General features: G+C 37.7%; 1 protein-coding gene across 1 annotated transcript; it reads right to left on the bottom strand.

Annotated features, from left to right (window-relative positions):
* Positions 1-76,970: 76,970 nt before the first annotated feature.
* On the bottom strand, positions 76,971-143,461 carry ZNF804B (zinc finger protein 804B). The gene is made up of 5 exons (XM_088150531.1): positions 143,387-143,461; positions 142,240-142,275; positions 111,557-111,700; positions 84,818-84,948; positions 76,971-82,822 (listed from the first exon to the last, which is right to left on the bottom strand). The coding sequence occupies exons 1-5, from the start codon at positions 143,459-143,461 to the stop codon at positions 79,318-79,320; spliced, it is 3,891 nt and encodes a 1,296-aa protein (XP_088006657.1). The 3' UTR covers positions 76,971-79,317.
* Between the last annotated feature and the right edge of the window lie 718 nt (positions 143,462-144,179).

Raw genomic sequence — 144,179 nt, 5'->3', positions numbered from 1 at the left:
CTGTATGTTCATACATGGTATAAATTATGGAGTTAGGATTTAAAGATCTTTGAAGGAGAGCAATTCAGGTTCCTGACCTAATTGAAGCATAAATATTCAGGTACCCACCTAACTGAAGCGTAAGTATTTTTAGGTTCCAGATTCCAGTCCTATGTAGTGCTATGTATAAAGTTTTTGGGAACTCAGGCAAGAAGGCGTGGTGGTGGAGGTGGGGGAATTGGTGATAGAAATAAATGTTCCTTAAATGGATTGTCTCAGAGGCTGTAAGCGGAGGCTGGAAAGAAACAGCCTGATGCCAATAATAGTAAAATGGATCTTAGAAAAAGCGTTCTCTGAAATGTCATCAGTTTGAAGAAAGGGGGTGGGAAGTTGAAACAATAGCTTGTAGTAGAGTTAATAAATATTTGGAGAAGACACTCATTTACTCTGTTGGTGCCACAGATTCTGAAAGATTTACTGGTTGATTCTGGAGCATTAATTTCATCCCGCATGTACTGTTTGGCCAATGCAGATAACACAAATATTACTGATGGGTTAAGGCTGCCAATTCCATCAATTATTGTAAGTCATAATATTGAATTCCATTTAGTAATATTTTCTATAGAGCTAGGAGAAACATAATTTTTAATTCCAAACGTTTATTTGCATATCCAACCAGCTGCTCAATGTTTTAAATTTTGTGGTGTTAGTCTTGATAAATGTTAACACCACACATTTCCAGCTTTTATTTTCATTTTGGAGGATATTTCATTTTATTTTCATGGTTCTCCTTTCAAATCAAAGGACTCCAATAAAGGGATTTTTTATATCCTCAGAAACAGAATATTGTAGTTCACTCCTAAAATGTGGTACAGATATGTTTGTTTCTGATCATGAGCTACTATGAACGAAAGAACCTGTTGTATGAAGCTTACAGTAATCACTTGGCTCTGTATTGACTCTTTTCTAGGCTTCAGAGAGGTATTTCTTTCAAATCTTGCCTAGATATGATGATGGTGGTGAAGATGCCACTGAAAGAGGCCAGAGCAAAGTACAAAAGAACAACAAACCAATTGTCCAGTCAAAGCAATTCTATAAAACAATCACTTATAAAACCCCCAACACTGAACAAGACAATAAACATTCAAACAGAATTCATTTTAAAAACCCATCTAAAAAACAGTCTAATCCTGTATCAGTGGTTATCCTACTGAAGTCTGGCTGAATGGAGATCTCGTCTTGTCAGTAAGCAAGACAATGTGGGAATCAGCAGAGAGAGGTCTATTAGGTGGGGATTTGATTTTTTCTCTTCATAATTTTCCTTCCCCAGGCCTCTTGACTGTCAAGAGAACTTAGCATCTTAACACTGTATAATAGAAGAGGTCACCCAAGGTGCAGATCTAATTTGCTGTTTAGCATCCATGTTATCTAGCAACTGGGTTACTTTATAAAAGATTAAATGCGATCCTTTATATTAGTGGTTATTTCATCATTAAAAGTATTGATGGATAACAAATAAGGGAATAGAGGGAACTAGTGAAATGGAATAGTAAAAAGTCAAATTGGATCATTAACAATATAGCTATATATCTAACTGTCTCTCAGATTAAAAGCAAAAGACAATAGATGGGAAACACAGTTTAACCTAGCTACAGAATGTGCTGTTCCTTCTGACCTCTGAATCTATACCATAATATTCCATACAGCTATTAATTCTCTGACCTTCTCAGAATGATGACATAAGAAGAAATGATACAGCAATGACATTCACATGGTATAAACAGCTGGTTCTCCCATAATGTTGAGTAAAAGCCTATTTAGGCATTATTATATTCTAAAGGCTCAACATGTGGATAATTCTTCCACAATTTATCAGTGTCATTCTCATGCCAATGGCTCCCTATGAGCATTGCATGCCCAGGTATGTGTGTACTGTGTACTCAGCATTTTATCTCTGTAGAGGAGGTTTTCTGTGGATCTTTGACCATAAAATAAAGATGAAAATGAAAAGAAATAAAAACATTCCAAATCTTTTCTTTCGTCTGCTAAACTTCTTACAAAGGAGTGAATTTACAGCAGCTGCTAGGCTAGCCTAAATAAATTTCTCCCATTGCTCACAATGAGAAACTTTTTTTCCCATGTGGGTGGGGCACCAGGAGGGTAGCAACTACGCTTCCATCCTTATTTTGATTTGATTATCAAATTTGTAGATAACACCAAGTTAGAGATGGTAGCAAACACCTTAGAGATGCTATCAAGATTCAGGAAGTTCTTGAAAAGTGGTAAAAATGGGCATAAACCAGCAAGTTTACTCTCAGTAAGGACAAAAGAAAAGTCCTACAGCTGTGTTGGGAAAATCAAAGGGATAAGTATGGAATGGGGAAGACTCTTCTGAGCTGAGTGGATTTTTTTTTCTTCTGCAGAAAGGAGAGTAGTAACTTTTGCATGTCCATATAGGGATGTTTCTCCATACCTGTTATAACAAACAAGTTTATATATGATGTCCTTAGAGGTATAGCTTCAAGCAAGTTACATCTAAAATAGATTATATAAATGAATCAGATTGTCATAGGTTAACAATACAGATAAATTATACCTGGGATCCAGGCACCAAAATGTGGCAATTGCCTAGCTTTAATTCTGAATACTGCATTTTACAAATACCATATTTGTAAATACTTTATCAGATTTCTTCATACAATATAGAACTGGAAACTGAATTGATTTTCAATCATTTTATAAAATGATCTATAAAAAGTTTGAGATTGAAAATCCAGAAAGTTTTCCAAACCAACCTGTACTTTCAGGCCCAGCAAAACTTTCCCTTCTGATTTTAATAATTATTATCAACCTCAGAAATGTTAGTTCAGTTTCTCCAAAAGAATTTTTCAGCCAGCATAAGACATGAAGGACAAAACAGAGTGGAATGCTGTAGCGTCTGGAGTAGTTTTAATGTCTGCTTAGCTATGAGGATATCCCTCATGAGTTTGTTGTTTCCTTTCTATTACACAACATTATTTTCTTCTTCTCCTTTCTTTTTTTCCCTTTTCACTCACTATTTCCCCTTTTTCTGGTTCTCCTTTTTGCTTTTCTACCCATCCTCTTCAATTTCTTTTCTTACTCTGTCCATTTTTCTTTCTTCTCCCACTGTCTCTTTCCTTCTTTCCATCCTTCCATCCTTCCATCCTTCCATCCTTTCCTTTCCTTTCCTTTCCTTTCCTTTCCTTTCCTTTCCTTTCCTTTCCTTTCCTTTCCTTTCCTTTCCTTTCCTTTCCTTTCCTTTTCGCAGATAAAAAACATTTCAGTTCTTTTTTACTCTCTCCTTTATCACTTTTTTCCCTTTAATTATCTCCCCTATCCTTTCCTTTATTTTTCCTGTATGCCTTCATAATATCCACAAATGTGTATCAGAAGGGTTTTCTTCTCTTCAATGCACAAAACATGTTTTTTTTTTATTGCAGAATGTGGACAGGGACTATTAAGCTACGATAATTAATTTTGAGCATATCTCATGATCTATAGCAGAAAAAGTATGCAAAGGAAATTATTCTTATTTAAAACTGTTTTGGTGGCCATTTTCAAATTTTTTAAAATGTACAACACAACTGGAAATAATATGTTTTAAAAGTGATTAATATGTTGGAAGAGAAGACATGAACTTGAGAAGTATTATCTTTTCCTGCACAACAGAAATCAGATGAGCACTTTCCTTTTTTCTTAAGGAAGGGGAAGAATAACAGTATAGACGGAAAAGGAATATTTATTTATTTATAGTATTTTATATTCCCTTTTCTCTGTGTACTTAGGTAGCTAACAATAGTTAAAAAACATAAAATGTTAAAATTACTTAAATATATAAAATATTAAAATCAGTTAAAAAAAACAAAAAGAAAAGAAAAAAGAGAAAGAATACGTAGTAAGAATAGGCAGATACAGTAGATAAAATTTATAGAGTCTGTAGTGTTGAATCAAGGCTTCCTGAACAGGAAGGCTGAACCAGCTGGTGAAAGGCATCCACTGGGGTGAGTCAAAAAAGTCAAGATGGTGGCTGCAACTGCGCAGTTGTAGCCCTGCCTCATTTTTGTGTGCATCATACACTTCTATCATGCAGTTGTAACCACCATCTTGACTTTTTTGATCATCCTGTGAACATCTCTGAAGGACCTTGAAAAGGGTATCTGTCTGACCTCCGCAGTTCCCACCTTTCGATGTAGACACTGAGAAGAGCCATTTCTTTGTTTTCCCCAATTGTTCTTCCACCACACATGATACTAGAGATGAACCTCTCCATCAGATGATAGAGTAGGTTATATTGGGAGCGCTGATAAAGTTCAAACACTCTAGACCCTCGTTTGTTTTTCTCCATCAGCATTAGCAATTCCAAGGATAGAAAACTCACTCTTTGAACCTTTTATTTGGTGCTAATGCTTTTTCTTCTCTATCTACACTTGCATGGCTGCCCATTCTCAATTTTTTAAGTTTTTTGCCTTGTGTGGGCTTCCCCCACACCTGCCTTTTGTGTTTCAGTAGCCACATATTGGATACTCACTGCCAGATTTTGATCTTAGATGGGAAGATTGCAGTCTGACCTCTCCCCACAAATAAGGTAAGACCTTTATATGGAAACTGGTTGCTCTGCTCACTGTGGCTGTCATAACATTTGGGAAGAGAAAATAAGTAAAAGCTTTAATTCCCTCAGCATGTGCAGAAAAAATGGGCAAGAAAATGAAGAAGGGGGTTTGTCTTGTTAAAAATGTATAAATGTGAGGTGGTAAAATACAGAAAATGTGCTATTCCATTCCATTCCATTCCGGTGGGCATTTAAACAACTTAATATACTGCTGGTTGAAAAAGTGAAGGGCATGGTTTTGTTGTACTGTGTATAAATGGTAGTGCTGTCGGATGGAGGAATAGTTTAAGAGAGAAGATGAGGAAAGCTGCTCATTTTTCTCAATTCTAATTATCCTGGTTCCAGTGGATTAGAAAATAGAAAATGTAGAAGTCTGAGACATTTTTAGCTCCATCGCCTGCCAAGTTAAGTTTGACAAATGGTGGGTATGTATAATTAATGCTGTCATCTTTCCCTTGACCAAAGGGCGACCATAGTAACTATAGATTGTAATTGTCATCGTTGTCACATAAAATGTGCTATTATTAAGTTCAGGCTGAATTTTATTGCTTCTGATGCTCATAAATTGAATGGTCAGTCATTTAAATTACCAAGTGGAGTGCTTTGAAAGCTACTTTCAAGACAGTGTATTTGACTCTGGACCTCCAGAAACTAATTGGGTTCCTTTAAACAGATGTTAAACAGGTTACAACCTGTGTGAAAAAATTCTCTGACAGGCACCCCCTTGATATTTTAAAGCTTAAAAAAAAAAAAGGGAAACATTTTAATTTACCAGGTTTGCCACGAGGCGTGCCTAGGAATGTAACTAGAAGTTTGCTTCCCTGGTGGTTTTCAAAGATGAGTTTTTTGCCGTGCAAAACAGGAGACCTAGAGAGATTGAAAAATGAGCATGGAGTTGTGATGATGAACAGCTTACTTTATCCCCCCAAGACAAAGGGGAGGTGATGGTGGTTAATGAGATGTATAGGGCAGCTGGAATTCAGAATCCAAACCGTTTGGGAAAGTTAAACAAGCCTAGTTGCTTGCCATTATAGCTGATTTCCATTTAATGACAACCAATTAAGATGAAAATGCATCACTGTAGGGTAACATTCATGCCCAACTTTAAAAAAAGACACAGCCTTTACCAGGAAATTAAAGCCGTGTATGGAATTGTAGCTGGGATGGGGGCCACTTAGGCTATCAGGACCAAGCTCCTGTTTGGTGCAGGAATCCCATTTAAAACATTCGCAACACGTGGGTGCCCAGCTTCTGCTTGAACACATGCGATGAACAGGAGCCTACAAGTTCACTAGGTAATTTGTTTGTCTGTTGAGCTGCTGTTACCAATAGAAAGTATCCTGCATCCTAGAAAAAATGATGCACAAGACTTTCACGTCAAAAAGGCCACACAACTCTCTCTATACTCTTGCTATTTTCTCCCCAGAGTGTCATTCTAGAGTCTACTTTTTCCAAGCAATAAGCATCAGCTTCATTGGTCTTCTCTTCTCTTCTCTTCTCTTCTCTTCTCTTCTCTTCTCTTCTCTTCTATTCTCTTCTCTTCTCTTCTCTTCTCTTCTCTTCTCTTCTCTTCTCTTTTTTCTGGGTTATCTATTCTACAAGCCTTGATTGCTAGTGATGAAGTTCTCTCTCTCTTGTGCAATTGTTCAGGTGCTACTCAACAAGTGAATTGAATATTAGTTTCCTTGCTGTATTATACTGGATCCCAAACTCTGTGAGACTGTCCTGCTTCTGAAGTGGTCTTGGATTTCAGCTTTTCTTGTCTTCTAAACCTATTGTGACCCATTAAAACTTGTTTTCATGTTTTGCGGACACTCCAGAATTATATTGGGAAGCTGCACGAGAGACGCATTGGTGTAAACTGCCATCTGCTCTTTTTTTATTGAGGCTTCATTGATTCCAAGTCAGTCCTTCAAATGGGAAGAGGCTCTTTCATTCAAAGATGACCACATTTTAAGCCAGTACAGTGTTCTAATGACATTATAAGATTGCAAGCATCCTTGATGATCATTTGGGTAGCAATGATGAGTAAAAAATGGATAAATAAATTGTTTGAAAAATAGAGACACTACTAAAATATAATTAAAAAGATGGCTTACAATATGAAATTATTTTTAAAGGCTTTTAAAAGTTTTTTAAAGTTTTGAAGTGAAATATAATACTGCTTGCCTAAATTTGTTGTCAAAACTAAGAGTTCTAGACATGTTAAGACAAGGTGGCTTGAGTGATTACTTATGTATGACTCCAAAATATAACAAAAAGGAATTGTAGAGAGTAAGGAAGATGATCTGGATGGATATATGCAGGAAATCTGACCTAGGCAAAAAGGCTGAAACATTTTTTTAAGCCCAGAATAACAAGGTAACATTCAGAATCAGCTCAGACAGATGCCTCCCTATGTCACTGAACTACAGTATAAGAAGGAGGAGGACATACAGCACAATCAGACTTGGAAGGTTCTGTTATTACAGCCAATCTCAGTAAAAATAGTTTCAGCCTTCCTATGGGGTTGATTTCCTGGTCTGGTCTACCTAGTGGAACTGATAGGAATACAGGCTTGCCTAATATTTGTATGTGATAATCTTTCATAATTTTTAAGCTGAATTTTGGTCAGACAACTTTTCAAATGGAGAATGTCTTTAAATAAAGACTGCCCTTCTCTAGGTATCTGATACATGAAATGCAGAGGTTCATCCTGACTATTTAAGACTACACACACACTTTGTAGAATTGTGGGTGTGTGCATGCCCACATGTAAATGCAAGCACATTTAGAGCAGGCTAGGCTCCCTATCATATATTTCCTCCCCCCAATTATTTTAGTATAAATAAAAAAATAATTCAAACATTCCCTCCAATTCTTTTAATATTATTAATTAGTTAATTAATCAATGAGACACTTGTATGCTGAGAAACAAAACGTTAGCCTCTAGCATAATATTTCTTTTCAGGAATGCTCAGGACTGCACTTGTAATTTTAGAAAGGGACATAATTGGTGGTCGCAATGCTTCCTTTAGAAATGTGGCCATTAGCCTGGAAAAAGGACATGTTAGAAAACATCCTAGGAGACTAGACAGGGTGGCAGGGAACAATCTTTTCCATTTGCCTTCTGGTAAATAGTTGTTTGGTGACAGGACACTTCACTGTTGCAGCCATTTGTGAAAACTGCTATGATGCACTCCCAGAATTTCAGATGTGGAAAGATTGTACTTGGTTTAGAGTCTTACAGAAATGTATTTTTATCATATCCACTGCCTAACAGGCAAAGGCATGGGAGACATTTGATAGATTCATAGGGATAGCAACTGACTATTCTCAGGGGTGCAAAAGAGTCTGACATCTGTTTCAGTTGGAAAAATCAACAAAAGTTCCTCTTAAGCAGTTTCCCTATGTTAATTCTGAAGTTCTGAAACTGTGGTCCAATGAACTATTTCTAATGGCTGAACTCTACTTAATTAGAGTTTCTCTACCATTTTAAAAGACAGTTAGGGCACAATCCAGCTAAGTTAAGCACTTTTAAGTTCCATTAATTTCAATTGCAATGTGCTAAGCTTGTACTTTAACTTTCCCATTAAAATAAATGGGATTTAAATGTGCATAAATTTGGGTGGACTGTGCCCTTTGTGGACATATAATGCCCCCTAATTATTTTCATCTAAGCAATTTTTTTGAGTTGCCACAGCAACTGCACAATCATTAATGGATGTTATGATTTGGGGAAAATTAATTTATCCCAGAAGGAAATCTAAAATTAAAATATATTAACAGTCCTGTATTATTTTTATCCTGGCTAATTATTCTACACAGATATTTTTTCTCTTCCCACAAGATGCAGTTTCACTGAAACTATTTCTTGGTACTCTAATCTTTTTTTCCCATTCTTATTTCTTTGCTATTGTTCATTCCAGATTTGCATAATCTGCACCTCAACCCTTCTTCCTAGACTTAGATAATGAACTGCTGAAAGCTGATCCTACAAAATGCAACAGAGAGGAGAGAAAGCGGTGGTAAATTTTGCAGTGTTGGAAGGCCTGAAGTACTTTCAACCTATTCTTTAAAACATGGAGGATTGTTATATTAAGAGATGAAATGTCTCTGAATGGGGTATGCATGAGAAAGAGGGTTGTCTTCTTCCCAAAGGATTCCCAGAAACAGGCAGAGCCTTGGTAGGATCCAACAGATCCTTAGTCTGATAGCATGAGAAGTATCTCTGAAAATGGATGTAGCTGCTAATTTGCTTAAAGGCAAGCAGGTTTGAATTTAGTCAGTATCCGGACGGGCAACCACCATGGAATCTTGTGGATGGATGGCTTAAAATCCCTGAATTTTATGTGTAAGTAGCTTGATTTCTGAGTTGAGCAAAAGATGGGATATCAATGTACTTAACAAAACAAAGTCTATTACATTCATATACAGTATATGAAGTTTTAAGGGTATGAATTTCTTTCTAATTCTAAAATCATTAATATCTGGCTCTATTTCTTTCTCTGGATGTTGAAAGTACACGAGAATATTGTGCCAGTTGGAAAGCATTCTGGAGCTTAGTGTTGTCAAACCATCACTATTGTTAGAGAGCTGAGCTGATTAATTTCCATCTCAGCTATAAGGTAGTTGAAGTTGCTATAAAGCTAGATTTCATTTTGAGAAAGTATGGTAGCATTTCTCCATTGGAGAAAACTGTTTCCTCACCCATCCTCCGGGCTCCTGAACTGAGGTCCTGTAAGGAAAGGGCTATCTTGATGGATTTGCAGCTTCTCATCCCTAGATCACATGTAACAAGCAGGGCTGAAATGGCAAATCAGATCCCCTTCTCTTTAGCATAAGAGGAGCCATAGAGCAAAGTCAGGCTGTTCTTCCCCTCACCCCTTCTGTGAAATGTAGGGATTTTGTTGTTGCACTAATTTTCACTCTAATTCAAATGTTCTCAGCATTTCTAGTCAGTAGGAATGAACCCAATTACACACATTGCCTTCAAAATACTTCTGAAGGTTTGGGGGTAAAAACTATAGTTTTGTGGAAATGCCCTACATTTTCGTCTGGTGTCCTCTTTTCCTTCCATTCTCATTCACAGAAACAATTTCTTACATGCCTTTTAAGATGACCCAGAAGCTGTGCTTGATGCAAAAAGTATCTTCCTGTTTGCTGCTCAGGGTCAGCCAGTGTAGTGGAATAACACCTATCTTTTGGGAGTTGCACTGGCATCCAGATCCAATTCAATGCAATGACTATTACACATAAAGTCTTACATTCCTTGAGCCCTTGTTAACTTCAGGAGTAGCTTCTTCGGGTAGAGTATGCCTACTCTACATGATCCAGTTGGGAGGGGCTGCTCTGGATCCATATCCACCAGGAAATTAGGGCAACTGGGACTCAGAGGATGGCCTTGGCTGTGGAACAATTTGTCCCCAGAGTCAGATTGACCGCAACCCTGCTTTCCTTTAGAAGCACAACGAAAGCAGTTCTCTTAAGTAGAGCATTTGGTGAGAAAAAATAACTGTGTGCCGTGGCATACGGGATATCGTCTTCATCTTTTACATTTTATTACTGGTTGTTGTTATGGTTTTATTGTTTTATCTGTGTTCGCCATCTAGAGTCTGGTGAATCAGGTGGCATATACCCTTTTGTCCTAGATTATTTATTTATGTATATTCAGACAAAGAAAGAATTCCCACGTAATATGTTTCAAAAACTGAGTGGACATTCTGAGCTTCTTTCCTAAATCAGCATCGTTACCTTTGCAACTCAAAGCAAGATGATATAAAGATTTAACACATCCCAGTGCATTCACAATTCAGCCTAATACATGACTTTTTTTTAATTTTTATTTTGCAGCCTTAATATGTCTTTGTTCGGCTTCCATCATTCATTATCTTCTCTCCTTGGGGAAAGAGGCAGGCACATCATTATGCTCAGCTCTGCCCCTCTTCAATGGATTTTCTTGTTTTGTTTCTTTGTTCATTTCAATCTTATCAATTTCTATTCTCACCATTTTTCTTTTGTTCTCAATGGCTATTGCATCTAGAAAGTCACTTGAGCTACAATGCCTAGGGAATGCCGCAAGAAATGGTGATTTTCTTTTTTTAAAGGAACAAAACCCTTTTGCTGGTTGATTTTCTTTCAGACTCTCTTTGTGAGAAAAATTGATGTCAGCAATAGACAATTAAACATATTGATTGAAGTTTATTTATCACTATCCAAACTAATTAATGCATACAACCATACAATTTGTTATTGTCCCAGATGGAAAGTATTTTTAAAATAAGGATGTCCAAACTGTTTTAAATGCAAAACATTTCAGGCCCAAAGTGCTCCATTGCAACTTCAAAACAATTGTTTTGAGTTTGATATGAATTTTCTGGCTATTTCATAATTTTTCTAAGCTCAAACAGCTGGGTTCTGAATTTGAAACTGGTGTTTTGAGCCCAAAATGGGTTGTTTCAAGGAGAAAACATTTCTGGAAAAGTAGGAACAATGCCTCTCGAGCATGAAACAACTGTTTTTAACAGAAAACAGAGTGTTCAAAATGTTTCAAACTCTCAATTGTTTTGTATGTGCCTATTTAGGAATGCCATTGTTCACCTACAGGAAAAAAAAATGAGAATTTTGCATGATTGTTATGGTTTAGTGTTCCATTAAAGAAAAAGCTTGCAGCAGTCGTCTTCATTCAATAAAGAGGTGGAGAGCTGCTTAGATGAGAGAATTGTATTGACATTCTATAATCATGCAGAAATGAATCACTAAAGCTTCATTCTTGTTTCTCAGCATCTACTTTTTAACTTTGTAGCTGTCAGTCTCACAGTCTGAGTTGATTTTCGGAGGTAATGATATAGACCTTCTGGTACAAAACCTTTTTCACCATCAGCCGGATATCAATTACATTAGAGCAATGTTCTTTTTGGAGCCAATAATGCTGTCTTGATTGAAGAAGGCCTTAGCAAACAGAAGCATATTAAACTATTGTTCTTGTTAAGAGAGAAGGGTTTGATTTAGATCACAGGCCCCAAATGCCTTAGCCCTGTTTTGCTGCTGTCAAGTTAGCTATGGAGGCTGTGAGCAGTGTGAATTAGATGCACTGAAAGCACTTATTACTATTTCTATTTTGAGGGTGCTCAATCAAAAGCTTGACATACTGGTGAAGAAAATTGGCATTGTTACCTTTATGATGTTCACATTATATTTCTACCAGTTAAAAAGGAAAAAAAAAAAAGCACACTTCTCTTGATCACTGTGGCCTAAATCTATATTCAGGGCTTTGTTCCTTGTAATTCCTCCATCCTGAGCTGTCTTTTCACTTTCGCTCATCTATGAAGTGGCTCAGAGACCACCCACAGGCTCTGCTGGCTTTCAGTTGCTCAGCAATTAAAGTGATAGCTGGTCTCAGCATGAGGGAACAGCAGGAAAATAACAGAAGGAAGATCTCACTTATATCAACCATCCCCCACCCCCAGAACTCAGTTCTCTTCATTATTTTCATGAGTTTATCCCTCAGAAAGGATGTGATTTTTGGACTATTCGCTCAGGATCTTTTGCGGCCACAGGAGGACTTCTGATTCTGCTACTTCATTTGCTCTCATGTTGCTCTTTGCATAATTCGAGTTTTGACAAAAGACACCATCCATAATAAGGCTCCGATTGCATTATTTGTGCTATGTCTTTCTTTGACTGAGATAGACCCAGGAAATCCCTTATCTGCAGAAATTATGGAGAACATGATGCTATAACGTGATTGAAGCCAAACAAAATCAGAGCTAAAAACAAATTTCCTGACATGAAACTTCCCTTTCCCAAGAAGACGGGGGGGGGGACACACATCACATACAAGCATTGGTAGGCAGTAATATGCCTATGGAACCTTCACTTGATTCCTTCTAACCTCCTTCATTTATTTTTAAGGTTCTTTTACTTAAAACCAAAGGATAAGGTAGCAGCCAAAAAGTCAAAACGCTTTTTTTGCTGTCATCTTTCTCTCTGAGAATGTCCTGGGCCCACATAATCTTAAAGAATAAATAGCTGCAGCTTATTGTTTTCTTGGGAGGAAAATGCTGAAGTGGGCTGGTGGAGACCCTCCTGAGAGGAGAAAGAGGTGAGGAGCTAATGCAAAATGTTGTATTCCAGTGAATGTTTTTTAACCAGATATGATGACTATGGCAGATATTTTGGGGCATTTCCAGCATTTCCAGCATGCTTTCAGAATTCCAGATTGACCCATTGGTCCAATCTGGATGTCAACTCTTGATATCAGGAAGTCATCTATACTAATTCCATAGGACATGCTAAGTATCAGTCCATATTTGGGGGGGTGATATTTCCAAAACTATTCTGTCAGCCCGTCTTGTTTGGAAAGAACTCTGCCCTGTCTTAAAACCCAAATGGATAAAATCAATTAGCTTAGGTAGAGTAACTATATTATTTTTATTTAAAAGTCTTGATGTAATCTCCCACCATCTTTTTCAAAGAAATGTACTGTATTTATATCTACTTTCTTAGTTTTAAAGGTGTATCTCTCCAGAGAAAGGTTTTCCTCGGGGGATTTTACAAGGTTTGGTGAGATCTGGGCTTTTGAAAGTAAATCTAAAATTCTGAGTTTTCTCTTTTATTTTTCTTATAGATGGGCTGGATCGGTCCTAGGACATGCCCCCCCTGCCCCCGCCCCACCCCAAGCTGGATTTTAAGGCTGAAAGTTATAAACCAATTTCCTATAGTTTGCTTCAAGTTTGCTTGACTATTCCAAGTTATCATTTTCTCTTTCATTTGGAAAATATGTCCTATTTTGCTCTGTGCACAGTGTCTGCCCCCAAGCCAGAAACAGAACTTGACGGAAGATTAAATTAAATTCCAAATAAGATAACACACACACACACACACACACACACACACACACTTGAATCTCATACTTATTTCCAGGGATCAAAATGGCATTTAGTATTTCATCTGGTGAAATTGGAAAGCCAATCACAGATACAGCTAGGATATAATGTTGCATAAGGAGACATAAAATGAAATCCTAACTAGAATTCTCATACTCTTTTTTTTTTAACCCTATAGTTTCTTACATTTGCATCCTTGATTTGCCTTTAATTCCAGCCAAGTAGCAATCATTGTATAAGTCCTTTTATGGGTTTGATTAGAGCAAATCCCATTGTTGAATAATAGCCTCCTGCACATAGGATTATAGAATGTAAGGTTGGATCTTGAAGTTCATCTAGTCCAGTGTTGTCCAAACTTGGCCACTTTAAGATGAGTGGACTGCAACTCCCAGAATTCCCCAGCCAGCATGCCTGGCTGGGGAATTCTGGGAGTTGCAGTCCACTCATCTTAAAGTGGCCAAGTTTGGACAACACTGATCTAGTCCAACCTCCTGCTGAGCGCAAGAGTCTACTACTGTCTCCCTGACAGATGATTGTCCAATATCTGCTTAAAGACTTCTAGTAAGAAGAGTCCACCATCTCCTGAGACAATAGTTGAACAGAAATTCTTCCTGATGTCCAACTGAAATCTGCTTCTTTGTCATTTAACCCCATTGTTTCTTGTCTTGTCTCCTGCCACCACACCAAACAAATCTTCTGTGTCTTCTAAATAATAGTCCTTCAGATACCTGAAGACAGCTGTCATGTCACCACACAGTCTTCTGTTCTCCAGGCAAATCACATCCAAAACCTCCAACAATAATTTTTTAAAATATTCTCTTCTGGAGCTGCATTGTTCTTTTTTCTTTGCTTTACTGTTATGTACTGGTTTTGGTGTTGTATGGCACCCAGAGTTGCTATGGAGTCATTATATAAGGGTGGCCTTATATAAATTTGATAAATAAATAAATAAATAAGTATCCATTTAAAATGTTTTAAGCCCAGCCATTCCATTGGCTCATCCACACAGTTTCCTCACCAAGGCATGAACTTACCTCATTTCCTGTTTGGGAGGTCATTTCTTCTGGAACTTCCATCTCATAGACAGCCCACTGCTGAGGCAAGCTGGACCCAGAACATTGTGCTTCTGGCCCAAACATTGTGCTTTCCTTGGGAAAACAGGGGAAAAAAAATCTGTCTTCTGGACAATCAGCAATACATGGTAGATTGAAGTGATGTGATTAGGGATGGTGATCTGCTCAGCCAAAATAAGCCTGGCAGATCTGTTGGTTCCTGGGTTTGATGCCTGTTTTGCAACACTATTTTGGCTGGCTATGAGAGAGACAGGAGCCCCATTTCTGCAACCACTTCCTTTTTTTTAATGGGTTGGTGGTTGCTACTTTTACAGAAGCCTGACTCCTCACTTCTTTCCTCCTCACTCCATTGTAGAATGAAACCTGGTACATATGTAGCTTCATAACATAAGACACATGTTTTTCTCTCTTAACCCTATGGATTATCAGATATGTATGTATGGTGTGATTTGACACAGGAATCAGTTGTAGCTGCTGTTTAGTTTAACCTAGTTCTCCAAGTTGAGAATTGGCTTGGAAACCTGGTAGGAACAGGAGGAGGGCTTGGTCTGAAATAGGTGGACTCTTCAGCTGCCCTAAGCAAATGGCCCTAGAAAGCTGGAAGAGGAGAGGAGGGGAATGTCTCCAGAAGCATCAAATGGCCAAAAAGAGCTGGGCAGATCCTAAGCCAGTGTTTCTCAACCTTGGCAACTTGAAGATGTATGAACTTCAACTCCCAGAATTCCCCAGCCAGCCATTCTGAGAGTTGAAGTCCACACAACTTCAAGTTGCCAGGGATGAGAAACACTATCCTAAGCTGATGCATCATCAACCATATTGTCAATGAAGCCCCTAGAGCATGTCCATGGCAAGAGTTGTGTCAAGAGAAGAGAAGAGAAGAGAAAAAATGCTACCTTAATACTGGAACAGTACAAAATGACTTAAAGCTTTTTTGGATGTGGACTAAACAAAGACAACATCACGAGGACATGTCATATAAAAATGGTTACTAGTGTATGCTCAGTTCACAGTTTACCCTTTTTAAAGATTTTTTTTTTTAAGTTTACCCTTTGGTAAATGATTCAGCTTGTGAGTTTTTCTTCTTCTTCGAAATGTACATGAAATGTTATTTTATGGGAGGGAACATATTTAGATTGGGAACCCTTCTGAACATTCTACTAAGATGGAGACTGGAGAATTAATTCATCACAATTTTGCTGAGGAGGGAATTCTTGTTTTACCTTCATAAGACATGATGCTCATAAAATTGGCTAATGTAAGTTTTAACTCCTGGTCCAGGTTCTGAGAATAAAAAATGGGTTAAAATGAAACTAAAGTAACATAACATTGGGTGGGGGGTTTGGAAGCTACAATCCATAGCGGAGTTGAATAAAATTGTTCTTCAGGAGCCTAGAAAGGAGGAAGAGGCTTGAGAAGAGCCAAAAAGAGTAACCCATCCTCCGTAGAAGAGCTTGTAAAAATGTATTTTACTCTGTGCTCTGTGCGGAATCTGCAGTCTAGTAAATTGGCATTTGAGGGGTGCCACAAACAATAATGTTTTATATTATATCTTGCATTACAGTGTACAGGTGTCCAAAAGCTATTACAGTCTAGCCACTAGACTTAAAATTGTATGAAAGTAATAGTATGGCCTCTATATGAGTTGTAGTCAGAAAATTCTCATTTTATTTTGCTTTCCTATCAGTTTGGGTTTGTTATCAAGGTCCTGATGCCAATAAAATACAAGGAGGGAACAAAATTAAATTTTCTGTTTCTGGTTTAGTAGCTACTCTTGTTGTAATAACGCCAATACCATCAAGTGGAAGATAGAAACTTCTCTAAGACTTCTTTGTTTTCCATAGTAAAGCTTGGAAGGAGAAAAAAGGGAGGGAGAGAGGAAGGAAAGCAGGCAGGGTTAGATGTGTTGGACATGGCCATCAAAGTGATTGGAGCAAAGCAAAGCATCAGCTTTGTGTCGCTATTTAGCAGCAGAGGGCCATGTGAGTTTGAAAAGCAGGTTTGAAGCAGAATCAAAATGAAGCACCTGATCAAACATTTGCACAACCCCACTATGTGTTGGATGCGTTAATATTGATTGCTTATGCAGATACAGCTTCACAAGTTAACATGTTATAGTGTGTAATATCAGGTTTTGTGTGCCACCACGCTATGGTACAGGAACCTGGTGTTTGTCTCAGTAGGCCTTACATGGCTGTTGATATTCCAGATCTTTCTGTCTTATCTATCATCTTTGTCTTGGAATCCTTTCCTCAGTCTTGCTCTGGCCTCCTTCAACCGATTTTAAACTTCTCACTCCATTTCACCCATACACTAAATTGTCTGCCTACAAATCAGGGCTTCTTGCTCTAGATAGTATACTCGCATTGGTTATTTTAATTTATCTTTACTGCTGACATTTTATCTGTTATGGATATTTTTGTTGATTGTTTTGTAAACCACCATGCATCTGTATTGATTTGGTGATATATAAATACAATAAATAAATATATGCATTTTAAAAAATGCTAGTTGTTCCCAAATTGACAATAGAAGATTAACAAAAGTAATTCTAAAAATATGTATTACTTAGTGTAGTTCTATTATTATTTTGAATTGTATTATACTTATTACCTTATACATTGGAGTAAGGCAATAAATAACTGTATAAATTCTGGAGTTGACTCTACCATTATGGAAGAAAGGATGATCACCTTCAGGAGTTTAATAAGGAATCAGGAAAATGCACGGTAGACCTTCTAGCAATAAGGTTTTGGCAGGAGAGAAAAGTACCATTGTTGTTCTGTTTTAAACAGTAAAAGCACCTTGGCCCTGAAAGTCCTAACTAGATGCATTGTATAAGACCCCTTTGCTTCAGTATATCTGTAGAGAGTAAGGAAGATGACCTTGACAGAGATACCTCAGATCCATTACCAAAGTGGCAAGGGGAAAAACATGGCTTAAATCCAAAACAAGAAGAAGGTATGCACAAGCAACTCAGGCAGACACCTGTCTAATCTGCATGAGTATAAGCGGGGGGCAGGGGTAAAGTAAAACACAATCAGACTTGCAAGATTCTGTTACTATAGCCAATATCGATCAAAGTAGTTTGAGAGTTCTTATGGAGTTTCTTTCTTGGCTTGCTCTACCTAGTGGGGTTGACAGTATTGGTTTGGTTCATACGGCATGTTATACCAAGAATCATGGTTTATAAAATACATTGGGTTCAAAGAACACAATGTATCAAACCCAGATAACTGCATTATGGCTTAACACAATGTATGAACCAAGTCATTGAACTGAAGCCATTTAATACGGTTTTTAAATCTTGAAAGAAAGCTGACACCTCACAAATAAAAAAGCACTTCGGCTTTTAGATTCAGCATTACAAGACAGCACATTTCTAACGATGACATATTACTGGCTAACATGCACTATTCCAAGAAATGTGATGAGAAAAGAGACCATTATAAAACGAGTATTGCTCTTCTCAGGTTATTTAGATAAACATACAGGAAACTATGACAGAGAAGTTGGTCCTCAAATTACTCAAGAGTAAATTGTCTTGGATGAGTGATAACTTTTTTTTTAATATATCTTGATATCATGAATATTGCTCAGTTAATTTTGGGACTAGGATGTTCCAAATTATTGCATTTTCACTTGGGCTGCTAAGAAGGGAACTAGTTCTAAGAATGCAGGGAGGCACCCAATTATTATTGAACAGCAACTCCCAGAGTCCCTCATCATTGCTGGCTGGGATTGCTGGGAGTTTTAGTTCAGGAACATCTGGAGGGCTGCCAGTTGTTCATCCCTGAAATAGATTTAAATGGGAGATGTGCGTGTGAAGCAATCTCCAATGGCAAGTTTGTTTAAATGAACAGGGAATGGGGAACCACAAGGAAGGAAATTCACAGTAAAGGAGTGGGCTGGGTATGCAAGTAGGAAGGAGGACTTAAAAAACTCCTTTCCCCTAGTATTTTTCCCATTGACAAGTCTTCTTCCATGCTGTCTTCCTATCTCTGGTGGTAGAGATAAAGTATCTTTTTATCATGGATACAACACTCCCACACATTCCTGCTTGACAACTACATATTAGCCTGGTTTAACAGGCACATATAAACATTCTGAACTTTGCATCTGATCCACTGATAGTAGGAATCATGAATGCAATCTGGGGGTCAATATAGGACCCTAAAATGACACGATGCTATGGCATCTTTCTTTCTAAAATGGAAGATCTTAGGCTGTCCAGTTTAAGTATGTTTGGATCCAAATGCAAAACACGGCTCTTTAAATTTAGAATCAGGAGACATCTTGGCATATCAAATCTGCCTTGTCATGGCTTATTAATTATGCCTGGCATATGGGAGACTACTCCTGGCAATAACCAGCTTGTTAAAATGAGACACGATTTGTGACAACATAACTAAAGCGATTCAGCCTTCAAAAAGGGAGACCAGATTATTTTCTGTCCAGTCACCCACACCATCTGTCATTTAACCATGTAGTCATCCTCCCCTTTATTTTTGTGTGTTCACCCGCACAAGGCTTTCCAACCCTTCTTCCTGCCTTTTTCAAGTGATTGCCAGAGCCTCTTCTGTTCTGATGCTTCATTAGAACGAAGTTACTGGAGGCACAGCATTGGAAGCTGGACCTCATGGACGGAATACATATTTTCAAACCACCTGTAATCCAAAATTATATCATGAACACATGCTAAAAAACCATGAGAGTGAGCATTGCTTGCACAGTTATACTTGCTCAATGTAGAACAGCTTGGCTTGAATATTGTATGCAAATATCATGGTTCTGTTGTAGAGTTAGAGCATCTGGGACTGGAAAGAGAAACAATAAAGCAACAGTAGGAACGAGAACATATAAAATCTTTTTCAGACAGGAGGAGGGAATTTATTTGCCTTCAGATGTTAATGTGCAGTCAGTTGCCCTTGTTCAGATGGATATGAGAACTCAAAATATCTTGAAGGATGGGGCTATGCATAGCCCCACACCTTAGATCGATGTTTCCTAACCTGGGCACCTTCTTGGTGTGTGGATTTCAACTGCCAGAAGTCTCTGGCCAGAATGGCCCTTGCCGACAATTCTAGGAGTTGAAGTCTGCATATCTGGAAGTTGCCCAGTTGGGGGTGCACTGCCTTAGATTCTCTGTGAACAGCAACAAAATCCTTTAGTTCCAGATTTGAATGGGAATTAAACTCTCACACTCTTAACATTATCTTGACCACAGAATTACCTTGACCATAGATAAAACAGTTACATGGTTGTAAGAAGAGGCTGAGTTCACATCACATTAAGCCATGGCTTGCTGGACTGAGACCACTAAGACCTTCATGGTGGTTTCAACACATGAGAATATCTGCTGAGCCACACCTTAGAAATTATTTCCACAAACATGGTTCTTGATTTGAGCTGTTATTCTGTTAGCAGCCAGAAAAGTTAACTTAAGGATCTTTAGCAGTTTTATTAAGTTATATCCCTCCAAGATGGTCATTTGGCCTCTTAGACAAGAAAAACTATGAAGGTTTCCTATTTGTGTTGGACTTTCATCTCAATTTTAATGATTTTCTAAGCTCTAGTGCATTTTACTGTGCTCGTCAAGCTTTGATTCCTGCTTTCATCTCAGTCCTGACACTTTCTCACCTCATATCACAGCCAACCTTCTGTCTTTATTTACTTCCAGTTCAGAAAATTAAATACCAGAAAACTGTCTGACTGTCTCAAACAGCCATATTGGTGTGATCTTGAGGAGAACTCTAGACGTTGGAACAGTCTATTCCCAGAAAGGCATGTGATGAACACCTCCTATCTTAACATATTGTACCATTTAAGAACAGAAAGGGCATAGATAAATATTAGGGGCCAAGGGTACATTTGAAATTTTGAGCACACGTGATGGGTACGCACTCACAAAATGATTGATGTGGGATGTCTTGTCTGCTTACAAATTGATTGTCATGGTGGGTATTGTCAGTCACAAAACCTCATTTATTAGAAGGTGAACTTGCTTTCCAGAATGCTTTCTGCCATCCCAAGAAGACTTCTGTTGGGCCCAAAGCCATTCCTGCAAAAGAATATTGTACTGGAGGCTGGTGCTTCACTCTGCAATATACTTTCTATTTTTAATTTTTATCAAAAAAATCTGTTTATAAAAATATCAAGTGAGATGAAGAGCTAGTGGTTATCAAGAATGGTGTCTAGAAGCACACTAGTTCCTGCAAATAGCATAAAAACAAGACACTAAATCTGCAGCATTAAGCTATAAAGAAATCCTATTGTCTACCTGGAGAACTGGCACCTGACTGGCCCTCTGCGGAGGACATACCATATTTTTGTAGGCATCGCTCTTTTAAATTCAGATAGTGGTGGAACTAAAGCAATGGTTTTAGGTGGAGAATGCATGGTATCATTATCACAACATCTGATAGAATTTATTTTTCTAAGGGGATGGGTGATGGGGAAGGGTTGAGTTGAGCCTATTTATATAGCTAGAGAAAGATATATGTGAGACATTCTGCCTCTTTATCTACCCTGTAGGGTTTTTGATGCAGCACAAACATTTCTAGATTGTCTTTTCACTAAGTCACTTCCACTCAGGTTTGTTTTTTTTAAAGGAAAATATTGATTCAGTGTTTAAATCTCAGATATAAAAGCATACATATACAAACTTAGATTTATCACATTGCTTAAAGTCCCTTTGAGATTTGCTTCTGAAAATTATAGCTTAAACATTCGACTGTATTCATTTCAATTGTAAAGACAAAAAAATACATGATAGTTTCCTCTTCTTTGTCTTATAGCTGCATGCTTCTATAGTTTGCACTTAAAATATACCGTAAATTCAGTGATAATTCTTTTAAAGCATTTTAAAGCAAAACCATGTGCTTTCCAAAGACCAATCTTGTTTCTCCTTTATCTGAAAGCCTGCACTTTCCATGTACCTTTTGTACCTATAAGTCTTTACTCATACCACCTACAGTAGTCCTTTCTGTTTAAGTCCATTTAAGTCTGAGTTATATTAATAGGAAAGAAGATTTCCTCCCTCTGCAGTTTTTATAACTTAAGTACTGTCAAAATTCAAGATACGACAACAACACAATAACAAATCTGTCCTTGAGTTGCCTCATTTTGAAAGGCTATTTTCATTTCAAGAGCAAGAGCAGCAGACCTGAACTATTAAGATTCCATAGGTTATTATATCAGAAAGTTGGAGAATGATGCTTTATACCCTCTTTAGAGGCAGTTTTAGTTAGGAGGTGGAGATGTGTGTGGAGTTGTTTGCTCAAGGACATGTCTGATGTCTAAGAAGGAAAGTCCAAAAGAGAACTGATGATGTCTGACCAGCGTTCAGGCAATACCGAGCTGCAAGGATGGAATGGATAGCAAATCTAATTAGGTAAATAAGACATAGTTTGTTTGATCTCTATATATGCAGCCTGAGTGTCCTGGCCTCTCACTAAGAGGCACTGAAAGAAGTAGATGAGGTGGCACTTGAGCCACCTGGTACAGGCAGGTAGATCTCTGTGCTTTGCAGTAAGTAGATTGTAGTTGGTTTGCAATCTACTGACCAAGCCACTCCATCTGATATGTAGTTTCATATGACAAGGGGCTGCTGAATTGGATTAGCTAATCCCTGGATGATCTCTGTAGCTGAAGATTGGCTTACAGGAACAAATATGAAATACACACACACACATTCATACATACACATAGACTTTTGCCAGTCCTGTATTGGTCTCAGGTGTTGGGCTGAAGTTAAAAATACTGAGCAGCACCTAAGCTGCCTATGATTAGTGCAGTATGTTGAGCAAAATCTGTGTTTTCTGTTGACAACAGCAGTAACAATTTTTTAAAGAAGATTTAAAGATTTTGGCTGTTTTAAACCAATGTGTTTTGGCTATGTAATGATTTTGCCTTCTCTTGTTGGTCTTGCCCAGAAAAGTGAGGCAGGTTTCTAGGTGTCGGATTTTGAGTTGTCAAATCACTGCTTTCCCCTTTTCTTAAGGGAATATAAGAAATAGAATTTGTATGAAAGGACTTGTGAGCATAATTTTGGTATTGATCACAAATTCCTTCTTAATTCTGCCCAAATCAGTACAGTATTTTTCATCTGATTCAGATGAATTTTTAAAGGGAGAAAAAAATCCCAGAAGTGTAAAATCTCTGACTTAGATCTCTGTGAGCTAGTAAATCCTGGTAATTATGACCTGTGAGATGTTCTTAACTAAATTTGGAAATGTGAATTGTAGAATCACACATTTTCTAATTCCTGCTGCTGTAAAGGTTGCAATGCTAAAATATGAATAAACTCTGGAGAGCTAAAGAGGAATGATGGATTGCTGGAGGTGAAGGCATCTAATTAAAGGATCATCAACCTCTGAGAAAAAAATCCATTATGAGCAACAAGATGGAGACAAAACAGCTTTTAATTTCTCATCAATTTTCTTTTGATAGAAAAAGCAGGGGAATAGCTATCGAGTCTGAAGAAAGGATGGGATTCTGATATTACAGCTTGCCACACCAAAATGAATTCCACACTGTTGGGAATCATTTTTGGCGATGGATCTTCAGGTCTTGGCATCTCTGATGATTGACAGTCCTATTGATGACAGGGCTGAATAATGCCAGGGTGATTGATAGCCAGCCCGCTGAAGATATCAAGCGCACCTATCATCAGCTGCAGAAGAAAAAAAAACATTACTCTCATCCACTAAGATTGGCCAAGTAGGTATAATTCCTTGCTCCTCTGTGCTTTCTCATTTATGAGTGCTAGATCCATTTGTAGAAAGGCCAGCTTAGAAGGATTTTTTTTTTAAAAAAAGCAATACTATATCTTTCATGAAAAGCATTGCTATTTCAAATCATTCCAGTGTTTCATTTCTGTCAGACAGCTCACAATTATTTTCAATACATAATCACAGTTCTGGGAGAGATGATGGAATGATTTAATGAAAGTTTGTTTTGAAATGGACAGAATTCTTTTCCCCCATTCCTATGAGCAGCTTGAACCAGCACCCACAGATAAGATGCTAAGAGAAAGTATTTTGGGATTAAATGGTGTGATTGCCAAGTGCATTGTAATATGATGAGTTTTATTTTAGAAATGAAGCATGATTGGACAATGGCCACAAAAATAGGCCAAATGTAACAAATTAGGGAAAGCAAAATAGTCATCATAGACTGATAACGAGTGCCATGGAAAAGAGCAAATTCTTAGTCATTTAACTCTATTGTTATTTTATTTATGGGTGTCCTGAAAAAGCAGCAAATTGTAATTGTTTAATGGTGTTATTTTATTTTTGAAATTATGGATGGGAAGATAGATTTTATGTCTCATATGAGAAAATATTTTGGTTGACCTTAGATCCTGCATGCCATGAAGGGGAAAAGGTAGGATTATTTGAAGCTTGATTTCTAGCAGAAAATCACTCAATTCAACCTGCAGAAAAGCCCTACAAAATTGACTGATAATGTTATAACCTCCTGGATGGTCCAAATGTATGTATAAATCTTTCCCACTTGTAATTTGTTATTATACTGGATTTCCAAGTATGAGTGCACATACTGACATCAGGTTTGGTTTTGCAGAATAGTAAAAAGTTGCTAGCTTTTAGGTGATTGTATGGCACTAAATCTCCTAAACTGGAGGTGCTTTGGGGATTACTCAGCTTGATATCAGGTATGATTTGAAAATACTAACTGAAAGACATTGGGCTGATGCTGAGAAATAAAGAGAAGTGTCTCTAACAACCAGGGGATCTTGTTACAGGCTTCAAAGAGAATCCCACCCCAATTAACTCAGTAAGAAAGGAGGGCTGGACAGTTCCTATCTCACTTGTCAAGATTCCATTCTCTAACCACTAATTCTTGGCATGAAAACTCATTAATGAAAGTCTGTGTGAACTGGGCTTCCTTGAATATGCTCTGCAGTTATGGGGTTTGACACCACCTTAAAAAGAAGCCCAGAGCTAAATATGACGTAAAGTTAATCACAAATGTTGACTTCCATTTACTTTTCCCTTGGGGCAGATGGCCCATTTGGAAATGTAGCCATATGAACACATTTAGTCCTATGATTCTGGGAGTATATTCAGCGAAATACATTCAAAGGGTAATGGATATAGTTTAGGAAATATTAATTCCTTTCTAAATATTACTTGGTATTATTTAGTTCAATTTATAGGCTGGACTTTAAGGATGCTTAATTTTGGAAATGATACTTTCCCCCTCAGTATGAGTAAAACGATGGGAATCTCTCAGTGTCTTTCTGAATTACGCCCCCAACTGCTTCAGAAATGCTAACCAGAGAGAGCTAGAGGAGTTCACTGTAGCTTGAAAGTTTTAGGAAAAGAATGACAAATAACTAGCTGAAGTGCTTTCAGGTTTTTTTTCTATGCAAATAATGATCAAACTTTGTGATCTGTAGCTCCTTTTGAGCCGTTCCTCCCCTCCCCCAAGCTAAACCAACAGGCTACTTTACAGAAACCATGACAACGTTTGAATTTGATCTCCCCAAACATACCATTGTTTATTTTGAGGTCTCTTTTCAGGGCTTCAGAGAAAAACCCATTATTCAGGAAAGCAAAGTGAGGAAAATGGGCTTTAAGAGCAATTGGGAACAATGGAGGGTGGGAGTATGAAAGAAGACGGCCCTACAAAGCAAAAGAACACCTGTTTGCTAAGGCTCTGTCATATTGCACAGAAATGCAAACTGAGGTATGCAAGTTAATGTCAATTCTTTATGAACTGAAGGGATGTATTAGAAGGAAAGTGCAAAGAAGAGGTTTGGCCATTAGGTGCCAATGAATCCGGCTCAATTCATTGGCACCTAATGTTAGAGTTTTTTGTACATTTTTATTGTCATTTAGTGGTCATTCAGATTTTTGTAGCTGCTAGATAAGAGTTGAAGATTTGTAATGTGAGAAAGGGATACTGTATCAATATTGTGGTATCAGTATGAGAACTGTAAACTACTTTAAGAACAATACATGAGGAGAGGAAGTGAGGAGCCAGAATGCCCTTGGGCAGTGGCCACTGGGATGGGTGTTCTTCACTATGCAGGGTGAAAACACACGAGTACCCGGTCCTTTCAATCCTTCCAATTGCATGTGTTAGGCCAAGGACGGGTATTTAGTTTCAGGGCTTCCAACTTTTCAGACCAATCAATCCATCAAACAAGAAAAAAGAATAATGTGGCTATAGAAACCTGAGTTCTGTTCCCTTGCAGCCAAGTCAGTACTGCAGAAGAAATTCTGAATCTAGGGACTGATTCAGAAGGGTGTAGCCTCCTAGCAGACCTGCCAGAACAATTCAGGCCAAGCAAATCATTGCCCTCAACCCCATCATGCACCATGGATTGTCAGATGGAAAGTCTTGAGCCAAAATAAGAGGAGAAAACCCACTTCTATTACTTAATGATGTCTTCAGGCTGCCTCTGATGTGGGCTGACAAGATACAAGCACAGGTGTGAGGTCATGTCCTCCAGAAACAATAGGGTTCCTTTGTGCCAGGGCAAAGAAGCTGTATAGATGTGGTCTTCATCTGTTCCTGGTGACAATCCGTAGCTTTTCAAGAAAATCCCAGTGTTCTTCTTAATTCTGTCCATCCACCTTGTCTGTTGCTTTCCCCTTCTTTTACTTTTCTAGTCTAGCATTTGCTGATGTCACATGCCCCAAAGATGTAGGTTCCTGCAAGCATATGAATGGTTAAAAAGAGCTATATCTAACTTAAAATATTACTCAGAACCTCATTGCTGCTCTGCTGCCATGGTGTCTTTTCTGCTGTCTCATCAATCTGATTACCCTCACAAGGTCTCCATAGAGAAAGAGACGCTTTTTAAGGCAAAGTAGTTATTCTTGCTATCCCCATCTCAGTAGGGCTTCTGGTCCTTCAAAGATTTTTAAGCTTTAGTCCTAACCACATTGAGTAAACTGCACTGAACAAAGTAGTACATGTGCATAGGATTATGCTGTCAGAGAATAACACATGCTTCTTTACATTCCCAGATGCATTTAAATTCCATTCAATCAATGGTGACATCTGATCAGATCAAAATATCTTGTCAGTTTCAACAGGGACACAACAAGTATCACTCTCTAGAGAAGAAAAGAATGGATCCATTATTCTTCTCTCCACCAATTTATTTTTGAGAAACTTTGAAAAGTACATCATCTTTCCCGTTTAAACGTCTAACAGGAAAGGTGGGAAAGTTAAAAACAAAAATCCTTTTCTAAACAATAAAGAGCTGCGAGGGCTTTTTGCAGTGAGGAAAATCAATAACAAGAAGTAAGCTTAAGGGAAAAAAAGAATCTGTCCCAAGGGAGGTGCTGAACTATAAAACAACTGTTGTGTTTCACAAGGGGGGAAAACCTTTTCCATATTGCATAAGTATTTAGTATCTTTCATTTACCCTGATTTTGTCCATAATGTAATGCCTCCTCACTCCTATTTTCTCAATTCACTCATCAATTTCCATTTCTGTAAGGAACCATCCGTTATAGTTCCAAATAAATATTTCAGTTTCATGCTTTGGTCTGCCTTGCTAACTTCATTTTTTTTAAAATTTATAAGTATATAGGCAGTACTTAATAACCATGGCCTGGTTGCACATTCAGTGCTTGAGCACAGTATAGTACAGGGAATTCGCTGAGTTGCCTATATTCACAGTTGAAGCTTGCTTTGCCCTTACCTCAATGAAGGACTAGTTTTATGGCAGCTGTACATGGAGAGATAGAAATCATGCAAAAATGTGTAGCAAATGCATCATAAATTGCTGTTGCTTTTGAGTTATTTTTTTCTCCTTCAGCTTCTCCTTTTCACATAAGAAAAAGGAGCGGATTCCTTTTTCTGTCCTCTGTGCATGTGTGTGTGTGTGCATGCATAAGTAAATGTAGATCATCCCACAACAGAGCTAGGATAAATAAAGGGGTGGGAAACAGTTGCAGAACAGCATTCATGAGTAGATGAATATGGTAAAAATGAGGAGATAATTTACTGTAGTTCTAAAACAGCAGTAACTCATAATAGAGGAAATGTATCCATTTTATCCATTTATTTGCTTGCTTTTCTACCTTGCTGCTAATAAAAAGAGAGAGATTTCAGCAATTGTCTCTTTTTTTCATATTCTGAATTACGCTTGAAAATTCATTGTTTCCCCTGCTCTTAGTTTTTAATAAAGGAGTTATTTCTTTTGCAGAGATGTATTAATCTGATCTGCTTGGTTCTATAACTAGTTCTTCTCATCTGTTTATTGCCTTTACTCTGCTTGCTTAGGTATCAAAGAAAAAAATGTCACTGAACTCAAGCTTTTAAATCCTTTTCCCTCCTCTTGCTTAATATTATTTATCTGTCTGTTTGTTTTAAAAAGGGGAGGGGAAAATGAATATTCACAATCCTGAAGCCTGGATAAACATTTACAGATTTACGTATTTAAAGAGGTTTAAAAAGCAAACACCTAACCTGCCATAATTCTGATCATTGGGGATCTGCAAAGCTATGAATTGTATACATGGAAGATCCTTATATTGCATATACTAGCTTTTTCCCATCCCAAATCTGACACCATAATTCACATAATCCCAGCCAGAAAGTCAGAGACATTAAAAAAAAAAATGTGTATAACTAGGGAAGGCATGATAAAGTGATAGACAATTATGTGTCACATCACTAAAATACTCTAATAAAGTTGGTTGACAAATAAAAGTATATGTTTACACAACATATAAATAAAGTATGGAATTAATGAAAATGCATAAGGCATTGCCTTGCAAAGTTGTTAAGAAAGATGTGGCAATTCTCTAGCACATGGCCTTAGCATCTTGATTCCTCAGATGTTTTCAGTCACAGCCCAGATATTGGATGGAGTTCTTCCTTGTGAACCTTCAAAATGAGGTTTGTGAATAGAAATAAAGCAGAAAGACCCCAAAAATCTTCTGCATACTTGGATTATAGAAAATATTTTCCACAAGTTTGTGTGCTGTAATGTCACATTTCCAAATGCGTAAGAGAATCATTTGAGAAAGCAATGCCCACATCCAAGAAAGTACTGGGAATCTCCTCCTAAGCATGCTTCTTTGCTTCATTCCCTTGAATTTACTAACCCTAGGAAAGTTGCCTTTCACTGAAAATCACATATAACTGGGGGAGATTTCTTTTGAAGTCTATTTAGTTTGGGTAGCCATCATCAACCTGATACATTAGCTGGGTATAGGAAACAATTATCTTGAGGAGATAATGATTAGAGTGTGAAGAAGCAAGAAATCTCTAGAAGCATCATAGGTAAAGATGTAATACCTTTCTGAACACAGGAAACACCTACCTCCTCCCTTTTTACAGTGTGATTGGCACAGAAATGAAACTATGACAAAAGGAACATTGAAGGTTCTTGAAAAACTGTGTACATAAACCATATTTAAACTGACACTTTAGTTAACTCAGATGTTGGGCAACAATACAACACATCAATATTTCACTGTCTAAAAACAATGCAGTAGAAATGGCAGAAGCTGAACAATATGAGATTTCAGACAAATGATGAATTGCTCCATACCACAAGGAAAGGCACAACACTAATTTTTTCAAGAAAGTACGTTTTGAATCCAGTAGCATCTACTCTGACTGAAAGTTACCTCCCATGGGTTCAGACAAAAGTTCCATCATATACTACCTGATATTTCTAGTGTGTGATTATCTTGGGTTGAAACTGAGAGTTTTTGCATGGTTTTATAAATGAGAAGTTATTCCTAATGTTCATCCTAATGGTATTCTCCTAGGATTTATTTCTTTGTTTTACCTATTTGTTCTACTTTTATGCCACCTTTCATCCAGAACTCAGGTCTCATGCACTGTTATCCTCAAAACACACCTACAAAGAAGATCAGGATGAGAGATAATAACTGACTCAAAGTCATCCATGGACTACATTCACATGTGGTCACCAATGTGGAATCTTAGAGTACCACTGGGGGTGACACTTGAAATTCAATAACATTTTAATCTAATGTTTTTGAAAAAATAGCTAAGATGATCAAATCTCATAAGATATCAATTTTTTCACCTCAAATCTCATGAGAGGTCAACCAAGGAACATCAACATCTGGTGAGATTTGGCAATCTTTGAGAGTTTATCCATATTAAATTCATTTATTCATTCCTTTTGATGCTGATCCCGCTTTGTATCATAACTAAGAAACATGTTTCAGTAACAAGTAGAATTGCTAATATTAAAATGAGACATAGACCAGTTTGCATTGCTATTAGCTACTTTAGGCTCTACCTATGAATGGCCAGGAATATTGGTCAGAAGACAGTTCACATAGAGCCAATAGAAAGTCTATTTATATAGTCAAAGCTGTAGATAAAACATGTCTCCACATTACCAAACCCTCTCAAGCTAGATCAATAAAGATCCTCCATAAACTTTGGCTCTATGAAAAGTAATACACCCCAGATTCAGGGTGGAGAAACTCTATAGTAATAATAATCCAGGATTACACTATCCCAAAATAAACAATGACACTTAATACCTCCACAGGTTGGGAAATGTTAGATAATAATGAGAAATAAGAGCCAATAGAGAAGTGTGTAAGTTTTCTTTTGTGAATATCCTCTAGGAAGTTTATCCAGGAAGAGAAGGTCTGTAGCTTTTGCAATAGCAAATATAATTTAGAAATATTCTACTTTTAGTTGCTTTTGGAGAATCAAATGCCTTTTTACTGCAGATTCAGCAAATATAGTAGAAGCAAATAAGGAATGAAATAGATGCAGTCAGGACTGGCATGACAAAAGTTATTCTTTTTTTCCCCTCTACTGAATATACAAATTGACTTTGATCCTGGAAGCATCAGAGATGTTTATGTCCATATGAAAGTGGTATCTGTGGGAATGTGTATACTAATGGTTATGAGATGACACAGTTAAACTTTTTAAAAGCATTATTTGGAGCAAAGCAATTACTCCTTATGTCTGCAAGAGTGAAATTTACCACCACAAGAAAGCATAAAAAGTCAAAATAACAACTGTATGTCGAAATAAATGATGCCACAGTTAATGTCACCTTCTACTTGTTACAGGCAAGTGCAGCTTTAAAAGGCACCAGGAGAGTTATTTACTGTAGAGGATGAGTTGTGGACATCTCAAAATCTTTTGAAGTCTTTTTTTCCACATTCCTCAAAGTAATATATTTACTATTTCAGGGAACTAAAAACTAAAGTCATTGGAATGTACAGAACATTTTTTTTTTAAAGTAAGTCATGGACTGCATCTTATAACTGAGTTCACACTTTGCAGTTTGCTTGGATTTGACATTGCATGTTGTGGGCAACCAACCATTGTGGTTATAAAACACAGTTTATAGTTTACTGTAGTGTGTAAATCGAGCCAGCTTCTTCAGCAATCTGTGGTTAAGCAGACTATGACTTTTATAGCAATGTGTGTGTGGGAGAGCAGACTGCTTGAAAAAATTGCAAGCCCCTGTGTTGCCTTCTTCCCTTCCCATCTGAGACTTTCCTTCAGCATCAGCCTGGCAGAGTTGCCAATAAAGCAGCAACCTTGACACAGGAGATGGGAGGAGACTGGTGTTGTGAAACTCTGAAGTCACTAGCAAACAGAGTATCGCAGCCAAATGAAAGAAGGTGCTTTTCCTTCAGAAGGAGTGGATGGTCCAAAAGAGAGGAAAAGATGTATAGAGTCCCAGTAAGACAAAGCATATGGTTAAAAAAAGTGCAAGAGCTCTACTTGCTGGAGAAGAAGAAGAAGAAGAAGAAGAAGAAGAAGAAGAAGAAGAAGAAGAAGAAGAAGAAGAAGAAGAAGAAGAAGAAGAAGAAGAAGAAGAAGAAGAAGAGGAGGAGGAGGAGGAGGAGGAGGAGGAGGAGGAGGAGGAGGAGGAGGAGGAGGAGGAGGAGGAGGAAATCTCAGAGAGTATAGGGCAGTTTTTCTCAACTTTGGCAACTTTAAGATGTGTGCATGGTTGGCTGGGGAATCCTGGGAATTGACGTCCACACATCTTAAAGTTACCAAGGTTGAGAAACACTAGTATCGAGATAGCAAAAGAACAGAATATAGGAAGCACTCACATATTACTTTTACATTTTGGTTTTACAAAATAAAACACCTCCCTAGCCCTCATAGGGAGATATCCAAGGTCCAGTGCTTTTGTGTCTCTCTTGAGTCTGGGCCAGTTTAATTGGGCATGGTTTAAGGTAGATCCCGTGACAGTGTGACTCTAGCATATAATGATATGGCCCTGCTGTAGAAAATGTATCCTGTGTGGATCTTGTAATCCTGAGACTCACCTCTTCCTTGATGCAATGCAATCATTTTGTGAATTTTCCAGGGGTTGCTTTTTATCATTTGCTTCTGCAAGGCCAGGAGGGAAGATCCTTTAACAGGCTAAATACAATGTAAAGGACTTATATGGAAAGTTGATGTAGGGATGTTCATTGATAACATTGATATAGTGGCTGTTAGGACAAGGTTGTTCTGAAGTTAAAAAAAAAAGTGTTTGTGTAAGTTCTAGATTGATAGAACACCATTGGTATCATAAACACCCGAATATTTGTGATAGTTGGCAGTAAGGTAAAGACTCTAAATCATGCTCACCTTCAGGTGACTTCATGGACATATTCATGTATTTTTATTTACAATATGGACATGGTTTGCCATACCATCTTCTAATATGTACCCTTAAATTCTTAGTCTAGTTTACCACCTTGGCTTTTTCTGTTGGTCTCCCCTCCAAGAACTAACTGGGTCTGGTCCTGCTTAGCTTTTGAAGGTCAACCAAGGTCAGATAAGTGTCGCCACCTAACTAGGCACTAGCTGTCAATAGTTGCATTAATATCAAATTCAAATGCCTATAAGGTTAGTTAGAACACTTTTGGTGTAGTGGTTAAAGCATTGGGCTAGAAGCTGGAAGGATATGAGTTTTAATCCTGCCTTAGGCACGGAATTGCATTGGGTGACCTTTGGACAGTCATTTTTTCTCAGCCCAAGGAAGGAGGGAATGGCAAACCATTCCAAAAACGCTGCCAAGAAAACTGCATGTATTTGTCCATGCAACCACCAGGAGTCAAGAGTGACTCGACGGCAATATAGAAGGTAAGCTAGCCTTACACCCTCCCAAATTATATTTACTCTTGGGTTCTTGAAAAAGAAAAAAAAAGTCTGCATTTTATGTTATTTTAATAGTCCTCTCTAGTTATAAATGCATGCAGGTTATAAATATAGTCAAATTAGTACAGAGAAGGTGACTCAGAAAACCTACCTGGGGAGTGATGGAGAATATCTTATAATTACTCCTATTGATGACAGAAGGTGGTTTTATCTGTAATATTTCTGTCAAGTTAATGAGCTAAAGTGATAGATAAAAAAACTATATTAAAAAGCCACTCAGTACTCTTACAAAAATGCTATTAAGAAGAGCCCTAATAATCTCAGAAGGGGAAGGAGCAGCAGAAGCTTGCAATAAATGTGAGGATAAACAGGATTCTGGGGGCCTCCATAGGATACACACTGTCTGTTTCATTATGCATGAGAAATAGTGATGGTGTGCTTAAATGTGATGGTGCGCTTAAATGAGCTGTAAAATATAAACAAATAAGATGATTTAGTGGGACCTAAGCAAATAATGTTGCAGTAAAAAAAGTAGGCAGCACTATTTTTCATATAAAGACCAGGGATGTACACAAAAGGAATGATTTTTATTCTGCGCTCAGAACAAAAGAGCTCTACTCCGAATGCTCCACTGGAAGTTTTTGGTGAGCTGAAACATTCTGAGTGTTTTCACATTGGGTTCCCAATGGCAACTCAAAACAAGCCCAGTGCTCCCTTGTTTTTCATCCTAGAGGAAGTGGAGAGGGTAATCCATGCTGAGTGCTACCTACCACACAATCTCTAGAAAAATTGGCTAAGAGGTTTTATTAATGTTAAAATATGAAATTCTACAGTAAAATTTCTATAGCAAGTTTCCTATGAAAGCAAAAGTTAAGGAAGGTTTTTGGTTTTTTGGGGGTGGGGCGGATGCCTGCACAAATATACAACTACAGAACTCAGCCAAGCAAAGAAGAAATAGGGAGCAATGGATTCATTTCAACACAAGTCTGAGCAGCCTAAGAACTACAAAAATACACTGGTCTGCTGGCTGACTTGAGGCTTCTTTCTAATGCATAGTCTTGCACAGTGCATATATATTGCATTTGGCTCTGCTTGCAATACACAGTTCAACAATAAACAGAGCAAGACATTTTGGCAGCTCAACAGCAGAACAACTCTGTCTGCAATGCACAGAGTGCATATTTTTGCATTTGGCAACCTGCCTGTACAGCACTGTATTGGGCCAACGATGTTATATTACAACCCATGAATGAAAATTTCCACACAGCAAAGAATATAAAAACCACAGTAAACGTACCTTCCGGGAAGGCAGCAGAATTCCCTTTAATGCCTCAAAAGGTTCAAAAAAGTTCCTTGCTCACAATTATAGGTGTCTGGAATGGTTGTAGCGGTGGCGGTGGCGGAAAGAGAGCAAATGACAATGGTTTGCTGGGCTATTGTGATGCAAACACACCCCTTTTGAACTTGCTTCACCACATCACATACACATATACAGTATAAGGAGTGGAAACCAAGCCATGATGTCAACATGCATGTTTCAACATCAACATGGCTTCCTGCAGAGGCCCAGGATCACAATCTTTACTCAAGTGCTTGACTCTCTCACTTCAGACTTGGTTTCTCTGTCCCTTCGATTTTTTAAAATGCTTGTGCTTCTTCCAATGTTAAGATTTCTACCAGCTTTCTGATTTCTGCTTTCTTCGCATATATGCTATTGCTTGTGACACACAGGAATCCAATGTCACAGGATGTTCATTTTGTATAAAAATGGAATTTTTATTGCTTTCATTGTTTTAGAAATTGCATCTGGTTTTAAATCTAATTCAGCAATTTAAAAAAATCACATGTACCAAAAAGCAAAACAATCCAAATAGTCATATCTGTTTGTTTTTATTTTTCAGGTATATTTGAGTTTATTGCTGTAGGTTTATTGCTGTACAACCCATGATATGTTGCACATGTGAGACAATATAGGAACATTTTTAAATATACTAAATATGTAAAGTCCAAGAATTAACTGCAAGAAGATAATCCTACAATTTGGTGTGGCTAATAAAAATTAGCCATACTTGATACCAAGATTAAAAAGTAGTCATGGTTATCTACAGTCAATGTGAATGGATATTAATTTTGAAATGAAACAATTTTTTAAATCTTTGTAAAACCAATTAACTTCAGAGAGACTAGACATTTTACAGAAGTTGAAAAAAATCCCAATAATATCCTATGAAAATATTTACCAAACATCTTTAAAGAGTTGATTTTCTGAGTGTTTAACAAAATGCAGAGAAGAAACGATTAAGAATGGTGCAAATTCATGTCTTTTGGGCTGCAAAAGACACACTGTTGCTTCTGATTTAAACTGCAATTGATCAGAAGTTTCACAATGTCAAGGACATGGCATGTCTGCCCAAGTACCTGATGGTGATAATGGAAAGAAATATGATGGTCATAATCTCTATTATACAGTACAGTCCTACTCATTTCTTTCATTACAGGCTTAGTGGCTCTATGTACTAGAATCTGTTCACTTGCTGCTGGAGTCAGTGACCTTCTCAAGTAAACATTTAGACTGGATTATATTGATATCTTATGCAGCTAGGTAGCATCATTATGTGGGCTGCAGGGCTAGTGAAAACATGTTCTGCATAAAGCTATCATACTCACATTGTGACATGAGTTATGTTCTCAGCAAACACCCATGTGTGATACAGCAATATACAAAGTTTTAGAACCCTATAGAGCCGCACTGGCATGTTGAATGAATGAATGAAGTCAGGAGTGGGTAGTCCTTCGATAGTTCTTCAAGCTCCATCTCACATGGTAGAGAAGGTCTAAGTAAATGGAGCAGTGTTGCAAATTGGCACACATTTTGTGAGGAAGGTGGTATTTAGTGATAGTTGAACCTACTTATGTTGTGGGAAGTAATGCATGTTCCTTGCAAAATGCTACGTTCCTTTCTTGTTCCAGCTCAGAGTTGATTCCAAGCTGATCTTAATAAACACAGTCAATTTACCTCACCTCACTGCTTCCTTATAAATGAAGAACACACATTTGAGCATAGCCGATTTTTTTTTTCTGGGTTTGGTGAAAGTTTGTTTACTTGTTTTTTAAAACTAGATCCACTCTCTTTCACAGTTTGTATTTCTGGCATCAAAATGATGGGATCCGCTACTGCAGATCCTCAGAGTTGTAGTTGGAGAGGATTTCAACAGCTGCAAAAAACAGCTTGGGAACACACCCAGTTTGCTGCATTAGGTGAAAGAGCCCTCATCACTCGGTGGAGTCCATGTGCTTTGCTAGCAGAATATTGCTGGTGCAGTTCCTGGGAGAGCCGCTGCCTGTCAGAGTAAGCAGTACTGAGCAGAAGTGAGATTTCATATAAGGAAGATATAGAGATAGTAGAAAAGATAGTGATGTAGACAAATGGGGTATGGCTACTTCTAGTGAACCTTCATGATCTGCTTACGTGTTCTCTAGCTGCTGTAGAAAACACAGTACTGGATAGCGATTCTACTATTTTTGTGAAATAGCTGATAAATGCATTACTCTTTTCCTTTAAGTTAAATGAATGAAAAATGGAATCACTGGAATCTCATGTGTATATCAAGCTCAACATCGTAATATGTACTTGTATAAAAGCTGTATCAGGTTATTTCATTTTGGCCGCTGTGTGGAAGAATTTCTAATTGCATTTCTGTTCCTGAAAGGGTGCCTTTCAGTCTGGTGTGTTGCCCTATTAAGTTTGTCCATTGGACTAAAGTAAGACATTAATACAGATTAGTCCATGAGCAGCAAGTGTTGTTGAGTAGCGTGTGTTCTGAATGAACCATTACACTGGTACAATTTATGATCCCTTGATATCTTCCGAAAGGAGTTAGGGAAGCATTGTTTTAATATACTCAGAGGCTTTGCAGAAAAGTCTGCAATCTACTTCTGAAAGTATCTGGTGTATCTGTACGGGTTGCGAAATATTGTTGACTAGCTCTGCACTAATACAAATAGATTCTTCTTATCACCACTGAAGGTCAAGGACAGGCATTTCATCTTGCTGATAATGACAAATACAAGTGGCCTCTCATGTATTCAGAAGGATAGAGGGCAACTATAAATGTGCAACGAGAGAAGGCCTTCCAGTATATAAGCAGCAATCATTCAATTCTGGTTTCAGTACTGCACAAGGAGCAGTTGCAAAAGATGTGAGAACTAGTGGAACAAGGAACAGTAGATTCTTGCAGCACAAAAATCAAACACCTGCTAACTCAAATCATCTTATTGCTTGCAATTTGCATTAATAAAACATTTTGAAAATAGGTAACGCTGAATGATTTATTGGAAGAGGTCCCTTGAAAATGTTGATTAATGCAGAATAGAAAACAACAAGTTCGAGAGCTTTCGGTAGTTGCTGATAGTAAAGGGAGATTGTCAAAATTTTCTTTGAGGTAAGTTTTTGTATGGAAGCAAGGGCATCCATGGGGGAGTCAAAAAGTCAAGATGGCATGCAATCAAAGCCCAGTTCCATTTCTACATGGGTGCAATACACTTTTAAAAAGGGAGGGGCTTGATTGGCATGTTTATACCTGCCATCTTGACTTTTTGGGCCATTCTCATGGACATCTCTGGCAGTGGCAGTTACTTTGTTTCTGGGTGAAATACAAACTAGAGTACTGATCGTTACCTTTAAAGTCCTACATGGTTTAGCCCAGGCTATTTGAGAGAACCAGTCCTTCTAAATGAACCTTCCGGCTATCTGACAGAGCACCTCATTCTATATCAACCTCCAGGCTGTTTGAGTGAATACCCCTTTCTATAAACCTGCACGTTTACTGAGATCATCTGAGGACGTTTGCCAGTAGTTGCTACAAGTTCATCTGGCTGAAACATGGAATCCAGCTTTGTTTCTTACCATCCACCTCTGAAAAATGGATCAGCCAGCCATCCTTATTAGCATTTTTAAAGGGTCTTAAAATATATGTTTTTGCACCGGCACAAAAATTAATGTGCCCAGTGTTGATGTTAATTATAATTTCTACTTATTTTGTTTGTTTTAGTTGCTCTTTTAACTGCTTTTAATATTTTCACTTTAAATTTGAGCTCTAAGAGATGTAGGTAGTCATCTGATATACCAAGTCCAATAAACAAACAAACAACAGATAGTAGAGGATTTTTCTACTACAGCCAGTAGCACTTCACATAGTAGTGGGAGATAACTATTAAATCTTTTCATGTATGAATCAGGTATTATGAATCAGGTATTCATTAGAACTCAAAGAAATTAGATGGCTGCAGATAGGTTTCTTTTTGCACATGAAACAAGAGCCTTACTTTAACTGTTTCCTATGCAAAGGAAGCAATATCACTGAAATGCATTCAAGTGCATTGTTCATATTACATATTCAGTGTCTATGTTTAATTTTGCGTGGACTTTTTTTTTTTACAAGTAAACACGAGTCCCTAAATGGTATGGTAGGACAGTACCATTTCTAAGCATCCCATTTCTGTTCTTAAATTCAGAAACCAGCTTTTTAAAACACAGCTGCAATAATGTCTTTCATGTTCTTCCCAGGTCCATCCTGGCTGCTGAATTTTGTACCAGCTGAAGGTACCAGACCACACGCAAACACAGCATCATGTACAGTGCATTACTATAGCCAATCCAGAAGGTTATCAGAACATGCACCATAGTTTTAAATGTATTATCTTGCAGAAGGGAACACAGATGATGTATCAGCCAAAACTGGAAAAAGGCATTGGCCCTTTCTTCTGTCTGAGGAACCAGAGAGATATTTGGCTCTATAAGACTCGCAACTGCATACTTGTTCCTTCTGTACTAATGCGGTCCCATTCAGAATAGACACGTTTATCACCTTTTTGGAATTATGGCTCTTCACAGTAAGCACCTCTGTTATTTCTAGATTCCATTTCAATTTGTTACCCCTTATCCAGAGATGAGGGCAGAAAGGAATTCAGGGAGACACCTCATTTTCTGAAATGTCACAGAAAATAGATATGGGTGTCATCAGTGTACTGATAGAACTCAGCTCCAAACCATCTGATGTTTTCCCCAAGCAGTTTCATGTACATATTGCAAAACATTGGTGATAAAAAGTGACCTTAAGGGACACCATATAATACCTCCTGTTTTGAGGACCAACTCTCATCAAGTGACACCAAATGAAATCTACTCAAGAGATACGAATAGAATTGTGGCAAAGCCTATTCCCAAATCTCTCAGGTGATCCAGAAAGATATCATGATCAATGGTATCAATAGCTGCTGAAAGATCAAGAAGAAGCAATAGAGGGTGATGGAATGTGAGGGTGACCTTGGAAGGTGGGGGGCGGGGGGAAAGAATGCTGCCTAGGGAATGATCAGATGAAAGAGAAAGGAGTCTGCAACAGAGTAATGGCCAGAGAAAGAAACCTAGGAGGGACCTGCACTAACTACTAAGGCAGTAAATAGGAAGGGCAGGAAATTTGTACTTTCAGACTTGCAAGATTCTGTTAATGTAGCCTTATAAAAAAGTAGAATTAGCTCATCTTGTCGTGTTTCCTGTCTGGTTTACCTGGGAGGGCTGACATAGAGGCAAACTCCTTTTATTAATCTTCACACAAAGATCATCCATCAAGCTCACCAAGGCAATCTCAACCACATAGTCTACCCTGAAGCCAGTTTGAAATGGGTCAAGGTCATCTGCTGCCTCCAGAAGTGCTTGTAGTCAAGAAGCCACCAATCTCTAAATCTCCTTTCCAAACATGATAGGTTAGGAACTAGTCCATAATCACCAGTCTCTGAGGAATCTATTGAAGGATTCCTGCTAGAGATTACAGGCTAGATTGCTCAAGGATCCAGAGGACAAGTGGTGGGATGTACCACTCCAAGCAGCCAGTCAAATCCCTCAGGTATCACAATTGGTCCAGTTTAATGATACAAAAGGAACCCTTAGTGACTTTACATCAATAGCCAGCAAAGGACATATTCAGAGTGACACAAATATGAGAGATTTTATCTGCAAACCATTCACTAAAAGCATTACAATAAATATCTGAAGGTTCAATAATAGAATTCTGGAAGGAGAAGGCAGGGGTACTAGTTACTAATTGTAACCATTGCTCTAGCAAGCTATCTTCTCCAGGTATCAACCAGGTCATTGACAGAATTACTGGCAGAAGCAGGGTTAAACCCTTTCAAGGTCTCTTGGCATCCAACTGGATCCAGTAAAATTTTCCAGTACCTTTACAGAGGTGAAATGTAACCACCTATCTAACCTTAACCAGATAGTGAGCCAGTTTTCCTATTGTGATACTTCATTCTGGTCATTTTTCCTCCACTGTTATGTCTTGCATGGCTCATCCTCTAACCCAGGGTTCCTCAACCTTGGCAACTTTAAGATGGGTGGACTTCAACTCCCAGAATTCCCCAGCCAGGAAGGCTGGCTGGGGAATTCTGGGAGTTGGTCCACCCATCTTAAAGTTGCCAAGGTTGAGGAACCCTGCTCTAACCCACCATAGTTGGGTATTGAAATTAACAGATTGATGATTTCTCAACTGTAGGCAAACAAGCAATGAAGCAACATCCCTCCAGCCACTCCTTCTTTGGTGATAAGAGACCAAGGGTCAGCAACCTTTTAAAGTGGAAACCATCATACAGTTTTGTACTATATTATGGGCAACATTAAAAAAAGGTTCATGAAATCTAAGATAATCTCAGAAATCTCACAAGATTCTGATCAGTGAGGCCAAAATTTGCTGCCCTTCAGCTCACTGGTCTCAAGGCAATTGAGAATATTCATGTGTCACTATTTACAGATGTTGGATTTTTGTAATTTAAAGTATGCATACCACTCGACTATTTATAATTAAGGACAGCCCTGAGAAGATGCTTTTCTCCTTGTTTCCAAATATGCACAATGAAATTTAAGGCTATGATGCTCTTTCAGTATCAACAATTCAACAGAAAACCATTCTGAATGAAAAAAAGCATACTGTATATGTTACCTATAAACCCTCCTTTGAAACAGTAATTTATACTGGTGGTTGGCTTCTGTATTTGGAGTGTTAATTTTGTAAACTTCTCCTCAACAATTCACCACAGATTGTAGCAAAGACATCTCAGATCTATTACTCATTTCATGTATTTGATTATGAAATAAAAGAACACACATATGCATAAGCATACACACAGAGAGCTTAATAACAATAATAGAGTGATTCTGAAAATACTTTTAAAATCAGTAAGCCATCTCAAGGTATGAGATAATACAATACAATACAATACAATACAATACAATACAATACAATACAATACAATATATAATATAATATAAATAATATAATATAAAATAATACATCAGACCTGTCAGCCAAATTAATAAAATAACACAAGACATTCCTTCAGTTTGCCGTTCCTTTGCTACTTCCATATATGAATGAAATGTTAACTACTTTTGTCACCAATAATGAATAAAGTGAGGAGTTGGGATAGGAGGTCTCAGCGGATGGGGAAGGTCATACAGTTTTCCTCTCTTTATGCCTACACAGAGTGTCAGTCCTGGATTAAAAAAGAAACCCACCTCAGCATCTGTCCATTCCAGAGTTATTGTGCCCAGATAATCTTACTGACCTTTTGTGGTTGTGTTAGATCTGTTATTGTTCAGTGACCTTTGTGGCAAACGTTGCCCTTGGGAGTCTGATTTCATGCCTGCTGCCATTAGGGGACAGTTTTCCATTAACTTCCATTCCTTTTGGATTGCATCCCATAATAAGAAGATTAAGAGTAATTAAAGGCAAGTCATATGCAGAGAACAGTTGCAGCCAGAAACAGGAACCCCTCTTATTGGGAAATCTTAGAATAGTGACACCAGAGAGACAAGATATTAAGTGTGCCTTTACTTACTCTCACCAAAGAATTAAACTCTTTATATAAAAGTAGATTGATGTCCTATTTAGGAGGCCTAGATCTTGATGATAGAATTGTGGAAGTGAATAGATACAGTACAAAAGAAAATACCTGTTTCTGTGCATTGGCTATCCATGGGGTGGGGTGGGGAGAGGACCGCAGATACCTTTTCCCACTTCTCTATTTGCTTCTGTTGAGATTAGAAAATTCTGACCTCTGGAACCCCCAAAAAGTATTGTGAAAAGTGTATGTGAGAGAGAAAGGACATGATGAAAGACTGAAGATCCTTAAAGAAGAATGTGACTTTGATCTCATGATCGTGCCCACAATCTTGACTTTTTTTTATTGCCCCCATGGACACCTCTAAGAGGTGCTTTTAGCCAGGAGTAGAAAAAATGGAAAGTTGGAAATAACATTTCCTCTTTAGTCTAATTCTTCTACTACAATTGAGATGCAACCCCCCCCCAACAATGAAAGCAGAGAAAATTAATATCAAGAGGCAAACAGTGATAATGTTAACTTGTATGCATCTAATTGCCACCAATAATAAAATATTCATAGGACAGCATTAATGAATATCTGATATCTATGCACAATATTATTTGGCAACGCTTTCCTTCAACATAATTCTGCCTGGAAATGCGAATATGTAGTAATATAAAAATACCATTGGACATATAAAGAAATTCCCTGCCAAGTTTAAATAATGTAATGACTTGATATTCCTAAGGAAATGAAGCCTTCTGATAGTCCTACATTTTAAATTCCTTTTCAGTCACAATTTTCATTAACTAGATTAATTTCTAGAGTTTTGGAATCCGGAAATATAATATTTCCACAATGAAAAAAACAACTATTTCACTTGGAGACAGTTCTTACATTCCTACTTCTCAGGATTCCTATGCAGAATGCTCTGGTCTCATCTACATTCATTTTCACAATTACCCTCTAAAAGAAGCCAATACAGTTCAAGGGTTACTGAAACCAACGTTTCCATAAGAGAATCGAAATGATGACCTCTAAACCAAAAATGTTCTGATTGTGGTAAACAATATGCAAAATACTGTATGATGAGTAGGAGTTAATATCTGGAGCAGAGTGGAGGGATGACAGCTTGAAAATACAAAACTTCTTGACTTTGTTAAGATGGCCTTTACGGTTACTGCCATTACAAGTTCTGGTCTTCAACTGGTTTATATCCCCAAAAAGATTTTGGTCATAAGTAGATCATGTCTGTCCTCCAATGCAGTATTTCTGGTACTCTGTTATTACAGGTAAGGTGGACCATGAGATACGAGACCACAAAGCAAAGAGAAATATTAGCATCTCCAAAAGATAACCAGTAGCAATACTTATATATTTTTTAAACCTTTTAATTCTGAACACAGGGGGAAAATATTCCAAATAGTTACTAAATCCAGCCACAAATAATGCTCTTCAGGTCTGAAGACTAGTAGATGACATAATAATGAGCTAATTCAGAAATGTCTATCCTGCAGCTGAACACAAGGCAGCTAATGAAAGAGTAAAGAGCTTCATATCAGACTGTTTAATAAATAAAAATGAAACAGGCTTGTAATCACTTTTTTAAAATTGTAATTGTTTTTAATAACTGCCTTTAATAACACTTCATTAGTTTTATGTTTTAGTGTAAAATGCTAAGAAACCTAGATAGCTGACAGAACAATCCATTAGATAGATAGACAGATGATAGATAGATAGAGATACATAATTTAATAAATAATGTATACTGCCAAAAAGAGGCCAAAATGGGATCTTAGCTGGATGGAATTTAATTCTCACTAAGCATGTTTGAGGACAGATTCTGTGAAACCGCAGTGGGAATTATATACTATACTAAATACCGTACGGAAGCAGAATTCTAATTTCAGTTCCAGATTGTGGTTGTGGTTGTGGAAGATGAATGTCACCACAGTGCTGGCACTCTGAAATGTCCCATCAAACACCAACCACCACCCTCAAACTGTAATTCTAGTATCTGTGTCTTCACCAGTATGCCTGTCGGAGGGTTGGTTCTGTTTCATTTTCCTTTCCTCATCCTTTTTAATGAATACGCTTTCATGTTGTCTGCATTTTTCTTACTGCATCTTAATATTTTATTGTGATCCGCTTTAAGATATGTTTGTATGTTAAGCGGTATAGAAATAGGCTGATAAATCAATACATATTAATAGCTGCCTGGCAGCTCTCCTTTTGTAAGTTCAGAAGGAGGTTTTGATGAAAACCTGAAAGACATTCAGAGATTTGTTGTGTTCTCATTACAGGCATGAAATGCAGAGGCCTAAGCAGGGGAAGTGAAATAGTGTAAGCTAAGGTGGCAGCCATCATTGTATGGTTGAAGCCTTGACATGCATAAAAAAGGGGCATTGCTTCAATTGCATGGTTGGGGCCCCCATATTGTTTTTTTTTTTTTTTACACACCTTCTCTGTGAATGTCTCTGTCAAGTGGCTTAAAGGACCCCTTGTACTTTTCAAAACTTTCCTCCCAAATTGCGCCTTTTTAAACATTTTTGCATTTTGGCGGGGTATTTTAAAACCTCTCCCAATCTCCACCAAAATATGTTCCCATGCACAGACAGGTCAAAAAGCAAAGTGTAGCTCCCAGGCCCCAAACTATTTTCTGACTGTTATGCTAAGACATGGGTTGTTTAATCAGTTAATTGTATAAACCACAGCTCCTTGAGTTCATGGAAAGTCCCTAACAGACAAACTGCACCGTGGCTTAAGTTGTTGTATGAACCCAGCCGAAAACATGGATTGCATTTTAAAGGCCTTACTGCTTCTGCCCATAAACTCTTGGTGAAGATCTTTCAGGGCCAGTCCTGCCATTAAAGAGAATAACATGGTTGTGAAGGTTGCACAAGCAACAGGAAGGTGAAGGTAGATGGCAGAGCTGTACATGTGGAAGCATTTGTCCTTTGTTTTGCTTAGCAAAAATATTTTGGGTTGACCCCATCACTTCTCAAAGTACATTTCTGACAAATGCTTACAGATAATAAACATCTGAACAACCAGATCTGTGTTTTGATCATAGACCAACATAAGACAACATAAAAGAAGTAAGTAATAAGGGTTATAGCCATTCCAATAATTAAAAGCACACCTATGAGCTATAAAATATGAAAAGCACATAAAAGCTAGCCTTACTAGCACAATGTAATAACATTATAATATTAAGGTCTACAGGATAATACATATTAAAACTTCTTGATTTAATCATTTCCTTTGCCTTACTATGTTTACTTATAATTCAATTTATAACACAGTTTGCATGTAGAAGTGTAAATCCACTCCTATAAATGGCACATTAGAAATGAACACTGAAAAGTAGGCTTTGACTTTCATATCCCCCTCCAACCAGGCCCTCATTCCATGTCTGTCATATATGATGATCTACAATTGACTTTCATAAAGATAATTTGACAAAACGAGATAGGCTCTGAATGGATTTCAAAGTTTTCTGTTTCTGGACCATTCTTAGTTTCAGTGTGTTTTCAGGTCATCTGGTTCATTTCTCACCACCTTGCTGTGTCTTTTCCCCCCCCCCCCCTTCTAGATTGCATCTTACCCATCTGTCATCATCTTCATTTTACCCTTCAATTTTCCTCTAAGTTCTTTGCTGAATTCAGCCTTGTTATCTATTGTATCCTAAATTACACTGGCCCTTTCCATTTCTATCTTCTGCACCTAGTAAATAATACTCTTTGTGAAGGCTGCTATTATTTTAAAAATGTAACTGAAGATTTCAGAATTGTAGCACAACAGCTTCTTGTTTTCCTTTCGTGATTCCTTGCTTTTCTTTTAATATATATAATACATTTGACACAGCTGGATCAAAAATGTACACAGAATTTTGGAACAGAATGGGCTGAATATCTTAAAACTCACAACACCATGTGTTGCTAGGCTGCTTATGAAATTGACAAAGTTTGTGTGTGGATATTAAACTAACAGCATTGTATAACACTGGTTTATTGACTTTCTTTCTTTGCTAAAATAGATGGGATGAGAAGACCCACATGATATGGAAAGGAACTTTCGTAGTGAAGAAGAAAGGCATGTGTGACCCTGGAAGAGATCAGACAGATTCAGGCAACATTCCATGGCAACTTTACAATGGGAAGATGGAATAAAAAAATAATTCATACTAGAAAGTAGTATTTCCTTTATTTTTGTATACTTGTACAGATTGCAGAACCAATATTGAAATAATCCATTTCATGTCTGACTTGGACTGCAGAGAATCACAGATAAGCATGGGTTGATCTCTGTACCTGCATCTTTGAAGGGTTTGGTTCTGCATTAGAGCTACAACACAGGATGGACTGCAAAGATTAGTTAATTAAGGGATGCAAAGTTTTTGGGGAGCAAAGGCTGGACTGGATCTTTGAGTGACAAGCAGAGGCTCAAACTCTCAAGAATTGTACATTTTTGTCACATTCAAAATGACTTTGGTAACAACTTTTAGAGCTCTTGGAAGACAGCTCCTAAGACTTTCAGGGCCAACGTACATCCTTGAGGATTCATAGTAAATACCTCTATAAATGCTAGAAATCCACCAGTCATGGGCATTTGCAAGGGAAAGAACATTTCCTCTCCTACTTCCCCAATGTTCCATAATGCCCACATTCTCAGTTTTCATTTGAAAACAACCAGCACCACCAACCAACCAACCAAACTAATCTTTAGCCTTTAAAGAAGGTGAAAAGAAAGGCAAGATGTGCACTCAGCTTTCAGAACCTTTTGTTTTGTACAAAAGGCTTGCATTATTGCATTCCGTTTCAGAGGGGTCCACAGGGGATGTCAAAAAAGTCAAGATGGTGGCCACAGTTGTATAATTGAACCCCCACCTCTTTCTATCATGCTCCACAACACATATAAAAGGGGGTGGGACTTCTATTGTCCAGTCACAGTTGCCATCTTGACTTTTTTTTATACTCCCTCCCCACTTAGTGTAAAAGAAACTCTGAACAATAATTGACAATGAATCCTATTCTTTTTTTAAAAAAAAATCTGTTCTGGGGGAAAAATTGCTGCCTCATTAAAAAAAAAATTAGAAATGCATGTTTTTGGTGAAAACACGTTTCAGCTGGAATACAAAGGATGGAAGTTTAGACACGGATTTTTGAGTTCTACTTTTTTTTCTTTTTAACTACTGAACCTCTGTAAAAGTTTTCCTGACAATAAATGCAGGTGAAGATAGCATGGTTGTATGAATGCTACAAGAGACAGGATAGCAGAGAGACTGTGAGCTCCGTTAGTAGCTTAGTACTGTACTATTATTCCCATGGAAAAGGAGGAGGAGGACAAGGAGGTATAACAACATTGCAGAGTAGAATGGTACTGTTATTCAGTCTCCTGAAGTGTGGGGATTTTTTAAAAGGGAAATATAATTGGAGGAGTTTTCAGATTTATTAGAATAGCAGTTCAGTTTGTTAGGGACTAATACCTGCAATGTTAGGCAAGGGCGCATGTCTGCTTTTTTTCTTCTACCTTATCTTGTCTCTGAGAGTGGTTCTCGTTGCTGACGCAATGGGGTTGCTCAGAAATTAGTGTTTTCTTGTTTATTATAAAGAAGTTGAACTTTACTGTATTGTGAATATGTTCAAACCTCTTATATGTTATAGGGGGCGGGGAGGTGGGCAAGCTGAGCCCTACCCTTGCGTAGTTAAAGGTGCCAGGAGAAGCACTGAATTATTTATTAGATTTATATCCGGCCTTTCCTTCCCAAGTGACACTCATAAGTGTTTTATATTCCTTGAGCTATCTTTTAACAGTTCAGAAGCATCCTGATTGAATCTGAATTCAGCAAGAATTTGCTTTTCTTTATCAAGTCTATATGACACAGTTGGGGGATGAAACTTTTCCTTGAATTTTTTCCATGAGGATTAGCCTCTTCTTCTACGGCTGGGAAAGACTCTAGTCAAGAATCCAGGATAGCTACTGTGGTCTGATTAACCACACTGATTTACATAGCTTTGCTAGAAGGTAGCTTCCTATTCTAGAATTTCCTGATAAATAAATGTCAGGAATGTTAAATGAATCTTCATGGTGATGTTTTGGAAAATATCAAAACATTGTTGCATGATGTTTAGGCCATGGATTATGGCATTAGCCAAGAAAGCACACATACAAGAAAATGGGCCATGTGTTGTAGTGGCACACATTCGGGTGCAAATTACAATCTTATCCTACATTGCCACGTTGCTTTCCCCTGGAAAAATTCCTGGAGATACTCATGTATCCAGCCTATGCTTTATCTATTCCCCCCCAAGAGGCCTCCTTCTTTCCTATGGTAAGTCTTCTGTATTGTTGGGATATTTTTTGGTCCATGTTCCTTTTTTGTATTTGGAGCCCGCTAATTTAGCCTACGTCCTTCAGACCAACAGGTTGATAAAACTTCAAAGATTCCTCATGTGTTCCTGTCATTGAGCACTGCCCAATTCCAAATGGTTTTCTCCCCTTCTTCTGGAAAATTGTTATTTAGGTTTAAATTTTCACAGAGGGATGGGTTGAAAAGGAAAACTCTAGTCATTCTGCCAGAATTATCAGCTGAGGATGCTAATTTCCCAGTGATCAAAGAGAGAAGGTGAACATCTCTAGAGAATTTAGAAATCAGTAGGGCTCAAACTGGCTATGACTAACATCTCATTAATTTCAATGAGATGTAAGCATAACTAAGACTTCTGTGCAATGAATATTTGGGCATGTATGATAGTGTTTGATGATGTCATTGTATTCCTCAGTTCTGAAATACCAAATCCTATTTAAATGCTTTCTCTGAATTTCGTCTGTGATCATAAAAATTTACCAACTTTCAGATAATTAGATCTATGAATGGTTCTGTTTCACAAGTCATTTTAACTTGAGAAAGTATCCTTTTAAGAAGATCCTGCATGACTAATGATGTACTTGAGAACTGGGCCAACTCACTATGAAAATCTCAAAAGTTTTCTTCCTTGTTCCATGAACACCAGCATAAAATATTAATGGTAACTTTCAGTTTAGCTGCAAAAAATCCTGTAACTGATTCATGCTCAGTTTTTACTTACCATTTGAATTTATATTCCCTACTTTGGTAGACAAGTGTAGTGGATTTATTCTTTACGATACCCAAGTTAATTTGTATGACAAACCTTGGCAAAAGTAAATTCTACAGTGAAATTTTCATGAAGAAGTTTCTAATTTCTTAATATAAATTTTCAAGAATCCTGTTCATGTATATGTCAGTTCAATGTATATATTTCATAGTATGTTGGCTTTCAGGGTAGTTTTCTAGATTAGAGATTAACATTAAAGGTATGACCTAATCTATACTTTCTCTACCTTATTAAAATGTGTTCTGTGAATGTCTTGATTGAATAAACCCATCACGGCAGTGGAGGTCAATATCTATAGGCCCATCTGGTAATGACCAGGGTATATGGAAGATTAGGACTTGGAATGTAAAAGAAGTAAATGATACAGAGTATGAAATGAAATGAAATGAAATGAAATGAAATGAAATGAAATGAAAAAAGAAATTGTGAAATTAAGAGAAAGGGGAAAGATGTAAAGTATTTTAATGAAGGTGGTCAGATCTTGTGGAATGGAGTTGAATAGACGCTGGGAAATAAAAGTATTTAATTATGAATGAAAAGGCAAAAATATATGGCATGGAATATGAACTGGTGTCATCTAAATTGTAGAAGTTAGTAGAAATTTATAGATGTAGTGCCCCAGTAAATGGTGTTAATGGAAGAATCAGGTATGGGCTTGGGGAAAAATTCTGCAGCATTCTGAATTAAAGTGAATCAGGAATAACAACTATTCTGTTAGGTGACATGAATGGATGCATGGGAAGGAGATGAGAGAGTACATAAAAATTTATTGGGCCACTTGGAAACCAAGAATGAATGAGAATGGTGACTGTCTAGCGAGTACCAGCTTAGAAAATATTTGGGTTTTTCAACTACATGGTATAAGCACAAGTTATTCATGGGTACACAAAGCAAAGGAATGAATATAAATCTAAAAGGATGACTGATTTGTTTATGATGAAATATGGAAATAATTAGTGAAGGATACAAGGGTGATGAGAGGTTCTGAATGTGGGACAGACCATATTTTTGGTCAATATTGGATTTGGAAAAGATGGATATGGACAAAAAGGAAAAAAAAATAAAGAAACCAGAGAATAAGTAGAACAACTGCAGGAAGAAAAGTACTGTATGAAAAAAAGTATTAGAAGTAAGATTAATCTCCTATTGAAAGAAATGGAAAGTGGATGTAAGGAAAAATGGACACGGAAGATGCTTGGAACGGAGTGAAAAAAAAATTATGCTGCTGAGTGCTACAGAAGTGACATGAAGGGTGAAGCTGTGGATGAGAAAAAAAATTGTATGTAAAATAATGCTTACTGCAAAAAAAAAAGAGGGTGAGGGAGAGAGAAATTGTATTATGGATACAGAGAGAAAAAAATAATTGCAAATAAAGAAATGGTTACAAGAAAAAGAGGTGGAGAAAATGCAAAACCCTTTTGATGGAAATTTTAAAAAAGGGATTTGGGTGACAAGGTCAAACAAGAGGTCTCCAGTGGAGTGGATGGAATTAAAAATAGAAGCAATGAAATGATTGGGATAAAACTGAAATGGGGAGTGAAATATAATGGAAGTAAAGCTTTGATGAGAATAATGGAATGCTTAGCAAATGTCGGATAGATGAATATACACGTGTGCAGGTGATGCCCTGGTGTTGGCTGAGAAGCCAAATGAACTGCAATGAATGTTGCATAAAGCTGATGACACAAAAAAGAATCTGGATTTGAAAATGAAATTGCCAATGTATCAAAGACCAAGGTAGTTTTGTCTGACAGGGCAAATGGTGTGAACAATTGCAAGCTATAAATCATTGGTGGAAAAATAGAGCAAGTAGATGAATGTCTGTCCTTTGGCCAAGGGTTGATTGAAGATGGGAGAATGGGTGGAGAAATGCTGGATAGACATGCAAATATTTGTGGAAAGGTAGCAGGTAGTGTGTGGTCTGTTGCAAGGAATTTATGCCAGTTGAAAGTAGAGGAGATGGCTATGTATAAGAATGTGTTTCTGCCCACTTTGTTATATGGAAGTAAGAGTTGGGTATGTCAGGAAAAATGAATTTAATGCATTGGGAATGGGATACTTAAGAAGCGTATGTGTGATAAACAAGAAGAAATTGATGCTGAATGAATGTAGATTTAATACCAAACTGAGTGACCATGGCAAAAGAAGTGTGTTGAAATAGTTACATTGTGTATATATTGTGCAGAAAGAATGAAGCTTGAATTGCATGACAGATTTATGAAGGAAAAGGGAATGGGGCAGGAAGAAGGGAAGACCAAGAAAGTTGTAATTTTGGGGGAATTGGTGAGTCCCTCAACAAGAGAAAAGTGAGAAGTGTGAAGAACAAAAAGCTATGTCCCAAGCAGCGTATAAACATGGGGGAAGCAAGGTTGGTTTGCGTGAATAGAAAGTTATGGAAAGATACAGTGAATGGTCTTGGTGTAACCTAGTTCCCTTTTCTTAGTCTTACCTCATGTCTTTAATTTCTTTGGCTTACTATTTCTTACTCCTTTTCTTCACTCTGCATAATATTGCTTTCCCCAAAAGGGAGTAATGCACATATGCATGTACGTATAATTTTTCAAGATGACGAATCCATTGCAATCTGGAGGGAAATGGTTCCTTTTGCAAATCAGCTACAAAATATGAAAATAAGCACAAATAATAGCAGCATTGTGTCATTAACTGTGCAATTACACATCACACAAGGGCCATTTTACAGGAAACAAACCATCTCCCTTATTTTTCCCTACTTTTGAAATAAGTGAGCAGAGGCTGTCTTTCAATTATGTCATTTTGAAAGAGATATATTTGCATCTTTCGGCACTTTGAATACCACCTGTTTGTGCTACATCATCATTAATATTCCATGGTGGCCTTTGTGTGTGTATGTATGCTATTAAAGTTTAATTGACAGGTTTTTAACTATTTCATATTCAGAGTCTTCACAGCTGTCACACAGACAATGATAATTCAGAGGCTGGAAAAGGAAGTCATTTACAGTATATTCCCAGATGCCTGTTTAATTTTTCCTTTTTTTAGTGAGGTACTCCGTGTTCTCCAATGTAAAGCCTTCAGAATAAATATCCCAGAGGTGGCCTGTTGATGACCTGCAGAACATCAACTATTTGCCCCCAGTAAGCCAACATTGACTGGCTGTGATTCCTCAGAGTTTGAGGTCTTTCTTATCTCCAGGAATTTACTCACTCACTTGGCATACCATATATGGAGTGGCAAAAATCTAGACAACCATTGTATGGCAGTAACAAGTTAGTTTTCAGGGTCTCTTTGCTTTCTACATCCCTAGTGGTTCTGCACTTTTTTGCAGTCCATATGCCAACTCATTCACTTTCTTTGTTTTGTTTTTAATCTGCCCAATAACAGAGTTCTCTGGGGGGATTCTGAATATGTTTTAGAGTAAAATCAATAGTATACAGAGAGAGACAGAAGAAATACCTAAATAAATAAACAGAGGAGGAAGTAAACCAATGAAAATATTCTGGGATGGGCAGATGTTGTCATTTGATGGTGTTAAAGATATCATCGCAGGATATAAGCTGTTCCAAGTAAAGCTGCCTTTTGCAATTGACTGATGGTGATTTTGTCAGTGCTGATGGTCTTCAAGCGGTGCTCTAGATATTTTGGGATTGCACCCAAGGCGCCTATAACTGTTGGTACTATCTTTGCTTTCTTTTGCCATAGTCATTCTATTTCTATTTGCAGGTCTTTATATTTTGTGATTTTCTCCGGTTCTTTCTCTTCTATTCTGCTGTCTCCAGGTATTGCAATGTCCACTATCCAGGCTTTTTTGTCTTTCTTATCAACAGTTGTTAAGTCTGGGGTGTTGTGTGGCAGGTGCTTGTCAGTTTGAATTCTAGAGTCCCAGAGCACTTTAGCTTCTTCATTTTCTATTCCTTTGTCTGTTTTTGGTCCCACCAGTTCTTGCTTGCAGGCAAATGGTATTTCTTGCAGATCTTCCAATGCACCATTGTTGCTACTTTGTCATGCCATTGTTTGTAGTCAGTCTGTGCGATCTTCTTGCAGCAGCTAACCAGGTGGTCCACTGTTTCTTCAGCTTCTTTGCAGAGGCAGCATTTGCTGTCTGTTGCTGTCGTCTCAGTTCTGGCATTTGTTCTTAAGGCTTGGCCTTGGGCAGCCAGAATGACCCCTTCTGTCTCTTTCTTCAGCATTCCTGTTCTTACCCATTTCCAGGTCTTGTTTATTATCTGCTTTGCCTGCTAGGTTTTTTTTTATGAACTGCCCATGTAATACTTTGCTTTGCCATGTCTCTTTTTTGTTATTGTTGGAGCTTTTAAAATAGTTATTATTAGGGTTGGTTGCACAGTCAGCCAGATGTTTAGACTGGATTTGGCATTTTTATCCACCTATTGAGTCCTTCCCAAGGACCTGGGATGATATCATCATCATCATCATCATCATCATCATCATCATCATCATCATTTATTTATTTATTTATTTCAAAGCATTTTTAATGAGATTGTCTGCCGTGTCTGTCCTTGGGAGGCTCCCACAGAAACTGCGGTTAGAGGTGGTTGCTTTACCTTTGATGCTTTAGCTCAGTGTTTTCCAAACTTGTCCACTTTAAGATGAGTGGACTTCAACTCCCAGAATTCCCCAGCCAGAAGTCCACTCATCTTAAAGTGGACAAGTTTGGACAACACTGCTTTAGCTGAAATCTGCAGATGGGCTGCGGGAGTCCCCTCTCCTCTAATAGCTCTGCAGCGATTCAGCAAAGAGCTACAAAGCCTTTGGTGTTAAGTACAGCTCCATTTACAAGGAATGTTCAGAGCTGAGAGCTTTAAAGAAAGCAGTAGCCTGCTAAATAAACAGAGGTAGTCCTCGTTTAGCAACCACAATAGGGACTGGTAACTTGGTTGTTAAGCGAAGCAGTCACTAAGTGAAACCATAACTGTGCTTATAATCTTACTTCAGCTTTCCTTTCCTTTACAGACCTGTGAAAGTTGTAAAAGTGAAGATTGTTTGCAAAGTTACTTTTTCATCACCACTGTAACTGTGAACTGTTACTAAAAGAGGCAGTCGCTAAACGCGGACTACCTGTAGACTAAAGATAAGGTGTCTTCCTACAGACAGAAAATACAGAAACTTTACCTGATTTTCTCGAAAAATTGCCAGTTTATTTCAGTTCCCTCTGTGCCACAGAGAAAGGGGCAACCCCGTTATGGGAAGAAATGGGCATCTGTATAAATGGGCGGAGTGGGGTGGGGTGAGAGAATGAATGTAGTTCACGTGAACACTATGTCTGTATCTAAATCACGTGAACACTATGTCTGTATCTCTTACTATATATCAGAGAACAGTGATCCATCCAGCAACATCCCCCCTGCACCCCTCCACCCCTGCCAAGGCCCTGGGAAATAATCTGGCAGACAAATATCTCTGGTGTAAGGAACGCAATTGCCCAGTAACTGAATAAAGTAAAATATGAATGATGGAACTGACAAAGCTATTTTTTATTGAGTTTATTTTATTTTATTTTTTGTTAAATCAGTTGTAACAAACAGCAACCTTTTGTGGCATTTTCTTGTTCTGTTTTTTTAATTCTGCTTGTGCAAAATGATATTGGTTTTAAAAGCAGTCAACATTTACCCCACTGGTTTCAAGATGCACGGCATTATGAAAGATCCTGCTAATGAGCCTCCATGCTCTGTGAGAATGCAGAAGTCCCACTTGCCTCTCTGCAAAGTAATGGAATTAATATCCTTTCCCAAGAATGAGCAGGTCTTCTGACAAACCAAAGCACAAAGAGATGTCTTCTGCATTGCTTCACTGATTGGACAACAGTATCAGATCTTCGTTCAGGAGCTAATATGAATTTCGGTGATGATGCAATTAGGTAATTTTAGACTTATCCTGATCTTATGGTCTGCCTGCTTTAGACATAATGTGCATAACTTCACTCATACCAAAATGTGGTGAACCAGATCTGCATTTGGGGGGATCCTTCCTGCTCATTCATTGAGTAGAGTCCCAGACTTCTGCCTCAAGGTACCGATGGCACCACTGAGGCTGGGTACAGGAAATCTTGACCTGGCTTCCAAAATTATTGCATGATTTGCCTTACCTTTTTCCAGCCAAAGTACTGTGTCTCCATCTCATGGGGTAAATGTGAAGGTCAGGGAGATAACCCTGTAAAACATTGTATCACATATTACTTGGTGAGCCCATCAAGTAGTAGTCATGTGACACTAAAACTGTTTATCAGCTTTGTCAGAAGGCCACCTGTATGCTAATTTCACCACATAGCTAGAATCATATATGATGTGTAATTTTCTAGAATTTCTGTAAACAGTTCCTAGTGCAGAGTTGAATGCTGCCTAAACATGCAACGGGCAATATTTGTGATTATTGTGATAAAGATGATAAATAATAGGCCAGACATGTGAAAGGTTTGGTGGTTTCCAGGAAATCAATCATTTTGTGCAAACTCACTGGAAAGATATTAAATCAGCTAGAGCTTTCTATGGGCTGCTCGATGCAAATTTGATTGAGCTGGTTGGAACCCCATTTATTGTTTAGCTACCAGCCACCCCCCCCCCCACTTGACAGGACCTTGAGTTGCAATTTAGTATGTGTAAAATAAAGTCCCCGGTCTGCATGTCCTGTCAGTTTACCTTAATAAAACAATAAAGAATGCTGATCTCAGGAGAGGAAGAAGACTGTTTGCTGACAGCCATTTTTCACTGTGAACTGCCATTTGGCAGAAAAGGAGACTAACTTGTATTCCTTGCTTCCTAGGGGTTGTATCAACTGTGGTCTGATGATATATGTGACTAGTGAAGTCAGTCTTCAAACGCCTGTCCTGATGCAGCTAAGAGGAAGGTCTCTCAGTGTGTTATTCAGAATCTTTAAAACGTTCTTAGGGGGAGAACAAGAAGCAAAATAACCTAAAACAGTCCTTTGAGAATTGAGTGTGCTCAGTAAGACTGGAATTGTAAATGTAAGGATTGTGAAATGACAGCTTAGAGAAAGTGTGCACCATATGGCTTCTGGAATTATTTCCAGCCCCTTAACAATAATAGCTCTATTCCATGTGGCCAGGAAGAAGGGGGACTTAGAAGGAAGATGCTGACAATATTCCCAGCAGCTGTCCAACTGCCTCTCCCATATGGATGCATTCGGGGTTTTTTTTTCTGGATTTTTTTTTTTTTTCCTCAGCAGCCTGACCTGGTCCATTTTTGAACCTCAATCTCCCCCCCCCCCCTTCTCCTCCTGCACCAAACTGGTCCCATGCTGTTCAGTTTCCAGAGAGTTGTGTTAATGGACAGAGAAAGTTAAGTTAATGGACAGAGAAAGTTTTCATGTTGATGAACAGAGTTTAAGTAATTTTTTTCCAAACTTCTGAGTTGGAAAGAATAAAGAGCCAGAGACAGACTGTCCTTTCACAGAACATGGCTGGTTAGCTGGGTATTAAACACATTGGGAGCATTTCATTGTAGGCTCTACTTCTTTAATCTAATTCCAGTGCTTGGCTGTTATATACTTTTTTGCAGAAAGAGCAGTGATTATCATTCAAGCTGTGTTATTTGGTTTCATGGTTTCCCCCTCTAACTCAGAAACCTCTGTGCAGGGCAGTCAAACATCTTTTCATGTACAGATCTCACTTTGGAATTGGAAGGAGATGTATGAACTTGCTCAGCTTCAGTAAAGTTTGTGCTCTCCCAACCCTAGACTATCTTGTCTATCTTTGCCCCAAACACCACCAGACCTAACCAAGATAGGTAAGGGATATCACAGGGTGCTCTTTTTTCTTTGCTGAATTCTGAGAGGCAAGTCTATGGAGCAAGGAAATGGTAAAGTAATGTGGTTACTGGTACAGACAGTCACAATAACGGTCTGCTGCTGTCTGTTCACCCAAATTTCTGGGATGACCTGTTCAATTGTTTACAAGGCTAAGGACCTTGTCATTGTACCTTGAGGTGTAAGGAACAGAGAACTCAAACTTTGTAGCCCTAGAGAAAACTTCTAAAGAAGCAAACATTATTTCTCCTGAAAGGTTTTTTTTTTTTTTGCTTCCTAAACTGTCTGATTTCCTGTTATGCTGTCTCTATATATCAACTTGAGGCGATTTGATTGCCTCAATTCCCAGTGCAGGTCTCCTGGTTAATTCCTTTACTGTTGTCTGCTAGATGATATGTCCCTGTCACAGTCAAGACACTTTAGATATTTGTTGCTTTCATTGCAATGGTATCTCTCCAATTGATATTTCTTTGCCAATTATTTCACTAAGTCCACTTAGCCCTTCTGATATTTGTTGGGACCCAGTCTTCATATAGCGAGCTGTTCCTTAACCTATCACTATGTTTCTGTCTCTGATTCAGTTAATATTTGAGTATATTTTTGAATACTTTATATAATTTTGTCATAAGCTAAAATTTACAGAATTAAAATGCTTTAACTAAAAAAGCATGATCTTTGGGGTACTCTACTTGAAATATATAGATTCAGCTATGATTCTCCAACTGCAGAGTGGACACTATTAGAATCAGACACAATGAAAGCAGAAATGAATAAATTAAGTCAGTTTTCCACAAATCTGCTGAACATTTTGAGACTTCAGAATTATAGCCCTAGAACATCTAAAAAGCATCAGAATAAGGAAGGCTGAAGTAAGGGACTTCATATGAGAAGACCAGAAAGATCAATGTGGCTATTCTAAGAGTCTGATCATACCTCACTTTTGAGTCTCTAATCCTGTCACACTTCTAGTTCTTGTCAATATTAACCAACGGACTAAGGAATTTGTATGATACTATTTAAGCTAAACCATTGGTAGCAGTATGGAATAAGTCAGGAGGTGGGAACTAAAAATGAAATTAAGATTAGATGGAAAATCAGAACCTTGGCCAAATAAAAGCAAGGTCATGCTTGTTGCCATAAAACTGCATTGCTATATAAACAGGCTTTTGAATAATTTTCTCTATCTGGCACTTTAAGGATCATCCTTGAAACTATATTCCAGTCATGCTTTGTATTTTTTATTTATGCAGTATGTTTATATCACACTTTTCCCCCACTAGAAAACTAATCATCACACCCAGGATTCTCTAAGAGACTTTCATCAACCAATTGACCTATCCCAGAACAGATGAAGTTTAGCTGTCCTGGGATCCAATGGCATCTGCAGGATCTTGCCACTTTTGTCAGAATGATGAAAGCAACTTTGTGGTGTTGCACCACAAGCTCTGGCCTTTTGGAGTAAGCATGTGACATCACAACGTACAGTATGTAGAAAATAAGTGGGATTTGTGTCACAACACTGTGACCCTGCTTTCATTAGTCTATTTCCCCTGCACCTCACCCATTGATGAAATTCCCCAAGTGTTCTCTGTCAGCTCTTGAGACCAAGCACTGCTTGGGTTTAGTGCACTGACTGTTTCTTGAGCCTTCAGACTAACTCCTAAGATAGTTGCTCTTCATAAGAACATAGGAATCTACCTTATTCCAAGTCAATCCAATGGCTCAGTAGTTTCAACTTCATCATCTGGTAGCAGGTCTCTAAGCCTTACCCAAAGAAGGAATGTTGTATTTCCACTTTCCCATGAAATCACACAATTCACATGGTTGTTTTAAAAATTTCCTGCCCTCGATTTATCTGCAGCTGCCTCTATTTAATGTTTATACTAAACACTGGCACATTTTGGCCAATCTCATTGATCATAGTGACATGACGTAACATAATGCCGCAAAACAGTCCAGCAAAATTTAGCTCACAAATGTCAAGAGGGAGTGTTGAGGGGAGACAAAATGATGGGGAAATGAACATTTGATTTAGTATGGGGCAAAATTCAACCAAATATATATGGCTTTGACAGCCTTGATTTCTTGTAATTCCGGTTTCTACAATCTACCATGTTCCTATGGACATATCACTATCCAGAAGTAGGAGCTATAGCTCTATTTAGGGTAAGTTGATGGGAGCTGTTAGAAGTCTACTGATTCTCACCATTGTTTAAAAGTATAATTGTAATTGATCCAAGTGCAGTGATTTTAGTTTAAATGTACTTAAACATAGCTTTATTGCTCTGGAAAAACCCTGATCCAAGTCTCTTTAGCTGTGCATGTAAAAGGTAACACGGCCAGTCTCTAGAGGTTTCTGTTCTGGAAGGGAACAGGAAAGAAGCAATTATATGTGGTAGGAGGAAAAAAGTCCCTAAAAAAGCTGCCATTTATTTGGAGAATAGTCTGGGAGATTGCAGCTGCCTCTGAAAGTAGCTTGTGACTGTATTGATGAAGGTAAGATTATTTTTCCTCTTGATGCTGTGCCAACATCTGGTTTTGTGTAATGCTTTCTGAGCTGCAGGCAATATCCACAAAAGCCAGCAATGGTTTGCCACTGTTTCTGTACGGTGTGCAAAAGAAAATGTAATCTTTCCTCTGTTTACTTCCTATCTTTATGAATATCCATGTTTCAGTAAGGCCATTCATAACTGGAACAAAGGTTAAGATGTCAAAATTAATTTCAGAGCTTTGGAGAAATGACTGAGCAGAAAAAGAGAGACCTGGCACCAGATTCTAGATGAAGGTGAAATAAGGGAGGAATGTTTCTGATGTCCATAGAAACAGTCCACATATTACACAGAAACCTGATCTCAGCAGGGAGCTGCAGTCAGTCCTGAATCTCAAAAGTAATTCCTATCCAGTTCAGTAAGGTGTATGGCTAGGTAATGTGAATGGAGGATCTCAAAGCAAGTTTATCTGTATTGCATTTTACTTTACAGTTTTTGGATGTGCATTTCCAGGAAATCCCAGAGCTTTAGACTAGAGTAGGCAATGAAAAAAATATCATGAAAGATAGCAAGATTCCATATTGCTATAAGTGATCTGCAAAAATCTAGATGCCTGTTAGATGGCATCAATAATTTAGGGCTTTCTCTTTGCTGCCATCTGGTGGTTGTCTTTGCAGCCCAAATACAGGATGTCTAATAATGTTACCAGGAAAATGTCATGAACATGTCTGTGTGATTACCAGGAGATGGGTTTGACTGAAGAGTACTTCAAAGTCATTGTATGTGAGGAGGTCATGTGATGGAATATCCGGATTTAGAAATGAAATCTCTATGTATATTGGTTTTGGAGGCTTTGACATAAGAATCAGCCTTTCTGGTTCCCATTGGGTTTCAAGGCTGCTCGTTTCCAGGAGGCCATGAAAAGGAGGTGCCACAGAGGCAGACTGGAAGAATATCCTGGATCTTGAACCCTTTTGGATCTTCACAGTGCCTACAAATGGTGGATGAAGGTTGACTAACTCTGCCTTGATTGTACTGTGAAACCCACCCCCTTGTTCAAAGAAACAGAGCAGAAAATCCTGTCTTCCTCTCTCCCACCCTGTTGGTCTATTCGCAGCAGAGTACTTGACTATGTCGTTATAGCGAGAATAAAATTTGAATCCAGAGATAGAAGCCCATTTACCTCTTGGCAAAAATTGCATTCCACTCCTTCATTTTGCTATTTCTCTAATCAAAGGTAATTAGGAGACTTTAAGGCTGGGGTGATCTAGAAATGAGGTTAAACAAATAAATATGATAATTTACACTATCCCCACTCTCAAAGATTTGGTAAAAATGCAAATTAACTTAAAAATAAGGTGAGGTACTTCCTCCCAAGCTGGAAACCACTGATTTGTAATTCATTTATTTGAAGGTTGCACTTAGGAGAAGGGGATGGCTGTAATTCTGGCTTTTCAGCTAACACTGTTACTGCCCATAAACAACTCAAGGAGACCCATCTGGGCAGATGTCCTTTGTCATCATTTGCTCCCTAGTACTGAATGTTCGACATTTCCAGAGAGGACAAAAAGCTGTAATTGAATGACACACTGAACACAAACCAGTAAACCACATGACTGGCTATGAAAACCCAATGTGTATGGTCAGTGTAGTATGGTTAGTTAGTTCAGTGAATTATGTAAATCCAGAAAACCAGGTTAATTGAGTCAAGTTAACTATGAATCATATTAATTAAGTCTAGTTAAGAAGCATATGGTTGAGCTGGTCTGGGTTTGGAAGCTAAGCAGATTTGGGCCTGGTTAATACCTGGGTGGGAGACTTTTAGAGAATACCAGGGCTAGACTGGGAAGATGTGCCTCTAAATTAGTCATGGAGAAAAGCACTTAGAAAAGAGGGATGGGCATAATTCTAGCTTTTCACCTAACACTGTTACTGCCCATAAACAAGTTAAGAAAAGCCACCTGGGCAGATGTTCCTTGGCAAACCACTTCTTTATTGTTGCAGGACACGGAACACGCCTCTAGAGACAAACATGTGGAGAAAGTAGCTTTGTTCCCAAAGGCATTTCTTGCTCCAGCTGAATATGAAACCAGTGTAAGTGGAAGAAGACCAGAGTCATATGGTCCCAATTTCAGAAATAGGTTGTTGAATGTATGTTCCAAAAAGCGGCTCCCAGAATTGGTTGCAGTTTGAAGCAGCTGAGCTCTCTTAAAATAAGCTGGAGGAGTAACAACATGCTTGATAGCATCAACACCCGTAGTACAACTCCCAGCAATTCCTGCCATTTTGAGCAACAGTGAAGGATGCTAAGAGTTATTGTTCAGCCACAGCTAGATGTTCACAGGTGCCACACCTCTGCTTACTTACTGTATAAGCATAGATAAGCATAGCTTTTTTTTTTGCATAGCTAAAGTGAACCTGGTTATTCTTTGCCAGGTTTCTGAGTATACTTTTTTTCAGGGGGCAGTATCTGCTGCTTAGGATTTGTGATTCCTGAATGCTTTCTGCATTGGTGGTGTCAGAAGGAAAGAAAGTTTGCCTTTAACTGTACCCGAATATTGCACAAAAGTACAAACAGTACTTGTTTTATCAGTAGCCTCTTCTCTTGTGTATTGACTAATTTAGAGACACAACTTTGCTGGCAGTAGGAGGAAAGAGAGTGAAGTCAGCAGCTTGGCTTGGAAGTGCAGAGATCCCCATGTAGCTTGCCTCAAATGTCCTCATTAACTTTTCAAAGCCTCCAGATTTGGTGGAATTACTGCAGCCAAGTATAAATTATGCATGTGAAACCAATGATTTCTTGCCTACATAACACTGAAAGATGCAAAGTTCTGCATATTGTGGGGTTGCCCAATTTCTGCTTAGTAGTTAGTAATCTATTATAGAAGAGTTGTTTTCCTACCAGGTTTTAACTTTTGGAAACTTAGTGGCTGTCTTGTGGCATGGACCCACTAATCTAGTCAGTGCTGGGCAAGAGAGGGACAGGTTTATCCCAGAACTATATTAGGGCAATTATGAATCAAACTATCCCTCCCATAATCAGATATATTGTGCAAACACAAAACCCCAATCAACTATGGGCAGTGGCCAAGCCTCACCATTCTGTCCTCTCAGGTCATGAGATAGAAGGGTAGAACAGCTGAAAATTATGAAGCTCGCTGCCAAGACAGGACAGAACTTCCAAACACAGGTTACAATGCCTAAGCCACATTCACTGTTGCCCAACTGACTAATGGAGAAGGGGGTGTTGGCACACGGGAATTTCCTCATACTGTTCTGGAAGAAGCAGGACAGGACTTTCCGAAAGGGTGGTCTTTGATCAATTAATTTACTTGCAAGGGTGGAATCCAAAAGTAAAGTAATATGATTACCTATCATTAAATATGATTAGACAGAGTTAAGGGTGTTGCATCCACTCAGTTTTTAATTTCTCTTGCTTCTCATTTGTTTGTTTTACTGCAAACCCAACCTTCACCCATCTAGTGTAGTATATGTGTGTCTGAACTGTAATTCCCAGGATCTGCAGCCAACCTAAATGCTCTGGGCAGTTTGGTGTAGAATTAATCTTGTGTACTCCTTTTCTGTACAGAGAGGTTAGTGGTTCTGAGAGGCAGATCTTTGAAATATCATGTATCAGACAGTCTTTCCACTCTGGCAAGATGGACCAAGAATCTTTTCTTGTTTTGAATTTTAAGGGCCACAGGGACCCGAGAGGGATGAACTATTTGTCTAATATAGGAGATCAATTCTGAGGGTGCTGTTTCAGCTAATATATGAGCATCAGATTGAACTGCCTAAGGCAAAACTCCTCTGCTTCTTTATTCTTCTTCTCCCAGGGCAGAATTATAGAACTAAGTATTCTGTAGCGTGCAGTGGATTTTGGAATGTATATAACCCTCCTCATCTCCCCAGGGAAATTATTCCACAGTCCATTACAGCTTACCGCTGGGACATTTTTTAAATATATATTCACCTGATCCTTTCCCTTTCCCTTTAAATCTACTACCTCTAGTTATAAGTTTCAGAGTCAGAGCTTTTATTTAACAAAAGCTGGCAGGTTGAATTTTTATTTTTTTTTAGAAGAGAGAAATGTTTAGGCTGTGAAGTACTCATTTGTCATAATTTCTCTTTGTTTTGAAACAAGCACCTCTATTTCACAAATAATCTGCTAAACAAAGCAACAGCTCTTGGGTTGGCTGTGTGTGTGTGTGGCTATAGGGCCAGCCAATGATGCCAACCACCCACTTTAAATCGAACACATGCAATTAAAGTCAAAATCTCTGAGGGAAAAATTCCAGCAGAATTTCTTTACTTGAAGCCAGTAAGAATAAAACCACTACTACTATTTCTACTGATAACATCAAATTAATATCTATTTGTTGTTGTTTTTTCTCATGTAGGGACATGCAAAACATTTGCAATAGTTCTGTTTTTTGGGGGGTTCTATATTTGGAACCATTTTGTTCGGTAGTTGTTGTTCCAAGCAGAGCTGTTGCAGCCAACTTGATTGGAAGGTTGTCTTCTCACTGCACTATTGCTTGTATTTTCAAGGCATTTTCCAGGCCTGTAGAGGCAGGAGTCAATAGTCAGGTCCCTACTGCTATTAGCTTGGGGTAGGTGGGGTGTGGAGCAAAGCAGCCATCAGAGCAGTGATGTCCACCATGTGAGTCAAACATGTCAGTCTGGTGAAAGCAGTGTTTTGCTGTCAGGAGGCAATTCCTACTCCTTAGAGACTTGTCTCACAATGTTGCATGCTTGCCCAAAGGAGGCAGAGCATGTGATGCAGCAGTGCGTTCATCATTTTGTAATGAAAACAGCTGAAGCCTGCAGATACCCATATGCCAGGGCTGGGTTGAGGGCTTGGTGGTGGGAAGCCACAGTCCTTTAAGCAGCATTTGGCTCAAGGATGAGCTACTTTTGATCTGATTGTTGATGGTGAGAGACCAAAAGGGAAGGACCACACTTAATGGGTGGGTTCAGCAGCTGGATGTATCATTCACTGAACAGCTGCTTCTGTTGCTGCTGGAGCTGGGGAGTATATCACTGGCTACTTTCTCTGAATCTACCTGCCTAGCACAACACAGTCCAGCCCATTTAAGCTAGAAACTGAGTCCTATGAAGAGAGATGAAAGGAATTAGAAATGTTTAACCCTGAGAAGAGCCCTGAAGGTATGTCATATGGAAAACGGTCAAGACTGTTTTCCACTGTTCCAGAGTACAGCACATGAAATAATGGTTTTAAGTTACAGGAGGCCAGATTCTGACTGAATTGATTGATTGATTGATGTGGTCATAAGTGCGGGTGAGCTGCCAAGCACCCAAATTTTGATCACGTGACTGTGGTGGCACTGCAACAGCTGTAACTTTGGGCACCAGTTATCCCTTCATTCAGCACTGTTGTAACTTCGAATGGATGCTGAACAAATGGTGTAAGTTGAGGACTACAACCTGCAAGATTCTGTTAATATAGTTTTACAATAAAATAGAATTAGCTTATCTGGTTGTGTTTCATGTCTGGTCTACCTGGTAAGGCTGACATCAATCTTGTAAGTCTGAAAGTACAAATCTCCCACCATCTCCTTTATAGCCTGAGAAACTAGGAAGTGTCCCTCCTGAGCCTCTTGCTCTTCCCACTATCCAGCTATGGGCTATGCCCTCTCTTATCTGGCCATTCCTTAGGCAGCATCTCTTCGCCCCATCTCCCAAGGTCTTTCCCACATACCATTACATTATTCAATCTGATTTAGGTCTCTTGAACAGGACTGATCAGGGGGAAGACAAAGCAGGTCACTTCTGCATTTAACTGTCCTTTCTGCTTAAGCAAATGAATCCATGCCAGATCTCTCTCTGTATATATTGGCAAGTGAAAGGAATTGTGGATCTATGTGAGAAAGAAAATGTGGCCTTTACATGAGACTGATTCCTGATAATATATAATCTATTCTCATTAGGTCAGTCACCCATTAAAAGAAAATAGCTAACTATCTAAATCCGTTTGATACAGAAATATTAAACGTGTATTTTATATAACTTCCATAATAGGACAGGAAAAAAATAATAATAACCTTGCAGCAACAAATAGAATTTATATGACCTTTTGGTAAGGGAACATTTGTAGGCCTATTTAAAAGTTTAGCTCCTGGAAATACTGACAATGCTTGACAACTCAGCTGTCACTCCAACTGTTGGGAGGCTTCACTCCCAAGCTAAAATGCAAAATTGATCTTTCAGTCAAACTCTTGTACAGTTGAAGGCTTACTCAGAAGTAAGACTTGCTGGGCTAAATGGGGTTTACACCAAAGAAAACATGCTTAGGACTGCAGCTTTATCAACAGCTGAAGTAAAGTGTTGTTTACTTAGTTTTTCTCATAACTATTCCTTTGTTTCTCAGATTAATCCCTTCCCTTCCTTTTTTCATCTTCCTACAGTGTCACTATTGAAGTCCCATTCAAAGTAATGATAAACTATTATTTGCCATAACTAATAAGCCACCTACAGTTCTTGGGCTAGTATGCTCTCTTCTTTTCCTTTCATCCTGGAATGCAGACAAATGGAAGAAACTCAAAGCTTTTACTTCTGTTTGTTATAAACCCAATTTAGGGGGGGGAAAACAACAACAAATCCTTATGGCTTGTTAATGAAGCTAGCTTCACAACATCAGATGTTGAGAATGAAGTGGTTTCAAGGAAACCAGAATTAAGATGAACCGTAGATAGGTTCCTAATCAGGAACAGAATAAACTGGTGTGAAGGATCTAGGCTCCATCGCCATTTCTAGAACAACTTTAATCAAGGATATGTTTAAGAATGTGCAGGCCTAAATCCATATGTAACCATATTGCAGGTTGATTTTACTTTAGCCATGATAAATAAGTACTGGAGGAATCATCTAGAAGATGCCAGATCAAGTCATCTAAGGTGTCAGTTGGTCAGTTTTAATTTCTCTCCTTGGAAGATCCTCTCCTTTCCCTATTGCCTGAAATTATCTGATTTATTTATTTATCAAATTTATACGCCGCCCATTCACTGTACAAATGACTCTAGGCGGCTCACAAATAAAAACCATAAAAACAGTAAAAATCTGGCAAAAATATTCAAACTTAAAAGACGGAGAGACCATCATCAAGCTGCCAGCCACTCTCAGTGCTGTGAACCCCCACTGGATCCCCACGCTAGTTGGCAGAGCCAGGTCGTAACGCCCTTCTGGAAGGCCAGAAGGGTGGAGGCCAATCTCACCTCAGGGGGCAAGTTATTCCACAGGGCAGGGGTGACAGCAGAAAAGGCTCTCCTCCTAGACCCCACCAGTCGAAATTGTTTAGCTGACAAGGTCTGTAACATGCCCTTCCTGTCTTCAGGTACTTGCAAAATGTAAAGTTGCTGTGGAATTCCAGAGAATCCTTCTATAATTTTCCACTTTAGGTGGCTAAATTTTAATTAGCAAAGTCTGATTCCTGTCTGCTGGATCATTTAATAAATGTGGAGATTTAGAAATTGGAATAATTTTGTCTGGCCTGGGGAAAAGCTTTACTCATGTGTCAGGCTGCTGACTACACCTGGAGAGAAAAGGAACACTTTCAAAAAGGAACATATTAAAAATCCTTTTCTGCGTCCATCCCTTAGCCTTGGACAATTGTTGAACGATTGCTGTGAGTGGATATTTCTGCCTCTGAAATATGACAAATGAGGTCTGACAGCCTGTCCTGTAGGGCTGGAGGTACAGATGACCCAGTTGGTCACACTTTGTTTAGGAAAAATCTATTCTACATTGCCAGTTTTAATAGCTGCGGCTGCCCCACAGCAAGAATTAAAAGCACATTTGCAAACCATTCCTAACTCTTTAGCATTTCTGTAAGTCCAGAATATAAATATTTAAAATAATATCCAAGCAAAGAACTGTCATTTCCTATGGAAATGTCAATCGTGAAGTTATACTCTGGAGTGGGAAAAATAAAATCAACATGCAAAAGAAAGGAGATAGTAATAATATTGCTTTGCACAGTTAGAAAACACATGTTCCAAGAAAGAAAAGTATAAAGTGTCTCAGGAGTCAGCAGCAACAATATCACTAAATGAAATAAGCCACATTAGAGCAGCCTTAGGAGATCTTCTTTCCCATCATTTGAAATGTCGAACTCTGGTCTGAACCATTGCATCAACGCCTTTAATACTTTCAAATGGATGACCACTTAAAGTGAAATTGTGCAAAAGGGGTTCCATGTGGTGAACTGATTCCCAACATACTGCAAATGTTTAAAAAGGAAGGAACAGTTGTGTTGACATGGTTAAAATCACACAGAGAATCATTTCACGCAGAGAGCTTCATAACTGACACAAGGCCTTGCCCCCACGTGACTGGATCTAAACAGTTAACCATGGACCAGGTTGCTCATAATAATTTAGCTGTAGGGCTGATTCCCATTATCATTCCAAGGGTTAAATTGTGAGCAGAGGGAATGTGGTTTGACTTCCAAGCGCTTTGAGACTTCTAGAGTGAGATGCCATCTGGAATCTTTTAAAGAGGCTCCTTTAAGCTCTACTTTCTGCTGCCTCTGTCAAAAACCTGAAGTAGAGAGAGAAAACATGATTTGGAGTTGGCTCCTCCAACCTTTAAAATTCACCCAACCATTTGAAGAAAGGTTCCCCACTTTCATGGAAGGGCAATTTTACTCTTACCTTGGTCATGCTTGCATATTTTCCTACAAAATAGTCCCTAGTTGTTTTTGTTGCAAACAGTTCTACAGCTCTGTAAATCGTGAGGCATTCTTACTTCCAAAAATAAAGCAAGGCTGAAGGAAAGCAATTTAACCAATGCCACTAGCAAAGCAATCTGAGCTCTTTTTAGAGTGCTTCAAAATCAGAATGCTCCAGCAAACCTTGAAATTTTGCTTTATTTTCCTTTCCTTTTTTTTAAACACTTCCATTGCATTCAGAGGGAAGTAATAAATTTACCCTGCTGTTAAATTGGTTCAAATTGTATGGCTGTTGAGGGGTGGGGGAGATGTGATTGTGTAGAGCTAGGATGGCCTCGTACCAGAGACTGGTTCATGCCATGCTAACTTTTGAGACTCAGATGATGACACTTTTGAAGATGAGCTCTCAGAAGGTACTGGCCTCAGAAGTTAATAAGGAAGCAAGAGAGGGAATCAAGGAAAATGTGGGCTTTTCTCTGTTACTTCTGAGACTATTTGGTCCATGGAGTCCTTGGGGTTCTCTGAGTTTGGTTGTTTTCTTGCAAACGTTTCGTTACCCGGCTAGGTAACATCTTCAGTGCTAGAACGGAATAAGGTTTGTTGTCTGTTTATATACAGTGGCCTGCCCTGCTAGTGTTAGTGGAGGTGGGGGTTTTGTTTTGTTTTTTTCCCCTCTGGTGGTTCCTTGATTAGGGTATTGTTTACTGCTTGTTTGTCTGGTGTTAATTTTGGTGTTAATCCCTGCTTATCTGGGTGTTGATTGTTCTGGTCTTTTTGTTTCCTTTTTATTGTCTCTTTTAAATGGTGTGTAAATGTTGTTTATGTCTATATGCCTGTTGATGGCTGACTTATAAGCTGCTGACAGTTACCCAGTTGAAACTATGGTTAAGTCTGTCCATGTGTTGTGAGATTATCCTAGCACTGAAGATGTTACCTAGCCGGGTAACAAAACATTTGCAAGAAAACAACCAAGCTCAGAGAACCCCAAGGACTCCACAGTTCAACTCGGAGCTATGCATATTCTCTTCTATTGGTACTATTGTGTCCTTCTTCCTCTAGATTGTGCAACTCTTTGTAATAATACAAGACTATTTTGTGCTGTTTTTCTGTGAGTTTTTTGTGAAAATGTTTTTTTTAAAATATCTGTAGTGCTCTACTTTATATCCATAGCACATCTAATAATGCAAATCCTATTGATTCTAATGTGAATCATATTTCTAAAACTCTTTATCTTTGGAAAGTGACCCCAATGCAGTTACTTACTGAGAATATTTATCCTGCTTTTAAATCCGAATGAGCCATGTGCAAGAAAAGAGCAAAATGCTTGATGATCCGTGTGGCTATTGATTTAGCAGGTGGAAAAAAACTTTTGAAATGTGCACATCTATTTTACAATGATTTCTTTCATACTAGAGTTATAGAAAGAAAAATGCACTAAGATTGGATTTTAAAAATATTTTTTCAGGTTAACATGAATGCATTAGAATGCAAAAAAAAAATACAAAAGTAATATTGTGCACATATTAGCTACATACACATATAGCTAATTAATAGATTAATGGCTTACTGTAGATAAAAAAAAAAGATATTTATGTTGCTTTCCTATGCAAGTCTGCTCAGAAGGAAGTTTCACTTATTCTGGGTAAGTGTTTATATGATTGTGGTCTTAGAGTTGGGAGGCTATAACAAATTTAACTAATAATTCTGGAATATTGATATGCTTTTTTCTTTTCAATGTATCCATTTGAAGACTGATGTGGGTCTTCCGGGCTGTGGGGCCGTGTTCTGGAAGCTCCGCCCACACAGCCCGGAAGACCCACATCAGCCATCATATTCTGGCCGTGAAAGCCTTCAACAATACATATCATTTGCAGTTTTCTTCTATTGCCATATGTGGCTCCTTTCATTAGGCCAAAGCGTCCAGAAATAGATGAACCTTGTTGTGATATATTTGTTTTGATGTTTACGTTAATGTATAACTTGGATGGTTCTATCTTACATGTAAAAACAAGATTGATCTTAATGACCAAGGTGACTATTGGTGCTTTGTCTAGATATATAAACGTTCTCATGATATCGGCTTTCATTACGGGATGTGTGTGTGAGTGAATATATGATGGCTTACTAATCTGAAACAGGTGCATATTACAGAATACTGCCTGGTTTTGAGTTGAGCTCAGCCAGCCCCATTTAGCTTGAATAAACAAGTTCACTCAGATGTAAAAGTAGCCTGAACTGGTACCATAACTCCAGTTCCCTAAAGAATAACTAGATAGACATATGATTCAAAGGAATGAAACAAGCAACCAGATGTGACGTTCTGTTGCGCCAGTGAATAGATCAATGAGAAAAGTTAAGTGAGGAATAAATAACTTGGTTTCTCTTCCTGCTTAGGGAAACACTACTCACATAGGCTAGATATTTTTCATATCAAATCTCACAACTCATACTGTATATATAGGTATGTGTATGTATCTCAGAACAGTAAATGTACTGAGAAGAAATTAAACCTCTTAAAAGCAAAAATATAAACTTGCCACAAGCACTGCACATCAGAACCGCACAACTCATTCTTTTTTACTTTTGTTTCTCTTTCTTTAGGTGCTTTCAGAAGAGAAGCTTTTATTCAGTTTTGTTCTCAGGTTAGCCAAGTTATTTTTTTAAGGACATCACTGATTTGCACATACAACTATATGGAACTTTTTCATAATTAAAAATAAGTAAATACAATTTATAAGGTTGAAATGCAACCTTTAATTGTTCTGAATTATTATGGATTTTAGTGGCCTGGCTTGGCTGCTGTGGTGCAGGCATGAGTCAGCAGAAGGGGAAAGTAAAGGGGGAGAAGCTATGCCCTTTGAGTGCAGCTGTGTTGTCACAAGGACTGATGAGCTGATCTGTCTGCTAGCCAGGGCTGTTGTGGGGCAGATGGAGGCAGCATTCCCTATGGTCATGCCCTATATACAGTAGGATGAAAGCCCTGGGGGGAAACCCATTACCTTGGTTGCTGGAGAACATGTGGTTGGTCTGACCTGTGAAGAAGAGAGAAAGGACAGAAACAGAGATATACATTGCCACTTTTGGCAAGTGCTGCACACTGTTGGAAAGACTGTGTTAGAAATTTTGACTGGAGAGAAACATCATAGTAAGTGTGCAGGAGAGTTTGCTTTGCATTTCCTGGCCCTGGGAGGGAGAAGAGGGTGAAGAAGTCAACAACAGTCTTCCCTTGGCAGAAGAGAAGTGAAACCCCAGATAGAAGAATGAACACACCCAAGACCCAGGGCAGACAGGGAAGGAGGGAGATGGCTGGCTGCAAATGGATGCTTGGAGTCTCTGGAGAAGCCCCAGGCTGGGCAAGGCTGGGCAGAAGATCCATAGGGAGGTGCATCACACAATATCTACGCAGAAAGTTGGCTGACAAGATCCAAGAAGGAAAGACTCGTTGAGCACATTCCGCAGTAATACAGCCAATTCCCTTCCTATCTCTCTCTCTTAGGGAGAAATTGGTGGGGGAGGGAGTAGGAACAGAAGGGAGGGGAGCTGGTAGCTTAGCAACAGAGCAGGCGGTTATTAGCTAATAGTCCTGAGAAAGAGGCTGGCAAAAGTGACATTTTGTAAATAGAAGTTCTTACTTGCTGTAAATCGTTGTATACAGTAAAAGAGCCGTCTCTGTCAATGTGTTGCAATTGTCCTCCTTAACAGTAAATGCATACCCAGCTTCCAAAAACCCATGGTCATACTTTGATACTGAAAGCTTAATGGTTTAGCAAAATACAGTATTGATTTAATATGCCATATAATTTTAGGTGTGCATGCTGACATAACTGAAGGGTTATCAGACATTCTACCTTTATTCTGTTCTGATGGTTTTATATCCAGGTCATAAAGTCACTGTACTATCATTAGTTTGGCTATAGAATGTTCGAGAAGCAATTCCAATCTTTGCTCATAAGGTCATAAGACCATTATTAAATCCAAAAACTGATAATAAATTACTATAAATATTTTTCTAAACCACCAAGCAGGGGGTTGATCTGGTAGGTCTTTGCCTCCCCATTGCAGTGGCACAGTTGAAATTGCAGTTTCACTCTTGAAATTAAGATGAAACATCAACGCTTATCATGTAAGATTAGGAACAAGAAGATTTGGAAATTCCTCATTAGCCATGATGCTTACTGGGGAACTATGAATATAAAGAGCTGACAAATAGTCATAGATACCACCTGAGTTTCCTGGAGTTTTTATAATGTGTGAATTGGCCAAGTACTAATTGAACAGACACTAAATACTGTAACATTTATAGCTATCATTCTACCATGCTTCTAGATCACAGAGAACTTCCTAGTTCTTAGAGGAACTCCAGGAGATGAAGTGGCAAAAGGGAAGCCTAGAGTCCTTCTGAAGAAAAATAAAGAGTGAATCTGATAGAAAATGGGTAACAGCTGTTTGTAAGGAATACCTCATGAGCAGCAAAACATTACCATTTTTCCATTCATATTCTGTCTGCTGATAGCAGTCTGGTTGCCCTGTTTACAGTGACCTGGTCTTTCCTGGGGAAGGAGAGGCCAGAGGAACATCTGCAGTGCTGGTGTGAATACTTCTAGGCATCTGATGGATAAAGTTGCTTAGATCCATTTTGAGTTGGACTCTGGCTATGCAAGTCCTTTGAAGACAACTGAGGAATGGTTTAGCATAGTTATTTGGGAAATGTTTGAGTTTGTTGGTCCTGAAGGAATGGACAGAGTTCTTAGGGCTGTGAGTACAACCACCTGAATATTAGATTAATATCCCTCCTGGTTGGTTAAGGCCTCCCAGGAGATGACATGTAGTTAGACCCAGACTGTGGTGAATGCATCCTTGGGGGAGTGGAGGTTATAAACCAGCTTATAAAGAGATGGTTGTTTGTCCTTTCCTCAATAAGCCATCCCTGGATCTGATAGTATTAGACAATTTTCATTGAATCTCCAACCCTACCTTTTTAGGGAAAGTTGTTGAGAAGTTGGTTGGTTTACAACTACAGAGGAAAGAGTTTATCTGGATCTTTTTCAGTCAGGTGTTAGACTGGGATACAGTACCAAGAAGGTAATGACTGCATGTGTAGATGACCTTTGGCAGGACTGGGTTGGGAATGGTGCATCCATCCTAGCTCTTCTTGATATCTCACAGTATCCTTCTGGACTGGTTTTGAGAGTTAGGAGTGGGAGGCATTGTGTTCCAGTGATTCTCTTCCTTCCTTCAAGGCCAGTTTCAGCCAGTGTTTGTAGTAGGGAGAGATCTGCTGTAGACCCCTGCTTGTGGGATTCCTCAGGGTTCTATATTCTTTCTGCTTGTGTTTAACATATACGTGAAACTGCTGATTGAGGTCATTTGTTGGCATGGGGCCAATATCATCGGTATGCGTGCACTCTAGCTCTAATAATTCCGAGGCAGTGTGTTTATGGTTGAGCACTCTAGGAGTTGAAGGAGCCAGTTTGATGTAGTGGTTAAGGCATCAGGCTAGAAACCAGGAGACCGTGAGTTCTAATCCCACCTAGGCACAAAGCCAGCTGGGTAACCTTGGGCCAGTCACTCTCTTTCAACCCTAGGAAGGAGGCAACGGCAAAAAACCAGGGGGGAAAAAATCTAGGAGTTGATGTCTACAGAGCTGAAAAGCACCCAGGCTGGAGATTATTGTTCTAGGAGATGGCTCATCATTATGGGTGGGAATTTTGTAGGGAGTAATAATATAATAATTGGATCTATGCTGAGTTGGATTTTTTGGCTGTATGCTTAGTGTCAGTTCCAGGAAGAATTCAGATGCTGTGCCCCGGAATACAGTGCTTTCTTCTTTACCACAAAGATAAGCAGCAGATACTTTGGCTTGTGCTATTAGACAACATAGGGAGAGCTACAGAGTATTACACAACTCAGTTGAACACAAATTGGTTTTATCTGCAGACAATATTCTTTTGTTTATTTCTAAACCTCATACTGCTATTCCAGTGTTGATGCAAAAGATAGATGCCTTTAGTAAAATAACAGAATACTCTATTAACAGGTCCAAATTGGAATTGATGCCAATAGATGAAAATTTGGTTACCCATTCATTTAAGGAATATCAATTCTGTGTTTGTACTGAATCCATTAAATATCAGGTATGTGTATACCAAAGGATATAACTCAGTTAGTAACATGTAATATAAATAAAATATAGAGAGAGGTTTCTTCAGATATCGATAGATGAGAATAATTAAACCTCACCCTTTGGGGAAAGGTGAACACTCTCAAAAAGAATATTATTCCCAGATTAATTTATATTCTGAGAGAAATTCCAGTTTTTATATATGGAAAATATTTTCAGAAAATACATTCTTTGTTTAGAAAATTTCTATGGGGTTCTTCAATTCTGAGAATATCTTTGCAGGAAAGGCAGTTACCAATTAATGAGGGGGGATTTGGTTTTCCGAATTGGAGCTATACCATCATGCTTATCTATTGTCAAGTATTAAATACTGGAAGCCAACAATTGGTGCTAGTTTCTTGATTTGGGCAACTTTGGAATATACATATATAGCACTTTTGGTTGGATGGACAGTATTAGGATCTAAATATACTAAAACTCTAATATCTCTGGAAACAATTTCGTCAGTTAGTGTGATGGAATGGAATTATGAAGGCCAGAATCAGGGAGAAAAACATTTTCTTTCATCTCCTGAGGCGAGAGGGAGAGATAAGAGGATGAGACTGGCACCTCCCTGAGGAATTACTAATGTTGTGGCTGGCATTACTTGGGAACTGGGGTTTCAGTTTGGGAAGATTCTTGCTAGAGGTTGTAGCTAATAAACATTGCTGAATTGAATTTACATGGTCTATTGGAGTTCCTTGGGCTAGGCCTGACATCAATCTTCCCAGACTGAAACCCCAGTTCCCAAGTAACGCCAGCCACAACATTGTGAATTCCTCAGGGAGGTGCCAGTCTCATCCTCTTATCTCTCCCTCTCGCCTCAGGCAATGAAAGAAAATGTTTTTCTCCCTGAGTCTGGCCTTCATAATTCCATTCCATCACAGTTAGAAAGCTACGGAATGTAATGTCTAATAAAGAAAGATTTGACCCTTTTTCCCATGCCAAATTGACTTTATGGGGAAACCCAACTTTAAAAATTGGGAAAAAGATGGTGATATGGAAAAATTGGATGGAAGTAGAGATACTGACTTTGCACCAACTGATAGATGATGAAGATGAACGTTTAACATTTTTTGTGTTAAGACATAAATATCATCTATCAGATCTAACCCAAAGGCTATATTTACAGTTACAGTATCTGTTAACAATGTTGTTTGGACCAGTAGCATTTTTAGTTTCTGAGATACCTGAGATATTAGAACAACTTGTTAAACCCTTTAAGACTAAAAAACCTACTATTAGTTTTTATAGATATTTGGTATCAATAAATCTATTTGATATGCAGATGTTAAGAAATGAGTGGAATAAAGAATTCAAAGTTCCTATATTGTCTAGACAATGGGAGAGTGGTTTAACTTCTATTGCAAGTGTGTCAATGGACCTCAAATTATGACTTATGCAACAAAAAATAATATTTAGAATGTATTGGACTCCATTACATTTGTATAGAAAAGGATTGTTAAAAACAGCATTTTGTTGGAGATTTAATAAGGGTAATGCTTCTTTAAAACATGTTTCTACAATGTCCTATACTTACCAAGTTTTGGGAGAAAGTAGTAGATTATATAAATATGATTGTGCGACAAAAGCTAAAATTTTCAGAGGATAATATTCTTTTGAACTATGTACCTAGTACACGGAACGTGACAACCATTTGACAGTGTAAATGGATTTTCCATGCCCTTACTATTGACAAAAGACTGAAATTGCAGCACTGAAAAGATAAATGTATGGCCCCATTTATTCAATGGATTGAAGACTCGATCGCACTTGCTACTTACAAGTGGACAGACGTGGAATTTGCATGGATAAGTATAATGAAATATGGGACTCATTTATACAAAACGCAGTAGGTTAAAAAACAACAGCATGATACTCATATAAATGTATTAGAAATATACAGTATATGTACTTGAATAATATTTTCATTAGATAAGTATATAGAATTGTAATTGTTTACTGTTATAATGACATATTAACATTTTTTCTTTGTTGTATTTCATTTTTTTGTTAAAGCACTTTCTATGTGTTTTTTCATAATAATAATAATAAAATAAAAATAAAATAAAAGTTGGACTTTTTGTAGCCAATGGCATGGGAGTAATGATGCAATATGCTGAGTTTTCCCACTTGAAAACAGGAGAAGCCATTTTGCAATGCGTTTTTAGGAATGCATGCACCCTAGAGCTTGAGGTCACACACCCCACCCCTGTTTTACAGAACACAGAGCACAGGGTTGTCCTTCAAGTCTGGGTTTTCTCAGCTTTTGGACCATTTCTGACACTTTTATAATTACTAAGAGAGCGATTTTACCACAGGGATCTATGAAAGGATAATGCATTGATTTTGCCATTTATTTTGGTTTTGTTCATGCAGAAATTAATAGACAGCATGTGAAGTCTGGATAATGACATGTTACATCAACCCATCCCACCCGGTCAGGCAGAGAGGGCATGTTGTGGATCCTGTCAGCAAGAGAATGTTGGTTGGTGGGGCCCAGGAAGAGCCTTCTCTGCTGTTGCCCCCACCCTTTGAAATATTCTCCCCCAGAGGAGTCCCTACCCTCCCGGGTTTCTGTAAAGGTTTAAAGACCTGACTCTGTCAGTGTGCATGGGGTGATATGGGCTCTACCCATCCTTGGGGGTGGTTAGGCCCCTGACGCTCCCTGGAATTACTCGCCAACTCTCCATCTTTCTTGGAACCTATTTATTTTTAAGACTGTTTTTATGTTGCATTTTAATGAATTTTATATCTGCTGTAAACTGCCCAGAGTCATTTCAGTGAGATGGTGGTGACAAATCTGATAAATAAATAAATAAATAAATAAATAAATAAATAAATAAATAGTATATGTGTGTGATGTATATATACAACACATCAATGATATATATGTATATATATTTAAAAAAGAATATTTATAGAAATATTTAAGCAACTCTAGTAACACATGCTATTATTATTATTATTGTTATTGTTATTAAAGAAATAGCCTTAAAAATCAACACTACAGTTTGGATAAATAAGATGCATTTCAGTCCTATGGATTAAAATACAGGGTATCTATCCCATCTTTTCATATGATATTTAAAAATGCATAACAGACACTCTTTATGCTATTAAGTTTTTTTATTGAAAAACATTATTGCATAAAACTACATTCCCAAGAAAACTCGAATTAACTAAAAAAAAAAGCTGCATCTCATGTTTAATAGTGCAATTCACTTAGCTACTGTATAATATAAAACACTTTTTACAGAGAATACAAAACAGAATAATTATACAGAATATTAGCCAGAAAATTGTTTAGTTTTGATAGAAATGAAATACTTGAAAAATGAATCGGGTGGCATATTTATGATTTTTATTTTTTATTTTTATTTTTGTAAAACTGACTAACAAATAGCTGTGTTCAGAATTTTACATAGATGCTTTAACAGGAAAACAATTATAGTTGATTGGTTAGCTTCATCTAATCACTTCTGTGTCACTACAAAGCAATTATTTTCTACCAACCTGTGATGAGATCAGCATGGAATTGCACTTTGCATCAGGATCTAGGTTTTCAGCATGTGCAGAACACAAGATGGCTTGGATAGCTGAATGTGCATTCAATCTTCTAATTGTTAAATTAGAACATGAGAGAAGGGAGATATACGTAGTGGGAAGTGGGATGTCCTCAATCACTTTATGGTTTAAATTTCCCATTTATAAGCTGGACAAATAATGGCTTATAATGGATATTCTAAGTAAAAGGAATTGTGAAATGTATAGGACTAAATTTTGTCATTTGGTGTCATAAACCAGCTTTGGATCTGTTTAAAAATATGCATTGCCTAATTTTGGATCTTACCGATACTGAAAAATATTTTGTAACAAAACTACCAAATAATTCCACTTTCCCTCTTATATCTGTTGGGGTGATTTCTAATATCTATCCTTATCAACATCCCGAACCAAATAATTTAAAAATCAATTCAGTTGAATTTACTGAATACTTTCAAGGATATATAGTCATATGTACAGCCTCAAGTTGAAAGAAATGCAAACCTACCAAAATAGCAAATGTAATGATTTATATATATTATAATTTAGTGGATTTTTAGTGGGTACAAGTCTCACAAATCTTGATCAACAGAATCTTTTTAAAGTATGTATTAGAAACTAGGAATTGGGGAAGAAAAACCTCAGTACAGTTTGGGAGTAAGTGTGGCTTAGTTCAACGATCTGTGCATTCATTTGTAATTTTAATGTACATTTGTAATTTAATTATATTCATAGGCTGCTTATCCTGATTCAGTGATTATGAACCTTTCTAGACAAGAAAAAAATGGATGTTGCTTTTAGCATACAAGGCCACTAGTGATACAGTGTCCCTGGAAGCACCTTGGTGATCTTTCTGGCCTTAGAAGCTAAGCCGAGCTGGGCCTTGTTCAGCAGTATCCACAAGCAAATTCTTCTCCTTTGAGATACGTATGTGCGCAATGTCATGAAGCATGGAAAAGGGGCCAGGGCTTGCACTGTGGCAACGCCATTTGTGTCACTCTAACCCCTGCTTGTCCCTCATAGTTGCTACTAGCCGAGTTAGTGGTTGGATGACAGACTTACAGGAAATGTCAGAAGTGTAAGATAAAACAACATCCTGGAGGAAGGCGATGGGGAAATGCTTCTATATTTCTGTCCAAAAAATCTGATAATTATGTCCATGCAATCACCAGAAGTGAAGCTTGCCTTGAAGGTGTCTTTATTTTTTTATTTTTTAATGCAAAGCATATGGCAGAGGGAGGCAGCATTTTTAGGCTGGGGACCACACATCCTCCTCCTCCTCCTCCTCCTCCTCCTCCGGATCTCCAAGGAATGGTGATGCAATAGCACTGATGCAATCTTGTCCCTGAGGGAGTGGGGCCAAAATTTTCAGCCTGAATTTCTGGGGAGAGTTGGGGGCTTATTTCATTTTTATTGCATTTTTTAAAGAACAAGAAAAAATTGCATTGCTTAAAATCAGTTATTTTCTGCCAAACTTTAATGGCGGGATGATGGGAGAATTGGGGGTTTATGTACTCCAAGAGCTTATGTACTTCTTGCATGCATCCTTTTTTGAAAATGTATATTCTACTATAGAGTAAAGACCATGCTGAACCTTAACAAGAGTTGTCAGACAACACTCCCTAATCAGGCACCTTCCAAGTAGGTTGGCTGTGCTGGCTGAGAATTCTGCAAGTTGCAGTCGAATTACATCTGGACGATGGCAAATTGCAAAGGATTGTAGTAAGGAATAGACATGGCTTTGTGATAGATAACTCTCTTCTCAACAGTTTAATGATAAAATTTATGTGCTGTGTCAGCCCAACTTTGATTTTGCTCAGCATTCTTGATATATTTGGAGTATATAAACCATGACTTCTCATACAGAAAACAATTATACTTCTATATGGGAGTTTCCACTCCAAATTGATTTTTGGGATGTAGGACAGTGACCTTGCTATTTAAAATATTTTTTTAACTTACTTTTCTTCCTCAGTTCGGATAACCAATGCCCATGCCATGTTCAAGAATGATGTGGAAGTTTCTGTCCCTGGAATACTGGATGAATTAAAGGATTGAAATGCATTGTGGAAGATGCAGCTGCATTCAGCTGTGGCGTGAACAAAGTAGGAATAAAGGCAGCGTGGGGCAACGATGGGATTGCCAGCTGGGCAGCAGGGTGAATAGGAGTTGCTGATACCAAATGGAATGGATGACCTGACAATAGCGCTGAGTGAGTAGGCAGGAAGGTTGAAGCAAATGGCGAAAGCGATATTGGAGCAAGATGAGACTGTGAGAATGGATGTATATGGGTCAGGGAAAGATGGCTGCTATGTGGATGAACCCCCGTGGACAAAGCAAAGCTTTGCAAAAACGTTTGGTGGAGGGTGGCTACAGAAGTGTGCTGCTGGACCGGAACAGACTGAACTGCCGGGGGTGCGGAGAAAGCGGCTGGTCCAGTACTAGACAGGACCTTGAGATGCTTCGCTACAAGCTGTTTCTGCATGTGTTGCTGGGCCTGTAGCTGTAGAAACTTGTATTTATCTATTTCATCGGGGGAAAATGTTATAGGCTGTTGTGTTAAAGGAGAGGAGATGCACTTACTAAAAAGTTCAGTCTTGTATTCTGTTTCACTGGATTTATGCATAGCATTGTCAGGGTAATAGTTTAGATTTCCTTCTGCTTGATGCAAGTCCATCCTTGCATTGTATTCTTCTTTGGTCTCTGTTAAATTTGGAGTAAGAGAATATCTATGAGAAACAAAAGCACCAGGAAAATCACCTGCCACTGGATCACAGCTTTGCAGAAGGGGTTGTGTTTCACCAGTTAAGAGATCTGGCTTCTCCTTTATTGCTGTGCTTGCTTCCATATTTAGGGTTTGGCAGTTGGTTCCTCTTTGAATTAAGTCTTGGAGCAGGCAATTACTGTAGCTAGTGTTACCCATAATATTATCTATGGTCAAAAGTTTGCTTGTGTGGTTTTCCACTTTGCCAGTTTCATGGTTCCACACACAGTTCATATCAACATTGAGTGTTTTCTCCCGTGAAGGTAGTATTGCTTCACTCTCCATGGAAGATGTGCCAGGCTGACTACAGGGGACATCTATCCTGCAAGCTTTCGAAAAGCTCTCAGTGCTTTCAGTTTGCTCCTGGCTTCTTTTGGATTTCACCTTTTGTAAAAGTAACTTGGCAGTTAATGACTTCTTCTGTCCCACTGCTTCCTTTTCTAACCAGTTTACAGAGTAAATTCCAGTATGCTTAGAGGCACAACTCACATTCTGGCTGTCTGAATGGGCAGAGCAGGATTTTTCTTCTTCGCTGCTTCGCATAGCCTCTTTATGTTTGTCCCAGATGTGCACTGATTCTTTCATGAAGGATCCCGAACTGCTATCTCTAGATCGAGTGGAACTTGACGATCTTTCACTGCTCCCTGAATCGTGGATGGAAGAACCTTTGGAGCTGTTGTACCTCCTGCTCCTGCTGTGTTTACAGACAGGATATCTATTTCTACTTTGCTTTGCTGTGTCTCTTTGTAGCAAGTGCCCATATCTCAAAAGTCTCTGATATTTTATTGGATGCCTCTGAGTACAATCTGTAGGTCGCTGACTTTTTTTGTGGACAAGGCAGTCCACATTTGCTTCATCAGAAGATGAAAGGCAGTTGTGCTTTTTGTGTTTACATTTCTGTCTTCCAACTGACTTTTGTTTCCTTTTGCAACAAAAAGGCAAATTACTTCTACTGTGATTGCTTGATCTGTGATTACAATAGCAACTTGTGTTGCTAGTTTCACTATTGATGGAGGTGTCAGAATAATTCGACTGTCTGTCAGACCAGGGTTTTTGCAAAGGACAGAATCTCCAAAATTCACTGGCAAAACTCACATTGCTTTCCTTTTCCAAGCACTCACCAGGGCAGTCTAACTTACAACCAAGAATTGTATCTTTTCCACTTTCACTTATGTCACTTGTACAGGTGACCAAATCCAGATTGGTTTGTCTCTGGGAATACATCAAATCACACTTTCCACATTTTTGCTTTTTCATCCTGGACGCCAAGGGATAAATACAAACATTTTCATTGACTTCATCCTGTACTGTTGTTTCACAGTTCTGAAAATGCTGTGCTAAAGATCTCACACACATTGCTGTATGGGGACTTGTTGCTATTGCACAATGCCTTTGCGAGCAATCAAGGTGAGCAGGCACGTTAGGTATATTTTCATTCAAATTGTCTGAAATGTATTTTGGAGCACTGTAATTAATTTTGTTTTCTTTGTCTGTATATAATTTTGGCTGGGACCTTTTGAAATACAGAGCTCTGTTCTTCTTTGGCTTTAAAAAGTTATCTTTTCCACTGGACAATTGCTTCTTCTTGGCTAGACCCGAGGCTTCCTTTCCATCTATGTCCATAGTTCTTGAATACTCTTTAGAAAGTTCTGGATTGACTTCATGCTGCCCATTGTCTTTATGGGATAAGGGAAGTCTAAAGTCAAAATATAATGGATTGCAGCCATAAGAAATAGAAGGTTCTGTTTTTGTAAACAAAAGAAGTTCCATGGGCCAGTGTAAGGCTGTGCTGCCATCTTTACTCAGTACATGAAGAAAAGGCAGTGTTTTAGGCTTAATTTCATGAACCAGATCGTCACCTTTTGATGTTTCATTGACTGCAGTCACAGTTTTTGAAGAATCAGAAGAGTGTTTGAATATACAGGGATTAAAGTTCAACTCACACGAATGTCCTCCTTCAGGTGACTGTTGGCCTGAGAACTCGGAGACACACTCTGCTAGCAGGATGTTGCTGTGCTTGTAAGCTTTTTGTTGTATACAAACACTGCTAGTTTGGCACTGAGATGTGATAAAACTTTGTATGGATTTCTGAGTCTTGACTAGGTGTCTTGCTTTTATATCTGGAGACCTGGCACATTCCGAATCTGGAGAATGTTGTTTATCCTTATGAAATGGAAGATGAGTTTCCACTGATCCTCTGTTGCTGTTTTGGTCATTTTCTTTCTGTGGTTTATTTTTTCCAGCCATGTTGCATGATTCAATGCTGCCTTGGTGGCTCTGAAGTGTGCTTAATCGTTTTTGCACATTAGTTTTCCTCTTGCCACTCATATGTATGCAAGTGTAGCATTCCTCAGCAGTTTGTTTCACGTTTTGCCTTGGTGATCCATTGCAGTCATATGCTTCTTCCACATTCTCACTGAACACAGATGCTGATGACTCAAGCTTCAAGTGGACCTTTTTAGAGAAGGAAAAAGATACCCCTGTCCTGTTACAAGCATTGGTGCTGCAGGAGAATGCTGGAGAGAGATGATTTCTAAGCAAATGGTGTCTCTCTATGCACGACTGATCCTTGTTTAACAAGGGTTCCTGTAGTTTTTCGGAATTGTTGCTGGTGGAACTTTGCCCTTCGGCTGCAGTCTTGGCCTTCCCCTCTTGAGCTAAGAGAAATGTTTCTTGCGCTCGTTGCTGTGGTTGTTCTACAACTACCTGGGGACTTTTAAACATGGGTCTGCATCCGGCAACACTAGAAATAAATGATATAATAAAACTACTTAAGTTAAAATGAATTTAATTTTCAGCATACCCTGTTAGAAAGTATAAGCCTGAGTAGTTAGGATGATGAAATGAAATTCATCACCATCAGGACCAATTGGCATTGGAAGGAATGTAGTAATAACCTGCTGAATTGATCTCACTCAACATAAACATGATGTCCTTGATCCCATTCCATGTGAGGTAGTTAATGAACACTGTATTCTGTGAAGCCTGAAGTGGTTTATATATATGATGTGCAGCCCAGTAAGCTGAACTACAGGCATGCATAGCGTTAGTAAAGCTGTGTCCAGAAAAGAAATGTGCAAATCAATGAAAATCCACACTGTTTTATACTGTCTGCTTTTACTGACAAGGGCTTGCCTTTCATTACAGTATTGGGAACAGCTCCAACCGTATCTTAAATACTAGTGACCTAGGAGGCTGAACCCTTGCAGAAATTCTGCTTATGGAAAAAAAGAATCTTTGTATCAGGTTTGTATCAGGTCTGTAATTCAACATTTAACAGTCAGCACTGATTTTGTTGTAGAAAATGTGTTTTGCACATATGACCTCTTGGATTCCTCTCTTACAATCTCCAGTTAAATTTCTCATGGCTAGAAATAATCACTATTTATTAATATACATAAGTTTTCCCAACATGGTGCCCTTCACATGTATGAAACTACACCCTCTGTCACCTTCACCTCATCACAGGTATATTGGCTATGACTGTTGGGAATCATACTAAAAGACGTCTGGAGAACATCAGCTTTGGAAAGCCTGGATTAGACAGCAGGAGATATGATGGCCATTGGTTTGTCTTAATAAATGCTTATAATGTACCATCCCACTGCTGAAATGGCATGTCCAGTGCTTCTTACCAAGCTGAGCTACTTGGATGGGCAGTGAAAGTGCTATGGCCATGTATCATGACAAAGAGTACAGCATGAGAAGAAGACAAGATGGCCCAATGTATTCCCTCCTTCCTCTACATTTTCAGTAAAAATGATTTGGTTTGATTTTCTTCAACAATCAGCATTTAAAAAAAAAATTCTGTTCCTTTGAAGAAATTTATAAAAATTGATAAGATCTTAACAAACAAAATTTTAATTAATCCTCACTGGTTCAAATCAGATGTTTTCAGCATGGATAGGACCACATTGTTGCCGTCTGCCATGTAGCTATTAAAGATTTCTAGACTGGCAGGAAATTAGCAATGTGAATTCAGCACCACAAATACTGACAAGTGCAAAGGTAATGTAAGAGTGAAAAATTCAAAACTGTCTGCCACTTTGGAGGACTATATCAGTTTAATTTTATCCAGCATTCGAAATGGTTAAGTTTTTCTTTCCATCCCATTTATGAAGATGATGCTGTTTCTAAAAACCTTTATAAAAAGGAACTGAATTAAATTTTTACCCATCCCTAAGCAATGGAAGATCTGGGCTTGTCACTGTTACCACAACATAGTCAAATCTGATTAGCTTATGTGATACTGCAACATCTCACCACAGAGATGATCCTTGCCTGGATAAGAAAGCAAGAAGTTTAAAAAACAAAAACAAAAACATTTATTGGGTGTGGCAGCAAACAGGGACAGGAAGGGTAAAACAATTTATTGTGGGAGAGGAAGCATTTGGTGTGACACTTTTTATTTATTTATTTATTTATTTATTTATTTATGGCATTGAAAATGTTTACTCTGAAAAATTCATCACAGCACTGTTAAAGTAATTTCATAGAGATTAGAAAGAGGGTAAAAAGTCCAACATTCAAATGCCAAGGAATTATTGCAAGGCTTCAATTTTATTGTTTGTACAATAAGGATGTTGGCATGAAGGATAAAGAAAAAACACGGTTTGCAGAATATGTGTTTATGATCTCTGCATTATATAAAGTAGAAGTAAAGCTATGGAGATTTCTCCTGGGACTATCAGGGAAAAAAAGGCAAGATTAAAATGTAATATTAGTTCCAAAGACGCACCATTCTGACTGCTTCCGCAATTCAGCCAACTGATGAAGTCGTTTGAGAGCTTTCTCCTGTTTCTTTTCATCCTTCCAGGATTTTGAAGCCACATTTCGTGCGAATTCCCTTTGTTTGAGCTCTTTCAATCTCTATGTGAGGAGAACAAGAATAAAAAGATGATGCATTTCTTAGCATCTCTATGCAGCTCCCATTCACGCACAAATTCAGTCTGACAATACACAAGATGCAAAGCTGATTCAATGAAAGTGTAATTTAATAAGTAAATTAGAACTGTTAATAGGTTTTGTTAGGAGAATTTATCCTGACACAAAATTGCCTATCTAACTGCAATGTGTAGAATAATACAGGGCTTACAATAATTCTGAAGCAATTACAAGCTTCTTTGTTGTTCAATGGAAAACCTGAGTTCCAAAAACTAGAACTTCTATTATCTTCACAGGGCTTAAGTGAGTCAAAGATTCCAAAGGTAGAATTTCCCCCCTCCAATATAAGTAAGCAGTGGATATGATAAGAATGTGGGGCTTGTAGCTGACTTGAGCACCATATTTGCAGACCAAAGGGCTTACATTAAACCCTGGCATCTCCATTTTAAGACATTTTAAGATTAAAATACAGAATGAAACTCATTAAAAATATATATAAACTTTTGCCAAAATTAATTAATGATTAAAAGCCTGGCAAAATAAATGCATCTTGGCTATTTTTCTAAAGGCAAAGAATGGAGACTAAAATCTCCTGAAGGATTGCACGTCCTGGCCTAGAGGTGATGCAGAAGAAAACTGTGCTTCTGTTACAGGCTTAGTAAGGCATCGTATGATGCCATCGCATTCTGGAACTTCCTTCCAGAAATTAACTGCTAGGCTGGGTTGTAATGGGAAAGCAGACCCTCAGATAGGCTCTAAACTGTTTAGGGCAATAAAAGTTAATGGCAAAGCTCCAAATGCAGTGACATTGGCCAATCAGTGCAGATTTTTAAATTACAGGCTTTGTATGATCCGTCTGCCTTTCACTGATTACCAGCTAGCTGCTGCATTCAGAAATATATACAATCATATTAACATAAGTAAACTTCTCTCTTTGAGAGAGCCAGTTTGGTGTAGTGGTTAAGGCACCAGGCTAGAAGCTAGGAGTCTGTGAGTTCTAGTCCCACCTTCGGCACAAAGTCAACTGAGTGACCTTGGGCCAGTCACTTTCTCTCAGCCCTAGGAAGCAGGCAAGGGCAAACCACTTCCTAAATCTTGCTCAGAAAACTGCAGAGACTTGTCCAAGCAGTTGCCAAAAATCAACTCTGACTTGAAGGCACCAAACAAAATAAAACAAAGCACCTTCTATGTATGGTTCTATTCCTATATAGCATAAATGGATACCAAACTCACACTCCTATATTTTGTGCTACCAGAGAACTTATGGTTGTTTCCATGCTCTAGCTCAGGGTTCCTCAACCTCAGCAACTTTAAGATGGGTGGACTTCCCCATGGCTGGCTGGGGAATTCTGGGAGTTGAAGTCCACCCATCTTAAAGTTGCTGAGGTTGAGGAACCCTGCTCTAGCTGAGGGTTTTTCAAATTTTGGTCCATAGGACCCCAGGGTCCCTTGAGAACTTGGTGGGCTTCTATGAGAGACTAAGGAAGAAAAGGAAAAAAAAATCACTCAAACACAGCCAATTTTCTGTCACTAGAGCTTTGCTCTTGATCAGAGGTTCCAGGAAACATTTTAGTTTAAATAACATGTTTTGCAGCCTGAAAAAGTTTGAAACCCCCTGCTTTAGCCAACAATAAGTTGCCATATAATTGTTGTTGAGACTTTACATGGCTGTATTTAGAAGAGCTTGGCTGAATGCAACTCAAGAAATGCATTGCATTGTTGGAAATATACTCACCCTATAGAGTCAACTAGACAACCTGTGACCCGTTGGGTCATCTTTCAGAGTTATTTCCTTACCTAAACACAGAAACAGAATGACCAAGGGCAAAAAAGCAGTGGGAGTGTGAGTGACTTATGAATTGCTGCTGGCTTCCCTGTGGCTTTGCTTGTGCAAAGCTGGCAGAGTGTGTCCGAAATCTTCCCTCCCCTCCCTCCCCACATATGATATAAGCTTGCACCATTTGGCCTCCCCTCACAACCCTCAGGAGAGCCCCAGTGAATCCGCCTCCTCCTCCTCCTCGGCTGACCCACAGAATTGCCTGCCACTTTGCTGGGGGCAGGTGGAACAAAGGGAGCTGCGGACTGTGAGGAAAACTGCACCCCTGCTCCCCATTCTGGCATGTCCCCAAGGGCCCCTTCCCTTGAAGGAGGAAGAGGGATCACCTGTTGACTGCTGGCACCCCCCCAATCAGCCCTACCTTGCCAGCAGGCTTCTGAGTCACTCTCTCATCTTTCCTTCAGCAACCACTTCTGTTAAGAGATTTCAAATTTTTGCCTTGTTTGCAAAGCAGCCAATCACAGCTCACCCGTCAGGCATTGCCACCAGCTGATTGGGCACAGGGGACAGAGGGTGGCAGGAAAGAGGTTGGGGATATACCCATGATGTTCATGTGACCTGGGCTGACCACGGTGGCACAGCAGCACAGCAATGTTGAAGTGGCCACAAATTTCCCAAATTTCAACCCCACGGAAGTAATGGGTCCCGGATTTTAGACACATTCTGTAAGTTAGCCCATTTGAGGTACGTTGGTTCGAAAATTGTTGCCTTATGACACACCGTTTCACCCAGTTGAAGGTTACAAACACAAGAGTATTAGTAGCATATAGTTAGATTAAATAAATCCATAAATGTAGCTCTACACAACAACAAACAGCTACCGTATGGCCATTTGTAAAATAGAACATGCAAACAAAATGCACGACAATAGCATCTGTGTGGCTAACTATTTGTGGTTGGTTTGCATACACACAAGCCAACACTGCTGAACAATATTAAAATAATTGTGCCCATTCATAAGGATGCTCAACCATGAGAAGGAGCTTGAGAATTAACATAGCTCTAAGTGTGCAATTACATTTTGCATGCTATTAGGTACCTAACTGAGTGGATAAATCTTGTCAAATGTGCCAAAGTATGATTTATGTTATAGAATCCCGCTGCTTGTACTTTGGCTCCTATAAATAAGAATAGCAAGATGTTTGCCGACAGAAGTATTGTATTGGCCAAAAATACATAAGATTAGCTACAAAGACATCTGAATCTAATCAGTCTGTGGCCTTATCCTAGCACTGTGAAACCAGCAAGAATATTGAGAAGCATTGCTGCCTGACTCAGTATCATATTGCCTGAGTTGGAGGCCATTAGTACATTCAAAAGAGCAGTAGTATACAGAAAAATCACACCAGGGAGGGAACATGATTTGACAGGCAGGCTAGTTGATACCAAGGGTTAAGTACCTCTGTGAATGAGCTGAGGTCATTTTGGAGGTCCCACCAGCTAAAGTTTCATTTTAAATAGCTTTCGTATATGGAAGGATTTCAAGGTGTTTTTGAATCTACAATGCTGTGTTTACATGATGAACACAGTATATTAGATACGCAGACACAAAACACAATTTTCTTTTTGTAAATCAGCAGAAATCCCAAGCATATAATAATTATGATAAAATTATTAAAAAGCATAATTGGGATGTATGACTGAAGCATATAGTATGAGCCATCTAAGCAACCGGCAGGGAGAACAGTGCGAGAAATTGCTTTTACCATGGTAACTGATATTCTAAAAATAACTTTGAAAGCTTTTTACTTTTCAGGATTAAATGTATGAAAAAGGTAACTTTAAACTTAACCAATACACTTCCATTTGTTTTAAGAAAGTACAATAATAACAATAACAACAACTCCCAATGAGGCAGTACCTTGACATGGTTGTGGGGCTTGCATGCTCCAAGGAGGATGAGAGCTATGCCAGAGATTCAACCATACTGGACAGGTCTCATCAGAGGAGCCAGATGAAGAGTGTCTCTCCCATAAAAAATATGGTGAGATGTAACTTACAGAAACATACCAAATCAGTTGTCGCCCAGCTCAACAAGGACCACGCTAGGTATTCTAGTTCCTGTACATCTGGTGGCAAGTGGGCTACAGGATTCAGGACTATTGGCTGAGCAACCAGGGCCAGCAGCCGCAGGACTACTGGAAGAAAAGTTGTTTACGTGTGCAAATATACGAAGACTGAATACAAAAAAATAATGATCTGCTATTACAAATCAAGTCCAATGAGAAGAGGATATCTGAAAAGAACGCATCAGATCTGGAAAGAACAATATCCAGAATCGGAAACAACAGAACAGAGGCTAGCAGATCAACGTTGATTTATAACACAAAATAAAGTATTCACAGAAGTAGAACTGAAAGAAACGCAAAAGTCTACCCAGGGCAAAGAAATCGAAGCCTTGCCAGCAGTAGCTCAGACAGTAAAGCCTCTCCTCAGAAAGAACAAAGCCCTCTACCTAAAAAACAAGAGGATCTGAAACAAAGAATAACTGAGCATCTAGAACAGAACAAAAACAATAGAATAAGGTTGTCTGCATTGAAGCTTGTTACAAAGAAACAGCTAGCACAACTATTAAACAATGCCAATACTGTAATATCAAACATAACCACCAGCTCACTCCAAGACACAAACCAATTGATGTTCAGCATGGCTGCAATTATAACTGAATACCTTGGATGCAAAATCAACAAACTAAAAAAAAAAAAGCCAAACTATGCACCACCAAAATGGAAGATCAGGCTGGAAAATAAGATCAGCATGCTAAGATCAGATGCAAGCAAACTAGAACAGATGAAAGAAAAGAAGCTGAAGAATAAAAAGACCAAAGAATACCTGATCAAGAAATATCACCTAGAAACAAGGAAGATCAAGGAAGCACTGGAAATAATAAAGTAGCAAATAACAGCCATAGCCAAGAAGATCAGCAGATACGAAGCTCGAATTGCACACTACAGGCAGAATCTCCAATTTCAGTTGAATCAGAAACATTTCTATCAATCCATCAATGGAGAGACTGCAGTGAACCAGTCAACACCTGACAAAGAAGAAACAGTGCAATTCTGGGCACAGCTATGGGACAATCCAAAGACATACAAACAAGAATGCCGTTTAGATAAAGGAGGTAGATAAGAACAAAAAAGAAGCTGAAATGAAACAACAGCAGAAATGGTGGAGAAAAGGGCAAGGCAGATCAAGAATTTGTCAGCACCAGGTGAGGATGAACTGCATGGTTTTTGGTTGAAACATCTGACTGCTCTGCACCCACTCATTGCCAAGCAGTTTAACAACATACTGCAAGGAGGTGAAACTGAAGATTGGTTAACTTCTGGGAAAACCTACCTGATAATGAAAGATCCAGCAAAAGGGGCAGCACCAGGCAACTACAGGCCAATTACCTGCTTGCCAACAACTTTCAAATTTCTAACTGGTGTGGTAGCTGATGCAGTCCAACAGTATTTTTCCATCTGAGCAGAAAGGAAACTGCCCAAACAACAGAGGGACAAAAGATCAGCTCCTAATTGACAAGATGTTTTTGGAAAACTGTGAGAGAAGGAAGACCAACTTGAATGTAGCTTGGATTGATTACAAGAAGGCATTCGACTCCTTGCCACATGACTGGATAGTCAAGTGCCTAGAAATAACAGGAGTCAGTAGAAACATCAAAAGCTTTATGCAAAGACCAATGGCACAATGGAAGACACAGTTGCTGGTCAATGGTGATAGACTGGGAGAGGTTAACATCAAGAGAGGAATCTTTCAAGGAGACTCACTATCACCACTATTGTTTGTCACTGCATTGATTCCTCTGTCAACAATACTGAACAAGTCAGACTATGGCTATCAAACATCAAAAACATCTGCCAGGTTATCTCACCTCCTTTACATGGACGATCTGAAACTGCATGGAAAAACACCATCTGAAATAGAATCACTGCTCAACACTGTCCAAATATACAGTCAAGATATTGCAATGGAGTTTGGACTGGACAAATGTGCCACTCTGACCATCAACTGGGGAAAAATAGTGAAAAGTGAAGGAATCAAGATGTCCACTGGAAATAACATCAAGAGTCTGGATGAAGAAGATTACTACAAATACCTGGGCATCCTTCAGGCTGACAACATCAAGCACACTGAAGTCAAGAAGAAAGTTAGTTGTGAAATGCCATCAAGGCGATTAACACCTGGGCAATTCCAGTCATTAGATATAGAGCTGGAATAGTGGACTGGACTCAAGCTGAACTAAAAGTCCTGTATAGGAAGACCAGAAAAATGACAATAAATTATGCCCTTCATCCACGAAGTGACATTGATAGACTCTACTTACCAAGGAGCACTGGTAGGTGTGGAATGTTGCAAGTACACCAGACGGTTGAAGAAGAAAAAAGAGCATTGGAAGAATATCTGAAGGACAGTGAAGAAGATGCACTGAAGCTAGTACACCATAAAGGCTTACTGAATACCAAAGAAACCAAACTGGCCTACAAGAAAGACCAAATGAAGAACCGAAAAGAGACATGGCAAGGCAAAGTATTACATGGCCAGTACACAAAAAATCTAACAGGCAAAGCAGGTAACAAGAAGACCTGGCAATGGTTTAGAGCAGGAAAGTTGAAGAAAGAGACAGAGGAGGTAATTCTGGCTGCACAAGACCAAGCCTTAAGAACAAGTGCATACAAAGCCAGAATTGAGAAGACAGCAACAGATAGCAAAGGCTGCCTCTGCAAAGAAGCTGAAGAAACAGTGGACTACCTGATTAGCTGCTGCAAGAAGATCGCACAGACTGACTACAAGCAATGGCATGACAAAGTAGCAACAATGGTGCATTAGATATCTGCAAGAAATACCATTTGCCTGCAAGCAAGAACTGGTGGGACCACAAAACAGATAAAGTAATAGAAAATGAAGAAGCTAAAGTGCTCTGGGACTTTAGAATTCAAACAGAAAAGCACATAACACCCCAGAATTAACAACTGTTGATAAAAAAGACAAAAAAGTCTGCATAGTGGACATTGCAATACCTGGAGACAGCAGAAGAGAAGAAAAAGAACTGGAGAGAATCACAAAATATAAAGACCTGCAAATAGAAATAGAACGACTATGGCAAAAGAAAGCAAAGATAGTACCAATAGTTATAGGTGTCCTAGGTGCAATCCCAAATCATCTGGAGCACCACTTGAACACCATCGGCATTGATAAAATCACCATCAGTCAATTGCAAAAGGCAGCTTTACTTGGAACAGCTTATATCCTGCGATGATACCTTTAACACCATGAAACAACAACATCTGCCCATCCCAGGTTCTTGGGAAAGACTTGATAGGTGGATAAAAATGCCAAATCCAGTCTAAACATCTGGCTGACTGTGCAACCAACCATAATAATAATAATAATGTATTCACCTAAAAAGAAGGAAACAGTAAATTAAGGATGACCCCTTTGAAAAATGGAAAGCATAGAAATACACACAGACATATACAGAAAGAGAAAGTCAAAATTTTGTGCAATGTTCAGCTTCCCCACTTTGTCACCTCGAGCGGAATCTAATCCTGGAAATTCCCTCTTTAACAAATGTTTGCATGTGATAGATTATGTGCATGTATACATGCACATCTCTCTGTAGGAACAACATACAAAAGGCAAGACAATATATCTTTATCTTGGTCCCTTAGTCAGTTGATCTATCTTTACATAGATTCATCTTTTGTGCCAATTACACTCTTTCCTCAGCTGGGAAACCCTTCAGACAGTTACTCATGCCCTGGCCATCTCATGATTGGGTTATTGCAATGCACTGTACATGGAGCTCCCCTTGGAGACCATCTATAAGCTGCAGCAGCATGAGCAGTAAGAAGTGCTTCTTGTCTCACTGTTGATACACGAGCTGTATTAGTTGCCAGTTGGCTTCTAGGTACAATTCGAAGTGCTGGCCATTATGTATAAAGCCATTCATGACATAGGGGCTGGATATCTGAGGGACCGCCAATCTCCAATTGTTTCTGCCTGCCCAGTGCATTCTGGCAGAGTGGGTGCACTCCAGGTTCTATTTGTTAAATGTTGCCATCTTACAGGACTGAGGAAGCATGCCTTCTTTATCATCACCCCCACCCAACTCCAGAACAGCATGTCCCCAGAGATATGAACAGCACTTCTCTCCTGGGGTTCCAAAAAGCCCTTAAGACCTGGCTTTAATGTGTTTGCGAGTCATTTTAGCTGTCTGTGTTGTTGTATGTTTTTAACTGTTTTTATTGACTCTGGATTTTTTAAGCCACCCAGAGCCTACTAGAGCGGGTAACTATAACAAATCTAAATAAATAAAATATTCACCGAATTAATTACTACCAATTAATTGCCTTAAAATATTTATAAAATTTATAAAGTTAATTGATCTTGCAATTCCATATACCAACCAACCATTCTCTTTCTCACACAAAACATTCTTACACACACACACACACACACACACACACACACGTACACATACTCCTCCTTCCAGCAGAAACAGAGACGAAAACAAAACAGGATGAACATGAGATGAGGGAAAGGAAAGGTGTAGCTGCTATGGAAAGAACGGATGGACATAAGGAAAAGAGAAAAAGCATCTGGACAGGAAGGAATAGAACAAGTAGGTGCCAGGCAAGCAGACTCTCATAAGCAATCTTCAAAGGCAACTTCACTTTTTGGCAAAGATTTCTGTAGCCATTTTCACCTTTGCCCATTCACTTGTCTTCAACAATATCTTCTATTCTTATGAGCAAATATAAGATTCAGAAATGTTAAACTTCTAATTCACAGGTAATTATTTGGGGAAGAAAAACATTTTCTTATCAGGCAGCTATGATATTAGTGTGCAATACTAGATTATAACATGCATTATGACAGCAATAGCAAGGGATGCCTTCATGAAATGCATGAATGCCTTTGAATGGATTCTTTACTGTTGTAAAGGAAGGACTGGGTGGTATGATTCCATGTGACCAAGATTTATTCGATTGTTTAAAAAGCCATATTAACTCATATATTTATCATTATTATTGTATGTTAATTTTTAAAGTCTTTTTTGTCTCTTATTTTTTGTATTTTTCTTTTATTTTTTTTGTAGTTGTACTAAAATAATAATTGTTTGAAAAAGTGACAGTGATATTGTGCAGTGACCCAGATTTAAATAATCGAAAAGAGGATTTGAACATGCAGTGGTGTGCGTCCTGTACCTATCTGGAACTCCTTGAAGATGCATGAGCCCAGGGAAAGATGCAGCATCTTCAACAAGTGTAATGCCTACTGGTGTAATGTCCATGTCATTCCCATTTACAATCATCTTTTTGCCTTTGAATCTGCCCAAAATGCGACTGTATCCATTTAGTTCAGTTATTGTCTCAGGGCATACTTCTCCACACAAATGGGCCACCCGGGCATGGACTGAAAAAATTGTTGTCTAGTTAAAGTAAATGGGATTAATACTTATCCATGCAATCATGGATCATCCTGAAGCATATAACGGGTTGCTGTATCAATGAATATATCACATGGGCATGTGGGCATATCAGCATATTCTGACATTTGGCTATGGTTCTCTACTGCTAATTTCTAAAATCCTAGAAGCGTTCTTTAAAGTAGGCATTATAGTAAGCAATATAGATGTTTAGTAAGATCATTGCTTCTCCTTACTTGATATTTTTTGTTTGAATATAATCAGAAAACTGGCATGCTGCAAAACAAAGCACTCATCCCTAGAGTCAATATTATTTACAGATAAAATAGCAGGGAGCTGCTGGAGGGCTTGACAGTGTGCCTAACTTTCAGGGAAAAAAAAAAGGAAAAGTAATCTGGGGCATTAGAGAACATCGTGGAAGAGAATATATAGGAACAACTAGTGTCACCCTTTGATGTTTATACCGCCCCACCCCACTCTCCAGGGCAACCCTTTGGCGAAAGTGGCCAACACAAAACTCCAAATAGATCCACTACTGTACAGTAGTCCCCAAAAAGTTGCTTGCCAACCTCTAGGGGATAACAAAGGTAACTAAGGAAAGTGATTTGCTTAATTCAAATATTTATAAACCACCTTAAACTAAACTTTTCCAAGGCAGCATGTAACAATTTAGAATTACAAAAATGCAATGAAACAATGGTACAAGCAATAGTAAAAATAATAACATCACATTTCCAATTAAAACAAGATAACATATTGTGTTGCATACTGTGATAGGTGCTAGTTTTTCAAATAACAGATTGAACACATTCTAACCAATTGTGTAATTCTTAAAAAAAGACTTGTGGTCCAATTTACTTATCAAATAATTTTTTGATGATTTAACTGCACACTACTCCCCAACATTTGGAACAGAAACTACCAGTGATAAATTGCAGTTTATATTGCTGGAATGTATTAGGTTATATTACATTTGGCGCATGGCTGTCTTCCTAGAGAAAGGTAGAATTTATTAGGATTATATAGACGTAAGAAAGCATCTAAAATTAACATGAAATAGGGGACCATTTAAAAGTTGAGTTTTAGAAACCAACTGATTTCCAAAGGATCTACAATCTGACATTCATATTTGTTAGTACAGCAAGGCATTTTTGCAATGTGTGTTTGTTTTAAATTTGCTATCCTGGATTTCATTAGCTTCCAAAAGGGTTTTTAATCTTTTAATTCTTCCTTGAAAATCTGTGGTGTAGAAAATATTTTTGGAATGCTAGAGTTTAATCTTTTGTTTATACAGAACACCTTTTTCCCCTAGTGTATGCAACCTTCCTTGTAAGCTAGAATCTGAATTATTTATGGTTAAAGGGAAAGTTTGTTGAGTTTAAATACCAAAACAGAAGTACTGTCTCCTTAAAATATTCATTGCTGCAGATTCAACATGCTGATAATGATATCATATCTTGGGGGCAGGGGAGCCAAAATAGCTTTATATTGAAAGACAAGGGGAAATAAGGGAGTTCTATTCTCTTCAAGCTGTTCTTTTATTTTAGAAACAATGTATCCTTAAAGGCAATATTTACGTTTATTGCTGACTGGAAACCCCTTACGGACTTTTTGTGTAAAACAGAAAAAAATGAATTTATGATTTATGGGTTTGATGATTAAACAGGATAGATTATAGAAAGAAGAGAATTATGTTGTAACCATAGAGGAAGAGGTAAATTTAGAATTGTACTTATAATTGCTGTAAAGATCGGAAGCCACTTTTTTGCATCTGTTTTCTTTCTTTTCTATTTTTCTTTTCCTTTTTTTTCTTTCTTGCACTTCTAGCTTTCTATTTGATTCCTTTCTTTTTCTTTTCTTTTTCTTACTTTATATTAGTTTGTATTAGTTTTTGTCTTCCTTTTTAATTTTTTAAAAATAATTTTATATTATAATTTTCTATAAAAAAGAAACAATGTGTCCTTGTTATTTGGAATGTTGCTGCTATATTTCAGGAATAACCTTACAAAACAGTATGAACTATGAAAATGATAATATACGGAAAAGCAAAACATTTCACAGCCTTTGATTAAACCATTTCCCACTTGTTTCACTTGATCAGTAGATACAGTACAGGTCTCTTTCTCTTTTTCTAGCTATTTTCCTATTCCTTTTTAAGGCAGTGTTATAAATGATTTATTTAAAGGGCTTGTCAAAAGATAACATGCTGATCTCAGGGTCAGAGATCCCAAAAAGATAAAATTATGTCCAAATGCTCACTTGCTATTTTTAAATTGAAGGGGCTCAATCATTTTTTATGTCCACAAAGCTTCGTGTCCTTCCTCCAGCCAATTATACTAGAGGTAGCAGTTTGAGCAGGTATAAGCTCCTCATTCCTTTTTCTTGCAGGAAAGTTAATTTGGCTATAGCTACTTGAGGATCAGATCATTGATATCTGGGGAACCTGATGGCTACAGTAGCAATAACAAAGGCAGGCCCTCTTTCTTAGCAATTGCCAAAGAGTGTTGATCCTTAGATAGGCTTTAAAGGAAGAGTATAAAATGTAGATAAATAATTCAATATGATAGGAATGTAACAACCTTGCTCAATCCACAGTAATCAGATTGTGATTTGGATCTTGATTAGTAAACCAACACAGCCCCTATTTTGGATGTAGACAGGAACCATAAGATGTTGCAGACCTGGGGACATGCACAGGTCCAGGAGATTAAGAACCTCCAGTTAAGGCAGAATCATGTTCCAAATGGACTACTGGATATACTTGCGAAGAATATATCTCATGCCACTTTTTATCTAGTTTTATGATTTTCCTTTCTGTGGGTGTAACAATGTATGTAGAACAAGGTGGAAGAGCTGGGCAGCATGTATAAAAGCCAGTTATGTGGACTGGAGAAGTCTTTTTATGCTCTTACTCTGTTTTTCTCTCTTGTATTTCCTTTTCCTTCTATAAGTTGCAAATATTTTAAACAAATAAAACTGTAATAGAATGTATCTCACAATTTAGTACTTGGAAATAATTCAGTTTAATGGCACTAAAATTATTCTGTTGAACCAATTAGGCAAGAATGTCTTGAATTTATCATAAAAATTTCTATTCGTATACTAATATGGTGGATAAATAACATTTCCCACTACCCAAGAATGGATGTTATCATTCAACTGAACTGAACTTCTGAATTTGGCAGTGGATTCACATATTACAGTTCAGGTGGAGAAGGATATTTTAAAGTTCTGAGGATGTCCAATACATGCTATTATTGATTTAATAGAGTTCCATCACTATAATGAATGAAACTGGGCATGCCAACAAAAGAAAAAGGTATAAAGAGAGTATTGTTGCATAACTCAAACTACTAATTTAGTTCTTTCTTTCACATACCACCTAATCATGTATCTACTTACAACCTTTTTCGCACACTCTACACTCTCTGTCTCTCAGTAATCTGTCTATAAATCCAATCACATGCAGAGAATATTCCATTTTAGCATTTGGCCTCTCTAATGGTACTCACGTATGCTTTCCTACAATTCAGAAGTGGTACAGTGCAAGCAGCCAAAACCCAGTTATTTTCATCTTATGGGTCTCTACATCAAGAGGACTATGCGTGCCAGGGTACATTTCTTCCTAAATTGGGGAATGAGGAGGCTGACTTCCTCCATGTCCTTGTTTCCCATGAATCTTCTGAAAGTTCTAGAAAGCAGCTTGCACCCTGCACTTGATGAGGATCAAAGAGGCTAACGTTTTGCCTCTTTTGGAAACAGCTCAAAATCCAATAGTCTGGTGTGCCAGAATGTCCCACAAAATGACCATGAATGAAAATGAGAGGAAAAAGAAAGAGAATGAGAATAATGTAAAAGAAAAACAGGGGAGAAAAAAAGGGAGGAAACAGGGGAAAAAAAAAAAGAATAAGGCAAAATGAGAAAACTCCTTGATAAAAAAGTGAACATATTGAAAAGCTCTCTGCTAGGGAAAGATAGCGTGACTAGATTTCCACATCCCGGGAAACCATAATATGGTTAGATTGGCTTTGTCTTCATGTAGTGCATGAATCCAACCATTGTTTTGTTTTCTGTCTTCTTTAATTTGAGGGAACTGGGCCATTATCGCTTATTCCACACACCATAAAGCAAGCCATGGCTTAAGGCAATGCATGGACCCAATTACAGGGTATCACCTGATATCTTACAAGTAAAGAAATTGCCTGATATTGCTTATCCTACCTCCGTCTGATGCACATATATTTTGCACATGCAGTATGCTGGAAGGAAAGAAGTGGCACATAGTCAGGTCCGTTATGGCTACTAAACTTCATGGTGGGTTTAATCACAGTACTCATAAAACATCATGACTACTCTTAATAGCAATTAGCATCAAAACGTATATTCTGTATTTCTGCATACCTGAAGTAAATTGAAAAAAAGATATTAATATTTCCAAATCACACTGAGGATTAAACATAATCCTGCCACCTTGCTATCTTCATTAAACACAGGATCATACATGCATTATAACAAAATGTTATTGTGTGTTGCTGTGTTTTGGGTTTTTGTTTTTGCTGGAAGCATACCTTGAAGATTTCTTGCTCATTTATATACCAGCACAAAGATCAGCAAGATTCTTAAACTCCATTGGACTTAATTATCCTGCTAAATTGTGCATATTAATCAGATAGATGGCAACAATCTGCACTCAAAATAGAAGTGAGGATATAACTAGTGCAGCAGATACATTCAAAGTAGTACAGAATGGCAGCAAAAAGAAGGAAATGAATTAGATCCACTACAAGGAAGGCAAGCAGCTGCTAGAATAGCATTATTAGCATTAAACTTATAGCAATCTCTATTAAGGCTAGCCGAAATTTGAATGTCAGAAATGAAAGCCAAATGTCAAGTCATTTATGCCAATGGACAAGAGTTTATAGAATATTTGAGGGCTGGCTCAAATACAATGCAAGATCATAAGGCTTCAAGTTGAATAATGGTTTGCTTTAACGTTTATTTGGGGCCAATAAATTGGATTTGAAACCATAATCTAAAGCTCGCTTACAATCCACATTGTTTTTTTATGGTTTGTTGTCATGTCTGAATTCCCAACACGGTTGCTCTTACCACCCTCTCTCTGTGTCTTATCTAGATTCATCTGTATTTGAGATGTATACATGCTACTGTGTGGCTGTATGGGAAAACATACATATAAAAGAATGTTGTTTTCTTTAGTCAATTTTGTGTTAAACTTGGGAATCAACTAAGATGTTAGGGGACAGGGATAACAATAAGTGTGTGTGTTAAAATATGGCCATTTAATCATTGAATTGATTAAAAGGATTAATATTACCCATTTTTTATAAAAACCTTTTTATATGGCCGTACACACTTTGGCAATGTGGTTCCTGACACGCTTTTGAAAGAGTGGTATAGCCCTTGGCCAATGAGATTTGTGCAACTTTGAATTACAGCATGGAGCATAAGGCATGGAATTATCTGGTCTATAGTTCTAATCCAGTGTGCAAAGATTCCCAATCAGATCTGCAAGTAGTTCACCTCTTTGTGGCAATCCTCATCACCACATAAGCCTCTTGAAGGGGCTGTCCCTGCCCAAAATGCCATCTTCATCCTTTATTTTAAAGAGAAAGGGAAAATCTCTTACCTGCAACTAGCAGATGATTAGGTGTAAGAACCCCCTCCATCCCTACTAAGCACTCAAGAGACCCTCTGTTGTGGGCAATGAAGATTATTTTACATTAAATTGCTCTGCAAAGAAGTATTTTTAAGATAGGGCATTCTTTTGTAGCAAATGAAGGAAGGTCTAACTATGGCTTTCTAAATGCTATTGTTTTCCCATAAAAATTACCCCCCCCCCCATTGTACTGAGCCTATAGATTTATATCAATGTACATTCCTACAGTTAATTAGGAAACCAGAGTTTGGCAATATTCATGACATATATGAGTTGAGCACCCTATAAACGTTATAATTGCTGTCCCATATTGTGGTGTAATTTTGAGCCAGTTATAATTTAGTGAAGACAAGGCATCATGATTTTGCTTCCAGAAGTGATGCCACGAGCATTTGGTAGAATGGGGATTTGATCTGCTAATATGAGAAACTTTTAATCATCCAATGAAAAGCAGAATAAAGCCTCTTATCAATTACTCATTTCAAACCTAATGAATCCTAGATCTTGGACAGAACCAGTGATTTGAATCCCAAACATGGGATTGCTATTACAGGCAGTCCCAGGTTAAGAACATCTGACTTACACACAACTCATGCTTATGAATGGGCTGCCTATTACTAAAAATGGTGGACGGCATTCTCCTTCCTCAAGCCGACAAACCGCTGAAGCTGCGCAATGTTTTCATGAACTGAAGCTGCAGAGTTTAAATATACAGCCTGTTTTCAGCAGTTTTCAGTGGTTAACTCTAAAGTGGTTAACCCTAACCCTAACCCTAACCCTAACCTTTGAACATCCTAAGTACAGTAACATTTTCTCTGATATTTGCAGATTCTTATGTGATGGTCTCCATTAGACTGTCTATTAGCCTACAGGGCCTGATTCTTGGTACATCCTGTATTTATGTAGATTGTGTGTGTGTGTGTGTATGTGTGTGTACACGCATACACACATACACTACAAATGTCAGAAAATTTTTGACAGAATAGGAAATAGGAAATAGGAAATATTTTAGGTCAGTAGGAAATGAAATTAGAAGTTATGGACAGTGATAATGACAGAAATTGGAAAATTTTAGGTCAGTAGGAAATGAAATTAGAAGTTATGGACAGTGATAATGACCTTCTTGCAAACAAACCTGACTTATTTGTCAGGTTTCTGTTCTACCTTTCCTTCAGAAGCTTAGAGTTCCGTACTCATAACTCTATCTTCCAATCCTTTTCCCCAAAGCAACTTGTATGATAGGTTGGACTGAGAGATAGTGACTGGCCCAAAGTAACCCCCTAAGCTTCCAAAGGATGGATGGACTTAAACTTAAATGTGGATTTCAAAAGCATAGCATAGCTACATTCTGAAGTGATAAACTCAGACTGACTATACTATATTTAAAAAGGAATGTCTATGCTAGTCTTTAGATGTGTCATACATGTTATATTCACCAGTATACAGAAAAGAAGGTCATTTCATCCCCTCCCCAAGAATATACCAGCTAGGCCTTAACAACATTCTGCTACCTCTTCTGTTGCTAGCTCATTCCAGAGGAATTCAGATGTGTTGACTCCTTCTACATATGCATTTCAATGCTTTTTAGATATTATCTCAGATATCAAAGTAATATTCATTTTGTTCATGATCAGACAGCTCAAATGAAAGACAATGGTGGATCCTGCCAGGTGGTCTTGATTACCAATATTCATGTGTATCTGCTATTAACTGAGTTAAGGGGAGGCACCCACAGCTTAGTGTCCATCATCTGTTCCAGACCTATGAACTGAAAACCATTTTCTTTTGTTTTTTTTTCCTCTGCAAAAAAAATTCTGGATTGTGTTCACAACAGACTTGGAGATTTGGCCTTGGAGGTAGAAGCCAAGCCTGCTTTATTCTTCTCTTGCTCCATTTGTTCTATTTTTCTTTCCTAAGTCCTCCTGATTCCTATCCAGCCCAGATATTTCTTATTGCCACTTTCCCCACCATAGTTGATAAATACAAGTATTGTATTGTTAAGGTGCAGGTTACATAAGCAGCTACTTGCCTGCAATGGGTTAATGTCTCCATTCTTAATTTTTTTGTGATGCATAGTACATTTACTTTTTGAAAAATGTGCACCTCTAGAGAAAAATGGGGAAAGGATGATAGTGAAAATGTTAACATTGATCACTTCCTGACATGCACAGCAGCTTGAGGTGTTAGAATCAGATAATAGAATTTTGTATTTCAGTGTATAAAGTAATATATCAAATTGCTGTAAAGTCAGTGCTCTTTCTTTAGTCATGAAATGAACTATCTTGTGGGGTTCCTTGTCCCTAATGCAAAGAAGGGTAAACTGCTATTTTACATGTTAATTAAAATTCAGTCTAAAAAGCAGTAAATGTAATTTCACAGTGTATCAAACATTTAACAATAAAGCTTATCTAGACATTACAGTCTAAAAAATTCCTTCATTTCTTGCTAGGGCTTTCTGAAAGCTTGATGACAAGAGAATCCCATTATTCTGAACAACCTGCCACTTTCAGGATGACTACAGCTAATTTATTTGCACAATAAGCAAGTAACAACACAGATCCTTTGCATAAGGTATGCTGGTTCTTAATAAAGCCCATCTAACTATATAGATTTATGGGTTTAAAATAAAGACTTGTATAAACTGACATTTAAAATGTGAATATGTTGCCTCAAGTCATAACAAGTGAAAAGACTGTGTTCAGTGGCATTTGATAATTTTATTCCTTTTGCCTAAGCACTGATTTCATAAATGTGATTGTGTTAATGCACAAGTCAAGCATCTTGGCAGAACTAGGCAATCAATTCATACTTCAGAAAGGAATACGCCATATTAGAAAAGTGTGTAGTATTGATTTCCATTTCAAAATAATATTGGATAAAGAAAATAAAACATAGAATTCATTAAAGAGATGCCACATTAGGCCTTCTCATTATTGTATAATTTCAAATATGCTAGGACCTATACTGCATAATTATATATTATCTCACTTATTCTTTCATTTCTTTTGCCAGCTTGTTAATCCATTCACACAATCATTTAGTGGGCAGTTAAGGTCCATACATCAGTTTGATTAAGCTAGCTTATTTAAGAATCTGGCAAAGTAAAACGGGTCTTTCTGAACCTGGGAGCAAAACAGGGTCAATTCAGTCTGGCTTTAGCCGGATCTAGAGCTTCCAGAAGGTGCAGTTCTGATATGCAGCTCTGAAGTGTGGAGGCACTGCAGCGGTCACTATTTCCCTACCCAATTTCCTTTACAGGATTGTTGTGGGGGTGCAGTTATGGGATATTGCCAGTTTGAACTCTCAGAGAAAAGGCAAAATAATGATGGTGTTGATAGTGATGATAATTTAATTGTTTTTAAAATTATTTATCCACTTTCTGCTGCTGATGTAATATGGTTAGTATTCCACTGATTGGTTATTATTTATACATTTTTCTCTATAGATTTTACCCACATTTTTTCTTTGTTAGCTAACATAGTAGATTTTGTCTGCTCACCGCCCCAAAGAAATTATTTGGACATTCTGGTCCTCGTATGTGTGTTCAGTCAGCTCCACTGCATAGATATACCTTTTTCTTTTCTACCAAAGGAACTATTAACACCAAAAATTAATTTTGTCCCCCTCCCAATTATCCCCCCAAATTAGGTTTTAAAAGAAACTTAGCTCGAGAGGTTTGATACACTTGAAAAGTCTAGGTGTCAAAATTTTTTTTAAAAAAAAATAAATCATAGCCATTTCTTCCACATTAGCAAATGAGACAATTAAAGATCTGTATTAACAAATTTTGCTTTGGCCTCTGGAATAGATAAGACTGGACAAACTGGTTCATTTGGAACAAACTGGACCATTTCTGAAGCTTTAGTTAAGCCACATAATCAAATCCTATAATCTGTGAAAAAAAATTACATCTATAAGCTGCACAAGATTCCATATGCCTCTGTACAATATTCATAGATATGTGAAAGATAAAAATTTGTTTTCCCTCCATCATAGATATTTGCCATCACAGATGAACTCTCCGTATCTCTTTATAGAACACCCAGCTCCCAAACTTTAGGATGATTAGCATTCAGTGTTGCCCTCACACACAATTGAACATGTTGTACAAACAGCTGCTCTGTTTGTATCAAACATGGTTGACTTTAAATTTCATAAGGTAACCAAGCTCTCTGTTTCTGGAGACTCATTCAAGGTTTTCAATACATTGTGCATATTAAATCATTAGCTGTAATTAATCTGAATGTGTGGGGACAAATATACAAGGGAAGGATGGCTTTTAGTGAAAATATAAATTGGGATATGGAGTTTTAGTGCTTGCTCTGTGGAAGGCAGCAGAAGCATCTGGTATGGAACCTGAATGTCTTTACCTGTTCTTCCCACCTGCCAACATTCCGACCTCTCTCCCCAAGATCCTCATCTCACCTTCTTATTTCACTAGAGATGCAAATTCCTCTACCCCACTAAACTTCAGAATAGCTTCCATAATAGTCAAAGAAGGCTATTTTAAAGTCTGATTCTGGAAGGGAATCTTTTTTGTGGAAAGGAGCACTGCTTGCTGCCTCAGTCCTGCTACACAGCCTCATTGTGGTGGAGGGTTGTTTTGGGAGGGATAAGCAAAAAAACTGGGAGTATATGCAAGAGTGTACACTCCCAGCAGGCTCACCCAAGGCACGAAGGTCATCCCAGCTGCCCAACTAAAGCAAGCAGGCACCTATATTGAATAGCAACGATATAGTAAATGCTAAAGGTGGATCACATTTGTGACAACAGCAAAGGCATCATTTCATACTGCATGGGAGAAAACATTCCTATATTTTTCCAAGAAAACTACATGGATAGTGATTGATGATATAATGCTGGATGAAATTCAGGTTGGATGGAATTCAAGATGGAATTCAAGATGATCCTGAGGAAGAGGTAAGGAGGCTTTAGAATATTAATGGTGTTTATGATGTGGCCTGATTAAAGCCTTCAGGACCTCTAGTTGCTGATGTTACCATGCAGGAAAAGATAATACAAAGCTGCAAAGACAGAATTATAGTGAGAACAAGAAATGTAAGAAGCATGGGAAAACAACACAATGAAAGATGAAATGAATCAACTACACAATGACATAACAGGTATCAACAAATTAAAATAAACTGTAATTAATATACTGTATAATACAATATAAGTAAGTAAGAAGTAGAAGTGTTGCTTTCATAGCCAGGAAGGATATAGCAAATATCCTGGGTACAATGCAGTCAATGATCAAATAATATCAATTAGATATCACAGACAACCCTTTAATATGACATTATCCAAGTTTATACTCCAACCACTGATACAGAAGAAAAGGAGATTTATGAGTTTTATGGTCAAGTTTAATCTGAAATCAACAGAACATGGAAGTTAGATGTGTTGTTTGTGATTGGAGGCTGGAATGCTGAACCTGGAGGAAGAAGGAAAACATAGTTGGACTGTATGGCCTAGGAAAAGAAAGTGAAGCAAGATAATAATTTATCAATTTCTCCCAGTGCAATGATTTCTTCATTCCTAACTCAGTTTTCAAACAACTAAAACAAAGTCTGTGTACATGGATATCATCAGATGGAATACACAGAAATCCAGTTGACTATATTACTGGTATAAGGAGGTAGAAGAGCTCAATTATAGCATGAAAGACATGGCCAGCTGCTCACTATGGAACTGATCATGAACTGCTCATGTGCAAGTTCCAAGTCAAGCTAAGGTGGAAGAACAAAGCCAACTAGTTTCCACAATATGATTTTGAGCTTTTACCACAATTTTCAAAAAGAATGTCAGAAATCATTTTAAAATTCTGAACCTCATTGATAGGAAACCAGAGGACCTGTGGAGTGAAATCAAAGTTGTTAAGGACAAATGTGAAAAGAGTCTGCCAAAGACTAAGAAACGGAAGAAAGCAAACTGGATCTCAGAACAGATGGTAGAAATTGCTAAGAAGAGAAGAGAAACCAAAGCCAAGAAAGACAAAGATGAAGAACTTAAAGAATTTCAGACAGCTGATAGAAGAGATAAGAAGCAATATTACATCTCTAAAATGATCAAATATGGAAACAGACATGGAAAAAAAGTATTCCAGAAGATCAGAAGGAGGTTCCAATCTTGAACTGGCATGCAAAAGGATGCCAATGGACAATAGTACTTGATTTAAAGAAGATCAAACAAGATGAAAGAAGTATAACAAATTCTGTACAGCAGAGATGTCAAAATCCAAGATACCTTAGGAGATACCCCCCTATTTGCAAGAACTTCTAGTATTATAAGATGATGTTAGAAGACTGTTATTACCAAGTACTAAGACTACAGGAAGATATGTAATATCTACAGAAATACAGAAAGCAACAGAAGAATCCAAAGGTCCTAATGAAACTATGCCAGCAAATCTGGAGAATGATACGGTGAAAAAGGTAAATCTTCATTCCAATACCAAATAAAGGAGACTTAACAGAGTGTGCAAACTATCATACAATATTCTTCATTTCACATGCTAGGAAAATAATGCTTAGGCTCATTCAGTACAGATTAGAGCCCCACATGGAAAGGGAAGACTGTATGTTCAAGCTAGTTTTAGAAAAGACTGAGGAATAAGACACATTATTGCTAATACACTTTGAGAAAGAAAAAGAATATAAAAAAAGTCAGTATGTGTTTTATTGTTTATATAAAGGCTTTCAATTGTGTTGTTCACGTCAAGCTGTGTAATGTCCTTAGGAAAATGAGAGAACATCTCACTGTCCTCATGTGAATCCTATACATAGGACAGGAAGCAGCAGTCCACATGGAACAAGGGAAGCAGACTGGCTCCAGGTTGGCAAAGGAGTAAGACAAGGCTATATATTTTCTCCTTATTTGTTCAACTTACATACTTAATATATATTAGATGGACTGGATTGGGAGAAGATGACCATGGTTTTAAAACTGGAGGAAGAAACATTAATAACCTGCACTATGCTGATGACACTTTGATAATTGAAAATGTAAATGATCTATAAGCTCTAGTAATGAAAGTCAAGAACCACAGTAAAAAAAAAGGGGGGGAGTAAGATTAAATTTGAAGAAGACCAAACTAATGACAAGTACAACAACTTGTAGCCTTACAATTGACAATGAAGATAGTGAAGTGGTGGAAAGCTTTTGCCTTTTATGATTGATTATCAACAGTCAAGGAACCAGCATTTGAGAAATATGCTGCAGACTAGCACTTCATAGGTAAGCAATAAAAGCCTTGGAAAATATATTCAGATACTGTGACATGTCTACATTTACAAAGAACAGACTAGTGCAGGCGATGGTATTCCCTGTGACACCTTATGGAAGCAAAAACTGGACTTTGAAGAAGCAGGATAGAAAGAATACTAATACTTTTGAATGTTGGTGTTGGCGAAAACTGATGAGAATACCATGGATAGCCAAGAAAACAACAAAGGGATCCTAGAACATTTCAGTTCAGAGTTCTCACTTAAGGTACAAATGACCATGCTTAAATTGTCATATTTTGGAAACATTATGTAAAATCTAGCTCTCTGGAGAAATCTATAATGCTGGGAAAGGTGGAAGGAGAGAGAAGAGGAGGACCAGCAGAAAGGTGGATGGATCTGATTATAGGACTGGTGGATGCGCTGCTAGAAGACCTGAGTGGCTAGGTTTTGTTGTTGTTGTTCAGTCGTGTCCGACTCTTTGTGACCCCATGAACCATATCGCGCCAGGCCTTCCTGTCCTTCACTGCCTCCCTGAGTTTGCTCAGTTTCATGCTCATTGCTTCAGTGATGCTATCTAACCATCTCATCCTCTGGCCTCCCCTTCTCTTTTTGCCTTCAATCTTTCCCAGCATCAGGGTCTTTTCCAAGAATGGCTAGGTTGGGAACAGATAATCATGGAAAAGTTCTATCTATGTCCTCGTAACAGTAAACACTGACTTGATAGCACATAATCAAAGCACTGATTAGGAGAGGAATGAGTCTTTAATTTTCCTTTCAATGTCTTTCAGTGTCTTTAAAGAGTCTTTAAAACATTTTCCATTGAAATCAATTTAAGGTATTTTAATGCTTCACTGTTGTGGAAAATGGGCTATATATGTGTGTGGAATTATTCAGTCTTGACTTCTAGTGTCTGACTGAACAAGTCCATGCAGCCTTCTTGGCAGCATTTTTCAGAAGCGGTTTGCCAGTTCCTTCTTTCTTGGGCTGAGAAAGAGTGACTGTCCCAAAGACTTCCAGCTGGCTTTGTGCTTAAGGATGGACTAGAAGTCAGTCTCCTATTTTAAGCCTGATGCCTTAATCACTACATCAAACTGGCTCTCATTCAGCCAATTAACCTCTTAAATATTATTAATAAATCATATGACATATGTATGGGAAATTTATTGATTGACTAATCAAAGACAAGGTGCTGCCCAAGAACAACGTCCAGTCAGCTTTTGATTAATGCCTTGAACTGCATAATTTAGCTAAAAAGTATTCTAGTTGATGACAAGGAACCCTTTATGCTGTCTTTTTTATTTGAAGGTGATCTTTGACTCAATATCTAGAAAGAGTCTATGGACAAAATTGGAAACAACTATAGATTGCTATCGTCTCTGATTAATTATGATGCTGCATGAAAATACCAGCATGTAGGTTAGATATGCCAATATCAGAGGTCTCTGTGCAGTAATATACTTCTTAAAAGGAGTTAAGCAAATGTGCATACTTGCTTCTTTTCTCATGAACTTTTATATTAATTCTATTGTTTAGGCTGTATCTAAAAATGAATTTCACCCATCAAAGTTAGGCTAATAAACCTGCTATATACACTCCTCTATGCCAGGGGTGCAGTCATTTTATCCCTGACATAAATGGACCTAATGGGGACTCTGAATGTCTTAGCATCACTTTATAGTAAAGAAAAATAGGCTACTAACTATTCCAAATCAAAGGCTGCTCTATTTACAAGTTTGCACCTTTGGTAATTGTTAAATGGCTAGAAGAACTGGGCAACTGAATCTGTCTTTTTCATGCTTATGCCTTCACCCTATGGATGAGCTAGTTCAGCTATTACTTTACCTTGTAGAGCAGCACTGGAAAAACATGTGCTCCTATTTCTGTGTGAGGTTTATGTTGTCTGATGAAATATGTAGGCCATTTGTTCCTTTCACTACCAATCTGTCATTTTTTTCTAGAACATTAAATGCAGTTTTTAAAATTAAAAAGAGTTTTATTGCTTTTAACCATGATCTTTCATGATGGAAAGCAACCAAGAAAAACCAACTGATGCATCAACATGGCATTTCTATTTTGCATAAATCACTAGTTCTGAGAAACATGAGTTAGAATATATATCTATGTTGGGAGGTTTATAAGTATATGCAAGGGAAAGGAAAGGATGACAATGCTTGGAATGGATCAATCTGAGTCAGAAACAATCCTGATTAATAGAAAAAGCAGCTGATATTTAAAATAAATCCTTTTGTGTAGGAAAGGGAGATTATAGAATTACCCTCATATAGGTTGGATCTGAAATCAATTTTATATCATTACGAGCCTTTTATGGACTAATTAAGTGGAGAGAAGAACAGTAATAATTTTTCTTAAAAAAAACCAAGAATAACCTAGTTCTTCCAGAGAAAACACATGAAATGCTTAGCATTCTCTTCTACTGTCTCTTGTGAACATAAGAACTTGTAATCAAAATTTTATTTACCACTGAACAAGGCACTACTCAGTACAGGGGGAAACTGAAATCAGTAAACACAATGTAAACACTGAAACTGATAAAATCCACTATCTACACTTCATGAGTATCATGTCACACAAGCATATTTGTCTATTCCCAGGCAAGTAGCAAACACAGTTTTTTTAAAATGAATGTTCTGTTAAGTTATCATGCCTTGCTTTTGGTTTTCATTCTGCATAGTGGACCATAACTGTGGTCTTTGTTTCACTTGACTCTGATGTGGTAATCAACAAAGCAACTCCAAATTTACTTATTTAATGAACAGTATGAATGGAGCTCAGAAATAAAAACAGCAGAAGAAAGACTTTGGACAAGAACAGAAAGTAACTGGAGCTACCAGATTTGAACTGAAAAAAATCCAGAGGAGTGTTAAACAAGAGTAAAGAGATAGAGTTTTCTGGCAGCCTGGATATGGTAGTCCTATAAGAGACATAATGGATTCCTAGAGAACCTGCAAGGCTCTGTAACACAATGGCCCTCTTGGTTATGGGTGGGGACAGAGGAGAAGCTTGTTGTGCAAGCTCCAAAACTGAGTTAATTGATCCAGCCAATCAACTATATGCCCTGTGTCATATGACTTACTTACCAGAGGATTAAATATCTTTTCTAATATCTATGATTGAGACACAAGCCTAGATAGGCTTCTCTCAATCCTCCTTATATGTACTTGACACACACATCTTTTCACCCTCTATAGGGGCTAGAAAAGAATTGTGATCACACCATTACATGTTTTTATTTTAAATTTAAATTTAAATTCCCCTCCTTAGTGAGAAAAATAGAGCCAGTGAGCAGGGAAATAGAGCCATTTTTATGGCTGCAGAATCATCAGAGTCATCTGAGATCACATGATGCCAGCAGATGAAATTGAATCAACTGACTAGAAGAAGTCTTGGTTGTTTGTGTTTTGCAAATAAGGCCAGTGTCAGTCTAACATAGCTCTATCATTCTCATGAGAAGAAGCTCTTTTTGCAGCAATAAATGCACCATATAGTTCTACATGTGTGTATATAAATATACAGGGAAAGCATGCAGAGCCTGGCTTCTGAAATTCTTTAGAACCTCTTTGTAAAATCTCTGCTCTGGGCTACATGGCTGGGAGGAAGTAGAGAAGTCAAGCAACATTCTTACTGTTACCCAATTACCTCCCCTAGAGATGCACTGAGTGGTTTTTTCCTTGATTTTTTTTTTTTGTTCTATAATCCCTGCCCTGATTCAGTTCATTTTCAAGCTCAGTCTTTTGAGCTTACCCTCCCTACATGCTAAATTTGTTCCATTCTGTTCAGGCTTTGGAGAATTATATAATTGGAGTTTGGACTCTATCTGTATGTGTGCTGACTAACAGATATACAGACAGGGTTCCAATTCCAATTCCATAATTTCATTCCAATGTTCCATTGGTTTGGAAAGAATTAACAAGGGAAAGCATACATAGTTCAGCTTTTGGAGTTCTTTTCAACTCCTCTGTGGCCATAGGAGACAGCAAACTGGCCCATTTTCAAATTTGATCTTTCTTTTGCTGGCTTCTCCCAGCATATCAATTGTGTCCCCTTTCTGTTCAGTTTTTACAGTTGTTCTGCTGAAGGACACACAGACAGAATTCTGAACTCCTTGACATAATTTATTTCCAATGCTCTGTTGGGCTGGGAACAATAGAAATGTGTAACTAAACTTGCCCTGTTTGGTAATAAAAATTGCAACTATGATATGGTAGCCTCAGTAATCTCAGAAAGTCATTTCACTTGATGCTGAACTATTGAACTGATTATATGAATTGGCCTAAGTGCAACAAGTTATGTAACAGCACTTGAACATACACTGTAATCACTTCCTACAAGCTGATTACACGGCTGGTTTGCCAGGATTGATGCAATAAAGCAAAATATTTGACATGACTTTTTAGGTTTACCTGCTTATGTGCATGATCGTAGGAATTGATGTGGTTGTCAAATTCATGGTGTTTATGGTACTGCTTGTCACATAATTCACAGTAGAAGTTAGCCTTCACATCTTCCAGAGCCCTAGCTGCTGCCTTCTCCTTTTCAGCAAAATTCTACAAGGGCAAAAACAGATGAATAATACTTGATTAGTAACATTTTTTCTCCACAATTTCCCATGTATTGATGGACAGTCCTACTACTACTCAGAATGAAAAGAATGTTACAAACAAGCAGCAAGTTTCTTGTTAATTTTTACAGTTAATTTTTACTCTAGGCTAGGGATACCAGTGGAATGTATGTTGTGTCCCAATGATCATAATTATTTGGGTCCTATGCACCTTGATTCAGGAAGAGGCAGTACCTTTTTTTCTGAGGTAGCTAAATGGTCTATGCTAACTTTCATCAGCAATAAAAAGCCCTGAAATAGTCAAGTGTGATGAACAGCTGAAAATGAATGGATGATCCATTATCTACCATGGCGATATGGGGAAAACTGCTCTTTAGGTAATCTAAATAATCTAAAGCAGTGTTTCTCAATGGTACTGGCCGGGGAATTATGAGCGTTGAAGTCTACACATCTTAAAAGTTGCCACGGTTGAGAAACACTGATCTAAACACTGATACTTTACTAGACATAGATCTCTACAAGCGTATTAAAGAAATATTAATCTGGGCTTATTATTGCTCCAGCCATACTTAAACACTGTACTTGACAACGGAAAAGGACAAGAATACAAAAAGAGAACCATCATGACAGGATATTACTGTACAAGGATCATGGCCTCTAATCCCGTTAGCAGCTCGTACGCTAAGGGTAGTAAAAGGAATAAGTGTATATGTGGTTGGAATCAGTTAATCATCTCAGAAATGTTGGTAGCTATGTCAGGATTTCCTAAGCATTTTACATATCATTGCTTTTAGTGAGTTTATCTCAAGTGACTGATTTTCCCTTTTAAATCTAAGGCATATAAGTAGTGTACAATTCCACAAGCACAATAGTGGAAGTTTAAATTTGTGGCCATCACATCCCCAAAATCAGTCATACAATCTGCAATCTTGAATACAGTAATTTTGGTGTTATTCTCACTGAATTCAGGGATCCTGTTTATATGATACATTTCTGGGCCATAGATGGTGGTTAACATGTTGTACAAATAGGAAAAATGGGTTAATTGCTAGATCAATTAACTCAGTTGGGATTAGATTTAGTCCTGGTTATCTTTGGGTCATCTTCCTCAGTCAGCCATATTGTGTGAACAGCTTACCAGTGGGTTAACTGTCCTTAACTTTCTCAAGAAAAAGGCTTTGGATCGTTCCCCACTTGCATCAGTATAAACATGTCCTGGCAACTTATTTTTTTCTGCCATATCCCCATGATATTATTTTTATGTCCATGAATGAGACAGGCTGAAGTCATCCTTAACTGCACTGAATTTAAAGTAGTATTTTTCTCTTTATTCCAACTATGTCCAAGGGCAGCCTTAAGGTATATAAAATCTTTGACTTCCATATCTTGGAGGGAAGTCAATATATCTATGTCTATAATGTGTTAGGACAGAGGGAGGAAAACCAGCATAGGGATCAGCAACAGGGACAACTAATCCTGTGACCACATGGATAGGGTAAAAATAAGGCAAGTAGGTAAAGACTCTTTGATTCTACCTATGATGGTATCTCTGCTATTTTTTTTTCAAAGAAATTGCCTCTGGAAAACAAAATAATAATATTTTTTTAAAAGAATTGATGAGGGAAGTGATAGCCCCCAGCCTCTTTTTTGGTGGTTGGGTAGATTAACAAAATGGCCATCAGCCAACCAACCCAGTCATCCTGAATTATGTGCTACCAGACTGAGATGGGATCACTGCATTCGCTGTATCATGTAAACACAGCTAGTGAGGTTCATTTAACAATAGGGTTGGTCTGTTAAAGGCTAAAAACAATATCATGATTGGTACTTGGTGAAGCTGCCATATTTTGTTCCAAACTATTCCTAAATTTATTTCAAAGAGTACCCTCATAAAATTTACATCAGTAATCCAGAAACAATATTGCCAAAGTACGTGGGATTGTTGCTACCTGGGTACATCAACTACAGGTATATCAACCTCAGTTACTAGAAGGTGTTTCATACCTTCCTAGCTATTTGGATCCCAGAGAGAGAAAGCAAGATCGATTAGGATTCCTAGACTGTAGGATTCCAGTATTTTAGGACTGTAAATCCATCCCAAAATGTAACTACCATCCACAAGCATAGGCTACCTGCTCGTTAATATCACTTAATCATGATTGCTCTTCAGTGTAATACTACTACTACTACTACTACTACTACTAATAATAATAATAATAATTTATTAACCTCATATGCCACCCGCCTCTCTTCCATTAATGGCTGCAATATTGTTTATAATGAGAGCTAGTTTGGTATAGTGGTTAAAGGCTTGGGGCTAAAAACCAGGAGTCTGTGAGTTCTAGTCCCACCTTAAGCACAAAGCCAACTGGGTGATCTTGGGCCAGTCACTCTTTCTCAGCCCTAGGAAGAAGGCAATGGCAAACCACTTCTGAAATCTTGCCAGGAAAATTGTAAGGATTTGTCCAGGCTGTTGCCAGGTGTCAACACTGACACAAAGACCCACCTATAAAATGTTTATAACAATGTTAGAGGGCATGATAATTTAAGCAGTAACCTTATCGCTATTTATTCAGCTTGAGTAATGTCTATCTTTTACAACCATACCTATGAAGGCAGCTACCCATTTTTTTCAGTGGTTTTAAGCCTGTAATATGAATCCCAGGATGTAATGTTATGTGGTAATTCCATAACTGCTGAATTTCTTTGATTCTTTCTGAGGCAAGGCTAATGGCTACTCTATGATGACTGGAACACGCTTCTCAGAGAGGTTCACTAGGTTTACTTTAGGATACATTTTACACAGGCATGCTGAATTTCTAAAACAACAACAACCACCCAAATTTTTTAGATGCAATATAAATCTTTTTATTTCATGTCTTTTATTTTATTTATTTTTTCATTCCATTTTCTATTTATTCGGTAGCCTGCCTTGAACACATTCATTTAAACACATATGATGCATAAAATAAATATATCCCACTTAAAACAGTAATTTATAGCTGTACTTCTTGGCATCCGTCTTCAATAAATCGCTGTCCTTATTCTCCCCTTCCCCCATTTCTGCCTCAAGGGGATGGCTTGTTAAAGTATTATTAATGTGGGTGGGTGGTATTGTCATTTGCCAGAAGTTGGTACCTTCCTTCCTAAATTCTTGACTGGTTGGGTAGATGCAGTTTGCCTGTGGTGAATGTGTAGGCAAAGTAAGCATATCCTCGTAAGGTCCCATGCAGTGCACAGCCTGCCATTTTGCACATTTTCACTGTTGAGGTAAATTGTAGGATAATTACGTTCTTCTACTATAATCAAAAGAACAGCCTTACTGTCTAAACCAGAAAAAAAATTGAAGTGTTCAAAGCACTGAAAAGGCAATGAAGATATTGTATCATAACTTCTCTTTGGTTATTATTAATCCTGTGTGGAGGGAAGACTTGTCCAGTCCAGCCCTGACATCTGTGTAAAGCAAGTCTGAATCTACATGGTTACTGAGTTGCCATAATTACAGAATGAGACTACATCTGAATATGGTTAGAATTTATTTTAAGAGCTTCCCTGCCAATATAAGGATATTGAGGATAGAAACACCAGAGGTCCATCATCAACTAGAGCTCCACACTGTCCTTATCTCTGTCCAGATTTTAGGTTATAATAATATCTGAATAGGGCTGTAGAAATAGGTGCAAAGTGAAGCATGTCTTAATGTGTGGATAGGAGCACAACAAGCATATACATTTCTTTGAAACAGTGGAAAATATCCTTTACTCTTAAGGATATGAGCTAAAAATCATATAATATTAGAGTAGGAGGAAACTTTGCAAGTAAATCATTTAGTTCAGTCATCTTTTTCTATGCAGATGTTTATCTATTCAATATTAATAAAGTTTCACGGAAAGGCATTTAGAATTTTCTCCACATTCAGCATAAATGTATTGTATCTGGATGGTTTCTGCTGGATTCATATGACCAATCTCCCATATTTAGAATTCTGAAAGTACTATTCCTTTTTGTTTTTCTGTCCCAGAAGTCATTTCTCTTGAAAATTTTAAAAGAGGTTGTTGACTAAAGTAAGTTCAGACCCTGGAAACTTAAGTAATTACTAAAGGGTCCTGCTTTGGAAGCAGAACTGATGGACTCTACTGCAACAATCATTTTAACTTTTCTGTAATAACAGGGTAAATTCAATCCACAAATAGCACATCTATATAATATACTGGTGGTCTCTTATTGGATCTAGACTTCTCACTTCTGCTAAATGACTGGAAGCATCTCTAGTTTCTGAATAACATGGAAAACTACATGCCAGATTGAATGGCCCAGTATAGCCTTCTCCTTGTCATATTAATTTGCTTTATAGAAAATTTTCATTTTCCAATCAGAAAGCACTCTGTGATGCAATGCTCCTGTAACCTTCCTTAGTATTTGTCACAAAACAAAAGAAAACAAAAAAATGCCATTATATCCTGCTAATTGGGAAAAGAATAGGGTCAGCTTTCTTAGCTTTCCATATAATTGCCCCCTCCAGTAGTTTACTTATTTATACCACTTCTATACTGCTTCCTATTAAAAGAAATCTCAAGGCAATATCCTTTCTCTCCTAATATATTTTATGATTTTGCTGAAGCGCCTTTCCAGCCACGTAAAACTCTGGAGCTATACATCACACTTATTAGTGAGTAAGCTCCACAGAAACCAATTGACTTGACTTCTCAGTAAATATCCATAGGACTCTCTAGAATGCCCCTTGCAGTATGGGCATCTTGGGCTTTTAATATTTTGTGCCCCAAATGCAAGTGATTATAGTGCACCTGACTGCCCATTGATGGCTGTTAACCTTATAATCTAAGTCCCTGCTCATTTAATGACGTACTTAATTTTGTTTTTTTGTTTTTAAGTTATCCTGACTTACATGGAAAAATGATTGAACTTGCTGACTGCTGTTTTAAAGTTTGCACATGACCTATCATCTTAATACCATTAATTATTTGCTGTATAATTAAAATGCATAAATTAGAATGTGGATGTACTGTAATATCATTAATTAAGTACAGGCACATGCTGCACTAGAGGAGGGAGCTATGTCCCTAGTATGCCAGACCCATGGACGAACAGGTAGAAAAGGAAGACTGTATCATATTGGCAATCATCTAAATCAAACTGATCTTTTCATCTTTTTTACTGTTGATAAATGGTCAACTGAATGTTTACAGGTTATTCCATTCCACTGAAGACAAATTCTAATTATCTGAAGATAAACAGAATGTCCTTTGTAATGAACAAGTTAAAATGGAGTGTTTTGTTCAAAAGCATCATATCCTTCCACTTCTATCCTTTTTCACTGAAATTAATGCGCAATTTGCTTTCTATACAGATGGTTTAAAATAGCAACCAATTAACTCCCATGTGCATTTCAAGATAATCAACATCTACCTCTGTTGCCTGATTGCCTAATTATACTTGTTTTGTCATGGGAGGGAAAAGCCATATTTTCAAGCTTGCTTACTGATCTGAGACAACATGGTGATTATTACATAATACGGTATACAGTTCCTAGAGGTTGGGCATAGGTCTCCCTTCTGAGTTATTCAAGAGGGGCGTTGTTGTAAACTCTCCACAATTCTAGGAGATTTAAATTCTATGAACATTAATATTTTGCAATATATTGGAAATCACTAATATTCCTATGGCATGATCTAGGTTTACACATTCTTCAGGCTCTCTCAGACGATATGATTTGGTCTTGATTCAACCAGAGAATGAAGAATGCATAGTCCATATTTGCTACAGTGTATCCAGCTATTAAAATAAATCTAAATACAATATCTTTTGTCTCCTAATATATTTTAGCATTTTGCTGAGTAATTCTGGAGTGTCTCCAGTGTTATAATACAAGACCACAGGAAGACAGGAGGTGAGTAATTATATAAAAATTCCATAGGCAGCACCTGTCTAAAATACAATATATTTGATATTCTTTATGTTCTGTTCATTGTAGTGTATTTTGTTTAAGACAAATTCCTGACTACATGACCTACATGCATTAGTTGAGGCAATTATGAGATTTAATGGATATTGCTGCTAATGAAAATTGACATTTTGTATAAGATATAAAAAAGACAATTAGATTAACATGCATTACGTTTAGCTTTAAGATGCATGTCACTACAGTAAATGCTGGTGGTGTATTGTCGTAAGCACATATATTCTAGCTTGAAGGTACACTTGCTTTTTATATCCGTTCTTACTTTAGCTCCTTCTAGTGAAAATACCACTAATGACTTCTGACATTTCATTTTTTGTTATAAGCATAATCAATGTAGTATAACATAATATTCTCAAATGTGGCTCCAACACGTAATCAATTAGAAATCATGTATGGAGGTTTGTAAGGGATTTTTAAGAAATTGCACAGCCATCAAAGTATACTGATTGAGATAAAAGCCAAATACACTTGGGTTCATAAACTGATTACAAGGATTGTTGTTCTGCTGAAATGGGCAAAGGTGAAAAGGAGGTCACTTGGTCAAGAACTGGATGGATATGATCAAAGAAATGTATCTTAATGATGCCTTTGTATTTTCAAAATCCTAATTAAAAGTATTAAAAGTATATTGTAAAAATGTGAGCATTTTTCACTTCAGTTATTTTCAGTAGCTGGAAGATGACAGCAAATCAAGTGGAGTTTGCTCAATTGCTTCCTAGTACACAGAACTTCATATACTACCACTTGTAATTTTAAATAGGAGGCTTGCAGCTCACTGCCAGAGAACAGGTCTTACCTACAAAGGATCCCAGATCTGGTTTTTTGCATCTCTCTTGCACGATTCTTGAAGAATTAGTCAATCTAGCCAAAACTGGACAAGAGAGACTCACATTATGACTCAAAAGACAGCTTCCTATGACTCCAAGTTTCTACTCTTAGAATGCCACATTGGACTTCCTGATTGCCTATGTCTACAAATTTCTATTTATATAAACATGCTGCTACATAAAAAATGCCAGGCTTTTTGCAGATTTAGCTATGGTGGCCTTCACTGAAGAAGCCCAATGAAGATTCAGGATCAGATTTCTTAAAGGCACTAGAAGCGTTGCAGCCCTGCATATAATTTTGTAATCTTAGGTTCCATTGATTTACTATCCATATGCACAAAACAGAAATAAATTCAAAATTCTATTTCATTTAGTACTATTCAAATGTCGATCACTAAAAACACAAACTACTAATAAAAACATTAATAAATGCCTCTTTTTATAGGAATGTATAATCAAGCAATAAAATGAACCTGCATAAGAAATGCACTGATTCAAGTTTTAAGATGCACAACTCTATTTGAGTTTTGACTGAAGTTTTAATTTTTATCTGAATGTTAACATTTTTTCATAAATCTTTATTTGTTCTAAATAGGATCATTTAGATCACTGAATTTTTCTTCATGCAGGAATCTAAATTAAAGCATACCTGACAAATAGCTTCCTGCTTTTGCTTGAATACCTTCAGTAAAGGGAAGTAATAGGGCCCATTGTTGAACTGTTCTTACTGTTAGGAACTTTTTCTAACATTCAACCAAAATTTATCTTCCTATAACTTAAATCCATTATACTGTGTTCTATCGTATCAGACAATAAAGAGCAGGTTTTAGCTTTTAAAGGTGAGATATCCTTTCAGGTGCTTGAAGAGTACTTCCACATCCTTCAATACACTTCTGTTCCAGAGATTAAACTATTATGTAATCCTCACTTAATTCAAAGCAGGGCCATCTGCAGGAGTGTCAAAAAGGTTGGGATGATGGCCACAACTGTGTGATAAAAGCCCCACCCTGTTTTACATCAGTTGCAATGCACATAAAAAAGGATAGGGCTTCCATTGCATGGTTGTGGCTGTTATCTTAACTTTTTTGACCTCCTACCTGTGGATATCCCTGACTCAAAGACAACTGCTTTTAGAAAACAGGCAACAGACTACTATTTTTGGAACTCCTTCCCCAAGAATTGTCCCTGGCTGCACTTTAGTGTTTTTTTTTTTTTTTAAAGCATCTGGAGCTCTTTTATTCAACTCTGGTTTTTTCTTGGACCTGTGTTTTAAAACCTAAGGCTGTGTTACTGGCTATATTATTACTAATTATATTATAAACTTTTAATTTGTAAGGTATCATGTGAGAATCTAGCCCTGAATGTCATGCAAATAATAACATAAATCAACAAGCAATTTATAAATAATTAAATGAAGCCCTCAAGGATGACTGCAGAAGACAAGTGCAACAGATTCCAGAGATGGTGCACAGCCTAAACACATGGCAGTCCAGAAGGGGATTCCTGATTTTATAACAGTGAATTGAGTACCTTCTCTCTGCCTTTCTTCTATTCATTTTAATTTCCTGAAGAGAGCTCTTGATCTTGATTATAACAGAAGTTTTTAATTTATTGTCAAAGAGCTCTTGATCTTGATTATAATAAAAGCTTTTAATTTATTGTCAATTTCTTTAATTTGCCTGCTATTTAATCTTAAATCATTTAATTTAAGACATTGCATCTCTTTACTTTCTTCTCCAGTGAGTTTGACCATTACCACATATTCTGAAGTCAGTTCTCCTTTTCCATTTATCTCTTTCCATTTTAAACACTTCCTTGTTGCAGTACTAAAGCCATATAGTGTTTCCTTGTCCCATGTTTGGAAGACTGAACAACGAGGTGCCCCTCTGCTTGTTGTTTCCAAGTTGGGTTTAAAATGCATATGGCATTATTTATTTATAAAATTTATATAGCTGCTCATCTCACTAACAAGACTCTGGGTGGTGTACAATAAAACAAACAAAACAAATCTCAAATAACCACTGAAAATTATTAACATAAAATATTAATAAGATCACAGGAGAATGCACCAAAATCTCACATATAATTCAACCATCTCATGGTCTCCCTATTACCATGGGATCCCCAAGCCTGCTTAAAAAACCATGATTTAAGAGATTTCTGGAAGGACTATAGGGTCAGGGCTAATCTCACTTCAGGGGGAATGATGTTCCAAAGGGCAGGTGCTATGGCAGAAAAGGCTCATCTCCTGGGTCCAATCAGATGGACCTCTTTAGCAGATGAGACTTGTAATATGCCCCTCCTACCAGACCTGATGGATAGATGTATCATCAGCACACTGTGGCTGCTAACTGTGTAATATGGTTAGGATAGCAGCTTCCCTAGGAAACTAACTGATCCCTGTGTAGTGGAAATGTATGAACATGATGACCAAGTCAATAAGGGAATAACAATTTTTTAAGCCCATGTGGTCATGGAGACAAAATATAAAAAGAATGAGAGAGCCCCATACTTACTTCATTCATGGCCTAATTTTTGCAGGCCAGATCTGGTGGCCCTAGATTGGACAGATTTAGTGGCTAACTAGGGTAAGCATGTTGTGTGAACATAGCCAAAAGATATTGGTTTAAATGTAGTGACATTCAGATTCAATAGTGTATAAAATCATTTTCTAAATAATGTCTGAAATGTGTAGTAACTGTGCAGAAATCAACTATTCATTAAGTACTTTGCAGTATGTAGTACTTACTGCACAACTGAACAATAAAACTTGATTGTGATTATGATTATTATCTAGGGCTGACTTTCTCATAAAACATAGGTTAATGTTTAAAAATTGATTAACACAAAACATTAATTAGACTTTGTAAATATAAAGATCTAGTTGGAAATCCAAGCATACTCACTTTCCTCAACTGATACTATAACTATTTTATAAGTAATATGGTTAGATTATTTTAAATGCCAAACCACATGCATATAGTATATGCACACAATATTTAGCAGTCCCAAACCACAGCAGCAGGCAAGTTTGTGGTTTAATTCTGTGCTACCTGGTGATAATAATTCCAATATATTCTAATTTCTTCATGCTACCTTTTATTAATGCATCTTTGATTTAAAATGTTCTGTCATTTCCTGAATTGTATCAATGACAATTTTCCAGTATCAGTTTTCTTTGTGTTAAGCTACTGCATCTTGAGATTGACTAGCAGTTCGGAAAAAGACTAAAATCAAGACAGCTCATACTAAAAAAAGACTAATAGAATATAAAGATAAATAGCTAAGATCCCAAGTGAAAATTCATTGATGTTGAATTATTTATTACTAAATTATCCTTATATCTCTCCACTGAGGATTCATTAATTTCACTGAGCTCATTCATTGTGGACTAGACGATTTTGATTCTTTAACATTATTAAAGTAATTACTTCCTATTGGTCACTCTCTTGTCCAGAAATGACTTAACTATGTCTCTATTGTGAAACTACTTACAGGTCTGAATAATAATTCAATGTTATGTTTTCAGCAAGATGTGGAAATATGTTCACATATTTTCTCATCCTAGATAGCCTTAGGAGGATTCTCAGAACAACCTGTAATTACTGCAGAATAGGAAGAGACCACTTATGGTCCTAAAGCCAGTTGTCTTATTTTTATGTAGCCCTTTGTTCGTTTTTTTTCAAACCCTCTGGAAGTAACTTAGACCTCTGTTCCTTTTTAAGTAGCTTACTGGCCAGGAAGACAAAGAGGTTGGGGAGAGAAGATAGTGAGAAAAGGAAACAGTAAAGAGAGAAAAAGGGATTTCAGAAAGAGAATCCAGCCCACTTCTGGATTTGGCTTTACCTGTTCCTTATTCAGCCCTACTCATCACTGGCATGTTGCTCCCAATAGATTACTCCCATGTTGCTTTTAATGACAACAAAAAAGTTTGCCCACTTTCCTGAGAGGGAAGGACTATATCCATACTTCATCAAGACAGTAATAAGATACAAACCCTACCACTTAAAACATCATTTTTACCTCCCTCCCATTTGCTTTATTTACCATATTTCCTAATAGTCCAGGAAAACTTAGAAGTTTGTACAATGTCCTAATTTGGTCTGTTAAAATGCATTGTCCTAATATGGATTTCAAAATAAATCATTTTATTTAGATAATGAACTCAAACATGCTGTATAATAGCACCTTAGTGTTTATTATTATTGTTGTTGCACAGTCAGCCAGCTGTTTAAACTGGATTTGGCATTTTTATCCACCTATCAATCCTTCTCAAGGACCTGGATGGTGTTAAGGGTATCGTCGCAGGATGTAAGCTGTTCCAAGTAAAGCTGCCTTTTGCAATTCACTGATGGTGATTTTGTCAATGCTAATGGCGTTCAAGTGGTGCTCCAGATGTTTTGGGATTGCACCCAAGGTGTCTATTATATTGGTACCATCTTTGCTTTCTTTTGCCATAGTCATTCTATTTCTATCTGCAGGTCTTTGTATTTTGTGATTATCTCCAGTTCTTTCTCTTCTCTTCTGCTGTCTCCAGGTATTGCAATGTCCACTATCCAGAAGTTTTTGTCTTTCTTATCAACAGTTGTTAAGTCTGAGGTGTTGTGTGGCAGGTGCTTGTCTGTTTGAGTTCTAAAGTCCCAGAGCACTTTAGCTTCTTCCTTTTCTATTCCTTTGTCTGTTTTGTGGTCTCACCAGTTCTTGCTTGCAGGCAAATGGTATTACTGTTGTTGTTGTTATATGCTGCCTATCCCTGGCTGACTTACAAATTATTCAAAGTGTAAACAAAAATGGAAGAGTTATAGTATTTCCATTATGCAGACTAAACATATTGGAAAAATTATTTTAAATGTAACCCTTGTTTAATATATTGCCTCTATTTTTGTAAAATATTATATAGCCATTATATTGAATTTATATTATAAATTCAATTGTTTATTGAAAAATTATTTATATTATTAATATTACTTGTATGAGGTAATATTCATGATTATTACAGACAACCCTTGAGAGCTTCATTTTTGGCTATGGGCCCTTCCAAACTACAATTAGTTTTTGCTGTTTGAAGGTGTTCTGTAACTGTCTTCACTTCTGCTGATTTAGTGAAGTCATTCTAAAAATGAATTAGTACCGGGGAGGGAGGGGGGGAGGGAAGGAAGGACGGACGGATGGACGGACCTGTAACCAAGCACATAGCAGTCCAACTCATCCTGGGGGAAACAGACAAAGCAGTTATTAATATCAGGCTTCTTCTTCTGCCCTGGCTATTTAGGGAGAGCTACAAAATTCCCACACTAGCAAATCCCTTATAGGAACTGAATTCTCAGGAGCCAGGAAGAGGAGATGAGGCCACATTTCCCTACACTCAGCAAGGAAGTTACATCACTTCAACCGTTCCTCCCCTTCCCCATAACTGTAGATTCTCAGTACTTTCAATTATCTTGCAGTTGAGCTGGAAGTAAACAAACCCTGCTGAAATCATGAGAACATAGAGGTCTGGAGCTGCTTTCAAAATGGCACTAAATTCTTATATGGAGATGCCTTATATCTTTTAATGTTGCTAAAATCTGACTGGTTTCATATGACATAGCTTTTTACCTTCTGGGGTAAAACAATGAGGAATGCCCTGGTCAAACAGGGATGGACTAAGAAACTGTTTCCCCTCCCTTCAAAAAAACAAACAACTTGATTAGGGACAAAGACCCTGCAAAGTTGGGTACTGCAGGTGTTTCAGCACTTGGATTCTCAAAGCTGTGATCCAGTATCAATAATAGGTGGTTTGAATGTAGCCTAGCTATGATGTGTGACTATTGTGCTGGCCTCTCTCCTTCTCAATGTTGGCTACAATCATGGATATGCCATTCATTCCTCACACCCTTGCTGTGTCCAATGTGCTGCTTTGTCTGGCTCTCAGGGAATAGTTCAGACTGAAGTCCATAGATGGCTCATTCAAATGAATGGGCATGGAAGCAGTTTTAAATTAGTTAAAATTTAAATGTAGTTCCTTGTGAATGAAATAAGATAATACAAGTTCCTAATGAGGGTCAATATGTGAGTTCTCCAGAAGAGATTATTATTACACCAAATGTCTTTTGAGTGAGCAATTACTTTCCAAATAGGAAATACCATTAGTTTTTCTTTTTGTAAACTGGAACTAGTTTTTCACACCATCTGGCCTTTGTTGCCAGTGACTCACAGTTTACACTGCCGTGGAAAAAAACTTAGGACAAAAACCAGCTTATGTTCACCCATACAGGGCAGGAGGGTGACAGGAGCAAGCTCAAGGAACATAAGTTAGTTAGTATTGTACACTTTAGCTAGTTAATTAAACGATCACAAACTTTTTCATGCTATAAGATAATTATCAGGAAAATTATTTGCTAGGCATTACTGCATAAGAAACCATTTGTGATCGTCTTGATTGCTTTCAGTTTCTATCACGACAGGATGGACTGTCTGAGTAGAAGGTCATTTTTAGGCAGTTTTATTGAACTAAATTTATCATAGTACATTCACCTTGTATGTTTGGATTCCTAAGACAAGTGCAACCATATGAAATCTGCTTTATGAAATTTTGTGGGATTCATTTCAAACTTAAAGCAACATAATCAGGATTGGATTGATAAACAGAAAATGGACAACTACGTATAGAATGGGCAGATATTATATAATTCTCCCTATAACAATTCTTTGAATGTCCTGTGTTAATATTCAGGTAACGTTTTGGACTTCTACGTGTAATAACACCACTAGTTAACCACCTTAGTTTCAAATTAATTATAGTCCACAAAAATATATATCGTAATAAATGTGTTAATATTTAAGATACCACAAAGGTCTTTGTTTATCAGATCAGGTTGCTATGAAGAAGAAAACAAAGAATGAGGAGGAGGAAGAAGAGGAGGAGGATCTGTGGTATATCAGATATATATTAATATAGTTCTGATACAATTTTTTTTAAAAAGCACTACTAAGTTATTTCTTTTATTTTGGAAAGCCAAAGTTCTGCTGATTTCACATGGGATGAAAGTACACATTATATATGCTCACTTGGAGCTTACTGATTTATGACAAAGAAATGAATTTATCAAAAGATATATTGAACAAGATATATCTAAAAATCATTAATGATGATAATGAATATAAAACAGAGCCATTTTGTCTGCTTCTCAGTTAAAGTCCTGTTGAATATCTAAACAGAAATTCTCATGCATTAAAAATCACATAGGCTACTATACAAAAATAGCATGACAAGATTTGCTAGAGTTATTGCACATATTTTATGAAGAGAGTTTAAAAAGCAGCTACAGGCATATTAGATTTATACCCCCATCTGTGAGTTCATTTTAGAGCTGCTGCTATCTAAATGCATAAGCACACATTTCAGATTCCACAGCACCTTATGAAGCTTTGCTCTTATGCTGTGTCATGTTCCTAGGAATATTAAACAATACCATAACCTTTTCAATAGCTCTATAAACAATGCCAAACTGGCACTCAAGTAAATTATGTTACATGGAGAAAAAAGAATAAAAAGTCCCCTTTCCTACATACAAAACCATCTGCATGAGAACCATGTGGAATGGGGTCTTATGAAAAAAATCCAGATCAGATTTATCTGATGCTATTATGGCCTATTTTATTCAAAATGGACTATTTGATATCTGCAGTTTATGGTTGCAAACAAATGGCAGAACATACCTTGGATTATCTCACATGTGAACAACAGCTTGGAATCAAAGTAACAAAAGTAACAAAAATCAGTGCAGGGTCAAATAAACTCTATTGTTCAATTCAGTTAAACTGTTAGAAGTTGTACCTGATGAATTAAATTCTCAGTGGGAATGTAACAAAGTATAACACTGTGGATCAGTCTTCTTTCTGATGTCAAAGCAGTAACTGTGATCACAACATGAATTGCTTTAGGTCATTTTACCCACTATTAAGCTTTATTGGTAGCATGGTCTCACCAATGGGAAATGTCTGAAAGTGAAAGTCCACAATAAAGAAATGCACCAAAGCTTAAAGATTATCTTTAAGTAACTACTGGAGTGGAGACTAAAGTAATGACAAGATCAATGCTACTATGTTACTTATACATCATTGGTTTTAATGTGACATGAATTTGTTTCATTTTTTTCTGAACAGATCTCCAAAATATGAGTGCATTGTCAATGAACTGGATCTGCTAACTATCATTAAGTGGGTTTATATGGTTTATGAATCGAATTTACAAACGCAACTTTCAATTTGCCATTTTATACGTTGTCAGCTACAGCTTTTATAGCTGTATTAATAGGACCATTAAAAATAGATACCAAGATATTATGTAGTAATGATGATCTATATATTAATGATAATTCTAACAAAAACTGGGCAAATAACTGTTTCATCATCAGTGTACAAATGAAAATAGAATTCTAATATGAATTGCTATGAATTGCTTTGGGATGGGAAGATGAATTTTGTATAAACCTTAAGAAACTGCATTTGCCGTATGAACTATTGGAATAAATATAGATCTAAGGAAATGATTTTAAATGTTTTAATTTAAGTATGTATTGTATGTAGCCATAAATCATATTCTGTTCGAGTTATCAAAATAAAATTTTGTTACATTCTACTGAAATTCTACCTTTTCAGCACAGTATAATTAAAAGCTTGGGACACAGAACAAAATACCAATATGTAAGATATAGTTCTATAGATTATTATGGGGTTGTATAGATTATTATGTCTGGAGTTGTCATAGATTTGCTTATACTGCTATTGCTGAAAAGGATTTTTCTGAACTTCATAAAACTATTCTGCTTAAATTATTATAAAAAGTAGGGACGGCATCTAATAATTTGTTGATGACAAATTTTATAAGTATCATACTTCCTTTCCTAACTTTCCAAAATTTGTCCCACTTTAATAATGACTACCTTATCTAAGGTAAAATGTATTTTAAGTTGAATTTTTATTTGAGCACCATGATAATTTATATAATAGACTCTTCTTTTATTCTATTCTAATAATTTCCGCCCATCCAGTAGGTTCCAGCAGAGTAGGTATGCTCCAGATCTTTCCATAGATCTAAGGAAATGATTTTAAATGTTTTAATTTAAGTACGTATTGTATGTAGCCATAAATCATATTCTGTTGGAGTTATCAAAATGAAATGTTGTTACATTCTACTGAAATTCTACCTTTTCAGCACAGTATAATTAAAAGCTTGGGACACAGAACAAAATACCAATATGTAAGGTATAGTTCTATAGATTATTATGGAGTTGTATAGATTAATTACTGTCCATTAAACACTGGCATCTTATGGGACCTAGCAAGTGTGCCTTCTCTGTTGTGGCCCCCATGCTCTAGAACAGCATCCTCCCAGAGATACTGATGACTCTCTCTTGGGGTTTCAGAAAACTGGCTTTGGTCCCAGGCCTGTGTTATTTTGTTGATTTCATTGTTTATCAGGTTGTTTTAGTCTGGTCTGCCTGTCTGATTTTATGTTTTTAGCTGTTTTTATATTTTTTCTAATTTTGTATGCTGCCCAGAATCCACTGGAGTTGGATGGCCAATAAATGTAAATTTAAATAATAATATTCATAGCATTCATATTTTAATTTTGGCCACTCTTATCACAAAGACACAAAACATACAACGGTCAAGTTATTCCAGTAACTAATACACATAGCGGCTAAGCATGTATAATAAATAATCTTCCATATTGTATTAGTTGCTTTCCTAACTTCTTCAGTACATTTGCATTCTAAATGCACTGATCTGAGAAATAGGAAATGAATGGTTTTTTGGGAGAGGGCAGGAGTGTCTACATTGCCTGGGGGTGGGGAATGAACTGATCAGATTAAACTGACAAAGCAAAAATAATAGGCATAAAACAGAATGAAAAGTGACTATACAGTGGTACCTCGGGATACGAACTTAATCCGTTCCGTGACTCTGGGCGTATCCCGAGTTGGTCGTAACCCGAAGGAAATTTCCCCATAGGGTTCAATGTAAATCCGGTTAATCTGTTCCGCCCTCTGAATTTGGTCACACCCCGAGGCAAATTTCCCCATAGGGTTCAATGTAAATCCGGTTAATCCATTCCGCCCTCCGCCCGAATTTGGTCGCAACCCGAGGCAATTTCCCATAAGGTTCAATGTAATTACCGTTAATCCGTTCTGGCGTCCACGGACCACACGGAAAGCGGCCGGGCGCGGCGTGGTGCGGCGCGAAAATGGCCGGGTGCAGCGCGGCGCGGCGTGAAAACGGCCCGGCGCGGCGCGAAAACGGCCCGGCGCGGCGCAAAAACAGCCCGGCGCGGCGCGAAAACGGCCGCGGAACACGCGGCAGGGCCGGAAAAACAGCCGCGGACCACGTGGCACGGGCGGAAAAATGGCCGCGGACCACGTGGCACGGGCAGAAAATGGCCGCGGACCACGTGGCACAGGCGGAAAATGGCTTGTACCCCGAGGCGGAGTTCGCAAACCGAGGTAAAATTTTGGGGCCAGAGCTGGTCGTAACCCGAAAAATTCGCAAGCAGAGGCGTTCGTATCCCGAGGTATCACTGTATTTGCGTTTTGCCATTTCTAAATTACGTAAACTGCTACAACCTTATCACCTTCAAAATCCCAATAACTTGCTCCTATCTGACCTTTTAATTTTTGAGAAATAGAGGCTGGTCTACTGTATAGGATACCCTCTGAATTACAACTTTCCTAATTTCTTCTTTCAATTTCAAAGACAATCTTAAGAGCAAGTTTTCAGAAACAGAGGTGAGCTGCTGTAGGAAAAGGACTGTTCACGTGAGACAACTAATGGAGTTTTCTGCTATGCTGGGTAACCACTTGTACCAGTGAAGTGCGGCAAGTCACTCGGAAAGCCCCAGACAAACAGCCACCACAATACGGTCACTTCCTGCCTTTTGTTCTGCAAAAACAAAACAGTGGACTTATCATGGCTGGGGCCACCACATACAGGGTCAGAGAAGAATTACTCAACGCTACCATTTTTGCTTCTGTTTAACTTCTGTTTGTTTGTTTGTTTATCCAATTTATGTGGCTGTCCATCTCAACAAGGGACTCTGGGCAGTGAACAGACTATGTATCTTCTTTCAACTGATGAACTGTTCAGTCTTTGAGCTTTTCTGAGCTTATTTATAGCATTATCAGAATGGATCAGTAACCCTAATTTTGTTCCCTGCCCCAAGGATGCTGACTTTGTCTCATGCCAATCCATTATTTATGTATCTCTATCCTGCAGTTTTCCAAGCCAAAAACACTTGGCTAGGTCTTTACTTAATCTGATCTTATGAGCACAGCCATGATATCAGTTCTCTATAATATAAATCCACAGTGTAATGAATTCTCACTGTTCTTCATAATTAGAGGAACAAAACCTATTTAACAGTTGGCATCCCAGGAGAGAAAAATCCAGAAGATGTGAATGATTATCTCTTACTTGTGTGCCTGACTGAGGTTTCTATGTTTCCATTTTCTGAGGATTTATAAGAGATTATTCTGCAGCATTGGAGGAAGTAGTGAATGGCATTTTGCAAGTGTTAAGCAGATAAAAGCTGACCTATGGAATGGGATCAGTAGTGCCTTCAATAAGCATTGAACCTCATGCACCAGCAGTACAGAAGGGTGATCAAAATCCATAGCTTTTCTTCTTTCAACCAATCATCAAATGTGCTGCAGATGGTTTGTTTTGATAACATTGCATTCCATTCAATTCACTCCATCTAGATATAGCAAAACATAAATGCTTATTCCATGGTCTCACATAAGCTATCCCCCTGGAAGGAGATTATGGTTGTACACAAAACAATGGTCCCCGACCCCCATCTGTCTGATTTGGAATCACTAATGTTAAGGACAGGTAAGGACACTAAAGACTTGGGCAGATTAGGAAACTTTAGGGGTTCAGAACCTTTGCTCTACATAGTGATGGGGCAATTTTTTTGAAATGGAGGATACTTGCAAATGGAGGATACTAGAATATGAGAATGAGTGCTGGAAAGAATGTGAGTGTTTGAAAGAATCCATTGGCTCATCAAGCAGCTCAGAAACCTCTCCATATTTTCTGCTTATACTGTGGTCAGTTATCATTTGCAGCCACATATGTAAATCCTACCATTTCCTTGGCTATAGATGATATTTCTACCCTTCAGTATGTTCAAAATTCTACTCTTAATGTCCAACATAGGACAGATCTTAGTGCTATAGCCTTGTCCAGTCCACTCACCTACCTTCTTGGAAGAGGAACAAAACCTGTCCCCATATACACACAAGGCTCCTTTCACAAGCTACATTCACCTTTAGGACCAGACACTAGAGACACAGTTCCAGAGCCTTGACAAGTGGAACAAAGCTCACTTGATGTGTGTGTGATGGATACAGTATGTAGTGAATACATACCCTTCCACACTTACTGGCCATTCATACAAACTTTGGGGATAAAAACTTTGCGTGCCTATGATATACTGTAAATTATAGCTTCTACTTTTATGAAGTGGCCCTTTTTCTTTAGCTGGAGACCAAAGCAGTCTTTGTTGATCTCCAACTGATTTAACATTGTATGACACTATTCAAGCATTTGTCTCAGCAAATTATGTTTGGTTGAGCTATAATTATCCACAAAGTTATAGTTTAATCAATTAGAGCTAATATTACTGCAACTATGGTACAGCCTACCACCTCATATAAAATAATGGAGTGTTTCATGATTTAGCATCAAATGATTTCATCATGTTCATTTCAGGAGCGATAAGAAACAAACAGTGGACCAGCTGAATGGTGCCTGTATTATTTTAGTAATCTGTTCATTTTCGGCATTACAATATACTTTAAAAACTTAAAATTACAATTATGTGTTGGGAAGGAAGAAACAGACACTTGTTTTCAGGTGTACATTTAATTTTTCACAAGATTAGTTTGGAAGTGGTTTCTCTATTTTCCATTGCCCATTAGTTGACAGAATTAAAATTGCCTACCCATGATCCTCTCTAATCAAATAACAAAAATGGAATACAATACTTGTTGGCAAAAAGGAAAGTCCTGCCATGTTCAATGAGGCATACGCTCAGGTGGGTTTTCAGTTGATTGCAGCCTAAGGGTGCAAGCCTAACTAAAAAATAGTATGTTCTTTGAAGGGAGTTAGGATGAGGCAGTTTGGCAAGGTGAAATAATTTCTGCTGGATGAAAACAGACTCCACCAGGAGACTTCAGGATCTGCTAGCAGAGAGAGAAGGCAGCAGAATGAATGAATATACAGGCTGGTGGAAGAAGAAAAAAAAGTGGTGGGTGAAATGAAGGAAGAGCTTAACTAGATCATATTCAACCCCCAGTGAGGCCAGAAAGAAAATCATAATGAAGGCATATAATTAGGATAAGGAAAGATGCAGACAGTCCTAAATAATTTCAATATGCTGAATCCAGTGACAAAAACTATGTATCATTTTCTGAACAAGGAGAGCTTTGGATTCAGCACAGAAAGATCTAACCCAAGGACATTTCAGCTGGCCCTTAGACATTACAGCTATGTAGCCTGGCTGTAGAAGAACCAAAAAAGAATAATTAATTACTGTCCAGGAGGCACAGATAATAGAAGTTTATATATAAATCCACAAACAATAGTTTGGTTCTAGATTAAGGTTGTTACCTTTAGTTCCCATAGAAATCAATTAGATTTATATGTTCCTTTATTTTCTGTGAGCTACTATGCTAGACTGGGCTCAAACTAAGTTCACTGTAAAGTTCAACTAAGTATTTTAGTCTGGATCCCATCAACCCAGCCCACAGAAAATAAGTCAGAGTTAGAATGTATCAGTAATCCATTAGAACTAAACCAGTAACAAAGTCCATTGTTTTTCTACTTGGAGTTGATCAGCTTGAATCATATCTTAGTAACACTTAAGAATAAATAATGAAAACAATGCCCCAATACAAATTTGGTAATTAGTATTCAGGAGCCAGTCTATTTTGTGACATAGGTTATGAAAAGCTCGTCACCTTTGCATTTCCCCCTAACTTCACTTGCTTCCCTAATGAGTACTCAGACAAATTGATCTTTTTATCCTAATTTTCAAAGCTGTTCATGTTTTCAGTCTACCATAGAGGCCATCTGTCTCTCTAAAACCATGACTCCCTTTGACAGCTCTGTTCTTTGGGAACAATGAAGCTGCCAACTGTAGAGGCTAAGCAAGCACATGGTGCACATCATTTTGAGCAGCTGATCTACTGCTAGGTAATTCACTCTTGAAACAGATTAGAATGACCAACACCTTTACTGACATTCTTCTAAAACAGATACTCCAACCTCTTCCCCACAATATAATGGACAGAAGATAGATTACAATGGATTGCATTTTATAATTTGCCATAATTAGCCATCACTCAATTCAGTATTTGGCATAATAATAGTGTTTTGGAAAATTCAAAGTTGTTCTTAGATATACAATTGTGTTGCAGTCCTTACAACAACCCTGTAATATAGGTAAGTCTTATATGCTCATACTGTAAATGAGGCAATGAAAAATGACTTGCCGTAGAAAAAGTTCAGGAGTGTGTTCAACTATTTTGTTTATTCAATTGATCATGGCTGAGCACACTCAGCAACTTCAAGTATCTCTTGAAACTAACAATGAATAATTGCTTTTAGCACAGGTTCAAATATTTATCCAATGAGATAGCAGTTTTTAAGATAACAATTCATATGCATTTCAGGTCTTATTTTCAAACACACAGTGGTTCTGCCACTTAGATGGATAGCTTTATAATACAGGTAGTCCTCAAATTATGACCACTTGTTCAGTGACCATTCAAAGTTACAATGGTGCTGAATAAGCAGTACTTATGACTGGTCCTTGAAGTGCCTCATGACCATGATCATGATTCAGGTGCTTGGCAACCGGCTTGCAATTATGACGGTTGCAGTGCCCTGTGGTCTTCCCTGCTCGTTTCCCACAAGCAAAATCAATGGGGAAGTGGGCAGGGAATGTCACAAGTTGCTTCTGCTGCTTTTTCTCCCAAGAAGCCCTGTATGAGATGCGCCTGCCTGCGCTCCTTGCCTGGGACTCCAGTCTCTTCCCGCTTAAGAACCTGCATGGTCCTGGATTACAACAGCAACCAGGACTGCCAGGATTGCTGTTGCTAAGCGATGCAGTCATGTGACATCGTGCTTTACAACTGCATCGTTTAGCGATGGAAATTCCAGTCCCAATTGCTGTCATAACCTGAGGACTATCTGTAAGCTATATCTTTTTTATTTACTTATCTCCAAATTTCATGATGACAGTGAGAAGCTGAAAGTTGCATTTAATCTTTGCACAAATATGCCTTTCAGCCACCTAAATATCACTGAAATGAAAATAAAATTGTGTTCTTAATATAAGATTCTGTAGAACTTCATGAATTGTAAGTTTTCCAACTAAAAAAGCAGAGAAAGGGCTTTAAGTTCAGAGAGGGAATTGCAGACCATAACGTGGGTAGATAGATAGGGTTTGAGAAGCTTTGAACTGAAAAGGTTCAAAGGGCTTCTACCCTCTGACCCTACCTCCAAATTCCCCTGACAATTATGTGAAATCTCCAAATTCAGAGGTATTACTGCTTCATGGAATTACAGAATCACAGTTACAGAAAGCAGATGTTCTGCTAGATGAACCTTCCATTTGATGCAGGCAAGATCTTATGTTTTCTGCACAATATTTTTCCATAACTGGGCCTGCTCACTCATATAAGGCCAAATCCTTTTCAAAATAAGGGCTGCCTATATACCAACCTCAGATAATCTTTATCATTCTAATCCATTCTATGCTGATCTGAAAAAAGAAATGTTACGTGGTAGCATGCAAATGTTTAAGGTTCATATGAATGACTACTTTTTCTTAATTAGTGGTCTACTGAATTGATTTATAGTGTAGAATTTTAAACTAGCATTACCTCATAAATTTGTGTGAGCTTGCTGGCTAATTAGCAAGCTCGATAATACCATCTAAGCCATGCTATTCAAGTCTATATTAAATTCTTCTGTTACTGGCCTTCTCTGTCTCTGCACCTGCTCTTTGGAACAACATCTCCACAGAGAACTGAATGGTTCCCATCTTGCTCACCTTCAAGCATTCTTTAAAAAACTGGCTCTTCCCTCCAGGCCTTGGTTTAAGATGGCTGAATGGGCCACTTTAAGATGGAGAGAGATGTGGAAAGACGATTTTGTTCCCTTAATGGTTGTTGTTTTATAGAACTGTTATTATTTTAACTTTGTGAACCCTCCCGAGTCACCTGGAGTTCAACAGCCTATATATGAAACAAACAAATCTAGGCTCAACAATAACTGATAAATATCAAAGGCTACAATACGCTGGGTACCTATGTCTTTTTTTAGCCATTAAATCAATCACTTTTAACATATAGTTAATATTTTACAAAAAAAAAAGGATTTGCATAACTATAACTTGACTTTTATGCTTATCCTACTACTTTTAGCAAGCAGAGGTGAAATGTTAGGAGTTATTCTGGCTCCTCAGAGTCAGAGGCTGAGGGGTCTGATCCTTCAGGTTGCCAGTCTCAGAACTGGCCGACAATCAGCCACTTGAGGTTGATTCCCCAGAAAATCAGCAGGAGCAGGAGTTCAGTAGGGGCAGGAGAAGTCAGGTGATTTCCTTGGAATGCTGAGCAGGGGTGCTTTGCTCAAGAAGGTGCCCTTGCCAGTAATTGAGCCACATCTGCATGTGCCCTATTTAAGAGCAGTGGCCAGCTCTTTGTTGGGAACAACTCAGCTCCTCTCATCTGTTCCTGTGTCTTTGCTTCCTACTCTGCTCCTTGACTCTTGGCACTTTGATTCACATCAGCTGACTAACCTCTCTGATGTTTGATTCTTGGACTGTAATAGATTGTGTTGCCTCTCTGAATCCATGCTCTGTTTGTCTCTGGACTGAAATCTCTAACTGCCTAGCTGCTAGGCAAGGTTCACTCCTCTGAATTTTCAAGAGCATTGTATGCATTTGCACAGCCAGTTCTCTGCCTGCCTTTGTAACTTGCTGCAGTGCTGCTCTTCAGTAAACCATTTGTAAATCAAGCCAATGTGTGTGTGCTCAGTTTGAAACAGGACATGAAATAAGGAATGTTTCTTAATTCAAAGGAAAATAGATAACGCTGTATAATGGAGATCACAAGCCAATCTAAATAATATTGAAATACCTGTTATTATAGTGCTTAGGCAAGCAACATTCAATTAAGAAGAACGTCATTTGCATTTTGTAAAAGACATGCACCAAGAAAAATTCCTGAATTATTTGTTCTGATTTAATGCTAGCAAGAATCAAATCAGAACAAGGTCTTGACATTTTTTCTTTCTTAATCAGGCAATATTAATTATATTGTATTTCATAATCAGCCTAAGTCTTCAGCTGCATTATAAAAGAAGGGAACAGACAACATTAAACTGTCTGGTATACTGTTTACCAGACAAAAGCTTAAAGTGCTGCAGCTTATTTTGATTTTAGTAGGCCATTTTATTTTATGTTGTTTTAACTCTATCAATGTTGAACATCTTAAAAATTGAGTTACTTATTCTGCTTAAAATTGCCACACTGGTAGACACAATCTAGGGCAGTGAAGTCTACTTAAGCCACTTTGGTTTCAATGCTGATATGTACACATTGAATTATGGATACTGCTGAGTATGAATGTAGATCTATTTGCTGCCTGTTTTATCTGCTTGTGATTCAGTTATATGCTATTTCAATCAAATACAAATATCTGGGATAGAATTGGGAATCAGAAAAATATTCAGGTAGGTGATTTAGGCTTTTTCTTTTATAAATAAATCTTCAATTCCCCTTTTTGGATCTGTTTATGCTGGCATAAATATCAATTCCCCTTCTTGGATCTATCTGTACTGGCATAAATATTTATGTCCCAAAGATACTCAGACATATCTAGTAGCCCCTGACGCTATTGCAACTCCCTGGAAATGCTATAATTTTGGCCGGAAAAAGTAACCAATGACTGAATTATTATCATTGTTGGTTGCACAGTCAGCCAGATGTTTAGACTGCATTTGGCATTTTTATCCACCTATCGAGTCCTTCCCAAGGACCTGGGATAGGCAGATGTTGTTTGATGGTGTAAAAGGTATCATTGCAGGATGTAAGCTGTTCAAAGTAAAGCTGCCTTTTGCAATTGACTGATGGTGATATTATTATTATTATTATTATTATTATTATCAATAATAATATTAATACGTATTAGGGATATGAAAAGATTCAGTTTGGAGAATCAATTAGAAATAAATTTGACTGAATCCAACCAACCTTTTGAACTGGATTGCTGAATCAAATCAAATTTATCTGGAGCTCTATGATTTGATTCAAACTGATTTGGATGAGTTTCGTGCATGCACATATACTCTACTTTTTGGTAGCATGAACAGATTAGAATCAAATTGTCCAATTTAGGTGATTCAGTCTGAATTGATTTGATGATTCAGATCAAACTAACTCAGCAATCCAGACCTAATTGTCAGTTCAAATTGGATCAAGGGCAATTTGCACACTTCAGGTCACATACATACACTGTGATAAAACATTTTTCTCATGACAATCATCTATAGTTAATTTTTGAATGATAGCTAATAATATTAGAGGAATGGTCAAATGAAAAGATTTGGCCAAGCTGAATTATGCTGGCTGCCAAAACTAGTAATATTCCCCATGAGTGGTGATTCAATGTTTCTTCATCAGAAAAATATTCAGCTTGGAACATTTATTTGACAGCTCAATAATCTTGCCATTCAGAGACAGTGCACAGCATGCTGAATGCTCCATTTTTATTTGGATTTATAGTTATTGGAACAGACATTGTGCTACACTGCTAAATAAGGAGGAAAAGCCACCCAGGGCTAATGGCTTATTTTGAAGGGCAGAAGACACATACAGCAGGATGTACAAGAGCTGGCCCACAAGACCACTGAGGAACCAAGTTATGTTCATCTAGTTGTCTTGTCTATTCTGAAGTACAGCTCCCACATGCTGCACTGACAGTATAATAGCAGTAGCAGTCTTATATTTTCACTCAGCAAATCTTGTTATTATAAGATGGATGAATGATAGATGGAGAAAAAGTTGTTATACTATGTACTAATGTGTTATAGCAAAAAGCAAAAACAGAAATGTTGACTCTAAGAAAAGTTCAGAGCTGATATTAAGGCAATATTTTTATTAGGTCAGTGAAGGTTGCAAACAGCATCTAACGTTTTGAGTTACCAAGAACTTCATCATGGAATATGGTTAAAATAATTCCACCACACCACACCATCCTCCAGATTAGTTCTGGAGGATTGGAGGACCTTGCAGAGCTGATGTGAGTGCATTCAGAGAAAAGGATAGAAGAGAAAGAAAAGAAGCTCTAATGTGTGGGCATACACACACTAGATGTAGCCTATAGCTATCCTGCCAACAAAGCAGAAATGCAATGCTTGACTGCTTAAAAAGAGGAAATATAAAAAGAAATTATACAAGACTCAACTAGACAATCCAGTAGAGGCCAATGTATTTAATTCTTGACTAATTTGCAGACCTGAATTCAGTCTGGTTTTGTTCTAAGTAACAATGAATAGGTTTGGAAAAGTGAAAATCTTTGGTTTATAAAACTATGTTCAGTTGATCTGAGGGCTTAACATACAGTTTTTGTATGCTTTGCACTTCAAAATAATATGTAACCAATTTTTGGTAGCTAAGGTCAAAAAACCCTCCAGAATCTAGCTGTACTTTACTTATGAGCGTATCTTTTCTGCTATAACTGGCCTTTCTGAAGACCCCCACTGTCAGAAGCACAAGTAAGACAGCTTTCTTTTTCATTGCTCCCAAGTTACAGCATGCACTTCTCTGGAAGTTGTGTTTGCCCTCTACTCTCACAGCGCTTAAGAAATCTATATGGAAGCATCTCTTTTGTCAGGCTTTTAATTTTAATTAATGTTAGTTTTAATTTTAATGTACATTTAGATGGTTTGAATATTTTATTGTAATTAGTCCCTCTGAATGAACACTTGAGTAGAAAGGTGGGCTTTAATTGAATGAAAAACATACACTAATAACAGTTGTCAGAATTTCAGTTCTCATTTCTCTGCTTGACTTTGATGTCTTAACTTAATAAACTACAACATAATTTAAATATATTAATTTGTATCCAAAGATTGGGAAACAACTGCCCAGCCTGCTTTGCAGCCAGATTTTAGCTTAGGAATTAGTCTAACTGCTCTTGTCCCTAGCCATTCCTGATTCTCAATGTTATTTAAGAAATCAAAAGCTCTGACCTCCCGTTATCTAGCTATCTAGCTAAAGAAAGAGATTCAGTAAAATAAAACCCTTGAATATTGATGGATTTACTTTTATATAAAACAAGCAAAAATTGTAGAGTTGGGCAAGAAACCATGTCAGAACAGCCCCAGAAGATGTCCACAGAGTATGTTAAAAAAAAAAAAAAATCAAGACGAAGGTTGCAATGGCATAACTATTTTATGGGTGTTGTATACATTATGTGGTAGCTAGGACTGCACCATCCATTTCAATCACCTCATTTGCTCAGGCTGCACTGGTGAATCTTACTTCTCCATATATTGCTAAATTATAACTCCCATTAGCCCCTGCCAGCATGACCAAGAGACGGAAGATGGGAGTTGTAATTCAGCTGCATCTAGAGTACTGCAGATTTTCCAGACCTCCTTGAGAAAAAAAAGCTATGAACCCAATTACAAATGCCCAAGCCACTTTACATAAGCCAATAAAGTAAGCCATATTTTAGTATAATATTTTAGGTCTACATCTTACACTGTAACGGAGAGTATCAGTTAAACATAACATTTAATATATGCTACAGAATATTACCAAAGGACAATCTACAGTCTTATACCTACATGAAGGCATTCTTCCATCTTTCATTCTCTATCTTAGATAAAAACAGCACAGAACTAGAGAAAAATAAATGGCATTTCAGCTAACAAAGAGATTAGTAACAGAATTAAAAAAGAGTTAGGGATTTTGAAACCTATGGTACTTCCCAGTACTGCATTGCTATGTAATCTGCCTTCATAACTCATCTTTATATGATGTATTGGATCATGTTCAGAAGTTAAGTCAAGAATTCTTCAGTGGGGAGCTAAAAATAAAATTGAAAGCTAAAAATAAAGCCATTGTGACTTGAATAAAGAACACAGTATAGCCACAAAAGCAGGAACTCCTTGAATTTTAATTAGTGGAATGATAATATTTTGACATTTCCATGTTTAATATTTGTATTGTAACACTTAAATATAAATTATTACTAGTAACATACATCTAATGAATCATCTAAGTAGTAATCATTATAAGCACATATTCCAACTTTTATAGTAATTATTTTAGAACAGGGATCCCTAATTGGGACATGGACATTCTCTTTGTGGAAGTACCTAGTCACAAAATAGTCATTTATAAGAAGGCAAACTAGCTAGGTTCTTCTGTCCCGTCCTCTCCCCAAGAACACTGTTTATCACCTCAACTGAAAATGACTTGGTAACCATTTTGTTGGAACCAGATTTTTACATTTCTTTTTGAGTGCAACAATGAAATGTACCCCTCTTTTGAATCCAGAAATTAATGGTAAAGTAAACTTACCTTGTGACTTGTGTTTGAAAAAGTTGGGGAACTTGCACTACCCTCTTGTTTTATTTGAGGGATATACCCTAACTCTAACCCTATTTATTTCATTGATATCCCAGCTTTCTATTCTTGTTAGTACTCAAAGAATTTAAAAAACAAACTAAAAAACCCCTAAAACAGAATACTACATACAAATTATTAAAAAGAAAAATTAAGATAAAAACTAAAATTAATACTAAAAGCCTGGTGAAAGAGATACATTTTAATATGTTGTCTATGCTGAAAGAGCAGTAGCCAAATGCACTTCCTGAAGGAATGCCTTCCATACCCTGGGAGCAATGCTTTCTCCTGTGCTCCAGAAAGATTCATCTCTGATAATGAGGGCATCTGCAAAATGAGCTTTTCTGCAATCATATCTTAATGATTGGACAATTTAAGGATTAGTAACAGAATTAAAAACAGGACAGGTGCTGTTAGACATGAGGTCCTAAGCCACTTATGGCCTTAAAAACAAATACCAATACCTTTAATTCTGTTTTGCACAGAAATGGCAATTGTGCATAATTTTCATCCTTACAGATGTACTGATCGGCAGGAACTTTCTGAAGGTAGCACCATATAGTATGTGCTGCAGTAGTCAAGACACAATGTTAATTTGATAGTAGTTGGGACAGGCCCTATGTTGGCATGAAATTTTGAGATGCTCCTTGCTGAGCAAACTTAGGTTAGGTGGTGAGATTCCTCAGAACAAGGAGCTTAGGGTAATCCAATGCCACACTTGAGATGATTCCAGTGAGACTGTTAAGTGGATTGTACACTATCACTCTCCTCCTCCTCCTCCTCCTCCTCCTCCTCTCCCTTTTCTTCTTTTTATGGCCAAAAGACCTGAATATGGATTGTATACTAATAGCATCTTTACATGTATCAGCCATCAGCAGGACACAAAACTGGAAAATTAGATGGAGCTTTTGTTCAAGATGGCATCATTATAGACCACAACTAGTTCTTCTCTGCCCTCTAGTACTAGCCTTGTTGTACTATCTGCTCCTGGGACAGATGACTCCCCCTCTTCTGTCTGCTAGGTCTTCGTGATGTATATTTTATTACTATTATAATTGTAATATATGCCAAATCAACACTTTCATCCAGGATTAAATCCTAGATAATAGATGTTTTTCTAGCAACTGAACTTGCCTGAAGAGCAGGATCTCTTAAGTTGGAAGCAAGCCAGGCCTACCATCAGCCTATCTTCATTTTTCTACTACATCCAGGTCATATCCTCTTACCATATCTCTTGCCAATTAGTACTTCAGTGTTCACTCCCAGGCCATTTATTCCTTACTCTCACTCATCTTTTTATACCAATCCACAGCCAGCTAGTCCAGATTCTCCTGCCATTTCCCTGTACCTCCATAGACCATACAAAAATAAAATGGAAAGCCCTTAGTCCCACAACCTTCTTATGGAGCTCCAAGAGGGGAAGCATCCTCTGGAATCATCCCTAAGGAATCCTGCTACCACAGGGCAGTGTTCCTTTCTAGCCCAAGACCCAAGAAGCTATCCAGAGCATAGAGCCAACACTTGATCTTGCAAGGAAATGGTTTTGTACAGGTATAAACATGCAAGCAGCCAGCCAGCCAGATGGTCCAGCACACTTTCCTGTTTTCTCATCATCTGTCTGAGCCAAATGGTGGCTTTCTTTACAGGCTCTACTCACAGCCAGCTGCTTCCTTCAGTTCCATTCTATAGTTATCACATACCACACTACAATTCTTTCCTCTTTATATACAGCAATAAAGGGATTCAGAATAACAAATTTATTTTTTCTGAAGATGGCAGTTTGAAGAATTGCTCACTTAACTACAAAAAAACAGAAATGCACTACAAAACTATTGTAGGTTATCCAACAAAGTGAGTTGCATGGCAAATTTAATTCATTCTGCCTTCCAGCAAAACTGGGTACCATATCCCATATCCTATGGTGAAACATAGTTCAGTCATGACATGATGACATCACGAGAAAGGAAATCTTAGACTTTAGAAGTAGCAAAGTGCATCTATGAACCATCATGTTAAGCAAAGCAAACCTTCAAAACAGCTTTGCAAAGAGATGCGGTGCTCCACTTTTAAACAGTATTTTGCTTCACAGGAGGAATGGGTTTCAAGCTGAGGGTCATGCTGGAAGACACTATAATGCACAAAGACAAAAAAAGTGTGTCACCCTGGACTACAGCAAGAAGTATACCCTTTTTGAATGCCCAAGTAAATAGTACTATTGTTTAAGAAAATGTTGCTATGATATGCATTGGTAACATTCTGACAAAATTTAAAAGCCACGTCTACACTGAGATTTTGCTTCTTAATTAATTTTTAATTAACAATTACTCTTTTTTTAAAAAAACTATTTAAATACAAATAAATATAAGCATCAATCAGTTTCTGCCAAACTAATACCCTCCAGATTTAATAGGACATACAGCTCCCAGAATTCCTAACGAGCATGGCCTTAGCCTTGGCCTGATCCAGCTGGGTTATTCCTATAAACTGGCTTTTTCATGTTAAAAGTTCTACCCTATTCAAAGAATAATAATAAGGTAGTTTTCTTCTCATGCTAACATTGTGAGTTTTCTCTTTTTAACTAGCACATTGTGTTTGAACAAGACATTTTAAAATAATTTACTGTTGTAAACCAATAACATATAGTGACTGCCTTTGAAGTAGTTTATTAACTTTTTCACCACTGGTTCTCAGGGCATCTGGTAGAACCAGATTAGATTTTATTAGCATGTAAACAATTGATTGATTATGTGCCATCAAGCTGTTTTCAACTCTTAGTGACCACATAGATAGGTTTTCTCCATGATGATCTATCCCTAACCTGTTTTTTCAGGATTCCCAAGGGTGCACTCATCACCACTGTAATTAAGTCTATCCACCTTGCTACTGGTTATCCTTTTCTTCTCTTTCCCTCCACCTTTCCCAGTATTAGAGCCTTTTTCAGAGAGCTAGGTCTTCACATAATGTGTCTGAAGTAGGATAATTTGAGCCTGGCCATTTGTGCCTCGAGGAAGAACTCTGGGTTGATTTCTTTGATGATGCATTAGTTTGTTTTCCTGGCTGCCCAAGGTGTCTCAGGAGTCTTCTCCAACACTGAAGTTCAAAGGTATCAATACGCCTCCTATCTTGCTTCTTCAAAGTCCAACTTTCACTTCCATAGAGTGTCATGGGGAATACCATGTCTTGCACAATTCTGATCTTTGTAGGTATAGACACATCATGGTATTTGAATCTCTTTTCTAAGGCTTTCATGGCTGCTCTACCAAGTGCTAGTCTGTGGCATATTTCTTGATTGCTTGTTCCTTTACTGTTGATGATTGATCCCAAAAGGCAGAAGCTATCCACCGCTTTGATATCTTCATTGCCAGTTCTAACACTAGTTGTTCTACCTGTTGTCATTAATTTGGTCTTCTTTATAATGCAAGGTAATTCTTAACATCAGATACTCACATAAACTAATCCTAGCTAAGCATCAAAAAAGAAAAAGGTACTTTGCACACTTAATTTAGCTGAGTTATAAACAGAATACAAACAATTCTAGAACTGAAAACAAGCCTCTAGAAAATGTGTCCACACTACTCAATGGAAATAATTTATTCTTTATTTATTTATTGCTTTTATCAAATTCTTCAGCCAAAAATTCTCTACGAGCAGTTTCTATACAAACACTTACAATGTAAGGAAGGGAATGTAATAAGGGGGAAAGAGGAAAGGAAAAACATTTGTATCACTGGCACACCAACTTTTTCTGAACTACAGTTGGCTTTTGGGCAGCATCCCAGAATTAGGGCTGTTATAAAAAGCTAGACCAAAAATGGATGGGATTAGGAAAAAAAAAAATTAAATGTAAGTAAAATGTATTTATCTAATTGCACACAAATTACACGATTATTGCTCACTGATTGTAATATTTTTCCTATTGATTGTTGCATTTTCTATTACAATTCAGTGATAATCTTTGAGATGTTCG

The sequence above is a fragment of the Python bivittatus genome, unplaced genomic scaffold (assembly GCF_059951505.1).
Source record: "Python bivittatus isolate LINGU-HERP-01145 unplaced genomic scaffold, Pbiv_v1 ctg000610_np1212, whole genome shotgun sequence".
Taxonomy (NCBI): Eukaryota; Metazoa; Chordata; class Lepidosauria; order Squamata; family Pythonidae; genus Python; species Python bivittatus.
Note: the sequence above shows the minus strand (reverse complement) of the source record. Positions and strands in the feature narration are given on the sequence as shown.

Coding starts and splice junctions, on each gene's coding strand:
- ZNF804B (XM_088150531.1), bottom strand. CDS start 143,461: ATGAAAGCCTTAGAAAAGAGATTCAAATACCATGATGTGTCTATACCT. Junction 111,701..142,239: donor TTTGCAAAGCTGTTTTGAAG/GTTTGCTTTGCT, acceptor TTGCCCTTGTAG/AATTTTGCTGAAAAGGAGAA. Junction 84,949..111,556: donor ACGATCATGCACATAAGCAG/GTAAACCTAAAA, acceptor CTCCTCACATAG/AGATTGAAAGAGCTCAAACA.